General features: G+C 38.9%; 7 protein-coding genes and 1 pseudogene across 10 annotated transcripts in view; 1 reads left to right on the top strand and 7 right to left on the bottom strand.

The window, feature by feature from the left end:
- LOC104426339 (ABC transporter B family member 1) overlaps positions 1-1,286 on the bottom strand; it is a 6,983-nt gene extending 5,697 nt beyond the window's left edge. The window contains exons 1-4 of one of the 2 annotated variants that reach the window (XM_010039348.3): positions 903-1,286; positions 288-809; positions 122-176; positions 1-13 (exon numbers count right to left, since the gene is read on the bottom strand). The exon at positions 1-13 is cut by the window's left edge and continues 163 nt beyond it. In XM_010039348.3, coding sequence (XP_010037650.1) covers positions 1-13; positions 122-176; positions 288-767 — 548 coding nt within the window. In that variant the 5' untranslated portion in view covers positions 768-809; positions 903-1,286. Of the gene's footprint in view, positions 14-121; positions 177-287 lie in introns of both variants that reach the window. The other variant, XM_010039347.3, reaches the window with a different exon arrangement.
- Positions 1,287-28,338: 27,052 nt separating this feature from the next.
- Positions 28,339-32,906, bottom strand: LOC104426338 (4-coumarate--CoA ligase-like 7). The gene is given in 7 exon segments (XM_010039346.3): positions 28,339-28,789; positions 29,237-29,339; positions 29,452-29,519; positions 30,480-30,625; positions 31,066-31,255; positions 31,719-31,741; positions 31,744-32,906. Coding segments are annotated over 7 exon segments (1,647 nt in total). The 5' UTR covers positions 32,747-32,906; the 3' UTR covers positions 28,339-28,675.
- A 15,831-nt stretch (positions 32,907-48,737) lies between these two features.
- LOC104426337 (4-coumarate--CoA ligase-like 7) lies at positions 48,738-54,162 on the bottom strand. Its single transcript, XM_010039345.3, has 6 exons — positions 53,085-54,162; positions 51,582-51,771; positions 50,998-51,143; positions 49,826-49,893; positions 49,595-49,697; positions 48,738-49,146 (listed from the first exon to the last, which is right to left on the bottom strand). The coding sequence occupies exons 1-6, from the start codon at positions 54,108-54,110 to the stop codon at positions 49,033-49,035; spliced, it is 1,647 nt and encodes a 548-aa protein (XP_010037647.2). The 5' UTR covers positions 54,111-54,162; the 3' UTR covers positions 48,738-49,032.
- An 11,839-nt stretch (positions 54,163-66,001) lies between these two features.
- LOC104426336 lies at positions 66,002-70,745 on the top strand. Its single transcript, XM_010039344.3, has 5 exons — positions 66,002-66,345; positions 68,129-68,226; positions 68,987-69,103; positions 69,179-69,280; positions 70,299-70,745. Exons 1-5 carry the CDS (start codon positions 66,099-66,101, stop codon positions 70,467-70,469), a joined length of 735 nt encoding a protein of 244 aa, XP_010037646.1. The 5' UTR covers positions 66,002-66,098; the 3' UTR covers positions 70,470-70,745.
- A 2,972-nt stretch (positions 70,746-73,717) lies between these two features.
- Positions 73,718-83,533, bottom strand: LOC104426335 (FAD synthase). 3 transcript variants are annotated; one of them, XM_010039341.3, is made up of 17 exons: positions 83,315-83,532; positions 82,340-82,453; positions 80,285-80,330; positions 80,045-80,202; positions 79,830-79,947; positions 79,606-79,688; positions 79,045-79,104; positions 78,614-78,868; positions 77,311-77,407; positions 77,061-77,111; positions 76,851-76,931; positions 76,411-76,482; positions 75,722-75,784; positions 74,923-75,075; positions 74,331-74,388; positions 74,203-74,255; positions 73,718-74,119 (listed from the first exon to the last, which is right to left on the bottom strand). In XM_010039341.3, the coding sequence occupies exons 2-17, from the start codon at positions 82,438-82,440 to the stop codon at positions 74,042-74,044; spliced, it is 1,527 nt and encodes a 508-aa protein (XP_010037643.1). In that variant the 5' UTR covers positions 82,441-82,453; positions 83,315-83,532; the 3' UTR covers positions 73,718-74,041. The 3 variants fall into 3 exon arrangements, with proteins under 3 accessions (XP_010037643.1, XP_039160861.1, XP_039160862.1); XM_039304927.1 differs by lacking the exon at positions 83,315-83,532 and adding an exon at positions 81,323-81,431 and having other exon boundaries at positions 82,340-83,073; XM_039304928.1 differs by lacking the exon at positions 74,331-74,388 and having other exon boundaries at positions 83,315-83,533.
- Positions 83,534-90,283: 6,750 nt separating this feature from the next.
- LOC104427834 ((+)-cis,cis-nepetalactol synthase NEPS3-like) lies at positions 90,284-90,703 on the bottom strand. Its single transcript, XM_010040854.2, has one exon. The coding sequence runs from the start codon at positions 90,701-90,703 to the stop codon at positions 90,284-90,286; it is 420 nt and encodes a 139-aa protein (XP_010039156.2).
- Positions 90,704-95,820: 5,117 nt separating this feature from the next.
- Positions 95,821-99,609, bottom strand: LOC104426334 (ent-kaurenoic acid oxidase 2). The gene is made up of 9 exons (XM_039304356.1): positions 98,434-99,609; positions 97,959-98,283; positions 97,691-97,840; positions 97,179-97,430; positions 97,005-97,088; positions 96,848-96,926; positions 96,382-96,488; positions 96,157-96,275; positions 95,821-96,058 (listed from the first exon to the last, which is right to left on the bottom strand). Exons 1-9 carry the CDS (start codon positions 98,664-98,666, stop codon positions 95,968-95,970), a joined length of 1,440 nt encoding a protein of 479 aa, XP_039160290.1. The 5' UTR covers positions 98,667-99,609; the 3' UTR covers positions 95,821-95,967.
- A 13,262-nt stretch (positions 99,610-112,871) lies between these two features.
- LOC104427831 lies at positions 112,872-125,270 on the bottom strand (annotated as a pseudogene).
- Between the last annotated feature and the right edge of the window lie 18,909 nt (positions 125,271-144,179).

Genomic DNA, 144,179 nt, shown 5'->3' with positions numbered 1-144,179 from the left:
CAGCATGATATCTCTGCAACCACAAATTACATACCTCTTCAGTTCAAGAATTATACTTCAGGAAAACCCATTTAAGGGAAGAAACCAAAGTGGCGGAGAGAGAGAGAGAGAGAGTCGAGACCTGCCCATGAAGAAGCCCATATTGCAGCACCCACCACCAGAAAGTAGAATGCGTACTGCCAAGTGTTTTCACAAGCACAAAGATCAGTGATAGTGCGATTAGCAGATAATGGGTGGGAAACCGAAAGTCCTGCGTTTCTTTCTTTATTTCTTTTTTAGCGCATTACCTTCAAGACTTCCTGCATCATCTTATCCATGTTGTTGGCATTGGACCCGAAGGAATTGACGAGATCGGCGAAGAACCTCAAGAAGAGAGGCAGGGAACACCCATGTACGAGCGCACCCAGAGACCCAATCCCCATCAGCACATAATCCAACCCATCAGCGAATCTGAACAGCTCGCCGAACCCAACCGCAGGAAGATCTTTCGGCTTCTCTTCGCTGTTGCCACCCCCAACACTGGTACTACCACCATCCCCTTTGGACTCAGGTGGTGGCGAAGAAGAAGTAACAGTAGTGAAACTAGCAGCAGCACCATCACTGGTACTATTAGCAGTTGTATCGTGGGCATCCATTTCTCCTGCTTTCTTAGGTACGCTCTGCACACTCGAACCTGATTCGAGTGTCAAATTGGGTTCTGTTGGAGGGTGGTGGGAGAGGAGAGAGTGAGGAGGAGAGGAGGAGGAGAGGAGCTCAAGGCCTTGCATTTCTGACCATCGCCACTGCTCAATCGTGGCCTTTATCTCCTCCTGAGGAGAAGAATCTTGTGACATTTGCAAAACCCAATAAGAAAAAGAAAATTGAAAAAAATCGCTTCTTTCGTGAACAGACAAAGCAAACACCTCCCCCTCCTTCTTCTTCCCCTTCTCTTCTTTTGATTATTGACTGGTGAGTCTCCCCCAATCGACCTGGCTTTCTTTTTTATTTTAGATCAGGTGTGCTTGTTTTTTCTGCCTCTCTCTCTCTCTCCCCTCCCTCCCTCCCTCTCTCCTCCCTCTCTCTCTCTCCTCTCTTTTCTCCTTTTTGCTTTCTGGGGTTTATTTAATTTTTACTCCGAGGTGATGCTCTTGTACAAGAAAAATGGAGAGATTGATTTGGAGGTGTTTTCACGTTCAGTGGGCTGTGCTAAGTGTTTGGCTCAACACAGAAAGTGACGGGTCGTGAGATGAGCAGGAGCGGGGAGAAACAGGGAGCGAGGAACCCCCCGACAAGCAACACTGTGATTGTGAAAACGTGGAGATGGGTTTTTGACTAGGGCAGACCTTTTGTCTTTAAGTGGCCACGAATTCAAAGTGGGGCGAAAAAAAAAAAACCAAATAACATCAAAAGAAATGATTTTTCGCCGCTGGTTCTTTCAAGAAAAGGGTGAAAAAATTTTGGAAATCTTTTTTCTCCTTGGAGGGAACTCAGGACAGTTGATGATGATTAATCAAGCTTGGCTTGGTAGGGAAGTTAACCAGTACGGCAGCGAGTTAAAGCTTTGCTGATGAAAATTCCTGGTTGGCTGCTTTGCACATACATATAGATAGTCGTCTTTCTGTCTGTCTCCTTCAAATCCGGCGATCTTCACTCACCCTGCCTGTCGCCCTGCAGAAGAAAACGAAAAAAAGAAGAAAAGGAAAAAAAAAAAGAGTTTTTTTCTTTTCCTCTTTCCTTTTGTTATTGACTTTTGGGGATTGGCAGGTGGAGCAGTTTATTGCCGGTTTGTTTCTTGTTTTATCAGCACCGTGTTGGGTATTTTCCTCTTCGCCGTCGAGTTATAAAAATAAGTTGATGTGGTTTTCAAATGTTATAGATAAACCATGTGAGTACAAGTGAGTTGGACTGTTAAGAATAATAATATCTCATCCGATGCATGGGATGGATTAGGCTTTAAAATCGGTCTAATGATATTGCCTCGAAACCTAACCGAATAATTAATCTAAAGAATATCAAATCTATCTTGTATCTTTCCAATCTTTCCAATTTTGTTTTTTTCGAAAGAAATTGTGCATAAGTCAATCAAACGAAATTTGTCCCTATCATTGATAATCTTAGTAACCTAAGTTAATAACAAATGGTGCCATTTTCATTGTTTAGAGTATGTTTAAATTATCATTGACAAAATGGTTGTTGACCAATGGAAAGTATGGGAGTGCTCACTAGGAGAAAAAAATAGCTCCCCTCATCAGTGCTAGGTGCAAAAGGACCTGTGATTGATCATACCTTTGCATTTTTTTGTGCAATATACAAGGATAATTATCAATGCTAATGGAGTAATACTTAGCCCCTAATACCCTAGATGATCGTAGAAATGAACAAATCTATGGTAACATCATTAGTGGTTGGACTTAAGTTAGGTAAGATATTAAAAAAATTATTAAGTGATGTTAAATTACAGTTAACAATGCAAGAAGTGAAGAGAGTAACAGATTTTATTAAAAAGGAGAAAAATTTAGTTACAACCAAAATTAAGAGTTCTTATGTAACTACTGAAAAACAATTAAAGAACTTAAATCGTGAAAATATGAAAGGTTTATGCATTACAACGATTGATTTTTACCTTACTAATTATTTAGCCAAAGAATCACTATCGGAAGAAAAAATATCATTTACTGCATGCTTTCTAATTTGAAATGACAAATTAAAAGTAGTTTTTTTTAACTAGTAATTCTACAAAGTCACGCCACCATTTTCTATTTTATTTTTGGCAATGAAAAAATTATACTGTACTTTCTTAACCATCAAATCAAAAGTGAAAGAAAATCAACTCGTGATTCTAAGAAGCCACAGCACCATTGAATGTTCATTGAAAATGTCACATCATCCATATATATAAACCATTTAACCCCCGTTACATTTTGTCTATTTTATGCTAATTATACAATGTAGTCATCGTAAAATTGAGAGATGAGATGAATTATACATTTTTATCACAAACGTTGTTTAATTGACTCTATCCAATAGGCTTTTTCCAAGTACTATTCATTTTTTTGATAAAATACGTGGCTAACCCAATTTGACGTTAAGTTTTTTTGACGAAATTTGACGTTAGTTTAAGTTAAACTTGAAACCTTTAAAAACATGCAAATAATTGTGGTGTGCGTGTATATACACACACTCGACAATATTTGCTTCTCTTTTTTTTCATTTTAGCTTTTGAAGGTACGAGGTATCTCTCACAAGGTCTTGCCCCAAGGGACACACGACTAAAGTTACCTTAATATTTGATGAGACATCTCAACAATATTTAGGTAAAGGAATAAGTGTCGTTTGTTAAAGTATGAGGTAAAAAGTACTCAGTCTTTCTTTCACGGTAAAGGAAAATTTATAGGATGTAAAAAGTGTCAATTGCTTTTTAATTAACTGATATTTTTCTTGGGCATATTCAAAAGCATATCTGATTAATCTAAATCTTCTCTTTCCTTATTGGGAATATAATAAGCTCCGAATGTGAACTTTGGAGCTGCTTTTTTTTAACTTTTGCTTCTTTTATTTGAGACCTTGAGTTTGCCAGGATTGATTGATGGGGAGTGTCTCAAGGGCCCTTCTACATTTTCTCAGTATAAAATTATCGGTTGATTGGGTAAAACTATGTCTCCGTCCTCACCTTTTCACCGTTGGATCAAAAAACAGAAAAGCAAGAATATACAGACTAAGATATTGAATGGTTGAGATTGTTGCGTTTCAATTCAAAGTTGAAAGATTATAATTATTTTGGTTAGAGAGTTTATTGATGATTGTCTTATTGACACTTATTAAGTAGCTAATTAAGAAAGTATCAATACATTATCACGGTTCTTGTTAAATGTCTAATTGAAGCTTTGAAAATTGAGATTGTTCTGATAAAGTGAGCCAAAGTACAAGAAACTTGTTAATAAGTGCAACTTTTATTGAAAAGTATTTTTGGGGTGCTTACTAAGTATTCAAAAAGGAATTTTTGTAATCTTCAGTGTGCCAACTTTGTTTTATTGATACGCGTGATTATGAATGTTTGAATAATTTGTCTTATAGCTTTTCTCATTCAGTTACTCAATAAATGCCTAAGGACACTCTTAAACAAAAACCTTTTTAGAAACAAAATTTAATTACAAAAAGAGTAGATCAACAAGCATGCATAGTCAAGAATAAATTATTCTTTTTCAAAGCCATTATTGTAAAGAACACGAGCTATAAATTCTCTTTTTAATTATTTCCTTGATAATTGCTCCCAGAAGTTTTATGCGTGCACATTTTGAAGAGCCTTCAAAGTCAGAAAACTGCGACAGTCTTGAAGTTCCAACTTCCCACATGTGGATGGCAGTGAACATTTTCGTTTGACCAGAGAACTATTGCATTCATTGCGAGCGTTGACTGGCGGCACTGCGGGCTCCCTTCCATGCGCAGAAGGGGAGGTGTACACGGCTGTTAATGAACAGTGGCTTCGAAAATTAGTTGTCAGAGACCGCCATGGGACAACCTGTGTCCGTTGAATAACTGCTGCAGCTCTGTCATTAACCGGTTTGAATTTCCAACCTTAATTTCCACAAATTTTACCCATTTGTCCATAGAAAAGAAAAAAAGTAAAAAAAACAAAAAACAAAGAGAAAAGGGAGAAAAATGCTAACAGCTAGGATCAGATCTGTTCGAGTTTTAAGAGAATTTAAGAATCCGATCGTGCGCCACAAGTGTCACGGACACATTGAATTCCACCTTTCTTTCGGGTACTTACGGGAGATTCTATTTAAATAGTTGCACACATGTGCAGCCATAATCCAACTATTTCGATTGGAGAGAAACAAGTCGTGAGCACGAGGAATGGAGAGTGATCTGTATTTGTACCATAATTAGAGTCATTCTACAAGTAGCTCAACTTTGTCTTGTATTACGATAGTTTAGATTTTCCATAACAAAAATGTTTCGAGTTGTGTTGATCTCAAGCTAGCCAGCTCAATGCATATCTCTTACTCATCTTACCCATTTTGAGATTGATTTGGTCACTAGAGCATTCATATACTTTCGATTTAGGAATCGATAGTTGTGGAATCTATCCTGCACTAAAAAACTCATATGTTGGTTGGCCTTTTATATTGGAAAATGAGGTTATATTTTTCGACTCCTTCAATGGTGAAAGCTCTAATTTGTGCTGATCACGTGCCTATTGATGTTGAATAGTACATTAAGGGTGTCAAAAAGTTTAAATTCGTTAAGTCTAAGTCATGCATATTTCTTTTTAACTTGTTTATCCCTTTGCATATCTAATGAATCAATTTTTTTCTTTTTTTTTAGGATACGAACCAAGGAGATTATTATTGATAAATAAAGTTTACATGTTAAAGTTGAATGAATATAAGTGGAGATATTTTTTTTATTAATTACGCTAATAGTAATTTCAATTTAAAATTACCGTTAAGTATTAACTATGTTTGTTGTTTGTTTTGTTTGGAGGCGTGCAAAATTTGAAGCAAACTTTTACGAATGAACAAGATATGAAATCCTATAATTCATGTTTCATGTTACATATATTGAATTTTTTATTATTTATTTTATTTTACATGTTTGTCTATGTGATTTGTTGTTTTTAACAAGTGGAGAGTTTTATTGTTGTCTTATCTCAGATTTTTGTTTGATCTGTATCAATATTCATCATTTGGTTGCTTAATATTGCTTTGTCAATAGATACATAATTTCGAAGAATATGTTTGTCTTTTTAATGAATATAAAAAAATGAAAAAAAAAGGAAAGAAAAAAGAATCGACTGGTCCTATGTTAACCTTGGACTAGACTAGATCCATAAAGTAAATTCAGTCCTCGATCCCAAGCTAAATAAGATCGATCCTCAATATCAAAAATTGGAGACCAATACTTTGCAAGTTGATTCCTAGGTTACGTGTTGAATCGACCCACCAACCCGAACCATACTCACACTTACTTCTTACCTAAACTACTCCGGTACCGCAACAAAGCCTCCCGACCTAGGTTCATTACTGTGGCTCCATCTTCTCCTCACTCGTCTCTCTATCTTACACATTCAAGCACCACCATGCTTAGGCGACCTAGTTCAAGGTTATTGATGGCTAGACCTATCAAAATGGTCATAAATCAATTTATTAACCCATATTTGATGGATTGAGTTATTGTATAGGTTAGTTATATTTAGTAAATGAGCTAGAAATGAGTTTAGAATGGGAAAACTAAAAAACATATGAATGTCAAAATGAGTTCACAATTCACCCAAACTTAACCCATCTTTATAATTCTTTCTTCACGTTCTATGACAAAACAACAGATTCCTCAGTCTATTCTAAGTTCATAGAAGTCTTGGTGGGCCTAAAATATAGGCTCGATTTCACCTTATTAAAATATCTAGACAGCTTCTTTTTCCCCATCATTTTTTATTATATTAAATTGTAAGTTGGGTCTCTTATATTGAAGTATATATTTCCTCGATCGCATTTGGTATAGTTATTTTTACGTCATATTCTAATATTAGTTATTGTCATTGCAATGCAATCCATGGTCAGTATAAATCATCTTATTCAATATTTAGTTAACATTTCAAATCCTGCATATTATTTATTGCTGTGATTTTATAAATTCACTACCAAATACTAACTTTCTCTTTCAATGCAATGTTGAAAGCCAATTCTAATAAAGAGCTTAAAGTAGGTTAATTAAGTGGATACATATTCCTATATGTTGAATTAAATATGGAAGTATATTAGGAATTTGAGTTGGGTATAGGTCAATAAATTTCTATTGCATATAAATGATTAAATTGGTTAATTAAGGTCAAAGCATTTATTACCCCAACCCGATCCGACCCGACCCACCTTGTTTAATGGCCCTACTGATGCCCAGGCGACCTTAAATCGAGTGCCACGGCCACATCGCAACCTTGTGAGGTCGCGGCAGCTTCTAAGAGAGAAAGAGAGAGAGAGAGAGAGTTGCACCAAGAGGTGCAAATAGACACAAGTTGCTGAAGACACATAGAAGCGAGGAGGATCTAACCTAAGGGGAAGATAGAGAATTGGGACCGAGACAGCGACAAGCGGCGTCGAGGGGGCTATCCTAGATGGGGACGGCGGTGGCCGGCAACAAGGGAGGGTGGCGGCGAATCAAAGTTAAGAGTTTGGGTGCGTTGGTAGTGTGAGAGGCCTCAGCCTCCAAAATCTTTACATAAAGAAGGATGTTAGATCATCTTAGCGGGGCTTTGATATGTGAAATAAAAGCTTAGCTTTTAATATTGCCTCATTATTTTTGTCTTTCAATTCTCGCAACTTTTATAATTTTACTTCTCTCAACCGCTGATTGGCCAGGGTAGGGATACGTAATTTCAAGTGGGAGTTCAACGGGAATATATTAACTGGAGTCTTGACTGAATGCGTTCAACTGGAAATTTGTCAGCAAATCGTGAACAAATCTTGAGATTCCTCTAATTAAAGATTCTTTAATCGAAAGTGACAGCAAATTATGTCACTCTTTTAATTAGGTGCAACCAATCTCCCCTACCTTGTTTGATTACAAACGTCTCTTGATCTTTTATTCAAGTCAGCGTAGTACACTGCCAAAGCTTCAGTTAACTAATCCTAGTTAAAGATATATATATTTTTTTTCTCTCGGAAATATAAAAGAAAAAACCAGAATAAAATGTACAATACAAATAAGAAATTAAAAAAATAGAAGTACGACTCTGGAATCTGAACGAGAAAGGGGAGAAGAGCGAGCTTGCTTTTGCACACGCCCTGCAGGGAAGTGGCAGGGCATCGCACAGGGAAAGACCCGTATTAAAGAAAGACCCGCCAGAAAAAGGAGTGTGGAGTCGTCATGGAATAGGACTAATTGCTCACTTCCTCAAGCAACATGCGGGCGAAATTTGCAAAGATACTGATCTTGTACGTTTGTATTTCTGTTTTCCATATATTACTTTCTTGGCCTCGACTTCATGGAATAATGTGGATTGTTTAGGAACATCCGATTCAACGTTCTAGATTGGTCTTAAATAAGAAATCAGTTTACCTCCGATTCATGTGAATCCAACATATATGAATCAAAGATACATTTAATGTCTCTTTTAGGCTACTGTAGACATGTATTTTATATATTTAGTAAGTCACTAACATAATGTGACGGGTTAACATGAAATCCAATTAAACTTGCATATGAGAGTTCTTCTACCATCTACGAGCGTGAGAAAGCATCTTATGTACCATTAAATCTCAACTTAAAGTCAGGAAAGATAGTTATAATCAAGCATGGAAATACTATAGAACATCAAATATAAGGCAGAACACGGGGCTGGTACGAGGTACAAGATTTCAAGCATTTATTTTTAACTTGCTGGAGCAGCAAAGTTTTAGCTTCTTGTGGATGTAATTGTGAAGGCCGTGTACCTTAAAGTTACAACTTTGGAGTACCTATTGGAAAATAGGACAAAATAGTTCCGGAAAAAAATAAAAAAGTAACACGCATTCTCACTTGGGAATGTAATTATTATTAATTATGGAGTGTGCAGGTTTGGCGAGACAGGGAGGGAAAGGAAACCGCGTGTGCGGACTTCATACGACCCAATGGTGACCTATGCAATAATGGAGGTGACGAAGCCTATTAACTCCTCCTGCAAGCGTGAGAAATTAGGTAAAAAAACCAATGGAGAAAGCCATTTCTGACTCAGGCTCATTTGGTCCATACATATACTCAGAGTAATATTAATTGGATCGTACCGTTCTCTCCTCACCCGGGTATCATATAGGTAGGACCATCCTCTTTTATGGTATTAGCCCTTGGTATTTGGAAATCTCTCATCCGGATCGCATTCCCTTAATTGGATTCTTCATAACCGTTGATTTTGTTAGGATCGTGTGTGGGGTACGAATGAATTCTTGTGGTCCTTGACCGAGGAAAAAAATTGAGTTATCAAACAGATCATTTAGGGTACGATCTTGTAAATTACAAGGGTCGCACAAAAGGAAAGGAAAATAACGTAGTCCAATTTTGAGCTCGTATTCTTTCCTTGACCGTGACTCACCTACTCAAGGACAGGGAGCAACATGTGCTGGGGACATTCACCCACTCCCTTGACTACATTTTTGGCAATGTTCTCGCCAGGACATTGGAAAGCGTGAACTTAGTTCTCAAGCACAGACAGTAGACCTTAAAGTTCAACATATGTTTGGTAAGCATAGAGATTTTTAGCAGTAGACACCGGAAATTGGTATTGGGATTCTTTATATTCCAACACACTAATTGGTCATATCATAGTCTCCCCGCAATAAAGCTGTCACCTTTCATTGAGTTCAATTAAATCATAAACTTTTTATCAAAATGTGCAATTGAGACAGAAATCTTTCAATTGGTTTAATTAAAACTCATGTTGAAAAGTGCAATTTTAAGATGTCATATAAGCTAGTTTTCAAGGGGCATAGGGGCAATTTCAGATATTGTTCATTAAAATGATTTGGTTGTATTTTCTAAAAAAAAAAATTAGCACTTAACTAAACCTACTAAAAAATTTAGGATTTGATGACACTGTATACACAAAATTTAGGACTTATAGTGCACTTTTTTCCTTCAAAACATGCACCAACTAATTATCGTTAGGGGTAATGATTTTGATTTCGTCCAAGTTCACCTAGAACTTGGAACCTACCCACTTGGAATAAGTTTCCTAATATTTAGAACTTGAAAATTATATCGCATACCCAATAACCTGGAATCTAACTTGTCACAAGTTTTGAGGCCAATTCCAAATCTATCCAAATATCACATATACTATTAATTAAATGATTGTAGTAAATGATCACCTCTAATGACCACTATTTGTCATAATCCATTAATCACAAGTCATATTTTGACACACAAATATTATGAAATGTGGAAACTCAAACGAGTGGTTTCAAATTACATACTCATTGTTGGACGCTATGGAATGCCGCACGATCGTGTAAGAAGATAAAAGAAAAAAAAAACACAAAGATTCATTCTAGATTTTAGGTTCCAAAATCCACCTAAAACCTAGAACCTACAATTGGAATAGGTTTCCCAATTTTAAAACCCGAAACCAACTCTGTATATCCTAGAATTTGGAATAGAATTGGTTCCCACTAACTTGTTAGTTTTTAAGTTCTTGATTCCACTCCTGAACCATGATCACCCCTAATTTCTATGTTACTTTTAGATCCGTGCTATGGCTAACAACCTCGAGAGATTGCTGATTATAACAATTCAAGGTGAAGTCAAATGAGTAAAATAACCACGCTTATCGCTGAATGGTTGCTCGAATTCAATTTTCTCATGTTAGCGAAGGCATATCTAACTTCCTCTGTGGATCCCACTTTGAAAGAAGAATATATATTCCTTAACATATCGACAATTCGCCAAACAAAAAACAAGGCGGAATCAAAATGGGGCCGGGCTCGCATGGAAATTTTGATAAGGAAGTCACCGCCTCTCTCTCTCTCTCTTTTCTTCTTCTTTTTCTCTCTCTCTCTGGAGAATATAATCGGTACTTCTAGATTTCTTTTTTAGGATCAATCAACACAACGTACGAAAAAATGGGTCTCTATCATAGAGGACTTTGTAATATTTTAATAACTCAAGCAAACCCTTCATATAATTTAAGTTTAGCCAAGAAATATGAACCGAGTGAAGCAAAACATGAGGCAAAGTTCGTTGGAGAGTAGGTCGAAAATAAGAGACCGCATTAGCCCAGTTGAGAAACGAGATTGAAACCCTAGTCAATGTGTTTGGTTCTTGGCAGGTGATCTACCCGACTTGTGGGGAAGCCGAAGCGCCTCTACAGAGGTCACGAAAAAGGGTCTCTCTCTCTCTCTCTCACATCGCATCACGAGATTTACAGATGGTAATCATCAGATTTGATCGATTACTCTCACTCTCTCCGAGATTTAATTAAGGAATTCAATGATAGTTGCTAATTGGATCTCCCCATGTCATCAATGCAAATTAGAATGGGGCAGAAAATCCAAAGCCAAACACTCAAATGCCACTCAAATGCCCTGTCGAAAAAGCGGGGCACGTTAACACTCATTATGCCATTCGATTGTCTTTCTCGTGGAGAAGTGTGCATTATCATGCTATAAAGTAATCCCAATTACGCAATCTTTAATTATAAGGTAAGATTTCGGTAAAGATGGTGCTGAGGGTATGGCCGAACGCACCGATGGGAGGGGTGAGTTGTCATCCTGACAGATAGACAAGTGTGACAGTCGTTGAGCACTCCCAAAGTTTGAATTTTATAATAATATACCTAGCTTCAAAAAATTAAAGATAACCCCAGTTTGATTATTGCTCATCGTCCTAGGATCTTTGCTATTGCCCTAATGATTTCGAGGGCCCATCAGGCCATCGCTAGGAACACTATGGGCATAGCCTTGCCTCCTAGAGAAGATTCACGCTATAAGTGAGATTGTGTCTTATCTATTTTAGTAGGCAATTATATTATAACCGCATCTGCGCTCTTTAGAGTTCAAAATCGTGAGTGCTAACCTAAAAGGGTATAAATCTTACCAATTTTTTTTCTTGCATGTTTCCAATACTTTTTTCATGAAGGGCCAGGCACTTCTACAAATGTCCAAGAATTCGATCCTTGGATTGTAAAAGAATAAATCTCGGTTGTTTATTGAAGATTTATGAAGTATTTGTAAGTCATGGCATTTTATGTAGAACGTGCGTGGCAATGCACCATCTTTTGGATGATGATTGGTCTCTCGAGAGAATATAGAAACCCTTGATTGGGCAAATTGCTCTAAGATCACTCTCTTGTTTATTTCGCAGAAAATAAATAATTTAAATTTTTTTTCCTAAAAATGATCACTTGTATCGTTTGGAATAAATATTCAAACATTTTAGTATGCAATGAAGATATATTTCATTCATTCATTTTTTTCTTTTCATTTTTTGGTTGAATTCATTTATTTTCACAAGTGACATAAGCGATGATTTTTATAAAAACATTTTCTAAATCATTCATTTTTTTCAAACAAATAGAACCTCGGTGAAAAGGAGAGGAAAGGAGAAATGTCTCGAATTTCAAATTTTCCCTTTCTTTCTTTTTGTCGAAATTTTAATTTTTCTTCTTCTTTTTTAAATTTCTATCCAAGTTTTGATTCCTTCCATTCCCCCTTATTTCCAAACAAAACCAAAGGCCAAATTTCAAATTTCTGAGATGTTTCGAGGGGACCATACTCAATAAGTAGAATAATAAACAGAAAATCAAAAGAGGAAGTAATTTTCTCTCGAAATTTCAGAATTTGGGAAACGAATTTAAGAGTATACTAGTCATGTTTTTTAATTATAACTCATTTTATTTTTCTATAGTCAAAAACCTTGACCAGGATGGTCATGCATTATGCAGTTAGCATGGAGAAGTTATTATATTGTTTCACATGATTGCGCTTGACCCGAAATGCAATCTTCCACAGCGGTGGCTATAATTAATTAGCAGTAAAATTAGACTAATTTAATTGAAGTGGAGTGCACTCATTGGTCATGTGAAATTGTGCTACAGAAAGTGTGAAGGGATGTTTATTTTTCTCGTTATTCATTGGATGATGTGCATGAAAAGTCGAGGCTTGGGGCACTAGACTCGGGTCCACTTTCCTTAGGGCCTCACATTTTAATGTGAGACTCCCAATGTGTGGACTTTCATAGTCAAATGCGCTTTTCTGATTTATTTGACTATCATCAAAATATTCAAAGCCATATAAAAATTAAATCAAGTAATTTTAATCTCAACAGTAGGTCGGTCAATGACGACTAAACTGCTAACCAGCGAATTTCGACGATAATTGATTCAAAAAATTATATTAAAATTTCGCATAAAACTTAAGGCTATATATATTATGAAATTTTAAAACATATAATTAGATTAACATCTGTATTATAAGTATGTGACTAATTGGGTAATTTTTTCCACGCGCATGAACTAAAATTCGATATTACTTTTTCACCAAAAAAAATCGATATTATGATCTATATTAGATGCTAAGTGCCTCGGTTGGTTTCTCAAAATGTTTTCTGCATTTTATTTTATATATTTACACCATGTTTAGTAAATGAAATTGGAATTCTCTTATCAAATGAAAATTTTGGGGCACATGCTTTTATGCTCGTATGTATATGTTCAACCTAATGATGCGGGTGTCGCACAAATTCTACGTTGTACGACTCAACAAAAAAAACACCACCACTAGTGATGACATTTGAGTCTTCGTCAACAATGCATAGATGACCATGCAAACATTTATTGGATTCCCTTTGTTTTGAAAGTTGGATCTATCTATGGGGACTTTTACTTTTTAGCTTTTTAACTTTGATTGATTATATAGAACTCGTGATTTGTCGTTTATTTAACGTAAATCACCTAAAGCTGTACAAAACATATAGATAAAAAAGCTCCGATTCTTTCACTGGGTTCTGTTTGATCTAAGAAGTCCTTTCTTTTTCCTTTCCTTTTCTCTCTCTCTGTTTTATTTATTTATTTATTATTTTTTGGTACACTATAAAACAATATAACCGAGTAATCCTTTTTTCCCAACAACTAAGACTAGTCCTTGATATCCTTCTTCCTTCGACTTTGGCACAAAACAATTTGACTTTTTTCACTTGCGCCAAAGAAGTGGAGATCGTGGGTCCTCTTGTTCTCACGGAAGTAAAAGACACTCGTGATTCATGTTACATTGGAAAAACCGTAGTCTATCTGCTCCTAAGCCCGAGCCATGCTCGAATGTAGTGTCTAGTGGCTGGCGACAACATCATATTTCGTGTCTTCCATTTACTTGAATTTTCTAGGCTTTCTTTCCAAACCGTCGGTGCCCCAGCTTTCTAAATTAACAAAAAGGAAATATTCATCAATATGTATGATTATTCTAATAGTAGCAAAGTCCAATCAACATGAAAGCGTTCACAACATGGCCATCTCATTTCAAGATCAATGAGATAGGATCTTGAAAAGTGGCTAATGACAAACCAAAAATAGTGTCACCGCAAATAGGCAATTTGCGTGTCCCCACCCTAATCGATCACGCAATGATTACTTCTTTCTTGTGAGTAGTTGTTGAAATTGGCCTCTAATTTGATTTTTCTTTGTAGAGATTAACGCACTAATTACTCGACATAATCAAGTTCTTTAGTTAGCTTAGTGGAGAAACTTAGTGGGAATCAGGAGGAAAAGGTTCTTCCTTTACAGAACACGAGTATCCTTAATGGTGGCAAGTGTGCAACCGTTGGAGCTAATTAAATATTTTAGATCAATGGCACCAATAATTGATTTATGGATAGCGTCTAGAGTCCAAGCTGAAAATAAACATGGAATCATATTTAGTTACATTCGAATTCTCAATGTCATAGCAATTTCCTCATTATGGACAATAATATTAACTTAAGTAATTTACTATCACGGGCGCAATAACTTTTCAAGTGAATATTTTCAGCCAAAATCTTTTTTGAAAACAGACTCGGTAATAATTAGCAAAATAAGGAAAAACCCATTATTTATTACTCTCCCTGCTTCATTTTCTTTCTTCTTCCTCTATATCTTAGTGTTATTTTTATTTGGATTTTTTGATTTTTTGGGTAGATGCATATTCCACCTTCAATGCGGTTTCCACGTTCTCTGCAGCTACTTTTTTCGTTTGACCGTTGCTTTGGAATATTTAACTATTTAAGTACACTGCACATGCTTTAGGCATCGTCTTGAGTTAGCTTTGCTTGAGTGTTTTTCCTTTTGTAGTTTCTAATGAATGCGAAGTTGTTCTTATGTTCGATTTAATGTACTTTTGGATTTGGAGCGCTTGCTTACTATGACAGCAAGCTTGGGATCTCCACCATAATCAAACATCAAGAACCTCATGCATTACACAATTAAATGCTGAAAATCAAAATCCTGGCCGTTGAATAAGAGTAAGCCACCGACCAAAAAAAATAAAATAAGAGTAAGCATATCAGTAGCACTTATTAATATTGACTAAAGAGATGAAATTAATTTAGTAAATAATTCATTAGAATTTTAAGTGAGTGAATCCTTAATTGTGCTTTTATATGATAGTAACTTGTGTGATTTTTTTTTCTTGCTTAGAGCCCATGTGAAAAACCAATACATTAATTGACAGAAATTTTTTGGCACGTCTTCATTGAACAATTACTAAAACCGATACATGTAAATTTATTAATTTAGTAAATAAGCTATTGTCGCTGTCCCGTTAAGTCTTTGATAGCATTGTAGGTGCCATTCCACGACCACACATGTTCAAATTTGGCACTTAGCGACCACATCATTTGCGATGGATGTTTTAATAAAAGGACCAAATTTAATCAACCAACAAATAAATCAAAAACCTAACGGCATGTAAGAAAGTCCTGAGGCAATGTCGAAGAAGTCCAATGACCCTCATCATTATCCCTAAAGAGAAGAATCTGCCAATTATACCAAACAAATCCATATGGTAGTAAAAGATGTTCAAATTCAGTATTCAGCCTTTAAAAATTAACCAACAGCCTTTTCCTATTTTTAACACTAAAGATTATCAATATTAAGTTCTTAAAATTTAGCCTTGCTTATTCATTGACTTTACCGAGTCCCAAAGTTATACCAATTCTTGTGTTTGTCGCGCCCTTTTCGCTGATTAAGCGCAGGTGTTTGGTCTTCTTGTGTTGAAAAGAATGCTTCATCTTTATCGTGGACCCGTCTTTTGAAAGTTCAAAACTCTTATCTTGTTAATATGCTCCTATTTCTCTTTAGCCAGAAAAAAAAAAAAAATGCGCCTATTTCTTGGTTATTCATTTGATAGTGTTAAATCAAGATTTTTAGTTTCAGCTACTTGTCGAACAACAAGTTGTCATGCTGGTATAGTCCGATATGACGTGCTCTCCAGCTTTAATAAATCCCTTGGAAAGGAGTTGGCATGTCATTTTGACTTTTGGTTTGTGTCTTTTCAACCGTCAAATGGGACCTTTCGGGAAAAAAAGAAATAAAAAAAAATGCAAAATCGTGCTGTAATCCCTTACACAAAAATTTGGATGAATTAATTGGTTAAAAAAGGATATAAATAAATACTAGGAAAAAGAAGAGAAAGGATTTGGAGGGATTGGGTCACAATATTATGGGTTAATATTTAAAAAAATTAAAATTGATACATCCACGCTACATATAAGCCAAATTAAATTTCATGCCACAAAAAATTACAAATCGATATACATATACATTTATCTAAAACTATAAAATTAGTCTAGGATAAATAAGACATGTGTGTATGAGTTTGAGAATTTTTGAAATAAAATTTAGTTTGAGATAAATGTGATATATGTGTACTAGCTTGGAATTTTTATAATATTAATCATAATATTATTTGTATGTTAACAAAAAAAGAAATAATTTTTTTATATAATTATCCTCTTATGCATTTATAAATAGATATAAAAGAATGCTATAAATATGGAAAGAAGAATAAATTTGTTTGTTAATACGCAAGTTCAGATCCCTTCAGAGAGATTTAATATATACTTAAAATTTGACCGGATAAATCTCTTGTAGGCATTTCGAATTTTTTTTCTTCCTTCTCTTTCCCTCCACAAAAACACGACTGAATTTTCAGAGCCCATTCTCTTCCCTCCTAACCCTTCTTACAAAGCATAGGTAGTGTTTGAGTCTTCCAAGACAGATGGAAGTTACTCTTCTCAAGAACCCAAAAAGGGTAAGGACACAATAGAAGAACTAAAAACAACATAAATGGAGCCAAAAACAAGCTTAATTGAATGCACTGGTTTCGTCAGATTTAGAAAGGAATACACATATCCCATGCTACGAAAGGTAACAAAGTTAAAATAGATGTTTCCTCAAATGAACAAAGATAAGTTAACGTGGAATTTTCCTCTCTTTTTTTTAATAGAAGTAACTAAATAACCATCTACATTGTTGTGTTGCTAATCTGAAAATGAAAGAAAAGGCCAGTATGGATGGACTGGATTATATGCTTCACAAGAGTTGACTTTTTCGGTACCAAATGACAAAAAGGTACTGTGTGTGGTTTGTGCTTTAATGATGAAAGGATGGATTGTAACCAATTTTCTAGCGGGGAGTAGGTTCCCATGCGTTCCCATTAGCGATCATTATGGATGTGTTCGCACGATCCGTCCTCTTTTTGTCATTTTCACTACTTTTTGGGGGCCAAAACTCGATTATTTTCTCCTTACCTTTTACGGTTCCATTATATGAACAGTACCTTCCTCCTTTTGTCAAACATCCACCCCGCAAAGCCAAATTCTAGTGTGGGTTCACAGTATTCATGTACTGAAGGTGGCCGGGTGTTGATCATGTAGCCGGCGAGTCCCATCGTCGTACCCCTGCCGATGTGCTAGAGATCCGGAATCAATTTTGGGAAAACATTATTGATCCAACACAGATAATGACAAAAGAGAATAGATTGTATGGACAAAGAACAAATTATCAGTCCAACTACATATGTAAGTAAAATTAAAGCAATTACTAAGGCAATTATTGATTGGTTTATTTCACACTGATGTTACCCATATACAGCTTTCTCTTAAAAAGTGCTCACTTCCAACAAATACAAAACTCTTAAAAATAGGATATAACAAGTATCATAACTTTTGAACAATGTTCATTTCTGTATCAAAACTTTTCATGACACTTTGGGAAAAAAATGACAATTTCAGTGTTATTCGCAATTTGTATGGGTGGAAAATCATATGAGGCATTAATTTATTACAAATTTGTCGATGTAGCTTGCTAGAAAATCTAATCAACATATAAAAACCGATGTCTGGCCCTATAAAAAAATGAAAAAAAAAACAGGGCTGAAATAGACAAATTAAGGCTGGATTAAAAAAGAATAGGGCATCAACCCGATTCAGGGTGGGAATAGGAATTCTTCATGGCTTGGTGGAGCAAGATTTCAAAAGCCGGGTCGGGTCAAGAAATTGATGGCAACGACGTAACACGACGAAGTGGCCTCTGGCACGCACAAAGGAGGGCCTTGATCGCGCGCGCTTGTTTTCGGCTATACATTTTGCCTGGTCACACTAGTTTGAGAAAGGTTTGCTTAATTTTTTAAAAAGCCTCTTTTCTTTTCTTTTTTTTTTTTCCCTTTGCTACCCTCCATTTTTTCAAAGAGTAGAGTTAGAAAAAGAAGAATCAAAGAAGAAGAAGGGGGAGGGGGGGTTAATCAGATATAAAACATCCACAAATCTGGAAATATAGGATCAGATCTTCTAAACGTTTGCTCGGGAGCCATGGTTTTGGGGTTTCATTTTGCAATCAATCAATTTGGGAGAAGTCGTTTTGGCCATTTTTTGCCACGTCAATCAAAGATTGTCCATATGGGACTTGAGTTTCTTTTAAAATAAGTCACGTCATAGTCAAAATTCAATTTAAGAAGTTACGTTAAATGAATAGTCAGAATGTGGACTTTTTTTATTTTGGTAAGAGGAATATGGACTTAAATGATCTATTTTTCGTTGATTTGACATTCAAACGATTGTTTCATGAGTTTTGATACTAAGAATAACGTGGGATAAAAACTATGGTACTTCTAATGTCTTTTTTCCCAAAACTATTTCTCTCTTAGGGCACTTATAGAGAGACCATGTGTTGATGGCGTTGTCATTCATTGACAATTGACGACGGTCAATGTTGTAATCCTCAACAAGAAGGCCATAAGGATTCCATGAAATTTTGAGAGGTCATCGATGACCACAATCTGTGGCCACCTTATAAAGCATCCACGGTCGACAACAGCCTTAGAGACCCTCGAGGGCCTCATCCATAGTCGTTGACAACCTCTAACTATAGGGATAAGTTGGTTCATGACATCGACGGAAAGTGACTATTAGATAAATCTCAAACATAGCACAACCAAGCTGAACAAGGGGGCATTTTATGGTGGTTGCATGAGAGATGACTATGGCGACCTCAACAAAGTTGGCAGCAACATAAGGTGCGTAAGGTGGTTGATAGGGGCTTAGGATTTTTTGTGAAATGTAGCTAAAGTTACAAGAAAAAAGCAACTACTTGCATAATAACTTTTATATATTTCTTACTTTAGTACCATCATATGTTTACAGATCATTCAAGTGTTATAGCTTTTAAAAAGGGTTCACTAGAGTGATGTTGGCAATTTCCATTACACTGAAGTTTGATATGGCACCAATTCAATATAAAATCGCTCAATGTAGTTTGCCAGGGAAATGATGCCATTAAAAGCATATAGACTAGCGTCCTTTAAGCCACTTGCCCTAACTTGATGGTTTGAGGCTAAATTAGGTTTCATTTGAAAACCTTAACCTCATTTTGCAGGTCATCCGGTCGGTGATGCCATGGGTGAGATGAAAAAGTATAGTATCGTAGAGAATGATGGCAAGAATCGAGAAAGAATGCATGTTCTGGGGCACACCAAGAAAGGGATATGAATAACGGAAGAGGCTAAAGAGGCATTTGGGGTCGTATACCTCGTTCTCCCAAAGCAATGATTGCCCAATAATGGGGTTGAGCTTCCTTGGAAGGTCGGAGGAATGACGGAGGAGCTCCCATTCATTGTGATTGAGGATCGCCGTGCATTTTTGAAGGTAAATAAATCAAAAGAAATTGCTGTTTAGGGCGACAATCCTAGATTTAACTCTTAGAAAAATCTACATTGATTTTTTTTTATTAAAACAAATTCATGTATAATTCATCAAGGATATATGTTGCCGGAGTTACTCAAGTGAACATTTTCTTAAAAGTTATAGTATTTAAGTGATTGATTAAAAAGTCATAAGTGCTAAACGAATCTCATAGTATTGTTAATATGTTTCTCCAAAATATATGTGTCGATTATGAGAGAAACTCATGAATGATTGCCAAGGGATCGGAGACAATCCATCCAATCATGATTTGGATGCAAATATAGATCGAAGAAAAACTACACACGACATTGATAGGAAGGTGTCACTTCTATTCGGTTTCCTGGTCACTTGTGCTGAAATGGGCTTTCGACGAACAAGTGGACAATACATATGAGACCACGGTTTTTTGTTCACCACACACACGGGGCCACTTTTCAATAATACACACCATACACCTAACATCTTGAGGGGACAAAAAAGAAGACATGGAAACGAAAAAGTGGGCTAAAGTTCTCTCAGAAAAATCACTTGAACCGAAAATTCAAGTGCTTGTGCTTGTGCATGTTACTCAACTGATTTTGTTGAACTCATTTTCCTTTATGATAAATTCCCTGTGAGAATAGGAAGAATGGACCAACCTATAACCTTACTATTGATAGCTCAAAAGGTCACATAAGTACAATAATGATATTGCATAATGCGATGAGCATCATGAAGTAGTTGAGTTCTTTCGAAAATGACGACTCATTGAAGAAAAGATAAGGGAAGCCCAGACTCGGGATTTTGTCGAACGAAGTCGGATGCTTCCATTTCTTAAGTTCATACGTTTTATTGGAAATGTCGGCGCTTGTTTTTCCTCCCTCCGATCCTTCTTGCGTCTGGACATGATCTTTTGTAACTCCTTTAGCTGTTGTTTGTCAGAAATATTAAATCGGATTGAGATCCTTTCAATTTAGAATCAGACAAATTAACATATCTGATTTATCTCTTTTGAGGGGTTGAAACATCAAAGCCTCAAAATTCGAGAGCTATTCAATGACTTCCCCCCCTTTTCTCTTTTAGAATGTATATACTAAATGAGTAATTACACAAAGAGTTCTTAAATTATGGTTCATGTACTTTTGATTTATTTAATGTGAATTCTAAATTTTAGTTCAATATGTAATATCGTTCTTGAACTTTGAATTTATTTAATATGATCTATGAATTTTTTGTGCATGTTCAATTTTATTCCAAAATTATATAAAAATGTTCAATGTTTTTATTTCATTAACTCAAGTTAACCGAATTTGCTAATATGTTTAAATGGTGGAAAAAAAAATTACACCTGGATTATGTTGGGCTAACAAGTACGACTTGGGTGAATAGGTTGTATCAAGATTTTGAAACACATTCGTAGAATATAATGAGATGTATCTTAAAAACACAAACACAAATCAAAGAGCTATGTGTTTTCTTTGTTGAACAATCATCTTTAGATGAACACATTATTAGCATCACTAGAAGCTTGATATTGACACAATCTATTACTCATTATTAGCACGTGCCTTGTATCATCACTTTGTTGATCTTGTCCACGGTTGATCTGTGAGAAATGACTTAGGTTGAGCTATCCAATAATCCTTATAAGTATGTCAGCCATCAAAGACATCATGTAGACAAAGGCCCCATTTGGTTTGGCTTTAGGAAATGCAAATGTCTTTTGGCTAATTGGGCTTTCTGAAATGTAAAATAGCGTTTGATAAATTGTAATTTTAAAAGGCATTACGAAACAAATTTAGCTTAAATGGTGTTTAGCAAAATCACACTTAAAAAAACTGTTTTTTTTTTTTTTTTGTAAAACACAAAATTGGCAAGACTCAATAACCAGCAAACAGTTGGCAAGCCTTTGGCAAGGCTAAATTTGGTTGCTAATGAGCTGGATCTAGCATTAGCAACTTGAATCATCTTTTCTTTCATGATGTTAAACACAATATTGCGAGATAATGTTAGCCAAATAACATCTAACACTTATCAATTCGGCAAATTCTAATCATCTCATTTCACCAATCCCAGCTTCTTCCTAGGCAAAGGTAAGTCCACATGTCTCTGATATAGATAATCCTCAATTTTCATCTTCTAAAAACATAAATCCACATCATATCTATTGATTTTAACTCTTCTTTCTTCTTTTGCCATCGATTTGCTTCAAGTGAATCGGCCTCAAATCTGATACTAATTTTGACGAAAATAAGCGATCGAACACAATAGACAAAAAAATAAATCAGTACTCATTTATGTGGTTTGATTGATGTGACCTATTTCACAGGAGAGCAACATAAGAGTCCACTACTCATCGAGCGATGTAAGGGATATAAAATCACACTTTAATTACTCAAACACTCTTGAGTATATATCGATATTTAATTATGTCCAATAATCTCAATTTGTTTAGTCTTATAGAATCTTGCAAACAATCATTCAATCTGATAGGAGAATATGCAGACCTTATCACTAGATCTGCTCGGTTTCAAACACAGACTCGTTCTTCATACACGAAATTCACAAAGAACAAGTGCCACGTATCAAGCTTGCTGTTTTGACAAAAACATACACTTTGGGTGTAAACCAACAAAACTCAGGAAGAAGTACTCTCTACTGCGCGCGCAAGACGAATAACATGACAGAATATTCATAAATTAAACTTTAAACCCTTTCTTGAGGTGACTCCAACATGAATTAGGAAATCCTTCTTTTACATGTTCGGTTTTGAAAACTCAAGTCTTTTGGCATTTTTTTGAGAACGCCATACGTGAGAGTCGCCACACAAACGCACTTTTGAATCAGATTTTGTTCATGACTTCAAACTCGAATCACATTTTAGAAACTTCACTATGAGGTCGTGACCCTCAGAGAGAAAGGTGGATGGCGGGCAATGAGCGGCAACAATAGGGCACAGCGAATGACCAACAGCGAAGGAGGTAAGCAGCGAGGCGCTGTGACAATGAGGAGAGGGACGAGAAAGTCGGTGATAGAAAATTAAAGGCATTTTAGTTATTAAAGAAAATTACTTTCCCAACTGTTGAAGACCCTCATGTTATTATTATTATTATTATTTTTATAGTAGTAAGTGGATTTTAAGATTAGATTTTGCACACCTCGACTAATCTTAAAGGCACTCTCCTCTATATTGGCCTAGTTTTAGTCATGATTTTATTTTTGAAGTGCTCTTAACAAAATTAGAACTCAATACTACAAGGAGAGGGATAAAACTCTCTATACCATAAAAAGACATGCAATAATCTTGATTTCCCATGCTGAGATGTAGTTTCATATTGCTCGTACGTTGATTTTCACTTGCGTCTTATATGCCTTGTAAAGGTTAGTAGGGTTATTTTCTGGCTTAAATTACTTATGTCCCATCAAACACACACACACACACACACATACTGCCATTTTCAAGATTTTTGCAAGATTTTTGTTTCAAAGAAAAAAAGAAGGAAAGAAATGAAAAGGCGCGACAGGATATTGACATCCATAATTTGATGTAAACATGACAGGAGAAAGGAAGTTATTACCTAACATGAATCCCACAAAATCTTTATGGGTTGATAAGACTCCATCAAGATTAGACTTATTATTAGGTGAAACCAAATTTTCATACTTTTTCTGTGTAATTAAATCAAATGTAGGCCAAACTCTTGCAAAGTAAGTCACACACAGACTTCTGTGAGTCCCATATATGCTTCTTTGGCTATATTATAGTGGAGATGACGTTAGCGATCGACTTTTATGACCTAAACATACATGAAGTGCAATTTTTTTTCTTAATTATCAGATTAAACATATGTAAAGTTGCGAGAGAGACGAAGCAGTGATTTCCAAAAGGGGAAAAAATGAATATTCATTGAATTAGGTTTGTTGCAGTCAACAAGTTTTGAGTGAAAGCATAAGCGCCAAGTAAAACTTATCATAGTCCATGTAGCCCAGCGGTACCCGTCAAAACACTATTGTTGTCAAAAGTCTCACAAAGGTCGATAAACTGTGGTGGGACCATTGAAGAGAAAGAGAGAGAGAGAAAAGAAAGGAGGGAATTGTGTGGTGCACTGCATGTGCCAGCTGAATTATTGAAGATAAGGGAGATCATAGTCACCTAGCCATTCCATAGCATCTTCTCAACATGTCAAATCCTTATTATGGGTAGAACTAAAAGGGCGGGGGACTGTCTACTCACCATTTAAACATCTTGGACCCACTCCAAACGCTTGGCATCAACTTTGTACCTAACATCGACCATTTGATGCCATTTTAATCGTGAAAAAGTCATTCCACATCTCAAGAAATTACATATGCAGTCGCTTTAAAGTAATAATTCATGTCATGTCGTGATATTTTATATCAATTATTATTTAATAGATAATTTCTTTTGTCTAGATTCATTATTTGATTAAAAATAGTATGAATCCTAATCAAGGCAATGAACCTGATGTAGTTCGGCATAAGAAAGCATTGGAACACGTTAAATTGTATTAGTTTTGGATTAATCATATTCATGTCATAATTATCATTTCATATCAACAAATTTTCATGATTCATCTCTCGTCTAAAAAGTTGGGTAATAGTGAACCAACGACAAAAGAAAATTGCCTAAAAAGTTAGGCAACAACGTTCTACAAATAATTGCTAAATGTCTGACTCATTCTTCGACAAAAAAATTATGGGGTAATGCGACTGCTGCCTACTTGCGAAAATTATCCAATATATAATTTTCATATTACGTGCAAGTAGTGTCTCGAAATCAGTTTGCACATATCAAATTAAGTCTATTCCTCCTCTCGCATTTTTCGACCAATTGAATTCTTCCTTAAAGTTGTCAAGGGGACTCTCTGCATTTGGTGCCTTGGGAAGAGAGAGAGAGAGAGGTCTTTGTCTCCATCTTGATTAATCTTTTAGATTGAATCGAAAAATTATTAGATTAGACAATGAGAATTCAATAAATCAGTTGTATAGACTTATCCATGTTCGTTAGGTGCTATGTCAGAAACTCGATATCTCATATGAGGAGATCACAATGAGGGTAATCCAAGTACATCAATATATTTACTTAAATCTAACTTAACTTAAAAATTTAAGATAATGAATCATAAATTGAATAGAAAATGTTAACTACTATATCCGAAATAGTCCTTTTCTGTGTTTCTTATAAGAGTGATTCACGGCACATCAAATCCCTGACGTGTGACTACTACCTAGCGCACCTTAAACAATGTGACAAGAGGCATAAGGATTTGAACCTCACACAGGAGATGAAGTGGGTAAAAAACCAAAAACTTTCTTGTTGAGAACCGGTAGGCAATCAGTCCATCAACACTAAACGAAAAAGGGGTAAGCCTAGGAAGGTCCCTAGGCTCTGGAAGAAGTGGTGGGAGTAGGTTAGGCCTAGGCAGGACCCACCGAGATTACATTCTCTATACCGTTCATTTAGGCCTCGTAGTTGAGCCCAGTTCGTAGATGAATAAGCCGATGGCAATTGTTCTAGACCGACTGGAAAGCCCGATGGTTCTGAGGACTTCTGAATCATGCGAATCTGCTCAGAACCAAGCAAATTTCTTGACCGTCAAAATTTGGCTGATAGAAAAATTTAATCTTGATCGAAATAGGAAAAAGCAGTCTATGCACCACTTCAAATGCATTAGAATATGTTAGTGCTGATCCCCTCTTCCTTGTTCTCAGCTCCTTCGAGCTCTTTCTTTCTTCCTGTTTTCTCGTTTCCTTGTTTTATGCCGCTATCGTTCCCCTTTCTTCCCCGTTCATTGGCTTTCTTTTCTACTAATCTGAAGCCAATAAAAGGCTTAGGAGATAGCCTTATGAGCTTGGACACTAGGCCTGGCCCAATGGTTATAGACTGGAGGAAGCGGGGAATGTGTTCGCTTGCACGAGTCTCGGTTCTGATTCGGAAGGCTCTGTCAGCAATGATTCGGCGAAGCAAAGAGCACCATGATTCTTGATCTGATGGATTAGGTAATGAAGTGGACATGCCACATATAGGCAGCTCGAGATAGTTCAGCGAGATGCTGCCTTTTGCTTCTTAATTTAGTGCTATTCATGGCATATGTCTGTTATATGAGCATTTCTTATCCATCACAAAATTTTAAAGATTGACACAGAAAGTTTGAGTTGCATGTAAGATTATTGACTTTGTTAATATTGGCGAGTGCAATAATAGTATGGGGAGGTGGTGGCCTTCGAGGTGGGCGAACTCCACCCAAAGAATTCGCTTTCTGGGGTCCTAGACCATGTCTCGATGATAGGGTATGCTACTCGATTATGCTCGATCGAGTCCAACGGAGCATCAAGCATGTGATGCTAATCGATGCCAAGAGCTGGACTGTGCTTGGCGACCCACTTGACCACGTCAGAGTTTCTGAAGCCCAAAGATGGTGGACTTGTTGACGATGGCGGTGAGTAAAGGCCGAGTCGAATAGGAATGGAGGAGGAAGAAGCAAAAGAGAGAAAACGACAAAGAAATAAGTGCCCCCGGATGAAAATGTCACTTGTTGTGGCTTAAAAAATAGCATGTAGTTGTAAGTGCAAGCCAATTGATAAAGATTTGGCTGACCTGAGAGCTGAGGGTGTGTTTTAAGACTAAGGATTTGTTTGGCAATTGGCCAAACAGTATTTGATTCTATTATTTTGCTCATGAGAATAAAAAAAAGAACAGAAATCTATTTGATAAATTTTTTGTTCTTAGAAATAAATTATAATCAAAATCAAAGGGTAAAAAAAAGTTGTTATTGGGAACAACTCTAAGATCAAGCTATCCATTTTTCTTTTATTCTCTTTTCTTTTTCTTCTCTTTTCTTCTTCCTCCTAGCTGATCATTGGCCACGTTGCCCATTAGCCGTGCCACTGCCGGTGGTCGTTGGTGATTGGTTGGGTAAGGTTGAGTCTGGCCTAGCCACTAGCGAGGCCAAGCATTGCCGACCTAGCGGTGGCCAAGTGAGGTACGTGGGCTGAAGCCTTGTTGTGGCTTGGTCCTCATCAGGGGGCAATGATTGCTTTTAGTGAGATTGTTGGTCCTCATCTCGTTGGTGACCTCAAGAAGAGAAAAGGAAAAAAAAAAGGAAAATTAAAAAAAAAAAAAAAAAATAAAATTATTAAAAAATTAAAAAATAATTTGGGCTAGAAATTTTAGGGTCTTACCAAATGTATTTCTATTTTGGGGTTTTAAATTTTGGACAGTTATCAAAGGCCTTCAAATGCTCAAAAACTTATCTAGAGAACAAAATAAAAAATCATTTTTTAATAGAAATTATTATGAGAACAGCATGGTTATTAACTACATCATAAGTTATCCATTTTAAGACTTTGATTTACCACAAGTGACCACTCTTCCCACATAAAAAAGGAAATGTAGGAATCTTTATTTTTTCAAGAGGGTTGGGTGAGAACGATTCATTTTAGGTGTGAAATTCGTTTTTCATCCTTTACAAATAAGTATGATAAAAGTCTAAGAGTGAGTTGAGGGTTAGAGTAATAATACGACTGGCTTTAAAAAAAAGACCTTATTTGAGACAATGTCAACTTTGGGAACTCATTTGAAAAAAAAAAAAAAAAAAAAAAAACTTTGGGAACTCATTTGAGAAATCAGTCCTATTCCAGGATTTTAAATTCAAGAATGAAGATTAGGAAATACAGAGAAGAGAGATGTGCAATTAGGGTTTTGCCCCCAAATCGATCAGATTTCAAATTTTTCATTGAGTATAACATAATCGATTGTGGAGCTTGATAATATGGGCTTGGTTTTGATTAGGATTGAACGACGGGAGAAGAGGATCAATTAGGGTTTTGTTTTCCCTGAACTAGTTCAGCTAGATCGAAGTTTCGAATCGAGGACGTCGGCAGTCGGCAAACAAATTCAAGCACTCCCTATCGCTTCCAATCGAACATTGACAAATGCGTTCCCTCAATTTGTGATTTGTTAAAGTGCAAGAACCCTAATTTCACTTTTGCCCCAAATTCCCCGCAAATTCGCGAACCCTATCTATAACGTTGGCTGACCCATCCCTTCTGGTCTCAGCCAAGGACACAACGCCGTTTCACCTTTATTATACATGTTCGGTTCGTCATCACTGCACAAGTTAGCTTCCTTGGCCAAACCATATGACATTTAGCAATAGCCATTTTTATCCCCCAAGCAAAAGAATATCTCTCTTTGTCGGTCGAAAAGTACGTCCGATTTTGCCTTGGATATGTATCTTCATTTGGTATTTGGCCTTTTCTCCATGTATGTACACAACCGCACACACCAAAGTCAACAAAGAAAATTTTGAAACCGTGCCGACTTTAATGAGAGAGCTCACTCAAGCTGTAGCTTAGCTCAGCCACCATAAACCACACATTTTCCAGAATCTCTTTCATTTACTTTCTGTCCTTCACGGGTTTCTCGTTTGCGTTATTATCAATGCGTGTAGGCTTGGATCTCCCATACCAGTTGGTGATCATAATACGCGAGCATGCTTCATCACACGCATTCTGGGTTCATTCTGCAGGTCACATCACAACCATGCTAGTGTCTCATTATTGTCAAGTGCTATAGTCCATATATTTCACTCGAGTTGTTAAAGTCGAATTGCAGAACAGGACTGAAGGGGACCCAAATTGAAATTTCAAGCAAATTCCAAGGATTGGAATATACTTGCATTGAAAATTTTTAAACTTGTTTGGATCAATGTAGATGTCCATAATGAAGAAAGTGTGTTTTATTGAACTTTCTAATATAGAAGCTAAGCTGATCTCCACATAATTGCCGACAAATGGGGTATTCCAGTTCAAACTGGAAAATTTTCGCTGCCTGATTCAACTCATAAGAGAACAAAATTTAAATCAAAGTTCATATGAAACGGTCTCTCACTAACCTTTTAAAGGATGGACCAATCCGTCAAGACTTACATACTCATCAGCTGAAGGTGGACCATCGAGAGGTCGATCGTGCAGTGCATCCACATATTCCCTTTCAGTGGCAGAAATCTAAGCCATCTTATATATTGGATCGAGCTTTCTCTTTGAGTTCTCGTCTCAGAATCTTCCCAGCCGGTGTTTTTGGCACACTGTTTATGAAAGTCACTTTCCGCAACCTTTTGAACGGGGCAACCTGTTGAGGATGACAAAGAAGATAATAGCTAGCAAAAAGACGTCTTCCCATCACCATTGCTTCATAGGAAGTTATCATCATAACAGCTTAAAATGATTGAACAAGCATCTGGGGAACAGAGGAGCATTTTCAGGTTAACGCACCAGAGACAATCATTCGATACATAAGCATTGACATTGCAGTTTCATAACCTACGTACGGAAGGACCCATAATTTTCTTAGCATTCTGGATAGCAGGGGATCGGATCAGATGTTCCACAGAAAACATTGGACAATTCTGTGGATCCTGTGAAGTGTTGAAGACGGGAAGATTTCATTCCATGAAACTATGTCAAGCAGCATCGAATACTGTAAGCTGAGGCTTTTTATGTTTGTGAATAAATTTGCCAGTTGAATAAGAAGCCAACATCAAGTTAAGATGGAGACATCACATAGGAAATCCGTTACCTGGTTGGCAATGAATTCCTGGACACTGACTTCGGTGAGTGAGCTGTTGGGGGACCGGACAACATATGCAATTGGAACTTCACCGGCTTTAGCATCAGGAAACCTAAAAATAGAGACACTCAGAATTCAAAAGTCATCCCAGTGCATCTTGAGCTAATAAAATTGACAATTTCCATATTGACATAATTGACAATTAACACATGATCCCTGCTTACGGGATGACGACAGCATCTAGTATTTCAGGATGTGAAAGCAGCAGTCCTTCAAGCTCTGCTGGCGCCACCTGAAAGTAGAAGTGTAGCAGTAAAATTCATGAGTGCAGCAAGCAGAACAATTCATAGCCAAAGTCAGGTTTTTCTTGATCCATGAACCAAAAACTACAGTACATGTTAAAGAAAATTTGAGTTTCAATGGAATGAATTCAGGGTTAGGGTCGAACTGATTGAGTCAGATCAGAGTAGTGCATACAAGTCATCATATCTAAACATCTGAATATACTCAATATGAATAAAGATCTTTTTATATTTTAACAGTTCATTTTAAAATGAGTCAATCAAAAATACCTTAACTAGATGAACTTTTTTTTAGGCTCTTTTGTTCATTTTACAATCAAATACCTGAACTTTTTTTTGGCTCAATCAAGTATCTCAACTTTTTAAATCTAGCTCAATGAGAGGCCTTAAATAAATTACCATATCATGTGATTTTGCAAATGTAGCTTGCTTACTTGGCAAAACTTAAGCACAATTGGTGACATGACTCGTTTATTTAGTAAAAATTGTTTCATCTCCATTTTGGTGTTGGGTTATGAGGACAGACAAAGACTGCCGACTTGGACAATTTTAACTGTCTAACATGTCTATGCTGACATGGCATCATCTCAATAGGCCACACTGGACGCTGATAGCTATTTGATGGTGTGAGTGTCCACGTTGGCATGCTTTGTCTGCAATTATAGCAGAGGCCTCACATTGACTCATATTTAAAATGTAGACGCACTTAATTGGACAAAGAAAAAAAAAATAGTCTAGATGCTCGATCATGAAATGGATAAAAGTGTAAAACTATGTAGTAAAGCGAATCATAGACAAGCGCAAGATTAATACTCTATCTGACTAAGCATTTCCCTGTAGAAGCCAAGAGATTTATCAGCCCTCCAAGCATCAAGACGAGCAAATATTCTATAACAAGGAAAAAACGTGCGAAACTTTCGATTTATCAGTCACAAGAATTCACTACTTACCTGATAACCATAACACTTGATGAGGTCTTTTAATCGGTCAACAACAAATAATTGGCCCTCTTTATTAAAATACCCAAGATCTCCCGTGTGCACCCATCCTTTGTCATCTATGGTCAGCTTTGTTGCTTCCAGGTTGTTGAGATAACCTGAAAAGGTATCATGGATGATATCCAGTCAAAATGAGAAAAGCAGCCTCATTTTGGTAAAGAGTTATGACGTTCCATGTAAATACTGCAGTTGATTAATAGAAGCTCTCTGGGTGATGAACATTTAGCACCCGATTTCCAAAGTATTGCACATTAGATGAAGGCACAATCATAAACAATGTCGACTCCCGCAAAAGTTGTGCCTCTAATAATTCCATCTTGAAAGTATTATTTCCGAGGAGTTCCAGTTTCAGACTTCCAAAATATGTGAAGTTGATTCGGGCAATTCTGTTAATACACCCAAAAATCAAGTTCTGTCCTGACCAGAGGAGAACCAAATTTGTGTATACTTTCGTGAACACATTCTAACGATGGAATTACAGTCTTACTAGCCCATTTGATGTTTCAATAAATGCAGAGAAAATATTGCATATTTCTACCTTTCATCATATTCGGTCCTCGAAGCCAAATTTCTCCCAGCTGGTTTGGCGGAAGAGGCATCGATGTTTCCACACAGACAATTTTAGATTCCACTCCTGAAACGAGTGTTCCGGTTGAACCAGAAAGTTTAGGTTCTTCTCTGGGATTCTCCAGCGATACGATTCCAGAAGTTTCCGTCATACCATACCCCTGCCAATTCGGAGCATGGAGGATTCACATCAGGACATGCCATATCATAAAGAGCCTGGCAGTTCATTCTGGGTGTAAAGCCACAGACTATTCGTTCTCGCTTGTTCCATCGAGTCATAATGGTATTTGGTAGAGATTGCCATCGACAGTGGGAAGAAAGTTCCCTAGTGACTCTGAACTTTTCCTAGAACAAGAAGAATTTGACTGGCACCCCAAAGATGCCGGCTAGTCTACTTGAGATGCTATCCAAGGTGAATTGAAATATTCACTAAGCTACAACCCTGTCGACTATCCTTAACAATAACTGTGGAATTGCCATTCTTACTGGATGATAAAATATCTCAAATCCTCACCTTTCAGCAAAACAAACAGGAGCAAAGAAGCATATAGACATTTCAATACCCTCAATTTCCCTAAGAACATCAATGAAGCATACAGGAATGAAGCCCGCTGGCTCAGTTACCTGAATGATATCAACATGGGGATATTCTTTGCGCACTCCTCCATAACATCCTTACTCAGAGGAGCAGCGCCAGAGCCAATCAGCCTCAAGGAAGACAGATCATACTTCTTTCCTGCCCTCCACTTCGCCAGCACGACCATCACCGGAGGAGCCACGTACATGTAACTCACTCGGTACCTCTCCACGCACTCCAACACCTTCTCCAACTCGAACTTCCTCAGGGTCACGACGGTGTTCCCTCTCGTGAGCTGCGAATAGACTATCACCGACAGGCCCATTATGTGGAACATCGGCAAGAAGGCCAAGAACACATTCTTGCCCTCCCTGTACCTCTCCTGATCAGCAGTCACCATCAGAGAGACCGAAATGAAGTTCCTATGCGTCAAGATCACGCCTTTGCTCGTCCCCGTCGTGCCCGAAGAGTAGAAAAGAGCGGCAACGTCGTCCTGGGCCACGCAACTCGGCGGCAACTCAGATTTCGGCTCCGCCGTTTCCACCAGGTCGAAGTAATTCCAGATCTTGGAACCGGCGGATTGCCCGGGCTGCAGAGAACCGAGCAAAACCGTGGGCAATTCGAATCCTCTGACCTTGTCGTAGAGCTCGGGCAGGGTGATCACCAGCTTGGGCTTACAGTCGTCGACTTGCTTGGACAGCTCGAGCCGAGTGTACATGGGGTTGCAGGTGGTGGCGACGGCCCCGATGGAGACGACGGAGAGGAAGCAGACAGGGTAATGAACGGAATTGGGGCAGAGGATCAAGACGACGTCGCCCTTCCCGAGGTGGAGATCGCGGAGGAGGACGTGGGAGAGAGTGGAGACGCGGGTCTTGAGCTGGCGGAAGGTGAGGGACTCGCCGGAGTCCGGGTCGATCAGGGCCGGGGACTGCGGGGAGGCAGACGAGGAAGAGGAAGAGTAGCTCCGGAAGAGATGGGAGGTGAGGGTGAGGTCGGGTTCGGAGGGGAAACGGAGCGGCGGGCGGGGAGACCTGTAGGTGGAGGTTTCCGGGTCGAAAGAGTTGGAATTCGCCATGGCCGTTCGGAGTTTTTCCGGGAAAGTTGTTTCGATGGAGGGGCGAGGGGGTTGACTTTCTTATGGTATGAGGAGGACGATGATTCCTTATGATGAGAAGCGGGAATTTTCAAGAACCCCGCCAATGAAGAAGGACTAGAATATGAAAGATCGAGATAATCAATTCATGTCCTGAAGAGGATGCACGTGTTTTTCTTTACTGCACGTACTAATAATATTGATTATAGTACGTAATTGTCGACCGTGAGTCACGGTCCTTGGCTTTGCATCTTTCTGTCCTTTTTATAATGGGAAATGGGAAATGAGAAGCTCATCGAAGAGTAACGGTGCAGTCGGCAGCTCACATTTTCCCAAGGAAACTGAATAATTTTGCTCGGCCGGTTTCTCTTTCCTTTTATTTATTTATTTTTGGCTAGGCATTATTGAGGAGGTATCTAGATGCATTGCCGCTGTTGGATCTCTCTCTCGTCTCTATCGCCCCACTCTCACCTCGTAAATGCCGTCTCTGCAACCGCAATTTCTAGGGTTTATTACTTTTTTTCCCTGATCTCCCCACTTGCGATTGTGGGTAGGGATGGGCAACAAAAAGACTTCGGATTATAAAATTACGGCATGTCAATATAAAAGAATTTCGTATCACAGAAGTATTCGTAGTTGATAAGGAAACTTTAAATTATTGAAGCACGCCGTGTTAATTAAAAAGAACATCGGGCTATAGAAGCATATTGAGTCGATAAAAAGCTCTGGATTACGGAAGCATGCCGGGTCAATATAAATGAATTTTGAGTTATGGAGCATGCCGAGTTGATGGGGAGATTTCGGACTATGGAAGTATGCCGTGTCAATTACTCGTAGAGATAAAATTCAAGAATGTTTGGAACGAATCTTGAGGCTTTAGAGAGCAACTTGAACATCAAGTATTATTCAGTCTTCAAGGAAATATTATCTGTCATACATGATTAGAGCAAAAATTGATATGCATTCATCAAAGAGGTAGACAATCTGAGCTACTTTAGAATGCAAGTGCAATGAGGTTTCATCAATTCAATCAAGGTTTATGCATAATGACTTTACCGTATTTGCATCACCCAAATTTCCATAGAAGAGAATTGTTGTTCAAGACAATGACATGGATTTCTTAAAAATATTAAATGAGAGCCTTTAACCTAAAAAGGACTTTTAGTCACTCTCATTCAAAATGGCTATTCCATGAGAATCACTCCATCTCACTATCATCATATCTTCGAGTACCCTTATAAGTGGTATGACCTTATCAATCTGAAAGATCTTTAACAATGACCATAATATGAGCTTGGTTAATAACTTAACAAAGGGAACTTTTCGAGTCAAGGCTATTGAAATAAATGATATTCCACAATTAGACCGCTGGACACCTGGATTGCTAAAACTTGGCCTGGAGGAACACTTAAATGCTAAAAGTTTGGAAAGTGACACTTAAGTGTCAAAATCGGTGCAAAATGAATCAATTAAGTGCCAATGACGAGAAAATCTGGCCAAATTGCATACATGACATTTTCCGACAACAAGTTTTACCGACATGGCAAATATTTTTTTTTTTAAAAAGCACACGTGGACGAGGAAAAAGATGTCGCCCCATCAACTCTAGTTTGGCCAAGCTAAGTGACATCGTTTTTCCTAGTGCTAAATGATGTCGTTTAGCTTATTTTGGGTTTAACTAGATCTGGCCGTTGCTCGCTTTCACACTAGATCTGACGTCCTCTCCATCGTCATTTAGAGGTCATCGTTCATAGGTCGCCATTTGCAGGTCATCACTCGTCATAGTCGTTCGCCGTTGTCGCTCTCCGTCATCGCTCGCCATCATCACTTGCCGTCATCGCTTGCTTAGGTTTGTTCTCTTCTTCCTTTCCCCTATGGTGAAATTAGGGTTCCGACTTGTTTATTAGAGCCCCAACTTGAAATTTGAGGGTCGACTGGGAAATGTAAGGCTTGGATGGTATTTTGATATGAGATTTAGAGCTTAGATGTGGTGCTAGAACCCTATTGGGGGTTCGGATTGACAATTTAGGGCTCGACCTTGAAATGTAGGGCTCGGCAGGGGGAAAATTAGGGGTCAGATGTGGTGCGAGACCTATGCTACTATGATGTGTGATTTAGGGTTCGGATGTGGAATTGTAATGTGCAAAAGTAATTTTTAGGGGTCAAATGTGAAATATGATGTGCGATGGTGATTGTTAGGGTTCGAAGTAGTTGTTGTGGGGACCTTTGAGCATTTTTTTTTTTTTAAATTGAAGTGTTGAAATGGGTGTCATAAGGACCCGTGCTTATTTGGGGGACTTCTAAATATTTTAAGGGAATGCGACATAATCAAAGCAACTGTCATCTGGGGATCTTTATTTGTCCTAAGGGCATCTTTCCAATAAATCTGTTTTGACCTGTGCATCTCTTCTCTCTTTCTTCTTTTCTTTAATAAAGTCTATGAGGGTGTAGAGACATCCACATGCAATTGTCTGTTGTCTTTTATGGATGTGGTCCAAAAGTTAATTTTTTTTTTCCTTTTTGGTAGTAGAAATGGCTTATGATAAGGATTATGTTGCTATCATTGTTTGCTATAGTGGGGATTTTGCGATTAGGGAGGATGAGTGGGAGTATAAGGGGGTAAATGAGGGTACTATCTTTGTAGATATAAATAAGGCATATTATATTGGATTTTAGTGACATATTTGCCTTGTAAAGTACAAAAGTTGATGTACTATGTTCCTGGGAAAGGCTTGAGAGATGATTTGAGAAATTTAGAAGATGATAATTGTTTTAGGGATGTCCTATATCATTATTTTCATGACAAAGATGTGAAAGTATACATCGAATACAATAGTGATAGTGATGACGAAAATGATGACAAAGATAGCACCTAAGTAGGAGAAGGTATTCAAGCTAGTATTGAGGTCAGGAATGAAGGAGGGGATGATAGACAGGACGAGGAGGAAAGGGGCACAGATGCTGTTCACTAGAGTGATGGTGACATAAGTGATTATACAATCACTGAATTAGATTGGGAAGTAGCTGAATCCATTGATGGTAATGATGACAATGAAGGGTTGCCTGCTGAAAATTTCTGAAGTGATGATGACGAAGATGAGGAGCTTACACAATCAAGGAAAAAACAAAGGGACATTTTGTCAGATAGATTTACAGCTTTGCAGGTAATTGATGAAGTTTCAAACAGAGACGAAGACCCTGCAAATGCTGGTGTTGCTAGCCAGGGACGGATTATGAATAAAGCGTCGAGAATGCTACTTCTCAAGACAAGCTTGAAGAAGATCAAGGAGTTGTGCGTAGAAGGAAAAGTAAGTTTACTTCTTATGATCCTTCATTACCTCTCCTACTTTGTCAGTAGGTATGAAATTCCAAGATATGAAATAATTTAGGGAAGCTATACTGAAGAACTCCATTGCTGCATAAAGAAATATTGATTTCATTAAAAATACTAAGAACTTTGTAAGAGTTAGGTGTCGCAGTAAAATTGTCCATTGAAGATTTATGGCGCGTTTGTTAGGAGGAGTGGGTCTTTCAGATTAGAGCCTATCAAGAGGAACGTACTTGTTCCATTAATTTTCAAAACAAAAGGGTAACCAGTGTATGGTTGTTCACGCACTTATTCGATCTGATCAAGTTGATGCTCGAGATGAAAAGTACTGACTTTAGGATGTTAGTGAAGGAATATGTATGCATCAATGTATCCATGAATCAGTGCAAAAGATCGAAACAAAATGTGATGAAGATACTTATTGGTTAGTATGGCAAGGAATATGGGCAGGTGTGAGATTATGCTTGGGAGTGTAGGCTGCAAAACCCTTCAAGTAAAGTGTATGTAGAGGTGGTGCAGAGACCACTTCTTGATAGTGTGACCAAGTACAATAAATTTTATGTGTTCTTTGATGTGTGCAGACGGAGATTTTTAGCTAAATGTAGACGGATTATAAGATTGGATGGCTGTTTCTTGACGGGCTTGTGTAAGGGAGAATTGTTGGTGACGATTGGAAGAGATGAGAATAACCAAATGTTCCCACTAGCTTGGGCTGTTGTAAGGATTAAGAACAAGGAAAATTGGTTATGGTTCTTGAAAAATCTGCTGGCTGACTTAGAGATAACAAACGGGAAATGGTAGACGTTCATGAATGACCGACAAAACGTAATGCTTACTTTTTGAAAAATTGATTGTTTACTTTATGATATTAACATGTTATTTGCTTACATTTTTTACTTTGAATTATTGTAGGGATTGGTTTCGGCAATAGCCGGGTTATTGCCCTATGTTGAACATTGAATGTGTGCGCGACACATATACAAAAATTGGGCAAAGATCTACAAAAGGGATAAGCTGCAGTTGTAATTTTGGCAATTAACAAAGAATACGGACATTGCTGACTTTAGGATAGTCAAAGAAGGACTACTTCAGTTGACAAAGGAAGGTGGTGCTACACTATTTCAAATAGAACCAAAGCATTAGTGTAAGACATTCTTCAATGAAGAATTCAAGTGCGATAACATCGACGGCAACATATGTGAAGCATTTAATTCGAAGATAATAGATGCCATATGCAAACCAATCATCTCAATGCTTGATGATATACGAGTTATGGTCATGACTTGGCTGCACAAACAAAGAGATGAGGTTGCAAAGTGGACTAGACAATGTGATCCTAAGATTGCCAAGAAATAGGGTGAGAACTTGGCTGCAAGTTGGCATTGTCATCCCATTTAGAATGGGGATGACGGATATGAGATAATGAAGGGTTTCAATAAGTATGTTGTCCATCTCGATACGAGGAAGTGTTCATGTAGAGCATGACAACTGAGTGGAATTCCTTGTACATGTGTCATATGTGTCATCTAGTTGAAGGGCCACAATGTAGAGGATTATATCGATGATTGGTACAAAAAATTGAAATACCTTGTTTCGTACCAGTTCATGATGTAACTAATTAGAAATAGCAAGTTTTGGGAGCCGATGGATCATGAAGCACCTCAACCTTTGCCATTGAAAAAGAAAAATGGGAAGGCCAAACGAATACAAAGAATGGTGGAGGGAGAGGTCTTGGGTTAGTAAAGAATGAGCAGGACATTTGCAAAGATGACGTGCTCTTATTGCCGCGTAGCATGACACAATATTAAATATTGTCAATTGAGGAAGCAACAAGAACGGTTAAGGCTAGCTGAAGGGTCTAGTGAAGAGACAGTTGGAGAAAGGCAAATAGAAGGGCCAAGTGAGTCGACAAGTAAAACCCCTGTTGGTCATGAAATTTATATTTATGTTGTTTTGTGGTTTATCATAAATATGTACATAATATCTTATTTGGCCTTATATGTAATGTCTTTGTTAGGTCATGAGAAGAACCTCAGTAAGTCATGAAACTGAATGGCCTGTTCGAGAAAAGTAAGGTTGAAGACGGCCAATTGAAAGATTGACCCAAGCAGCTAAACAATCAGTTCAGTTAACCGTTCTTCAGCAGAGAAAGAAATACCTAGTAAATTCAACAATTTATATTCAGTTTTTATTTATTTATTTATTTTTATGTTATTATATGACTTGATATTATATTTATGGTGTCTTTTGCCTCTTTCTCAGGTTCAAAGAATGTAAGTTGGAGCTCAATTGCCAACTGAAGGGCCATCACAAGAGCCACCGCAAGAGTCGCAATAGGGGCCACTAGAAGAATCACTACAAAAGTCACTACAAGTACCACCAGAAGGGCCAACAAAATGTGTCACTGAAGTTGAAGGGTTACATAGAAGAACAACTAGAAGAAGGCTAGGTGAAGGAGTAGCTACACAAATGCCATCTAGAAGATGCCCAGCTGAAAAATTGGTTGAAAAAACCTCAGCTGTAGCTGAAGGGCCAAAAGAAGGGCTCAAGAAATCACATGCAAGAAAAAGAGTCAACAAATCATAAGTTCTTGAAAGTGACGTCTCTCTTCAAATAAGATGGGCACTTGAGAAGATGTTAAGACAATATAGCTATGACCTTTATACAAATGAGCATACTGGAACAATCATTCTGAATGTAAGTTTTATTGGATGCATTTAATTTAATTTATGCTGCAAACTTTTGCTGACAATTTATTATCTTTTTATAGCCTATGAGAAGTTAAGAGGTTTTTATCTCTTAAAGCCCAACTCAAGAATCAACAGCTGCACTAACAAAGAAGAAAACATTAGCTGCGCCAACAAGAAAGGAGAGCAAGAACCTAGTTGCAGGTCTATCTGAATCAATTCAGCCTGGGACAATTGCAGCTCCTTTTGAATCAATTCAACCTAGGACATTTACAGCTCCATCTGAGTCGGTGGATACTAAGAAGGTTGAAGAAAAAATTGCACGTTCAGCTAGAAAGAGTGCAAGAATTATGAATCAAGTGAAAAGCCCATCAAAAGGAGCACAAACAGGGGGTGTTGTGCATTTTGATTGATGAGATGAGACGTGATAAGATTTGTGAAGCTTAAGAGTCAGTTTTGTAAACGTTTATAATAACTTGCTATGGATGATTATCTTTTTTTTTTTTTTAATTTGTCATTGATTTTGTAAGACTTAATTTCAATATCAATGGAATGATCTTGCTGCTTGTCACATTCTTTTGCTTTTTATAAGATATGGATTATGCTTTTACTTGCTGCTATTGGTGTTAGGTCTGTGGTGGTAGTTGAGTGCTGGTGTGGTTGGTGGTGGTGGATGGCGAAGCTTGGTGGTAATGAGTTTGTTGTTGGGGTTCAGTAAGGCTTGTGCTACATCTAGTTCAAGTGTGCAAGTGTAAGGCTCAGCTTGCACCAACACCTTCTACAGCAGACCCATCATTAGCACAATGGCTATTAGGTAGTGGTTGGGTGTTAATGTGGTGACTTGGGTGCTAGTGTGGTTAGTGATACTTGGTGATTATCGATTTGTGGTGGGGGTTGGGGGCTTATGTTGCACCTGGTGTAAGTGTGCATTTTGCACATATTACACTAGGCGTACTAGTGCAAGCTAGTGCAAGGCTCAGCTTGCACTAGTACATTGTGCAGCAACACCACCAGCATGGTGGTGATTGGAGTGCCTAGTGTGGGTAGTGGTGATTAGGGGTGAGCAGTTCCCGGTTCCTTACAGGTTATGTCTGGAACCTAGAATTTATCATCGGGTACAAGTTTCTCATTTTTTGGAACTTGAAACCTACCCGTCAGAACCAAGAACCTAGAACTTACCTTGTTACAGGTTTCGGGGTTGGTTCCAGGTTCCAACAGGTTTTTTTTTTTTTTTTTTTTTTTTTTTTTGGTCTCTTTTTTTTTTTGTTTCATTTTCGGGTAAACTATGCAACAATTGCTTAATCCCACCATTGGGTAAGATCTTAAGGAAAAGCTGTGTTTGATGTTATAAGCCAGCATTGTGATATTCCAAACCACTCTTTAAGTTTACAAGCAAACTTAGTTTTGATATATCAGATTAAAAAAAGAAGTAACAACATCATACTACATAATAAGATTGAATTCTCTATGAACTTTATGAACCTATGACAACATCCATCATAGTCTTTTGCACACTGCAAAGGCTAAAAACCTCTTAATATCTAGGCTTGATACTTGCATGACAGAATCAACAAGCCAAATAGAAGTTGATACTTAGATCGTTTCAAATTTATGAAGTTACCATTCAAACTAAACAACAGAAACTTCATAAAAATGTGTGCAAAATTAGAACCTGGTGTAGTTGTTGACTCATCTAAATCATCTTCCTATCAAACAAAATATGATAAAAAGAATTAGCGAAACAATAATGGAAAGAACAGGGCAAAAAGTACGAAGGCCCGTAAAAGAAAAAGAGCATGTAGTTGCAAATGCAACTCGACTCACTCTGATGCCGAAAAGCATAAGAGCATGAGGGAAATTCCTATGCAACCTCAACTATTCAAGTTGGCTTTGATTGGTGGGCAGCATCTGCAAATGAGAAAGAAGACTCAAAGTCCACTCATTGAGGTCATGAAGACTCAGACTCAGTGGTCGTGTCATTTCATCGATATGCTTAACAGGTAGACAAGTGCAAAGTTTAGAAGAATCTGATGGACCAGCAAGAGCATATGAAAATTTGCCTCAATAGTCTATCTGAAATTAATCACCAGGAAGTACATGCTAGTGAAAAAGAACAGAAACAAAAGGGAAAAACATTAGATATCAATATGTTTTCCTTTCCATTGCACAAGGCAGCCAACTGAAAAATGCGGAAAGGCAAACAAACCTGAGAACTATATAATTACTATAGATATCAAAGATACGCCGCATCCACCCTTTTTAATTACTCAAAGTAACCTAAGCTTAAGGTTTCGCTAATGATCATATACATTCAACATAATACAGGTTTATGCCGTCAGTCATCCCAGCACAGCAAGATATCCTAAATTTAAGGTTCATCAAAAACCCTAGCTGCTCCGAGGAGACAGATCTTATAGGAAGTCTCACATACAGATTGAACTTCTTTTTTAGAAGATCTGAAGTCCAGCACCATTGGGGTCTCAAAGTTGCAAAGCAAAAGGCATAGAAAAAATTTGCCACCAAAATTGTCCTATTGATGTTGCTCATATATCTACATGTATGTCTCTGAGAGTGCAACCATATGAGGAAGCGTTTATGAAACATGCGGATCCTACATCTCATACCTAAAGCATAATGTAGGACTTGTCAATCTACATGACAATTGCAGTATTATTTCCCTAAAAATCACACAGAGGGAGAGAGAGATTTACCAAAGTTCTTCAAACTTCTGCTGAACAAAAACCCTGTAAGAACCTTCACCATCATGAACAATGTTGGCAATCAAATTATACTTTGATCGCAGCCTCTCCTCATCTCCTAGTGTGGGTAATGGAATGTAGTCATTCAATTCCAAGTTCTTGACAGGAAAATTAACTGCAAAAGCAATCATAAGTAATCGGATACTTAAATGTACTAATTTGATCAACATTTCACATTCGCCACTTCATATTGTCTTCTAAATCAAATCACATCATTATGAAATAGCTGATTTGATCATTATCAAAGTTCCCCAATTTTTTTCCAACTAAAATCATCAGGTTCAAAAAGCGTACCTAGAGTTGGGTTCTTCTCCACAAAAAAGTTATTTTTTTGTAAATCTCCGCATATGGAGAATGAGATATTGAGGCAATCTCTTAACACGGTATCTCATCCTTGCGAGGCGGGACGGACAACCTCTGTTACCGTTTCTCCATCAAATTTCTTCAATATGTTGAAAGGGGTACCTGAAAGAAAATAAAAACAATAAGCACTTGGGACTACAATGGTGTAGAAGTGCCACAGAACTCTTTGAGGACCTCTCTCAGCTGATATTCAACTTGAAGATTCCCAATTACATGATACAAGCCCATGATGAAAATTCACGATATGATCACAATCTCGAACTATCTTCAAGTGTATTATTTGACTCGATTCTTTCAATAAATGGTACCAAAATTGTTGTAAAGGACTGACCAAGCGGAAGGCATCTTATGTGCTTAGGCGTTAGGGGAGAGCAGCATTGGGGGTGACTGGGCGAGCGGCGTCGGGGGCAAGTAGTGTCGGGGTGATCGGGCGAGCAGCGTTGGGGGCGGCTGGGCGAGCGGCGAGCGGTGTCAGGGGCGATTAGGCGAGCGGCAAGCGGCGTCCACTGGGGGATCGAGCTGCGTCTAGTGGCGGCATCAAGGGCAAGCGGCATCTAGCGATGGCGTCGAGGCGAGCGGGGGTGACAACGTTGAGGGAGGCAAGGGCGGGGTAAGCAGGGAGCTATTGGCGTCCAGCGGCGGGACAAGTGGCGTTCGGCGGCGGCGTTGAGGGCAAGTGGCGTCCGACAATGGCGTCGAGGGCGAGCGGCGTCGGGGACGGGGCAAAGGCAGAGAACGGGAGTGGACAACTGAACTGAGGGTTAATGATTTGAGGGATTTTAACTTTTAGAACCCTAACCTAACCGGTTCCGGTTCTAGGAATCGGAACCGGAACCGGGAACCGCCGGTTCCCAAAAAAAGGGAACCGGGAACCGGAACCGGTTCCTTTAGAACCGGGAACCGGACAAGAACCTCCGATTCTCGATTCTACCCGGGAACCACGCTCACCCCTAGTGGTGATGGCTGGTAGCGCAGCTAGTGGTGGTGATTAGCGCAATTTTTAGAGAAACTTACAAAAAATTGGCATTTAGCTGATCACATTCTAAAAAAATTTGGCACTTAAGTATTGACTTTTAATTACGAGTGATACTTAAATAATTATTTTAATAATAATTTAACATTTAAGTAATCATTTTTTTATTATGATTAACACTTAAGTGATTACTATATACAACTTATGGCATTCGGTAATCACTCATATTTGTCTTGTGCATATGCTAGTTTGTAGCAAAACAGAGAAGGTGATGGTAATTTAACTTATGACAACTTCATTCAATTTCAATATTTGATGCTGGTTTATGTTTATATTTGGTTCAAGTAAAAAAGCTACCACAACACATTGACCCAATACGCATCCATCATTATTGGTTTATATTCAAGAACAAGCAAAAACATAGTACAAGTAGCATCTAATTCACTCATTCCCTTTCCTTAACCTCCCCACAAACACAAGAAGTAACCCACAATACATATGACAACACAAACAAAAACAAAGCACAGCAATTTTGTGGAACAACACAAACTTCTTCTCATCTTTCAAAAAAAAAAAAAAACCTACATTTAATTCAAAAAAATTACATTTATCCACTCATTTTTAACTATGGTAGTCGGATAAACTTTTTCTTATTTTCAAGTGTTTTACATTTTATCATAAAGTATGATAGACAACAAAACAACATCATAATAAACACTCGGTAACACTTTTGTTCAATTTTCATCTTTGAAACTTCATTCTTAAAAATTTAGTCGAAGATGTTTGAGCTTACATTGAGTCAACATCGTCCAAGTCATCCACAAACATAGATGGAGATTGATGTCTTTTATGAAGTAGATCTAATATCACCTTTGTGGCTCAGTGAGAGAATTTCGCATCGACCCATTCGAAGTATTTGCACTTTGACCCTTCTTTATATCGGACGCATCCATAAAATCTTCTCCCAAGATTCATTTGAGTCCACAATGTTCTTCTTGGACTCAATAACCTACAAAAACAAAAACTCTAGCCTTCTCCCTCGCTTCGGTGAGAGGAATTTGAGGTGCTGCTGAGAGTCCTGCTCTCCATTTTCAATATTTAACGATGAAATTTTGGGCAAATCAGAATTAGGGTTTGAGACTTGGATTTGAGCACTTCAATAGGGATTTTGGCCGATTTAGGGTTTTAGACTTAGGGCAATTTGGGAGACGACGTTGTTTTGGCAGATTCAGGGTTTTTATTTTGGTCAACTATGGAAACGTCATCGTTTTGAGTGAGTTAGAGCTGAATCAGCTCTTTGGCAAGTCACGTAGGCGAGCAAAAACAATAAAATATTGTTACGTAAGATTTCTGGCAAGGTTCGTCGGAAGTGGCACTTAAGTGTCCCACTTTAAAAAAAAAAAGTAACACTTAAATGTCATTTTCCTAACTTTTGACAGTTGAGTGTCCTCTTGTGCCAAGTTTTGACATTTGGGTTGTACTTTTGCCTCCACAATTATCTTTGGGTTTATAAGTCAAGAATCCTGCAAAATGAGAAGGAAATAATCTTGCATTCATTTCTTCGAGTGGTGCTCATAAACACATGAACTCAAGTACCTTAATTCAAAAAGATTTTGTGAGGGTTGTAATGTTGGTGAGGTTCACGAGTTGAGAAACGAAACATATAATAGGTTTAAAGATGTGTATAGGGATGAGAGCTGATGATCATATTGGCATTACCATTAGTCTTCTTCTTCACCATCAGGAATTATCTTCATAATGTGCTCCATTGACTATAAGAACTCGGCATTTGTCTTCTTTGAATATTGCGCCATTAAGGAAACAATTTTTTTTTTTACAATTGAGAATAATTTGTTTGACACTTTTTTTTTTCATTTCTTCTATGGGCATTTGCCCTTTTTCGAACCCCTAATTTTCATTTCTTTTATGTTTATGGGCATCGACTTTACTTTTATTAGACACGCTTTTCTTTTTTCATACCCCTAGCTTTATTTTTTTTTTCTTACTTTTGACCCACTACATACATTGAATAACCACATGATGTTTTAACATTTGGACTCTTGGGGGTCTTTGTCTTTTGTCGATGCTCTAAACATGCTGTTTGAACGATCACCATTTGCCTCGCCCCAATGTGGGGGATAATCACCAAATGCGTATATAGAAATGAAATTTTAGGCTTGAGTGGGCTATGCCATGGATATAAGTGTGTGAGATAGAGAAAGAAACGCTCTTCGTCATCTTAAGGCATTTGGATTATCGTTTGAGTTCATCCGCAATAAGATACCCGAAAATTGATGCGAGTGAGAGTAAGGAAACTTCTATCTATTTTTCTCACCACCTGATGTCGACTTACCTGCATTTTACCCAATGTTGGGTGGTTTTTGACGGATATAATTTGAAAGAAATCTCCATAAGTGTATGGGGCTCAAAAGGGTCGAGTAATGGATAAAATGTAGTGTTTGTGATAGAGAAATGAATTGTCCCTCAACATTTCGGTTGTCATACTTTTCGCAAGAGAACTCTTTATCTTGTGGATATGGATCTGTCTATACTCATCTCATAAGTGTATAAGTAGGGGGTTGTGTATAGGATATGGTTTGTCTTTTATCATTCTGACATGCCTCATTTAGTAAGCTCAATCCATTCTACATCATTCATTAAATTAGCCTATTGACATCTTTAGTGGATTGCAAAATCTTTTTCAAGAAATTTGACCTCTTATGAGCTTATTGGCCTTCAACACGAGAAAGTTTGTAAATTCAGATCACCAAGTTTATCATACTCAAGAAATTTCATTAAAAGCATGGGAAACATCAACTTGAAAAATTATCCCTGCAAGAAGTGTGAGAAATATCAAAATACAAAGGGATATCCTTAGAAATGGAAGCCCTTTGATGACCCTTATTCGAAGGGAACGAATACACGAATTGATCAGTCAAGACTAAAAATCCAATCTTCGATTCGATAAGCGCTCCATCTAGTTACAGGAACATGCAAACAATGTTCTCTTGTTGCCTTGAAGCTCTACTAAAGAAGCAAATGATGAAATCATCCTCGGCCTTTGCTTGCGGACACCGGTTCCTCCTCCCTTTCTTGCTGAATGTTTTCCTCGGCACGTGTAAGAACATCTCTCATTCCAAAGAGACCATCTGTTGTTGACCTCGCTTTCTTTGATTGCTACTATAGGTTGAAGGCAGTCAAGCATGAGATGTGGCACAAGGCTTGAATTGACAAGGCTGTGGAGTTTTGTACCTTTGATTGGATACTCAATCACAATCTTTTGGTAGCCTTGCATGCTTTTGGTCGTCGTCCTTTAATTGTTACTTCTTTGGGTTAGGCCCTATGTCGGTAACTTTTCTTAACGTGTTTGCCATTATTGGTTTGAGTCCAGATGGTGATGATGTTAGTGCTATTGATCTTTCGGCTTGTGATTTCTATGGAAAAGGTACAAACTTTTCCTATATTGATTTCCAAAAAGCCCACGCTTGTCGGATAAGGGATGTTGAAGATGAGGAGCACGTTGCCTTTTTGCTCTACTGGTTGTCTAAATTTGTTTTTTGCAACTACTCCTTTCAAGTGACTCGAGACCTCAAAGTACCTCAAAGGTTTAGCTTTTACCTTTCCCCAAGTAAACATATAGCCATGGGTCATCTTGCTCTTGCTGCCCTTTATGGTGGCCTTGGTTTTTCATCGGTTACTATGCGTGTTCCTATCTATGGGGTTTTTCATGGTCATTTCTAGATCCTCCAAGTAGGGGTGTGCATGGTTTGGGTGGGCGATTCCCGGCCTAGAATCGAGAATCACCCACTAAGGACCGGTTTCAAAAAATTGGAACCGGGAATCACCAATTATTGCATGGATCCATCGGAGAACTGGACCGCCAATCCGGTCCGGTTCCCGGGTGGATCCATGGAACCGGTCTCATAAAAAAAATAATATTGTTTTCCAAATCCTACCGTGAGTACTTTTCACATCGAGTAATATTTTTCTTTAAATTGAACCGGCTTAATTAAGGGTACCATTTTTCTTTATTTTATTAGAAAGCACTACCAAAAAAGAGAAATAGGTTTTTCTCCTATTTTTGAATCATTTTAGTTGAAATCTAAAATATTCTTTAAGTTCAAGATTTTGGATGATTGTCATATGTAGATTATCTTTTCCTTTATCCTCTAATAATACTCAATCTCTTACAACATTTGCTTTACTAAATTTTTTTTTGTAGAAACAATTCCACCGATACTACACATATTCTTAAACATAGTGTCATATGTGAGTCCCGAAAGTATTCTTTGAATGAGCCATTTGTTGAGTTGTTGAAAGGCAGTTTACATACTTTACTAAATTCTTATTAAAACATGGAAACCATGAGAGGAGATGGAGCTCTAAAATTTAGATTTGCTAATTAGTAATTTCGAAATTTATTCTTTTTATTAAAATTAATCGGTCCGGTCCGGATGGGCGAATCCGCCCACGGAACCAGGAACCGGACCAATTCCTTCAAGAACCACCGGTTCTAGGCGGTCCGAGCAGGTCCCAGTTCTTTTGCATACCCCTACCTCCAAGCATGGGTTGAGTTGTATTTTCCGTCCCTTTTTTCAAGAGGGTTGGGTGAGAACAATTCGCTTAAGGTATGAGATTTGTCTCACACCTTACAAAGAGAGAGATTGGACAAAAGTCTAACAGTGAGTTGAAAATTAGAATATAATCGACAAAAAAAAAGACCTTATTTGAGACAATGCCAATTTGGGGACTCATTTGAGAAATCGATCCTACTTCAGGATTTAAAATTCAAGAATGAAGATTATGAAATACAGAGAAGAGAGATGTGCGATTAGGGTTTTACCCCAAATAAGTTGGATTTCAAATTTTTCATTGAGTTCAAGATAATCAATTGTGGAGCTTAATAATATGGGCTTGGTTTTGATTAGGACTGAACCTCGGGAGAAGAGGATCAATTAGGGTTTTGTTTTCCCCGAACTACTTCAGCTAGATCGAAGTTTCGAATCGAGGACGTCGGCAGTCAGCAAACAAGTTCAAGCCCTCCCTATTGCTTCCAATCGAACATTGACGAATGCATTCCCTTAATCTGTGATTTGTTAAAGTGCAAGAACCCTAATTTCACTTTTGCCCCAAATTCCCCGCAAATTCGCGAACCCTATCTATAACGTTGGCTGACCCATCCCTTCTGGTCTCAGCCAAGGACACCACGCCGTTTCACCTTTATTATACATGTTCGGTTCGTCATCATTGTACAAGTTAGCTTCCACGGCCGAACCATATGACATGTAGCAATAGCCATTTTTATCCCCAAGCAAAAGAATTTATCACTTTGTCGGTTGAAAAGTACGTCCGATTTTGTATTGGATACATATCTTCATTTGTATTTGGCCTTTTCTCTATGTATGTACACACCCACACACGCCCCAAAGTCAACAAAAGAATATTTTGAAACCGCGCCGTCTTTAATGAGATAGCTCACTCAAGCGGTAGCTGAGCTCGGCCGCTCGAAGCCACACATTTTCCAGACATTTCTTTAATTTACTTTCTGCCCTTAACGGGTCTCTCGTTTACGTTATTATCAATGCGTGTAGGCTTGGATTTCACATACCAGTCGGTGATCATAATACGCGAGCATGCTTCATCACACGCTTTCTGGGTTCATTCTGCAGATCACATCACAACCATGCTAGTGTCTCATTATTGTCAAGAGCTATAGTCCATATATTTCACGAGTTGTTAAAAGTCAAATTGCAGAACAGGACTGAAGAGGACCCAAATTAAAATTTCAAGCAAATTACAAGGATTTAAATATGCTTGCATTGAAAATTTTTAAACTTGTTTAATTCAATGTTTTACTAGCTGTCCATAATGAAGTGTGTTTTAACGAACTTCCTAATACAGAAGCTTAGCTGATCTCCACATAGTTGCTAATAAATGGGGTATTCCAGTTCACACCGGAGAATTTTTGCTGCCTGATTCAACTCTTAACAGAACAAAATTTAAATCGAAGTTCATATGAAACAGTCTCTCACTAACCTTTTAAAGGATGGACCAATCTATCAAGACTTACATACTCATCAGCTGAAGGTGGACCATCAAGAAGTCGATCGTGCAGTGCATCCACATATTCCCTTTCAGTGGCAGAAATCTAAGCCGTCTTATATATTGGATCGAGCTTTCTCTTTGAGTTCTCGTCTCAGAATCTTCCCAGCCGGTGTTTTTGGCACACTGTTTATGAAAGTCACTTTCCGCAACCTTTTGAACGGGGCAACCTGTTGAGGATGACAAAGAAGATAATAGCTAGCAAAAACACGTCTTCCCATCACCATTGCTTCATAGGAAGTTATCATCATAACGGCTTAAAATGATTGAACAAGCATCTGGGGAACAGAGGAGCATTTTCAGGTTGAAGCACCAGAGACAATCATTCAATACATAAGCATAGACATTGCAGTTTCATAACCTACGTACAGAAGGACCCATAATTTTCTTAGCATTCTGGATAGCGGGGGATCAGATCGGATGTTCCACAGAAAACATTAGACAATTCTGTCGATCCTGTGAAAGTGTTGAAGATGGGAAGATTTCATTCCGTGAAACTATGTTAAGCAGCATTGAATACCGTAAGCTGAGGCTTTTCATGTTTGCGAATAAATTTGCTAGTTGAATAATAAGCCAACATCAAGTTAAGATGGAGACATCACATAGGAAATCCGTTACCTGGTTGGCAATGAATTTCTGGACACTGACTTCGGTGAGTGAGCTGTTGGGGGACCGAACAACATATGCAATTGGAACTTCACCAGCTTTAGCATCATGAAACCTAGTAATAGAGACACTCAGAATTCAAAAGTCATCCCAGTGCATCTTGAGCTGATAAAATTAAGCAGCACTGGCCGTTCTTTTTTCCGTATTGACAAAATTGACAATTGACACATGATCCCTGCTTACGGAATGACGACAGCATCTAGTATTTCAGGATGTGAAAGCAGCAGTCCTTCAAGCTCTGCTGGCGCCACCTGAAAGCAGAAGTATAGCAGTAAAATTCATGAGTGCAGCAAGCAGAACAATTCATAGCCAAAGTCGGGTCTTTTCTGATCCATGAACTTTTCTGATCCATGAACCGAATACTACAGTACACGTTAACGAAATTTTGAGGTTCAATGGAACGAATTCGGGGTTAGGGTCGAACTGATTGAGTCAGATCAGAGTAGTGCATACAAGTCATCATATCTAAACATCTGAATATTCTCAATATGCATAAAGATTAAGGCATCTAGAGCAATTATATTCTAACAGTCCCCACAATATTTAATCCAGGTGGATATGTGAAAATGAGTCATGGCATAGAAAAATGGGGTGCAACAATTAACTAGATGAATGTGAGGAATAAACAAGTCACAGGCTCTCAATGATAACCGAACAAAAAACTTAAAATTAGGGGTGATTATAACGCAAGTACCTGTGCTTTTGTTTGTTTTACAATCAAATACCTGAACTTTTTTTTTTTTTGGGCTCAATCAATTGTCTCAACTTTTTAAATCTAGCTCAATGAAAGGCCTTAAATAAATTACAATATCATGTGATTTTGCTAATGTAGCTTGCTTACTCGGCAAAACTAAAGCACAATTGGTGACATGACTCGTTCATTTAGTAAAAATTGTTTCGTCTCCATTTAGGTGTTGGGTTATGAGGACAGACAAAGATTGCCGACTTGGACAATTTTAGCTGTCTAACATGTCTATGCTGACATGGCATCATCTCAATAGGCCACATTGGACGCTGATAGCTATTTGATGGTGTGAGTGTCCACGTTGGCATGCTTTGTCTGCAATTATAGCAGAGGCCTCACATTGACTCATATTTAAAACGATGACGCACTTAATTGAACAAAAAAAAAAAAAATTTTAGATACTCGATCATAAAATGAATAAAAGCGCAAAACTATGTAGTAAAGCGAATCATAGACAAGCGCAAGATTAATACTCTATCCGACCAAGCATTTCCCTGTTGAAGCCAAGAGATTTATCAGCCCTCCAAGAATCAAGACGAGCAAATATTCTATAACAAGGAAAAAACGTGCGAAACTTTCGATTTATCAGTCACAAGAATTCACTACTTACCTGATAACCATAACACTTGATGAGGTCTTTTAATCGGTCAACAACAAATAATTGGCCCTCTCTATTAAAATACCCAAGATCTCCCGTGTGCACCCATCCTTTGTCATCTATGGTCAGCTTTGTTGCTTCCAGGTTGTTGAGATAACCTGAAAAGGTATCATGGATGATATCCAGTCAAAATGAGAAAAGCAGCCTCATTTTGGTAGAGTTATGACCTTCCATGTAAATACTGCAGTTGATTAATAGAAGCTCTCTGGGTAATGAACATTTAGCACCCCATTTCCAAAGTATTGCACATTAGATGAAGGCACAATCATAAACAATGTTGACTCCCGCAAAAGTCGTGCCACTAATAATTCCATCTTGAAAGTATTATTTTCCGAGAGTTCCAGTTTCAGACTTCCAAAATATGTGAAGTTGATCCGGGCAATTCTGTTAATACACCCAAAAATCAAGTTCTGTCATGACCAGAGGAGAACCAAATTTGTGTATACTTTCGTGAACACATGCTAACGATGGAGTTACAGTTCTTGCTAGCCCATTTGATGTTTCAATAAATGTTGAGAAATATTTCATATTTCTACCTTTCATCATATTCGGTCCTCGAAGCCAAATTTCTCCCAACTGGTTCGGCGGAAGAGGCATCAATGTTTCCACACAGACAATTTTAGATTCCACTCCTGAAACAAGTGTTCCGGTCGAACCAGAAAGTTTAGGTTCTTCTCTGGGATTCTCCATTGATATGATTCCACAAGCTTCCGTCATACCGTACCCCTACCAATTCAGAGCATGGAGGATTCACATTAGGACATGCCATATCACAAAGAGCCTGGCAGTTCATACTAGGTGTAAAGCCATAGACTATTTGTTCTTGCTTGCTCAATCGATTCATATTAGTATTTGGTAGAGATTGCCATCGATAGTGGGAAGACAATTCACTTGTGACTCTGAACTTTTCCTAGGACATGAAGAATTTGACTGGCATCGCAAAAATACTGCTAGTCTACTTGAGATGCTATCCAAGGCGAATTGAAATATTCACTAAAGTTACGTTTGGTCGTTCGGATTTCTAACCAAGATAGGACTGTATATGATAGAATATAAAATCCTGGGATTTTTCTATATTCTATTTATTATTTGGTAAATCACAGTATTAAAGTCGGATATATTCATATTATATAATGTATATATATTTTTAATATATACGAGATATCATTGTAAATGAACCTAAAAGTTTATAAATGGAGATGGTGAAAATCTCTTGTTACACTATTTCTTAATTTATTTTTATTTTCCTTTTATTTTATTTTTCCTCCTTTTTAAATTATTTTCTTTATTATTTCTTTTTACCACTTTCATTATTCTTTGATAAAATTTTATCAAATAGTAAATTGTACTAACATACCTAAAATACAAAAATACCTGAAATAAATATAATAAATGTAAATATATAATTCATAGATAGAATGTTTATTATAAGATAGAATTAAAGTTGAATATATAAATTTAAAAATACGTTTTTAATTTTAAATTTTAAATTCTTAAATTAGAGTTCAAATCTTATTTATATTGAAACATAATTTTATTTTATTTTAAATTTAATAAGGTTATTTGAGAAAAATTAATTTTCTTTTATGAACATTAGAAATCCTATCTACCTTTATTCCACCTCTCCCATGACATAATTTTATCCAGTTTATATCTCCCGATTTATCCTATCCAACTTGTATCATATTATATCCTATTTTATTCCTAAACGTGCAAGCACAACTCCGTTGGCTATCTTAACAGTGACTCTAACTCTTTTCCTAGGACATGAAGAATTTGACTGGCATTGTAAACATACTGGCTAGTCTACTTGAGATGCTATCCAAGGTGAATTGAAATATTCACTAAGCTAGAGCCTGGTCGACTATCCTTAACAATAACTGTTGAATTGCTATTCTTCCTGGATGATAAACTATCTCAAATCCTCACCTTTCAGCAAAACAAACAGGAGCAAAGAAGCATATAGACATTTCAATACCCTCAATTTCCCTAAGAACATCAATGAAGCATACAGGAATGAAGCCCGCTGGCTCAGTTACCTGAACGATATCAACATGGGGGATATTCTTTGCGCACTCCTCCATAACATCCTTACTCAGAGGAGCAGCGCCAGAGCCAATCAGCCTCAAGGAAGACAGATCATACTTCTTTCCTGCCCTCCACTTCGCCAGCACGACCATCACCGGAGGAGCCACATACATGTAACTCACTCGGTACCTCTCCACGCACTCCAACACCTTCTCCAACTCGAACTTCCTCAGCGTCACGACGGTGTTCCCTCTCGTGAGCTGCGAATAGACTACCGAGAGGCCCATTACGTGGAACATCGGCAAGAAGGCCAAGAACACATTCTTGCCCTCCTTGTACCTCTCCTGATCAGCAGTAAACATCAGAGAGCCCGAAATGAAGTTCCTATGCGTCAAGATCACGCCTTTGCTCGTCCCCGTCGTGCCCGACGAGTACAAAAGGACGGCAACGTCGTCCTGGGCCACGCAACTCGGCGGCAACTCAGATTTCGGCTCCGCCGTTTCCACCAGGTCGAAGTAATTCCAGATCCTGGAGCCGGCGGATTGCCCGGGCTGCAGGGAGCCGAGCAAAACCGTGGGCAATTCGAATCCTCTGACCTTGTCGTAGAGCTCGGGCAGGGTGATCACCAGCTTGGGCTTACAGTCGTCGACTTGCTTGGACAGCTCGGGCAGAGTGTACATGGGGTTGCATGTCGTGGCGACGGCCCCGACGGAGACGACGGAGAGGAAGCAGACAGGGAAATGAACCGAATTTGGGCAGAAGATCAAGACGACGTCGCCCTTCCCGAGGTGGAGCTCGCGGAGGAGGACGTGGGAGAGGGTGGAGACGCGGGTCTTGAGCTGGCGGAAGGTGAGGGACTCGCCGGAGTCCGCGTCGATCAAGGCCGGGGACTGCGGGGAGGCAGACGAGGAACATGAAGAGTAGCTCCGGAAGAGATGGGAGGTGAGGGTGAGGTCGGGTTCGGAGGGGAAACGGAGCGGCGGGCGGGGAGACGTGTAGGTGGAGGTTTCTGGGTCGAAAGAGTTGGAATTCGCCATGGCCGTTCGGAGGAGGACGAAGTTTTCTTGGTGTTTTTCCGGGAAAGTTTTTCGATGGAGGGGGAGGGGGTTGACTTTATTATGGTATGAGGAGTGTTGGCGTGATTGGTGCTGGCTCTTCTATTTGGGAAGAAAATATTTAGATTTGTTTTGATATGGGAAGAAATTATGTAGATTCGTTTTTTGATTTCTGTAATTTTGAGAATTGCCTTTTTATTTCCTGTACTTCATCAATAAAATGGTAGTCCCTCTCTAAAAGGCGATATGACAAAAAAAGAAAACTTTGAGAGAGGATTACCCGAGGACGTAAGCACATTGCTGAACCTCGTTAAATCATGTCTTCTTTAATTTCTTCATGGTATCAGAGCTGGTATGTACCTGTTTATCCGTTTGATCCATCTGTGTCCTTCTTGGTGTATGCACGGTTGTTGTTCAAATCATGACTGATTCGAGTTCGGCCAATCCCGAACTCGGCTCCACCACCATCGGTTAGTGACTCACCAACATATTGCTGAATGAGAAGAACTTTCTTCCATGGTCTCGTGCTATTACTGTGGCCCTTGGGGGCAGATCGAAGCTTGATCATATCAATGGCCAAATAAAAGCGCCTCCTGAGAGGGATACGAAATTTGATGAATGGCAAGCCAACGATAGTTTGGTTATGTCTTGGATTTTTAACTCTATGGAATCTCGAGTGTACGAGACTTTTGCATATTCCCCTACAGCTCTAATCTTGTGGGAATCGTTGAATAAGATGTATGGACAAGCTCAGAATGCATCTCAAGTATTTGAATTGCAGCAAGAGATTGCTAACTCTAAGCGAGAACCCTCTCAATCTTTCACCAACCATCTTGGAATTATGAAGAGAAGGTGGGATGAACTTCGTCTATATAGACCAGTGACCCAAAATGTGGCGGATTATATTCGACGGGAGGAGCAAGATCGCATCTTCCAGTTATTGGCTAGCATTGGGCCTGAGTACGAAGACGTGAGAAGACAAATTCTGATGAGTCCAAAATTGCCTACGTTTGATGAAGTCTGTGGCTTGATTCAAGGAGAAGAGACAAGACGTCGAGTGATGAGTGTCTCATATAGTCTTGATAAACCAATCTCTGAAAGTTCAGCTCATAAGGTTGTGATGAACAATCAACGTGGTGAATTTGTGGCGAAATTGGCAAAGGGAAAAAATAAAAGGCCTGTTCGATTTCATTGTGACCATTGTGATAGAGATGGTCATTCTAAAGAAAGGTGTTGGTTACTTTATCCTCATCTTCGTGCCAACAAAGATAAGGTTCAAGAAGCAAAACTTGTTGTTCCAGGAAACTCTACAGAGTTTCAGTCAAAACTAGAGTCCTTGGCACAACAATTTCAACAACTACTTCAGATGCAAGGGCAAGGGGTGATTGGTTCAGGATCTTCGAGTCCTTCATCAGATTCGGTCAACATGGTTAAGACATCGGGTACCGCTCTTTTAACCCAATCTAGTACTCAATTTGTTATAGATTCGGGAGCCACTGATCACATGTGCAGCTCGACAGATTTACTTTTTAATGTCACCTCAAGTGCCTCATATCCACCTATTACTGTGGCTAACGGAATGCAGGTTCCAACGCAAGGAGCAGGACAACTTAAGTTGTTCTCACAAAAATATGATGTTTTAGTTGTGCCTGATTTGTCTTCTAATTTACTTTCTGTGAGCAAGTGCACTAAAGAATTAAATTGCAATGTTATCTTCTCTCCTTCAAAGGTGTTGTTTCAAGATTGCAGTACCAAGAAGACGATTGGTGAAGGACGGCTACAAAATGGCCTCTACGTCCTTGACTATCATACAAATGCCTTGGTGACAAGGAAGAATGCGATGGATGCTTCAAGACTTTGGCACATGCGCATGGGTCATCCTTCTGACCGTGTGTTGCAAGCTATTGATAAAAATTTATTTCATAATTGCAATACTTGTGACTCTTGTCATTATGCTAAACAACATAGATTACCTTTTCCTCAAGGCTCTAATTTAGCTTTTGAAGTGTTTGATCTAGTACATTAGGATGTTTGGAGTGCTCCAATTGATTCAAGAGATGGCTTTAAGTATTTTGTTTCTTTTATTGATGACAAATCGCGAGCTACTTGGCTTTACCTTCTCAAAGCTAAAAGTGATGTGGTCACTATTTTTCAGGAATTTTGTAGCATGATTCAGAATCAATTCAAAACATGCATAAAGGTCTTACGCACCAATAATGGTACAGAATATTCCAATCAGACCTTCCAATCTTATTTAAGCAGCTTGGGCATTATCAATCAAACTTCATGTGTAGATACACCTCAACAGAATGTGGTGGCAGAACGGAAGAATCGACACCTTCTTGAGGTGACTCGAGCTTTATTATTTTCTGGAGGCATGCCAAAGACTTATTGGAGCGATGCTGTTTTAACTAGTTGTTATCTTATTAATCGACTTCCTAGTTGTGTTTTGGGTTACAAGACGCCTATGGAAATTCTTTATGGGCGCAAACTTAATATCTTGCATTTAAGATTTTTTGGGTGTGTATGTTATGTGCACTCTCGAAGCGGTGGTAAGCTTGACCCTCGTGCTAAGAAGTGTGTGTTCACGGGCTATTCATCAACAAAAAAAGGATACAAGTGCTTTGATCCAACCACTAGGCGGATGTATATATCACGTGATGTTACATTTGATGAATCTACTATGTTTTTTCATTCAAGGAGTCCAATTCAGGGGGAGTACAATGAGTTGACAGTTGAATTAGCTCCTATTCCTATGGTTAATGAGTTGAACAATGGGCTTGGAATTGAAAGTAACCCACAGAATGACCCTGAAGGAATAGATGAGACTGAAGAAATAATCAGCAATGATAGTCTCGAATCAATGCCTGCATCAAGGACAGCTTCAGATCAAACAGCTGTCGAATTGGTTCCCGCTGTTTTTGAACCTGCTCCTGTTCGGAGATCTACCCGTGTGTCTAGACCCTCAACACGACTTCAAGATTTCACCACTTATCATACGGTACAATATCCCATCCAGAATCACATTGGCTATGAGAAGTTATCTTCTAGTTTTGTTGATTTTTTTTTATCTATTCTTGAAGAGACTATAGAACCTAATAATTTTGAGGAGGCCAACAAGCGGCCTATATGGGTTGAAGCCATGAAAAATGAGCTACAGGCACTTGATAAGAATAATACTTGGGATGTAGTTCGCTTACCTGATGGAAAGCGCACTGTTGGGTGTCGCTGGATTTATAAAGTTAAATATAATAGTGATGGCTCGGTAGAGAGGTATAAAGCCAGGTTGGTTGCTAAGGGATACACCCAGACGTATGGTATTGATTACAAGGAAACTTTTGCTCCTGTTGTAAAAATGAATACTGTCAGGGTTCTTATGTCGGTTGCAGTCAATTGCGGGTGGCCTCTATTTCAAATGGATGTGAAGAATGCATTCTTTCATGGTGATCTCGAAGAGGAAGTTACATGGATCTTCCGCTTGGGCACCGCTTACAAAGAGAAGAAGGGATGGTGTGTAGACTCAGGAAGTTTATATATGGACTCAAACAATCCCCCCGAGCTTGGTATGGAAAACTTAGCACCTCTCTTCTTAAGTTTGGATATAATCGAGGAGCAGCAGATTCCTCTATGTTTACCAAGGCTGATGAAAACGGTCTTGTGATACTACTTGTATATGTCGATGATATTGTCATCACTAGGAATAATCAGTTAGGGATTGATGCGCTCAAAACTCAATTGCACCAGGAGTTCGATATTAAAGATCTTGGACAACTGAAATATTTCTTGGGTATTGAGGTGGCAAATTCTAGCAAAGGCTTGTTCCTTTCACAGCTAAAATATGTTTTGGATCTATTAAAGGAGACTGGTAAGGTAGGTGCAAAACCAGCTAGTATTTCCATGGACTACGGCAAGAAAATGGTTTTAGATGACTTTCCTTTGCAAGATGTGTGTTGATTTCAGCATCTTGTCGATAGACTAATCTACTTAACTATTACTAGACCTGATATTACTTATGCCGTTAGTTTCGTGAGTCAATTCAAGCAAAATCCACACAAGGACATATGTGTTTAGTTGATTATTTGCTGAGATACTTAAAGGCCACGCCAGGGAGAGGTTTATTGATGAAGAACAATGGTCACACATAAATAGTTGGATATACCGATGCAGACTGGGCTGGAAGCCCTCATGATCGAAAGTCCACTTCTGGATTCTGTATGTTCGTAGGAGGTAACATTGTCACATGGAAAAGTAAGAAACAATCTGTGGTTGCCCGGTCAAGTGCTGAAGCAGAGTATCGGGCAATGGCATATGCTACTAGTGAAATTGTTTGGCTACAATTGCTTCTTCAGGAATTGGGTTGTAGGTCTTCAGATTCACCTACAAAATTATTTTGTGACAACCAAGCTGCTACTCACATTGCCTCAAACCCTGTGTTTCATGAAAGGACTAAACACATTGAGGTGGACTGCCATTTCGTACGGGAAAAGGTTCAAGACAAAACCATTGAGACAACTTATATCCGAAGTGAAGAACAACTGGCGGATGTGTTCACCAAAGCTCTTCCTAAGGGGCCATTTCAAGAGATAGTGAGCAAGTTGACCTCTGATGATATCTTTGGTCCAACTTGAGGGGGAGTGTTGGCATGATTGGTGCTGGCTCTTCTATTTGGGAAGAAAATATTTAGATTTGTTTTGATATGGGAAGAAATTATGTAGATTCGTTTTTTGATTTATGTAATTTTGAGAATTGCCTTTTTATTTCCTATACTTCATCAATAAAATGGTAGTCCCTCTCTAAAAGGCGATATGACAAAAAAAGAAAACTTTGAGAGAGGATTACCCGAGGACGTAAGCACATTGCTGAACCTCGTTAAATTGTGTCTTCTTTAATTTCTTCAAGGAGGACGATGATTCCTTATGATGAGAAGTGGGAATTTTCAAGAACCCCCCCAATCAAGAAGGACTAGAATATGAAAGATCGAGATAATCAATTCATGTCCTAAAGAGGATGCACGTGTTTTTCTTTACTGCACGTACTGATAATAACGATTATAGTACGTAATTGCGACCGTGAGTCACGGTCCGTGGCTTTGTATCTTTCTATCCTTTTTATAATGGGAGATGGGAAATGAGAAGTTGACCGAAGGGCAACGGTGCAGTCTGCAGCTCATATTCCAAGGAAACTGAATATTTTTGCTCGTCCAGTTTCTCTTTCCTTGTTCTTTTTTTTTTTTTGGCTAGGCATTATTGAGGAGTTATCTTGACGCATTCCCACTGTTGGATCTCTCTCTTTGTCTCTATCCCCCTTCTCTCACTCACCTCGTGAATGCCGTCTCTTTAGCCGCAATTTCTAGGGTTCATTACTTTTTTTTTAGTCTCCCCATTTGCAATTGTGAGCGAGGGGTCGGCAAGAGAAGGACTTTGGATTACGAGAGTATGCGAGGTCAATATAAGAGAATTTCGAACTATAGAAGCACGCCTAGTTGATGAGGAGACTTTTAGCTATTGAAGCACGCCTAGTTGATGAGGAGACTTTTAGCTATTGAAGCATCTTGTGTTAATTAAAAGGGATATCGGGCTATGAAAGCACATTGAATCAATGAAAATGACTCCGGATTATGGAAGCACGCTAGGTCAATATAAAAGAATTTTGAGTTACGGAGCATGCCAAGTTGATGGGGGATACTTTGGACTTTGACTAATAATATAATGAACTAGATTTTATAGCTCATATATATAGAAATGATGTTCCCTTTGCATCTCCTTTTTCTTTCTTTAACTAGTTGTGTCTCATTTATTTATGCCGAGTTAGGTAATATCTCTTGCAAGTCCTGTCACAAAAGTGATGAGCATACATGATACTTTTAAATACACTAACTCAAGGTACATTCTTCAATTGGGTTTTCTCAATATTTGAATGAGGATATTGTGATAAATTCGGTTCGTTGTGTTTGCAGCAGTCCTTCTCGACTCCCTTTCAATCATCTCAACCCGCCCAAACAACCAATCTTTTAGCTTTGGCAACTTGGGTCAGACACAAACGGGTTACTAAAAATAAAAATCTATCTAAAGTGAGATATTATCTATTTTAAGTTAGGAAATAGACTAACCTAAATCTATCTTAACTTAGAAACTTATCTCAACATGTGATTTAATTCAAATATATTATCTAACCTAAATATCATCTGCCGAGTTGATGGGCAGACTTCGAATTACGGAAGTACACTGTGTCAAATACTTGTAGAAATAAAATTCAAGAATGTTTGGGATGAATTTTGAGGTTTCAGAGAGCAGCTTGAACATCAAGTATTACTCAGTTTTTAAGGAAATGTTATCTGTCGGACATGATTAGAACAAAAATTGATATGCATTCATTAAAGAGGTAGACAATCTGAGCTACTCTAGAATGCACATTTCAAAGTGCAATGAGGTTTCATCACTTCAATTAAGGTTTATGCATAATGACTTTACTGTATTTGCATCACCCAAATTTCCATAGGAGAGAATTGTTGTTCAAGACAATGACTTGAATTTCTTAAAAATAATAAATGAGAGACTTTCAGCTTAAAATGACTTTCACTCACTCTTATTCAAAATGGCTATTCTATAAGTATCACTCCATCTCACTATTATCATATTGACAGTGGTCCGAGTATCCTTGTAACGGTATGACCTTACCAATTTAAGAGGTCTTTAACAAGGACCATAATGTGGGCTTGGTCAACAGCTTAACAAAGAGAACTTTTTGAGTCAAGGCTGTTGAAAGAAATGAGATTCCATGATTTTCTTTGGGTTTATAAGTCAAGAATCTTGCAAAATGAGAACGAAATAATCTTGCATGCACTTCTTCGAGCGATGCTTATAAACACATAAACTTGTACGTTATTTCAAGTGCCCTAATTCAAAAAGATTTTGTGAGGGCTATAATGATATTCCATGAATATATTTGGGTTTATAAGTTAAGAATCCTGCAAAATGAGAAAAAATAATCTTGGTTTCCATAAGTAAAGCTTTTCCATTTAGAAAGTTCTTATCTTCAAGATTCAATTGTCAATCAATTAGATTGAGTTAATCAAGTCTATCTTGATATGAAATCTAAACCATATCACTAACCGTTATATATTTTGGGCTTGTGTTACATCTTGTCAAGTTGTCTCATTTTGAACATGTTTCGTTTTAAATTTGCTACGTTATGAACTTGTGTCTCGTTTTGGATGTAAAGTTTGAGAGTGTTCTGTCATAAATAAAGTCTGAGTGTCTTCCGTTTGAAATGGACTTTATAATCTGAACGTAAGTCTGAACATATTCTGCTTCTAAATATATTTAGTCTTAAGGTTTGGATACAGTCTGAATAAGTTCAGCTTCAGCATAGAGTTTATCTTCTGGTTCTTCCAAGTATAGATTTTGATAATATTCTTTACATGTTCTATCATCTACATAATCTATTACTCAATCATTAAACACGTTAGTAGCTTTTGATTTATTTTGTTATCTTCAAAATATCATAAGGGATTTTCCTAACATCACCCTCCTAGCATCTACTATACTTTTCGTCCATTTCAGAAGAGTCACCCTCATGTTTTACCCATACAAGGCTTTTCGTCTCACCATAATGCTTAACTTTGGGTCTTACTGAAGTACCAGCTTGCATGTGTAATTCTTGCAGCTTTTTCTTTCGCTGCATTCTTCTTCTTCAAGTCCTCGATATTAGTTTTTGTTCATGAGGCTAAGTTTCTTACGAACTAGTCAGGACTTCCTTCCCCACAAACCACCGTCTTTGAGGAGGTTATGAGGTACCTTTATTGTTTGAGAAGGCTTCTAGCGTTGATTGACCAAATGCAGGAATTCATCTTCATACTTAAATTTCGACCCCCATCCTGACGGTATCACTTCAGATGACTTTTATTTTGGCTAAGGAAACCTTGAGTACCGAATGTAATAATCAAACTTTCTGTTCAGTTCTCTCAAAGTTCTAATGTCAGGATGCCCTTCTTCATAAAGTCGGTTAAACGGTACTTTGTTTGCCCGCTTTCGCCTTGGCGCCACAACACTCTCGAGAGTCTGTTTGTAGAAATTATGTTTATTAAAATATCTCCCTCCAAATCTTAGATTTCTTCTATCTTCAACCACTTGTTGTTTGCGATTAAAGTGGTTGCGGGAAGGTAGTACTGGGGAGTTTGGTGATACTACCGATCATAGTTCATGTTCTTGAGCCTTATCGAAGCTCTTTCCGGATCATGGCGATATCTCGGTGTTGCCGAATAATCATCTCCATCTAAGAAATATTGATGTATGATTTCTCTTTGTCACCTTTGACATAAAGTCCTCTGGTTTGAGTGTCCTCTAAAAGCTACTGACACCATCTCGATTATTTGAGGAAAATGATCCGAGTCGATTTCCATTATTCTATCCCCTTGTTCGCAAAATTAATCTTATCCCGGCAGATTGCCTCTTGAACAACTTTCCTGAAAACATTACAATAATTGGTACTATGACTCCAAGAGTGGTGCCATTTATAATACCTTTTATTCCCAATCTCTTCCTTACTCGGGATGACTTGATCCATTGTTAACCTTTAACTCCATCGTGTACCATGTGGTGGAAGATTTTGTCCAGCTTGGTAACATCAAATGAATATCTCTGTGTGTCCTTGGCCCTGAGCATTACTAATTTCTTCACTTTGGCGGGTTTCAAAGCTTGGTAGATGTATGGTTTATCCAGAGTCATCTTTGCTACTGCAATCTGCAGCATCATCTTGAGCATCATCTTTTTTTTTTTTTTTTTTTTTGAATCTTTTTCGGAATCAAATATTACCACATTCTGTTCATAATCCCGATAAGGCTTCTTGTTTTTTTTTCTTCCTTTCAAAGGTTCTCATATTGAGTTGCTATGGCAGTTAATAAGAATAAATAAGTGAATTTTCTACCCAGCCAAATGCTCCTTTAAGGCAAACTTTAAACCATTTTTTGCCATCTTGGTAACTTCTTTTTTCGGAAGGATGAACAAATACCGATTTCTCATCTTTTTAAATTGGGCAACAAACTAGTTAATCGTCTCATTATTAAATTGCTTGATGGTGGCCAAATCCGACAATGTCACTTTGGGGATCGGACAATAAAAACTAGGTGTGCCTCCCTATTTTGTGCCGAATTTGTGGAAAGATCAGTATATCAAGTAAAAGCCGTCTTCGACAGTGACAAAGGGAACGGATGTAACTTCATTTTCCCATCATTGTTAACATCACCGCATTGAGCTGTAAAAAGTCAAATAATTTATCGTAGAATGATAACCTTCCCCAGTAAAGAGAGTAAGCTCAGGGATTTTATATTCTCTCGGATAGGGGATGTTATCAACCTAATCTAGGTACGGTTTGCGATATACAGGCCCTGGGACGCCTCCATCCAATCCCATCCTCTGCATGATTAAACAAGCAACCTACGGCTGATGAGGTTGATACTCTGCCACCAGCACGGGAATTGATCCAGTATTCACTACCCTTGGAGGCAGCACCACATTATTGTCCCCTGGACGATTAACATCAGGAAGCACTGGTCTCGAGACGTCTGCCTGGGCCTCATTCCCAGGGTTGGAAGTGTCTCTAATCACCCTTGCTGGATTCACGCCATTGGAGATTTCTGGCACCGATCCAGATGGGGGCAATATTCTAGGCACTCCAACTCGTTCACCCAGGTTGATCTGATTCTGGTCGTTCACACTGTTAGCCCTTTGCAAAATTCTAGCCAACTACACGGGATTTGAGCCGCTAACAATAGGTTGGGCTGGAACTTGCATGGGTTGTGAAACTGTGCTAGTGTGACCATTATGAGTCACATTCGCTTGATTTGGCCCTTCGATTCTCGAAGTCAGATTAGTAACCAAATTGATTAACAAATGAGTACTTGACAAATGATTAGCCATATAATTGACCAGATCATTTTGGTGCTTTTCAAACATCCTTCTCATGGTGGCCATCACCGTTGGGTTCAGGGCTAGCTCTCTTCTTTGGTCTTTAGACAATTCTCGCGGAATATCCTCATAATTATTACCCGTATTGACACCATCAACAAGATTTGTATTATGACTGGAAATCTTGGAACGGATGGTTCTCATTCAACATGCTATAATAATGAATTATCCTCTCCAACAGAAGAGCGATTCCCCTGATTCCATATTTTTGTCATCAACACATCCTAAGAGCAAAACACAATGGTTCCACCAAGCATGCCAAAAAGATGGTTGCCAGAGAAAGTTCTCTAGACAAAAATCTTTCACGGAAGTGGCAAAGCTTTGGCTTTATTCTTTATAATGGGTCTCGTATCACTTCGGAAAGGAAGTAACCAATCTAAACTAACGGCAAAGTAAAGTGCAGGAAAATAGGAGAAAAAGTAAAGGTATGATTGAATGTAAAAATATGATAAAAGAAAAGATAACAACTTGAAATTGAATAATCGTTTGTTGATTTGGCAAAAGGTCTTCTACAATGATGCATCTTCAGCTATTTATAGTGGTAATTTATAGGTAATTGCTTTTTGCGATTATCATTTCGATATTTATAATGTTTTGGAAGTCTCTGCTTTTATCGGGAACCGTCCCACCTTGTCGATATTTTCGTTAGTACCAACTCTAGCAACAGTTTCCATCCTTATCTTGTTGGCTTCGGCAAGCCCCTTGTCCTATTGCTCGAGATGCCCATTTATCGACTGTTGGCATCCTAGCCCATTCTCTATGGATTCCAATGTTTTTGGTCCTGCTTTACTTTCTTCAGCTTCCGAAACCCAATAAGTTAATTCGGGCACCAATAGATATATTGGATTCGTGTGATTCATGCGGCGTTTCAAAAAGCTTGCCATTGCAATGTCTACTTTCTTGTTATGTGCTTGAATAAGCGAAATTGAGGTTGGGATTTCATTAGGTCGGGGCCATATATGACAACCGAGGCAAGCTAACTGCAAGCAGTGCTCGAGAAACCCTAAAACAAAGTACCGAAAGGGAGTATTTGATATCACTGAATCGTCCTCTCTTCCTTTTTAGTTCATCGACTTCTCGGAAATCTGATCGAGCTGCAAAGGTTGTCTGAAAATTGCCCGCTTTTTTAAGTCTCCTCTTGTTCGTCATGTCCTTTTTCGTCCTTTTAGTGTATGGAAAATTTGGCCCATGGCACAGCCAACCCACAACATGGTTGAATGATTTGCCAGGTTTAGGCTTGCGCTTGCGCAAACTCACCGACTTTGAGTGGCCATCTTTCCACGTGTTCGACCCGATTATTGGGGCGTCGGAAAGTTCCCCGACTTGCATTTTTTCTGGAAAATAACGAAATCTCTCACGTCAACGTTTCAATTGACACGGTATCCTATAAACCGATCATCAGATTTGGGAGAATTAAAGTGTCGTCAATGGCTCTTGAAGGGTATTGTCGAATTTTGCCTCTCGGTCGGGTTTCCCAAAGTTCCAATCCCAAATGAAAGTTGGTAAAAACCTGAAAAGTTTTAGGTAAAATAATTAAGTATCCATAATTATATCGATAGATCAGACCAAAATCCTAGCCCAATTAGTCTTAGATCTCTATGTCAAAAAATCCTTGTTCACAATCAATTTGTTACTTCAGGTGTCAATCGTCAATGGATCTATTAATTTTAAGATTATCGTGGATAATTTCTTAGTGTATCTTTTCCTTAAGATCAAAATGGGATTTGAACCGTTAGATTCCGTGGGATGTTAGGTGAATAAGGTCATGTTTTGCATCGAATTGGAGGGTAGGGATGTTGACTTCAACACATGGAACACATTGTTCCAAACGAAGGGCGCACGGGGGGGACCAACCGTTTAAACCGAAATTATGGTAATTCGCGAAAGCTCGCTCTTTTATTGCTTCCGCTCGTGGCTGTCCACCTCTTTCCTCTCTCTCTCTCTCTCTCTCCGATCCGCCATAGTTCTCACCGCAGATTCAGAATCTTTCTCTCTCTGAACTGCGATGGCGGAGGCCTCGGCGGCGGCTCTGTGCTTCACGACCTTCTCTCCGTTCCCGTCCGCCTCTCGCGCCGACGAAGTCCCTTCGCCTTCCATCCGGAGACTCCCCTTCCTCCGCCGCAGTCCGCCTCATTCCTCTCGCGTCCTCCGGTTGCCGCCGAGGGCTTCTTCTTCTTCGTCGTCTTCCGATTCCGGGGACTTCTTCGGCGACGACTCCTTCGGTTTCTTCCCCTGGGCCGACGGCGATTCCGGTAGACTTCGAGAATCTTATTGATTATCGTCGATTGCCCGATTGTTTTGAGGCGAATTTCGTGGGCAGTCCGTTGGATATTGGAAGTTGGTCGGTGATCTGTAGAGTTTCGGTTTCTGTCGAATGGGTGCTTTGTGATTTTTCTAAGTACTTTGATCGGACGTTGAATTCCACTTTTCTTGAGATGGGAAGAGCAAGAAGCGCGTTGGGGTGGACTAGTTTTCGTGTCCTTTGGCAGTCGATCCCATCTAGTTCGACACCGTTATGCCATCTCTTCAAGAGTTAATTATACATTTGGGGACAAAAAGATTCGAATTCTTGGGGCTTGTAATTGCATATGGACAAGTAGTCTGTTGCCCCCTTTTGTTGATGAATAAGATTAAAATGATAGCTCTGTTTTCTAAGTATGGTACTGGTAATTTGTCTGAAGTGTCTCTTCGGCTTGCCATGATCAAGCCATCATTGACTTAGTGTCGTTTTTGTGTGGACCTTGAGAGAACTACAACCCAAAAGCAAGTGAGAATAGCAGAGCCAGAGGCCATATTAACCACACACCGAACTACCATGTGTTTGATGTGGGATTGAAGTCCTGTGCCTTGCAATTCGGATCATAAAATTTTATCTCAAGACGAGATTAATATATATAAGTGTGTCTACAACTGAGGACATTTGTTGAATTTCACCCTAACAAAATCATTCATGAAAGCTTATGTGGTAAGGAAAGAGATATAGGCATTTTGCACCAAGATTGCTGCTCATATGCGATGTTGCAAGGCATTTCTTCTTGTTCTGGTTCTCTGGTCTTTCTACTCTAAGAGTCGTAAAATTCTGTTACCACCTAAAGTTTGATCTTGATCTTACATTTCAGTCCTGAACTTATTGAAGTTGTGCCAAATTTAAGCTGAACATTATCTAACTTTTCTCAGCACAATTATTTTACACAGCTTCCTGTTTGAATGGAGTTGGCAGTCAACCTTTGATCTTTTCATTACCATGATTTTCCACTGTTGAAGATTCTTTCCAAGGCCTGTTAGGCTACATTCAGCTTGACTGTAATGTTCTATGATATGTCAAGGTCAATGATGCCCGCAAATTTGTCCAAGAAGCCAGTTTCTTTGGAGCAATTGGCACAAATTAAGGGTTGATAGTTCAAGGTGTATAGGGTGACAGATTTTTTTCAAAGGCACATAATGAGATTGAGACTAGATTGCAATAATGAAAATGAATCTTCCCAATTGTAGTTATTAGTACCCATTCATAATTGGAAATGGAAAATGCAGTCATTTGCCAATGTGATGACTAAACAAAGGATTTTTTGCCTGTAATAGCTAGGCTTTGCAGATTGCTTTCTATATTCAACTTTGCAGAATTTTTCCAGATCTTTTATGCCCTCCTTCTTTTTCCCCTTACCCTCAGCAAAAGAAAGCTGAAGTGTCATCTATGTGGTTCTCGCAACTGCACATGAAACATCTGGAGGCTTTTTGCTTATACATGAACATTATGGAAATGGATAATTTGATGTGTGCTTGCTATCAGTTGCTTTTGATTGTCTTATGATTCAATATTTGAGATTACTTGCATCAACGTCTGAAGCATTGTAAGTGTTTTGGACAAGACCTAGTTTTTTTTTTCTTTGGCCTGAGGATAAGACCTTGTTAATTTTGATCTTCTTAATCTATGAAATGCCATTTGATTTCACAATTGTTCTCGTTCCTTTAGAAGATGTCTCAGATTGTCATATGAACATTTAAGAAAGATGAGCTGATGTATCTCATGCCATCCAGATATTCAATGGGTTCCTGAGGAGAGAGTTACATTGTTCACTGCTGATGGACTCGTTCAGATTGGAGGTTCTATGGTTCCTCGACGCATTAATTCTGATGTATGGTTTTCAAAATAATAATTCAACCTATTGCAGATTCTTTTAATATAACATCCTAGATTCTTTTAGAATAGTAATATGTCCTTGCATCTGCCCCAACTAACCATTTTGATGGGAAAAACATGTTCATTGTGCCTTTTTCTTTGCATGACAAGTACTTGTCCGGGGTTGGGGGAGGTGGGGGGCTCAATGAATAATTATGGTGCAAAAGTTCTTTCTTTAAATCCTGGATGTGGTTTTTGAGAATGATAATGATGGTCTTTATCCCTTGTGAATCCAATTTGGCTACTGAAACTCTTCATACTTGCTTTGTAATTTGCATCCTTCAAGGGAGAGCTTCAAGGTGGATATATAATACGTGTTGCAGAGTTATTTTGTTGTGGTTTTTTCATAGGCAATTGTGATTTCGAGGTAGACTTGGGCGTGGTTTTTTTTATTTTTTATTTTGGTTTGTGTGAATGACGATACCTATTAAGTTTCCATAAGAAACTGTTAGTTGGAATTTCCTCCTTGCCAACTTATAATTTCCTCCTCTTGCAACTACATTTAATAAAAAGAATTGGAAGGAAATACAATAAAATGTACAGGAAAAAGAAAAGGAAATGACATCTTGTTGATCTAGTTTAAGAAATAAAGTTCACCAATTTCATTTAGCCATATCATGCATTCAACGTTTTGGATTTTTGTCTCATATGCATTGTGCTTGATTATTACTCTGAATATTAGAACCTCCCTTTTTATAAGCCATTTCCTTTGACAGAAGAGGCAAGGTAAATCAAACACTTCTCAGAGATTCCAACGCTTTCAAGAAAGTGATTACATGGATCCAGAGCAAGGCCTGTGTCTGGGCGCTTTATTCGATATTGCAGCTACAAATGTACGGACTTCTCTATAACCTATCCATTATTTGCTGTGTTCATCATTTGATGTATGCAGGACCTGCTTGTACCAGGGTCTTGATATGGGCAGAAGGCTTTGCATCTTGGGGTTCTGTCGTTCCATTGAAATGTTAAGTGATGTTGTTGAAGATGCTGTCATTGAACATGGTGGAGAGGTATACCCCTAATTCTGATTGGTTGTTTAAGATTAAGAATTTAGTTTGAGCTCACTAGCATGGTGCAATTGAGTAGATGAAACCAACAGAAAGAAATGGATATACGAAAATGCAAATAATTTGAAGGTGTTGCAGCTCCTGCACCACCACTATATATGGGTTTTTGACTCTTTGCTTTCCACTTACCTTTTTGTGTTTTCTAAACTTCGGCTCATGAGTCTTTTATTAGGCAGAGGTTTTGCACTGCAAAGTTGATTGTTGGAAACTCAGCTGATGGCATAACCTAGAATCTGCAAAATAAAATGATCAACCACTTTCTAGCGGATCACTTGGTTTCTTTGTTTAATTGTGGATTAACCCTTATTTTATGGTCTGTTATGGTGGATTTAACAGATAACTTCTCCTTTATGTTTATTTGGCTTTTCACAGCATGCCTTAGAGTTGCTTGCTTTCTAGTTTTCAGGCTAATGCATTACCTTTTGCTAGTACAACATGATCACCATGATTTTGAATTCCTTGGATTAAGACGTAAGTCCATCTTTGTAAATCTCCTGATATTTCTTAGGTACGACAATCTTACTGTACATTGTTGTCATCCAATGGTTGATTTATTGATTAGTTGAGTTTTTTGTCAACCAGTGTCATCCAACGGCAGACAATTGATGAAGTACAGGACAATGTTGTACCTTATCTTCAAGTCAATGCGATCCAATTGTAGAATTGAAATGTGCAGAATAGATGCATTACACACCTATGGGAGAGTGAAGATTCTCCACATTTTCCATTAATTTCATGCACGTCGACTGTTGCGCCTGCACATTCCCTTTTTCTCAACAGCGCACACAACACACAATTTGTGTGGAAATGGAAAGATATTTTTGTATGACTTAGTTCTCTTTTAAAATGTTTAGAAACTTTGAAATCCTTCTGCTAATCATGCTTATCTGGTGGATATGTCACAGATTAAAAAGCGGCTTTTGGCTTTTGCGTTTTTAAATGGTCAGTCTATATGTTTCAGGTTGTCGTGGCAGAAAAGGCAATCAAAGGAGGCTTGCATGAGAAATTGACGATGACGGTCGCGGTCCCGTTGCTCTGGGGAGTTCCTCCCGCTTCTGAGAGGCTTCACCTTGCAGTTCGGAGCGGTGGAGGGATCGTCGAGAAGGTTTATTGGCAGTGGGATTTCTGTTGAATTATGTGGAAGTCCCCTACCGTGGTTTAACCCAATTCGTGCAATTGTACATAACCGGGTTGTATATCTGTGTACAAAATTCAATTCTCAGTCACATTACATCACCTTCTCATATGAGGAAATGATTTCTCTGGTTGGTCCACGCATGTCCTGTGGTGACAGAACTTCCTGTTCCTCACCAAAAACATGAGGACACCAAGAAAAGCACATGAATGGTTTCTGAATATGGAACAGAGCTTCATAAACTACTGGTAATATTATCGCGAATGAGCTCGAGACTGCGTGACTTCGAAGTGATTTCTTTTCCTTGTTTAACTATGCCTCAACCCGCTCAAACTCCTCATTGAATAAATACTTTCTTTTATCCACTTGGTACTTAGGGTATGTTTTGGCGAAGGTGGTTTTAAGGAAAATGTTCTCGTTAATTTTTTGGTGTTTGGTACATAGAAAATGAATGACCGACTAGAAAACATTTCCACTGAGGGAAATCACCACGTTATAAAAGGCGGGACTTCCCCAACTAAATAAGAGGAAGATGTTTCCCAAATGAGGAGCAAACCTCGGGGCGGAGGACTGGTGCTACTCTGGAAGAGCTGAGCTCTCTGCCCCCGTTACTTCACAGAAAATATGTATGACCCTTGGGCAACGCGCGCCTCAGAAATGTAATCATAAATACTTTTCGTTGTCATGAAATTTTTTCTAAAAAATTTCAGAAAAGGCTTGTAATATCTTTATTTTCTCAAATAAGAACATAGAAGTCGACTTTATTTCAAAAATGGCTAGAAGTATATTAATTTTTAAAAAAAGGCCTAAAGTGATTATAACTATTTCAAATAAGAGTTTAATCTCGCCGGCTCATTGATTGGCAAATTTTTTTTTTTCCGATCAGTGATATTTTTATCTAAATACAATTTAAATTTAAGTTTAATTATATGAAAACTTTAAAAAGAAAAAAAAATATATATATAAAAAGGGAACACACAGGTGGCCACTGCCCCCATCATCGATGGGGCAGTGGCGACAATTGGCGGGTTCATCCGTGCCTAGGCGAGGGCTGGCGAACCTGCCGATTAGAGATGAGGGCCAAGGATGGGAGAGGGGAGCAACCCTCGCCCAAGCAGCCGCCTCATCTATGTTTTCCAAGTTTTAGTTTTATTTAGTTTTTTTAATGAAAAAAAAAGTGATGAAAACAAGAAATTTTTTAAAAGATGAAATTACTCTTCATAATTGGTGAGTTTAGGCCCTTATTTGAGACTAATGTGATCATTTTATGTCCTTTATTTAAAACAATATTTACTTTAAATACTTATTGAGAAAAAAAGGATATTTCAGACCCTTATTTGAAATTTTTTCAATTTTTTATTAAACAACTGCACGATTAATCAAGATGAAACAAGATTGCATCCTATTTAGGAAGACTGTCTTGGAAGAAACGACTACTAATTAGGCATTTGTTCTTTCCTTCTGTTTTTTTTTTTTTTTTTTTTTGGTGTCACTTCATGTTTTTCTTTTTCATATTAAATACATTCATCTATCTATTTATTTTCTAATGTAATCACTTCATATATATTAAAATTTTGCTGATTGTTCAACATCAATCGATGTGGACCTCCTCTGAAATTTCATCAAAGCTTCGTCCTAGTCGAAGAAAACTCTATGCTTGCTAATGATTTTCTGACTTTTCTTATGAAACTGACTTTTGTGAACCAAGTTGGTTATCATCTTTAAAGGGAATATGTCCAAAAAGTCATAAAATTTGCTAATGAATTTATTTTTTTCTTTTCTTTCATTTTTTTTTTCAACTCTACTCCAGCAAGGTCGCTGGCCACCTCGGGTGGTCTAAGTAAGGGTATGATGGTTCTTGCCAACCTTGAGTTGGGAAAAAAAAAAAAAAATATTCATAAAAATTATAAAATTTTGAAAAATGTTAATATTAACACTGACTGTATCACATAAAGTGGCTGGTATTGACTAGGATACCATATTAGCGATTTCTGCTTAAAATTGATCAAAAATATTAGATTGACAAATTCTCAAAAGGTTTAGAACTAAATTGATGTAATTGAAGGGTTTAAGTTTGAATTAGCCACCATATGATAGATTTAGGATTTTTTGGATAATTATCCCCATCTTTAGGTCTAGCCAAAAAAATCAACCTTCAAGTTAGATGGCTAAAGGTGACATTAAGTGTGTTACCACTTCTACCATGCTAATTTGTTCTCTTCTGCCTCCCCCTCGCTTTTAGCTCTGCTAGTTCATTTGAGCTGGAATCCATCATAAAAAACTTGAGAAAATGTAACGCTAGAAAAATGTTTTCTTCTACTTATTACTCTGCTTCTATAAATATAAATATTCTCACAATACTTCGTACTCTCCTCTTATACTACAATAGCAAATTGTTCCTATAGAAAATTTGCGCTCAAACTCGAATACACTTTGACTCGAGTAGCCGAAAAGCCTCACCAAGTAACAATCGATTGTATTTTCTGTATTTTTGCTGTATATGTACATCTATAAATATAACTAATTACTCGGACTGTAAAACTCTCAATTATAATGTAAAGTCCAAATTTGTGCTTGAACTATAAATTCAAGCTTCAACTAGAACTCGTTGACTAATTGAGTCAAATTGAACTCGATCTCATTTAAATTTATATTGAGCCGAGCTGGAGCTTGAAAAGTTGTGCTTAGCTCTAGACGAGTATTGAATTTTGAATATCCTAACGGAGCCGATTGAGCTGGAGTACTAAAACTGTCAAAGAGGATGAAAGTTCAAAAAATAAAAAAAAACTTCAAAATGGCCGAGGTGCGTACCTCGGCAGCGAGTAACAGAAAACGAATTTTCAGATAAAGCCTACCTTAAAATCTACAATGCTGATCCCAAGCAAAATCTAGCGAGCGAAATCCTACTATATTTGATGCAATAACCACACCTATACCCAACCCGAACATAAACAATAACTACACCAATGCAAAGGGCTTAGAATTTAGGAAGTGCCGGCAAGCAATGTTCATAGAGCGATTGTTTCAAGGAACTATAGTCCTATCTTCCCTTGAAACGCTCACAAGCAAAATAAGGTACAACCATAAGGTCCATAACGTGTGGATGTGATGAACCTCCTTAAGACGCAAGCTATAAAATTAGGATTTTCTAAGCCGGAACAGAGGTTTCTGTAACCATTCTAGGAAGGTCAAACATATAAGATTAGCATACTTCAGATAGAAAAAAGAAAAGAAAAAAAAGCTGATTAATGTGAAAAGACAAGCAGTGAACCAGCCTGCTAAAATTTTATTTCACCTTCCCATCAACTTTTCATTGGCTTGTTTGCAAGGACAAGCGCATCAAGAGTTGTAATAATAATTAAGGCGGTGCCTAAAAATACTGTATAAAATTCAATTGAGCCTTCCGGTGCTGTATTTGCAGCCTCCTCCCAAGGTTGATTACACCATCTCCTTTTACCACTCAGATGAGGGCGCAATGCCCGTGCACTTTTGTGGGTGTTTGAGACTGCAATTGAGAAGAAAGCTTCTTGGTTGCTCCAGCTCACCAAAGTGCTAGTATCTGAACTATCTCAATTGATTTCAGAAAATGCTTCTGGGGGGAACTTATTGCGCAACGCACCTATAGCTGAATCAATCCTTGCCGTATCCTGCAACCAAATTCTTCGATATCTAAAGTCGAAGAGGACATTTAAAAGCAATAGTTTGCTAAGTATCCAGAGGCCATTTGTACCTTGCTTTCGAAACTGATAATAAGAGGCCCATGTCGTGATTCACGATAACACCCTTGTAAAAAGCAAAGTGTAAAGACTCAATTAGAAAATCATTGCAGTCCAGAACCCATATAATTTCTAAGCTTACCAATGCAAAGGTCTGGAAATTCAAGACAAAGTTTAGACAGAGGTGCAGCTGCTTCTACCTGTAGGTTTTAGAAAATGATAGATTATATGCCTGAATATTCCAACAATGATCCAATCAGAAGATGCCGCAGGACCACAAAGATTATATGACTAGAAATGACGATTAGCATGAATCATGATCCTCAATCCTTTGCAAGAGTTAAGAATTTGGAGTTATTAGGAAGATATCCACTTAGTTGTGCTTAAAGTGACTACAAATTGATTTTTACACAGGAAACTCATCAGTAACTTTACTTCAAAATCATCCTAAGCATAAAATGATGTCACATGGAACCATGTTCAAAATATTACTGGGTCATGAAGCTTCTAAAGTACCCTAATAGTTCAAATGACATCACGTAATGTTAAACAGGTATAATATATTAGCAAGCTAAAGAAATTGGAAAAACAAACCCTCATGTAAAACCTTATATGAATGAATTTTCTACTTAAATAAGGTACAAGTTTTCTAACTTTCCTTGAGATCCTGTCCTTGGGATGCAGAAAGTATTGCATCACATCACATCAATACAATTTGCAAGAGAATAACGTACATCAGAAAGATTTGCTGTCAGGCGTTTTGAGACAAATGGGTCCACCACCACTAACTGGCCAGCTGATCTCATCAGATCAATCAAACAGTCCCATTCCTGGTCCAGCTCAGTGACATTTGTTGCAGTAAGGATGATTACATTCTGACACTTAATCTGCAAAAATTAACAGTAGGTGCTTTTCAACTATAACAGATAGAGACAAAATATTTCATTCTTGAAACGACACCAATGGGCGGAAATATGCTGGATAGGCTCATTGTACATGCATTTGAGCCCGAAAGTCTAGCTTATAATCCATTCTATCATATATATACACATACTATTTAGGAAAAAATTCTATGAAAGGGCATTAATGAAACTTCTTTGTATAGAGAATCGTGTAAAATTTATGCTGAAGCACCCTCTGGACTTGCATAAGGACCAGTCAAAGATTAATAATCCCGCAAAGAATTCTGTTTCCTCTTCATCCCGTGGAAAGCTCCAATAATTCATTCTATCGCATAAGAGCATCTACATGAAGATAATCAGGTATTTCACCGTGTACATTTTGCATAGAAGTAGCACTGCCTCTAATGAAACCCATGATGAACTTCCAAATCTCATTTATCAGATAATCCATTGAAAACTTTCAAGCTCAGAAATTTGGACAAACTTAAGCTTGCCAGCAGTATATCAGAGTGAGGCTCCAATAGTCGTGACTTTGAGGTTTCGGGCATTTCACATGAGATGAGTGTGCATGAAACACGTCCAACTCATCAATTCAAGATAATTCACGCAAAGGAAGCTTCCGAAAACATACCAAAGGTACAGGAAGCTTGTCATGATGCAACAATTCTGTGATACCTTCAGGTAACAGAGCCATCTAAAATGGAAAACAAAAATAACACGTCAAATTAGTACAAGAAGGCTAGAAGCTTAACAGCAGTAAAGGAGGATAATTGGAAATTGGATGAGTTTGCTGGCAGAGTACAACTCTAAAGAGCGCAAACCAATTGTAAGAAAAAGAGAGGATAGAAGTCCTACGAGAGCAGAGTGGCCATTTGGTGAAAAAATGTCGGCATATTTAAGTGGGAAAACTGGTATGGCCCTAGTGCAATGCTAAAGGGTAATGAAAACTGGCATAAAGATGCAGATGAAGAGTAATCTAAGTATTTATTTAAAATGAACTGGTCAGTACCAGCCTAAAATTTGGTAATTGGCAGCCAACACGTGGCACTAAGTATGCAGCATAGTTCTCAAACACTGGCAAGTCATTTCCACCAACTTGAGAAACTAATGTTGGCAAGTCCTAATGCTTTCCTTAATTTTTGTAAGACAGGAGTATAACTCCTTTTTGTAAGACAGGAGTATAACTCCTAAAAAAAATACGGAGAAACAACTCCAGCTAGTACTCAAGTTGAGTAAGTCAGACCATAACATTCTCAAAGTACAGCAAAAATGAACAAAAGAAAATTGCCAAATCCTCTAACTATTTTCATTGCAAAATACCTCATTCCGATCACCTTTAGATTGGTTGCCAATCAATTGCCAAAGGTATTCTTCAAACTCTTCATCAGGAGCCTGATTAGAGACGAGAAGAATATTGTCAGGGAAGCAATGTACCAATAATTCGACAATTAGTTATGAACATAAAATGCTCAATTAGTCCTGCTCTCTTCTTATTTGGTCCCATAAGACATGATTTATAAAGACAAACAAACTACTTATGAAAGAAAAGTTAATCATTTAACAAGATAAATCCACTCAGACCTATGGTAAAGCCTCAATATCATTAAAGCGTTCCTCCTCTATGTTATAGCTTTATTTAGATGATGATGATGGCCACCAAAATTAAGTGGGTAATCTCCATGAATCCCACTCATCTTTGTTCTGTTTAGCACTATGTCTTTAATGGAACTCACTATATACAGAAAAATCTATCAACTCACCAGACGAACACCAAATGACTTTGCAATACCAGCTAAAGTAACATCTGAATGTAGAGGGCCGACACCGCCACATATGAATACCTAGAAATGATAGCAGATATACAAGTCCAGCCATGAGCAAGCATAAATTGGAATAGAAAATTATATTCAGTTTTTTTTTAGTCAATAGGAAAATGATAAGGGGCATTTTCATAAATCACTGGGCCTCACAATATCATTAGCAGATTTCATCTGTTCAACTTCTTCAGCCACAGAATCAACCTGGATCAAGATGGGTGTCAGAGGAAACAAAAATTTAGACACAAAATTTGAAAAGTGAATCCCGAGCAATAACTTATGTAGACCTTTTGACAATTACATGTAGATTGAGTTATATATCAGTGAAACCTTGAGAGCTGGACTTCGCACAAAGAACTAGGTAAGCAACAACAACTAAATTAGGAGGAATGCTAGCCCTTACATTGTTCCGTACAGCCACAGATTTGGACACCAGCCAACCAATTGAATGAAGCTTTCTACACAAGATTGGCCCCAAGTGATCCTCAACAATGCCGGATCTGAGCTATGGAACACATAAGAGACGGAATCATGCACTTAATAACAACAGTCACCAAGAAAATATCGACAAAGAAGAAGTAAGATGGTTTCTTTTTAAGTCTGAATTCAGAACGCAAATCATGGTATAAAAGGGCCACTCCAATTCTTTGCATATTAAAGGGAATATGGAAACACACTTCACAGGCTTAAAGAACCATAGTTTGAAGAGAGAAGCAAAGGCTTCTTTCAAATTTTTTATTTATACAGAAGGATACAAAAAATAGAGCATTTGAGGGGATACAAAAGCAGTTCTTCAACAATTGAAGATCTTCTATTACAGACTGTGCATACTTGAATTAGGAAGGCTATATGTTGGTATGCATGAGCTAATTGATGATATCAAAACCCCAAGTTGTTCACAATTTTTCTCTTTCCCCCCCTGAGCTATGGAACACATAAGAGACGGAATCATGCACTTAATAACAACAGTCGCCAAGAAAATATCGACAAAGAAGAAGTAAGATGGTTTCTTTTTAAGTCTGAATTCAGAACGCAAATCATGGTATAAAAGGGCCACTCCAATTCTTTGCATATTAAAGGGAATATGGAAACACACTTCACAGGCTTAAAGAACCATAGTTTGAAGAGAGAAGCAAAGGCTTCTTTCAAATTTTTTATTTATACAGAAGGATACAAAAAATAGAGCATTTGAGGGGATACAAAAGCAATTCTTCAACAATTGAATATCTTCTATTACAGACTGTGCATACTTGAATTAGGAAGGCTATATGTTGGTATGCATGAGCTAATTGATGATATCAAAACCCCAAGTTGTTCACAATTTTTCTCTTTTTCCCCCCCGAAAGATTCCTTTTGGACATGGATTGGGGACCCTTCTGGCGCTCATTAGTGAAGTTCTTCTAATCACAAAAATTGAGTAGACTGCAAAATTGAATAAAGATAACAAATAGAAAAATTTAAAAGAAACAAAATGAAACAAAGCTGATTCAGACAAAAATTCGGTTCTTTCTCCAAAATGAATGAGATACAATTTATAGAAAACCGTGAAAGCCTGATAGATGAACAGAATGGAAATGTGTAGTGTCAAAGACAATTGAGAAACCTTTGTATGAGCTGATTGCTGTAAATGCTACAGTGGTAATTGTACAAAAGTGAGTCATGCTCGAGAAAACAACCGATTGGAGAGTTTCATAAAAGAGGCTTACAGAATCTCATCCCCAACAGCAATGATTGAGGTAGTGAGCACACTGCCATTATTAAAATCCAGTTTATACATGCCATCGCTGGAAGGAGAAACCCCATGAGCTGATGATGAGTGCTTTTTTACTCTCCCTGCTCTTTCAAGCCTACCATCTGAAAGCATATAGGCAGGCCTAAACTTCTCTTCACTGCTAGCAGAATCACCACTTCGCAGCAATGCATTTGGTACAGTATCGTGTATACTTCCAATTGAAGTATAACTGCACACTCAACAAAACAACGATATCAACATGAGAATTAACAACACAATAAAACAAAAGGGCAGTTTAAAATTTGGATTAACTTAAAGAAAATATTGCGTATTATACAAAATTAAGCCAAAAAATATTGTACTCAACAAACTGAAGCAACTAAATTTGTTCAGTTGCCATTTTACCCTTGATCATAAAGGCAGCAGTAGGGAACTTTGCTTATCAAGAGGAAAGCCCAGACATCCCTGAAAAGAAGCACAGGAACACCTCTTATGACAATATAGAAAATAAAAGAATGTAGTTACTATTGAGCACCACATGGACACTGCAAGGATAAAATGTAACAAAATCTAATCAAAATAATGGTCCCAAGTGCGGTTTAAAAAGGATTTATAAGAGTATTCCCCTCGGTAGCCGGTAGTATGTGGTCACTGCGATGCACTCTTTCTTGGTTACTATCCAATCAACATATGCTTATTTCTGGTTTTTGCGAAACAGGGAAACATCGAACCAGTGCAGAGAATATGCTTCAACAATCCCTAAAACCCTAAGAGTTAAGGAAAACTTCACAAAGCTAAAGTAGCAGGACTTCGGAAAGAGGACTGGGAAGGAAGTGAAACCACAGAATGCAGTCAATACAGAAGAAATGGAATATCATGTCATGTTTCCTTTTTTTGGCACAAGCAATGTAATGCTACTTGCTAGTCACCCAAGAAGAAACTTATAGAAAGTCTGCTTAGAGTGACCTGTATGACCAATCCAATATAGGATTCACTCTCATAAAAGGAGGCCAACCAGGTGAACTTGGTGAGAACTGTTCCTGGCCTACCTGCAGGATTTAGAAGAAAGAAAAAGATAAAGGCATAGGTATCACAGGTTCAAACAGAAAGCACAAATGAATTACGAAAGGCAATAGAAAAACTGTAGCCAAGACAGAGACATGTCATTTTAGGTACAGTGACAACTTTACCGCAGTAGGATCACCAATCCTCACACCAAGAAATATAGCTCTAATGGACTTGCTTTTTATTAAATCTTCCAGACCAGACTTAAAATCTGTGTGAATGACTTCCATCTGCAAAGCATACCTGTCAAGGTAGCAGAAGTGTGAATTAAAAATTGCTATCAAAACTATTAAATGATAGATCTTTGTGGTTTCAAACAAAAGCAAGTTCAGTCCCATACGTAGTAGCAATTCCATGTGTGAAGGAGTTGATCTCAGAGAAAGCAGAAGAGCTCTCAAAATATATCGTTCTGAATGGAAAACCTTTTAGATTCCCATTAGGAGACCTCTGGTTCGCTTCACTAAGATAATGTCCGGCTCTAAGTAGGTGCAACAAAACCTACAATTTAGTCCAAGGATAACCATCAATAAAAAAGTAATGAGGCTTAACTCAAACATAACATAAGCATATGACTACTTACAGTTGAATCTTTTCCACCATTGAAACTGAAAGCAACCTCTTCAACACTGTAAAATGTCAAGAACCAGATAAGGTCCAATATAACCTCAGGGGCCAATTGTCAGAGGAGTTTCAATGGATAACATGGAATGAAAGAATGCTCAGCAACATAAGGAAACAAAATCCCAGAGGTATATACAAACGAATGTAAAGAAGGGGCATTTATTCCTTAGGATGTATTTCCCTTTTGCCCAGAAGAGCTTTCAAAGGGAGAAGGCCTTCAGATCTCTTGCAGCTATTAAGATATGATGAAGTCATGCCAACTTGTCACGCATTGAATAAAATATTTTAAAACTTGTTAAATGAAAGCTCATCTACCAGACAATTTCATACGGCACTCCCACAAAGCATCACAGTAGTAAACCTTTGAGAGCACAAATTTAAATTTTTCTATGAAGGAATTTTTTAACACTGATTAGGAGAAAAAGATGCCTTGCCCTTTTTTACAATAAGTTTCTAACAGTTGCATATAAAGTTTCAAACAATTCTCACTAACCCAGTGTAAATTGCGAATTATTAACATATTGCTGGACTAAGAATGTGGCTGGCCCCATATCGACGAATGAAGCTAATGAGTAGAAAATGACAATTCTTGCCAGAGGTAGCACTGCATGTGGTCTGGAAGAAAATTTGGAGTCGAACTCTCTTAGTTGAATTCTCTACCAGAAAAGTGCTACTTATTTAATTTCTAGAGGAAGGTAAGAGAGCATGAATTGAATCAACCTTTCAGGTATAGGAAAACCTAAATGCAAGAGGTTTTTGAGGAACAAAGAGTTTAAATGTCGAACCCATCTCAATTTTCCAGGACAATGGTTTAAAATTGGCCAAACACCAAGACATGTAATTATTAAACTCGATGAAAAGTACCATAAGGAATTTAAAAAAAGAAAAAGAAAAAGAAGTAAATTCATTTTTAAATAACAACTCTCCGGAAGCATACTCACTACATGTAAAAGGTATACATCTTTCCCACTACCAAAAAATGGCCACAGCAGCTCACCTGCAGTTTACTAGCCATTTGAAGAGTAACACTCTCCAAGATAGTCTCAACATCGTTGGCCCAATTCCAGTAGGAGAGGAAGAATAAACAATCTTTTGCAAGATCAAAACTTGACATATGATTCAGATTTCAAATTTTAGTATTTAGAAAAATGAGAAATTTACCACAATAACGAAAACATTTACAAAACCAAGATCATCAGACGCGTCAAGGGTAGTGAAGACAAATAAATTCAACGGGGTAAGTCTAAACATAGGACCAGATGATTCAGGCTGGACAGAAATGTGAGAAACCGAACACTTAAAACCATAACACTCACGAAACCCAGACATTGAGCACAGCATGCGGTGATGGTGTGGCAAGCCACAAATAAGAGATCGCCGAATAGATTCTTTAAATATGCTAAAACAGTTCATATTAACTTAACAAGGAAAAATCTGAGCATGAAGAGATTTCTAGCACATTTTTCAGACCAAGTCCAAGAAAAGAACACCAAAAGATATGACATCAGCGAATACCATTAAAGACTAAGGACAATTGAAGCAAGTATCAGGGACAGCACATGCACCAGCATTAAGTATCAAGAACATATATCATACATCTACACCCATCAGGAATCGCAATCAGATAGAACAATTGGCTCTAAGGAAGAAAACAACAAGAAACCAAGTGGAATACTGAAAGAACATAAAGTCGCCAGCTTAGTATTATAAACAAATTCATGAACACGAAGTCCAAACTCAACAAACATCGAGTTCGCATCGAGAACTTTAATTTCTGACAAATAGTAATTCGAACTGAATGGAATTCCAACTATTTGCCTTGGATCAACTAAGTTCAGATTTGTAGTGAACATCAGAATCAAGAATTAAACTCTTATTCTTCCAATCATCTTCACATATTCATATGCAATTAAAACCTATCTCATGAATGAAAAAGCAAGACCAATGTTCCAAATAGAAATTGCAAATGTAAAACCGTTAAAAGCAGCAGAAGAGAGGACAAGAAAGAACGTACGAGTAGAGGGCTAAAGCTCTCTGAATGACATAAATGGCATTAGCATACTTAGTCTTGAGCCTCCTATCATCACATTCCTTGACTGCTTTGTCGATCTCCATGGTACCTGACAAACTGAAGTATAGGCCACAGACCAAGATTAACGCCAAAAAATGGATGTCCAAAACACTAGATGTTTTGCTCTCACGCACGAAGATAAATGCAAGGTTGTCAGGATTGGGATCCTAAGTAGGGTCATTTTGGGGTCCCAGATGATCGGATTGAGGATCCTAAGATCCCACAAATTTCATAAATCAAAGCCTAACTGTTCTTTGAAGCCTTTGTTTTACGCAACTACATGCATAATACTCTTAAGAACCGCAAATATAGTTCAATAGCGCCCCCCACATATTCCATTCAACGATAAAATGACATCCTATCATAAGGTTCAGAGAAAAGATATCACTAAGACCAGCAAATGAATTCCTTGTTAATAATTAAACAAACATCCGTTCTCGTCGAGATTAAAAACCACCGCATCTCTACGACTCAGAGAAGCGCGAGAACACAACATTGATAAGCTCCACAAATGACACGTCAATCTAGATCCTCCATTCTTATGGGTACATACTCCGCGCCCTCTTCGGAAAAATATAAACTTGCGGAAAGGGCGGTGTTGAAGGAGACGGACGGAAAACGAGTGAAGCAAGGAGGACGCGAGTGGACGACGAACTCGAACAGAGAGGAGGCTAAGGAGACGACGACCAAAACGGTGCAAGGGAAAGCGATGGGGGACGCGAAGGGAAGCAACCCAATCGGCGACGACGAGGCGACGAGGGGCGACCGCCGACGGCGACGGACGACGGCGCTTTGACCGAGCTCGTCCTCCCTCGAATTCCCTTCGACAGCTATTGATTTAGGACAACCTTTGACCTAATTTCACATGTTCCCGGGCTGGAAAAACGCTTTAAGGAGAAAAACAGAGAGACAGAGGACCTGGACCAGAGTCTGGAAACCGGCGACGCAGCGGCGGCGCGGCGGCGGCAATGGCGGCTTCCCACAGCGACGAGCGGCGGCGAGGCGGCTTAATAGCGGCTGCGGCTGTGGCTGTGGCTGTGGAAGAGAGAGAGAGGGAGGAATGGGATTCCCTTTGGCTTGGCGCTGGCGCTGGCGCTGGCGTTATTCCCCAGCCACAGAAGAGAGCAGCACCAAGGTTTTTAGCTGGCGGGCGCAATTCTCATCCCTTAAATAAATCAAATCCACACCATTTATACTTTAAAAAAATTGTGAAAAACCCCAAACCTATACATCATAAAAAATTCCAAACTTTATAAATTTTCCTAAACTAGTACACCAAATTTACATTTTTAAAATTTTCTTGTTAAATTATAAAGTTAAATAACTGTAATTTTTATTTTACACTATGTTTGTCATAGTTTATAATTTTTGTGATTTTTGTGTGGTATTAATCTAGTTTTTCAGGGTATATTAATCACAAATTTACCGAATAAATTAATTTGGGGTAAATTTATCATAAATGTATCAGTTTAGGGTTTTTTTTAGTTAGTCTGCTTTTTTTTTAAGGTATTAACTTTTTCATTTTTAGTTAGATGTCCTCACTCCCTTTTTTTTTCTCTGCTTTTCTTTTTCTAGTTAGATCACAATTTAAAATTGCCAAAGCTAAAGCTAAGGAGATTGTTATCGGGGCAAATTTGGTGCAAAGCAAACCTTAACATCGTCAAAATAGTTATAATAACAAAAAAATTTGATTACAAACCCAAAGTTACTCACCCCACGTTAAAAAAAAAAGGTTCTTACTTTATTTGTGGAAAACCGGTCATCATGCAGCGCAATGCAAAAAGAGAATAATAGAAAATAACAAATCCTACTAAAATAAAGATCAACTTGGTTAAAGCAGATGATCCTAATAACATAATTGTTGCCATCATTTCCCAAGCTAATATTGTGGCCACTATGAAAGAGTTGGTGATAGACTCAGGCTAAGTAGCATTCACACCAACACACGACACGTGACACGACACACTAGTAAGAGAAGGAGAATACATTATATATAGTAATTGTGACACGGCACCTGAGTCTACATATTTGTGCCTTTTCCTCCTACACACTAGCAAGGGGAGGAGGAAATTATTTTTCTTGGTGATTCAATAACAATTCAAGTTCTTGGGAAATGAAAAATTCTTCTCAAGCTCACATCTAGCAAGACTTTGACCTTGAATGATGTACTGCATGTCCCTAATATAAGAGCAAACCTAGTTTTAGTGGCTATATTAAGAAATGTTGGGATATAATAATAACAAAAAATAACGTTTTTGTGAAAATGGTTATTTTAATCATTGAATTTTTATTCCTAACTTTTCCAATGTTATCAATGAAAATGGTACTTATTTTGCTTATTTGGTTGAATTTATCGATTTGTGGCATGGTAGACTAGGTCATGTTAGTATTTCTTATATTAAGAAAATGCAAAAACAAGGTTTAGTTTTAGGATAGAAAACTCATGTTTTAACAAATGTGCAATACGTGCTGAAACAAAATTAACAAAAAAGCCTTGTATTTCTATAAATAAAGAATTTGAATTATTGAGTTTTGTTCACACTAATCAAGGAGATTTAAAACAAACTATCATTAGAGGAGGTAAACAATAATACATGAATTTCATTGATGATTATTCTAGATTTACTAAAGTTTATCTGCTTTAGTATAAAGATAAAGCTTTTAATATGTTTCTATTGTACAAAGTTGAGGTAAAAAACCAATTGAATAAAAGGATAAAAAGAATTAGATCATATAGAGGTGGAGAATATGTCTTGCTTAACGAATTTTGTGAAAATGAAGGAATAATTCATGAAACTCTCCCTCTTTATTTGCCCGAATTTATTTGCTTAGGCATAAAGATGAAGCTTTTGATATGTTTCTATTGTACGAAGTTGAGGTAGAAAACCAATTGAATAGAGGGATAAAAAGAATTAGATAAGATAGAGGCAAAGAATCTGTCTTGCTTAACGAATGTCGTGAAAAAAGACGAAAAAAAAATCATGAAATTCATGCCTTGCTCATGCTCCTCTCTCTCTCTCTCTCTCTCTCGCCAAAGTCAAAGAAGAAGCCCCCCCTCCTTTTAACGACTAGCAACTAGCGTGCCTAGCTTCTGCCACTGCCAACTCTCTGGTCGGCTTGAGCTTGACCCGCAGAACACCACCATTTGTGGTTGGCAATCCACTGCCTCTCTCTGACTTGTACTCTTCTAATGGTGGTAATCCACTGCCTCTCTCTGACTTGTACTCTTCTTTTCCTTGCAGAGGTGTGACCGGCGTATGGAGGAAGAAGACCCACATGCGGGCTGGGCTAGGAGAAAGGAAATGAGGCTAGGCTTGGGCCTAAACGAAAATAGATACGTAGGAGAGAAGAACACAAGGGGAAAATTTAATGAAAACATATAAGATGCATTTTAATGAAAATTATTCATTTTTTTTTTCTTTTCTTTTCCTTTTAAAAACTAATCCCTAATTTTTGATGTAGTTAACTTCTAAATAAAAGGGGAAATTTTAGGTCTCAATAGTGATTTAGAGAGGAAATTTACATAGTGAAAACTAAGGGTTGTATTTCCTAACCAAGAAAACAAAGTTTGTAAACTCATTAAATCTTTATATGGCTTAGAACAAGTGCCAAAGCAATGGCATTAAAAAATTGATGAGGTTTTAACTAATAAGGGATTTTTTTTTGTTGAAATAGATAAATGTGTATACAAGAAAACTATTGATGGTGAATATATAATTATTGGCTGATATATTGATGACATGCTTATTTTCGGTACATGTATTGATATTGTGAATGAAACAAAAATTTTCTTGACTTCTAAATTTGATATGAAGGACATGGGAGAACAATGTTATTTTGGGGTGTTAGAATCATAAGAAGTGACAATGGCCTAATGCTTAACTAAAAAATATGGACACTTTGATGTCAAGCCTGTGAGTGCTCCTTATGGTTCTAATACCCAATTAGTGACAAATAAATAAGATAGTGTGGTTTAATCAAAGTGTGATCACACTAATTGGGGTATGATGCATTTGATGATTTATATTCAACCTGATATAGCTTATACTATAAGTAAATTGAGAAGATATACACAACATCTCAATTGTGATAATTGGATTGCCTTGAACATAGTTATGATGTATTTAAGATGAACCATAAAGTATGGCATTTTTTTTTTTTTTTTTTTTTATAAATGATATCTTGTTGTGTTAGAAGGATACAATGATGTTATATGAATTTTGGATTCAGATGAGACCAAATCCACTAGTGGATAAGTGTTTTCCCATGGTGGAGCTATTGTAACTTGGAAGTCAACCAAACAAACAATATTTGCTAAATTTACCATGGAGTCAAAGTTTGTGGCTCTAAAATTGGCTAGCAAATAGGTTGAGTGATTGAGGAACTTTTTAGTGAATATTCCTTTGGGAATGAAACCGACACATTTTGCGAGCAATAGCCATTGCAAAAAATAAGACTTTCAATGGTAAAAATAAACACATTCGATAGAGGTTTGATGTGGTAAAGCAGCTACTTAAAGATGAAAGTATGTCCATCGATTATGTAAAGGTTGATCCTCTGACTAAACCTATGGAAAGAAAATTAATTTATGATACATTGAGGGAAATGGGAGTTAAGCCAGTTGAGAAAAAACAACAATGATAGGAACTTAACCTATATGATTGGCAATTCCAAGAATTTGATTCATATGGATAATAACAAGTCACTTGTGATTCAAGTAATGCATTATTAGAAATTGTTGTCTCTCCTAATGTGAGAATATGGTAAAGTTGCAATAAAAAAAAAAAAAAAAGGGCGAGCAAGCTTAACCCTTAAAATAGGGAGGTGAGGGGTTTAAATCCCCACTTTTTCAAGGGGGGATGGGATGGAGACGCGTAAGTTTCATGAGTAGGTTTCAAAGCTATGAGTGTAGACAAAAAAAAAAAACTCCATAGCCATTATTGGTGGTGTATTAAATTGCAGAATAAGTTTTGATGGAATTTGCCTATTTAAGTGTGCAGTGAGGTAGTTCCTATGAGAATTTTTGGCAAAAATCTCTAAGCACTTATGAATAAACCAAGCACACGCAGAACCTATTAGTGCAAAATCGCGTTGAACAATTAAATTTGTGGGCATGTGATGTGATTGGTAAAAATTATAATTAAAAAAAAAATTGATTCATAGAAGTTTCAAACTTTGCCAATGATTTTGTAAATTATACTTCATTCTTTCTAAACAACTAGTTGATTCATAGCCTAACAACACCGAGATTCACCGTTTGTGCGAGGATCCACCGGAACCGACGCCAGGACCGCCGGTCCGGTCCGGTTCTCGGGTGGATCCATGGAACCGATCTTGACGTGAAATTTTTAGTTTTCAACGTAAAACGGTTGTGAAACAATTTTGGTTTCCGGACCACCGGTTCGGTCCGGTTCCCAATCTCCAAAAATTAAAACAATAATTAATAGACGAATGCTCAACATTAAATAAATAATCAACTACACGGATGCATAATGCTCTAATAGCTCATCATTATTCTACTTTTTCTTTTCAAAGCTTTTTGAAATATGTAGGGGATTGTTGATTATTTCAACCATTATTGAAATATATTTTAGGAATGACTTTGATAGAAATTATGACCGCAATAAAGTCCATAATTATTTTAATGGTTATATTACGGATCCTAAATGGTCATATGATGGCTTTTCAATCATTTTGTAACATTTGATTCTTCATAAACCCTCAATTATTTTATAATGGCTTTATATTGGATTCTTAAGGCTCTCTTTTGTTTGAATATAAAAATAAAACTTAAAAAAGACCATCTTGATATATATGCCGAATTAAAAAAAGAATATGCTTTTTTCTTCAAAAATCTTTCCTTTTGTTTTCTCACCGGATTATACGCATAAAGTTGTTCCTCTTCCTTCTATTATTCTATGCAAAATAGAAAAGGGTCCATTTTATTTTGAGATGACAGCAGCTAAAACTAATCACACTGAGTTTTGCACTCCGAGAAATGAAATTATCCTTAAGAATAGTGCTTGCAAGTCTAAGATAATTTTTTTTTCATCAATTTTTACAACAGCAACATCTCGGCTTGTTTCTTGGATGTCAGATGATGCCCATGCGAGGGCCATGGGCGGCGAAGAGCCGAGCTGTCGCCTCGCGCCGCCAGAGATGATGACCACTTTGCCTTGGAGTTTATTCATTATTGAGTTGTTGCAGGTGGGTTCGGCCATCTCCGGCGGACGACTGACGAGCGTGTGCCAAGAAGATTATTGTTTTTGCTTGGAATTAGTAGGAAGTTTTGTATAGGGCCAAGAGGAAAAAGACAAAACCTGGGGACGTTGAATGGAAATTTTGGGCCCAACTTAGTGCATTCTGGCCGAATTGCAATTCTGATTTGCCCCATTTTCTCGATTAGGGACATCTTATTCTTTTTTCTTTTTAACTTCATTTACAGAAAGCGAATTTTGTTGGGAAATTTCAACCCCGATTTTATGAGTATGGCTGTTGAAATCCTGCTGTTTTCCTCTGGCTATCCTTCAACCTCAAAACTTTGTTGCATTGACTAAGCTTTCTAGTATCCTCTGCACTCAATTCAGCAACTTATTTAGGACTTCTCTTGATCCGACATTTGTGATGATGGACAAAATTAGTTCGATGCAGGGAGAAATATACTAGAAGTGTTAAAAGTTGTGTATGATATTCATTTTAGTATTATTTTTTTCCGGATCACTTAAATGTCACTTAAAAAAAAGATTAATTAAGTGCCAACTCTTGTTTTTTTTTTTTTTTTTTTTGGAAACTCTAGTTTGAATAGCTAGAAATCTAACGTAACAATATTCTAATATTTTTTCTGGCTGACGTGACTCACCGTTATTGTGAGTTGGCAAATATTAACCGAACAATGTCGTTTCCCACATATTTGCCCCCAAATTCAATCTTTCTTCAAACCCCAATCTCAAAATTGATGATTTGGGGAAAACTTTCCCATTATTTTTCAAACCCTAACGTGATAACAGAGGATTTGGTGCTGAAAAACTCTTGATGATGAGAGAACAAGGAGCCCTAATGAAGCTTCGGATGCTGGGAAACGAAAAATATCGAAGAACAGGTTTGCATTAATAGAACAATGATGGCAGAACCGAGGGACACGACAGCGAGGCAAACAACAAAAGGAGAGGAGGAGGAGGAGGAGGACAATCGCCCTTCCGGATGCCCATGGCCGAGAGGTACGAGGTGAGGGAGTCGACGGAGCGAAACTCCCACAATCGCGCTTTTATTTAAAAAAATAAAAAATAAAAATGGAGCTAAAAACTGGAAAACAAACCTCCCTGCCTCACGTTTTCCCCTTTCTGCTAATTTCACCTTCAATATCGCATCCCCACTGAAGCAAAACCCTCATCTAGATATTTAATTTTTTCTTTTTTTTGGTGGGATGGTTGCTTTTTGCTTCAAAAAATTGTGGTTTTTGCTTCCATGGAAGGAGCTTTGTAATACCACTAGAATCGAGAGAGGAGAGAAACGAGAACCATAGTGAAAGAATGAGTTAAGATTTGAAATGACTCCGTATTGCTCTAGGTTACTGTCTAAGTTGGAATTCAGAAAAGACATACAGATATTGAAATTCTATAAAAAAAAATGCCACGTTTTGTGCTTTAAGTCTATTTAAGGAAAAGTAAGCATTATACATAACTTTTGAGATTTTTTGTGTACTTTTTCCATTCGATGCAAGAATGATTGTAGGATGGCCTCGTACTTTCCTATGCTTTAAGGTTGGAAACAAACACAAGAACGAAGGAAAATCAGTCCAAGGAGGGAAATTCCATGAATGAGGACTTCTGTTTGACCCGTAAACAACCGAGGCATTATTTACTTCAACAATCATATGCAGAGGCCATATCACCCATAACACCTTATGCCACGTCCAAGCGTGCTTGCATTGTCCATCTTCATTAGCTGATGTACGTAGCCGAGACGCCCACCTCCATCGATGACCAAGCCATCGGAAGCGAGAAAGACCACGGCATCTGCCACATGCCTCGCCGTCAGCACTCCTCTCATGCACAAGGACGGCTCGAGCAACGCCTCGAGCTCCTCCCCTTTTATTGCATATAACCCGCACAGCAGCAGCTTCCCGACCGTGCTTGGCGACAAACAGTGCATGCGCATGCTGCTTGCCCCGAGTGGCTGGCTCGTCGACCGCACCAGTCCCAGCACTGCATGCTTCGACATGCAGTAGTCGATGCAGTGGTCAGTGCCCATGCTGGCCACCATGCTCGCCGAGCATATTACGCTCCCGCTGCCACCACCGGCCAGCATGTCTCAAGCCGCGTGCTTCATGCTGGCAGCCACGCCTCTGATGTTGACTCCAAAGAGGGGCTCGTAGCCCTTCATGTCAGAGATGAGGACGTCTTGCTTCGACGAACTCACCATGCCCACGTTGCCGAATACTATGTCCAAGGTCCCTCGGGTTCGGACCGTTCACTCTACTGGGGACTTGACTTGGACATGTGTGACCACCACATGCTGGCCGGTTGATTGCATTTGAGACGAAGCTACTGATCTGGGTGTGTGCCTTTCCATGGAAACCCGCCATCAAAGTCGTGCCGACAAGATCGCCATTAGGCCATTCTACGATGAAGATGTGGTGGGGCTCATAAGACAAACTTGTTCACTGATGGGAAGCTTGATGGAAGGCCATCAAAAGGTGACCGTGGACATTCATTCTCCGCGACCTTACTTGATTATTGAAGTGGGGGGAAAGCTTAGTTCAAACCCACTGTGGCCATGAAATAACGCGGCATTGTCAAGTAACCCATGCACTTGCACCACAGTGATCCACAACAGATGGACAGAATTACTCTGTTTTTCTCAGGTCTTTTAACTTGTGATTTCTATCTGACTACTAGGTTATTTGCAATTAAACGTACAGATCATTCAAAATCCTAAGGGCTAAGATACTCCCTGAAACTTGTTCCGAATGCAGATAGAAGTGAGATTATATCAGACAGGCAAGAATAAACTTAAGGAAAAAACCACTCTAATCGAATACTTTTACAAATAAATAAAGATTATTACTTCTGTCTTTTCATGTTTATAGACTTGTCAGGGTGGCGAAGAATCTTGAAGTACCAAAGAAAGGTGAACATTTCACCGAAGAAAGGTTATTCCATGTGTAATCTTCAATCCAGCGTAAGAACATTTTTGTTCGATTGGTAATGCATGGCGAATTTCATTCCACCGCCACAACCACCCGCTGAGAAGTGGAACAAGCGCCAGAATCGAATCTAACCACACTCCTATTGGTACACTATACATCAATCTGTACCGACTTACTAACTCTTTCTAGATTATTGGCAATTCTTATTCGATTTAACACTCGTCTCACATTGCTTTCGGGATGGATTCTATTCTATTGATGATATAACTCGGATTGGTTGTCCGCTGAAAGCAACTGCACGGTTTTTTTCCCAACTATTAAGTTGCAGTTAAATTGCTCATAGGCAGGGAGTGTTGCATATCATCGTCCATTATCTAGGGGCGGTTGAGAACTTGAGAGAGCTTTTGTAGTTTACTGTCTAGCACAGGAATCTTTTTGCAATGAAAAGATTTGGGACTCCCGTTCGCATCCTATAGATTGGTTAATAAGTTTTCATAATGCAAAAATTTATCTCACATTAAAACGATTTGTGGACTCTCGTTCGAAGGACATCCTATAGATTGGTTAATAATTTTTCATAATGCAAAAATTTATCTCACATTGAGAACGTGATTTAAGTGCCTCGACGGCATCTTGCGTCTATGGATTCTAATAACTATTGAAGTTTTTGTTTGGGTTATTCTATATTGATTGTGGAATGGGCTGATAGTCAGTGTTAAAAAAATATATTTTGGATGTGTGCGTTACGGAAGCATGGTTTTTGTATTAGTTATAATTTTTGGTTAGTGGCGTGTGTGCAAGTGTATGGTGTAGTTTATGGATGATGGACAAGGGATAGACTTTAGGATAATTTTTGTCAAAAGGACAAGACAAAAATCATGCATCTCTCACACTTTGTCATCATTTAAAAAGGATGAGACCTCTTGGAAATCTTCCACATGGGGTATTTCTTGCATCTTTTCATTTACTCAAATGGATAAATTGAGATGCATAAACGTTTCATTAGATCTTTCTTTCTAACTTTCTGCTTCTCTTTCTCCTTCCTTCTCCTCTTGCTTCTTTTGCCTTTTGTTCCGATTCTTCTGTGGATTAAAGCAGTTTCTTCATCTTCATCCTCGAATTTTTGACCTCTGTATTTTTCTATTCTTTGAGGGAGAAAACTTCAACTCCTCAGCCACTTTTAGTTTTGGAAGTTGATTTCGGCCGAAGGCAGCAATTTTTTTGTGAAATGACTTCCATATTTTCATTTTCCCATGACTAGGATAATTAAAAGACAAGGAACATGGGATATGGGAAATAGTTTCATTAGTTGAAGGAAATAATTTGATAGAGATAATCATGGTGGAGGGTTTTCCCACACAAGGTGGACCTCTCACACGGTGGAGGTATTTCCCTCATACTCAAATGATCAACTTCCAAGCCTATTTATAGGCGTGAATCACCGCCATCCTTCACCGACATTGAGTACAAAAAACTAATATAAAATTACAGCTGGCTTCTTGTCTTCTCTTGTTGCGACTTCTTCCGCATCTTCTGGTGGCTTCTCCATTTTTTTCTGTATTTTCTATTCTTTACAACTCTCAGCCACTTTTGTTGACTTTTCTTCCAATATTTTCATGCACAAATTTCCCATGCCGTAGAGCTTATTCTCTTGAAAACCCCAGCAACTACTATAATATTATTTTAATGTGTGCCCCTTCCTTTTCTTGATCAGTGATTCTTCAAGTTCTTCACGTGTCTTCAAGTTCATTCTCCATTAAGCTAGTAGCTTCTAGATTTTATTGAAAATGGATCACCAATTTTCAACAGTCAGTTTATAGGTATAGAAGAAAGTCTCACGTTTTAAGCTAACTTTTGAGATGAGAAATGCCCAAGACCATTTAGCACCGTATAGTATTTCTGTACTTGCTACGTAAACTCCACTACTCGGATTTGGTCTCGTATATATTCCTGCTGAGCAAGGGTCTCTAAGGCCCTTTTTTCTTCTTCAACTATATCCCATTGTATATATCAAAATAGAAACTAATTTTCAAATCACTTCCTTTTCCTATCATGCTATTGCTTCTGTCTTCCAACCATTCATTTTTGTATGCAAAAAGATAAGCAGGGAAGCGAGTGAAGATGCCTAAGTCTCATCTTTGAGTTGTAGTTTTTTAGGGTAAGAGAGACCAAAGAATTTCATGTTCTCGAGTTTCATTAAATAGACTCATTACTATTAATGGTGTTGTGGATAAAATTAACATATTCGTTCTATTATTTTCCCTGTGAAATCCAGTTTGGCTGTTTCTTTAATTGCGATTGATTTGGCCAATTATAGAAGTTTCGGTTGTGTGTGCTCAGACTCAACACCTCAGTTGCCAAAAGAATGAGAAAACTAATCGTCCGTAGCATATTAGCATCAATATGCAGTATTGCCAGTCTCAACTACTTTGCAGACCATAGTTTCTGATAGAAAATACAGACTACGAATCCCAATATAGAGCGGTTGGTTTTATTCCTGTATAGACAATTACTAATTGCGATATTAAGCGCTAATGTACTTTTTTTCGATGGGATATCTGATTTCCATGCGACAAACTGGATCCAGCGTATAGAGGATCGGAAAATGACTCGATTATTGATTGTAGGATCCGCACGTACTTTCCCCTGCTTTAAGGTTCATTTCTTCGTAATATACAAAGTACTTAAGGTTGGACACAAAAGAAAGAAGGAAGGAAGAATCAGTCGTCCTCCACATTCAAGGAGGGAAGCTCCACGAACTCACTTAATGAAACTACTGTTCGGCCCATCATAAACTTGAGGCATATGACTTCAACGATCACAAGCAGAGGCTGTATGATCCAAATCATTTATTGTACATCAAACAATTTGAGTTTGATGGGGTGCCACATCCAAATGTGCGTGGATTGTCGATTTCTATCAAAAGAAACCCAATCTTGATTTGATTCTTTTTTGAAAGTGTTTAAAGCGCCTGCATGGATCATGCTTTGCTCTAACGACGGTCACCATCGACCACTGAGTTATGGCCGGTGATGAACTGGGGGATTCATTGGAGGAGAAAAAGACCCTGGCGTCCACCACATGCCTCGCCATCAGCACTCCTCTCATGCATGAGGACGGCTCGCGAACATTGCCTCCACTGCATCCTTCCCCATCCCGAACACCCCCCATAGCAGTAGCTCCTAACTGCGCTTGGGGACACATGATTCACTCGTACACTACTCACACCGAGCTGCTTGCTCGCCGACCGCACCAATAGCAGCATCGCATGCTTTGACATGCAGAAGTCGATGTAGCGGTCCACACCCATGCTGGCCATGATGCTTGCCGTGCAAATTATGCTCCTGCCACCACTGGCCACCATGGCCTAGGCCGCGTACTTCAGGCTCACTGCCACACCCCCAACGTTGACTATGAAGAGGCGTTCGTAGCCCTTCATGTCGAAATCGAGGGTGTCTTGCTTTGACGAGCTCATCACACCAGCGTTGCCGAACATTATGTCCAAGTGCCCTCGGGATCAGACCGTGGTCTCTACTAGGGACTTGACCTGCTCGTCGTCCGTGATGTCGCAACAGATGTATATGCAACGCTTGGGGCTGATACTAGGCTTTTTCCTTCTCATCCTGGACATCAGCGATCACAACGTAGGCCCCGTGATGAGCGAATTGGTGGGCCATCTCCTCGCCAATGCCGCTCGCTCTGCTGGTGATGATGGCGACTTTGCCCTAGAGGTTTCTCTCTGGAGATGAGTGATCAGCCATAGTTCTCTAACTGGAAGCACTCAAATATGAAGTTAATCATTCTCGTTGAGTTTGCTTGGCATACACCGAAAATCTAAGACAAGCGAACCCATCTGCATCTAAATATAAAGCTCTAACTTCCGAGAGTTGTTCAAAGTTCGAATGACTCTTCAGGTGCTTAGCAAGAGTAGCTATGGCACCGCCCATTTGTTGAATTAATTAATTTATCCTGAATTTCCCTCAATTAGGGTTCTTGGTTCTATATATGTGGATCGAATGATGCAAGAGAATCCCGGATTGCCGCACTCCCATGTAGTTGTTTTGGCTGGTCTTTTGTGAGCAGCGGTTGACAAGCATATTCGTTTTGGAGGCTTTTGTTGCGTTGCTCCTGTCCTTTTTCACTCCAACCGTAATGTTGTAAGGTGTATCTACTTAATCGCAATTTCTATTACTGGTGAATATATAATTAGACAAAACATTGAGGACTTAAGGGAATCGAGCTCCGTGCATTTTCACACATCACGAAATTATAGCTCTTCGAAGTGGAAGTTGGACTTTCAAATTATTTCTTTCCACAATACTTTGGTTGAAACAAAATAAGATAAAAGCATACAAATGATGAGAACAACATGACTCAATTATTCAAGCCTAGCGCAGTTTTGAGTTGTAGTCAGGATCAGTCCTCATAGCTTGCTGAAACTAACTTCGACTCTATCAGCTGGTGCAGGGTGTGGAAGAAAGACGAAACCAGCATCCGAGTTGAGCAATTCCCACCTGATAATTCAATTGCCAAACATTTTTGTAAATTATATGTTCAATGAATTGGGATTTCTCCTAAATTCAGTCAGTAAAAGCTTCATTCTTCCTCTTACTTGTATCCTACAGATAAATGATGAAGCAAAATCGCCAGTTGAATCCTCGCTAGCATGTTTCCTGCGCAGATTCTTGATCCTCCGCCAAACACTTGGTATGCACCTGACTTCACAGATTCCTGAAGAACACGACTGAGTATTACACAGGTTTGCCCGAAAGAGAGAAAAGAAGGAAAAAGGAAAGTGAATGCGTTGACCATGAACATAATTGATATCGAGCCTTACATTCCACCTATCAGGATTAAAGCACATGGGGTCATCAAAGTTTTCTGGATTCGTGTGGAGGTATCGGAGCCACAGAATCACTTTCCATCCTTTTGGTATCCTATAACCTGCACAAGTTTTTGGAGATCGTTACTGCAAAATTCTATCTTTAATTGCTGTGAAATGGACTCAGCAGTCAGCACCAAATTATGTATTGCTAGTCACAAAAGTTCTTGTTAAAATAATGTATCTAAGTCGGTACAAAGTTATGCACTAGTTGCAGAGAAAATCTGTGTTATAAAAAGGCAGTCTTGATAAAACAACAACTTGAAGATCTATGCCGTGGTAGAGCTGCGGGCTGTAACGCATAAGCTAATAATATATATCTGCAAGACTTGGATAATTTCGAACCTTTGTAATCGACATCCTTAGGGCTGTAACGTATAAGCTAATAATATATATCTGCAAGACTTGGATAATTTCGAACCTTTGTAATCGACGTCCTTAGTGGCTAATCTGAATATAAAAGCTGCAACGTTGGCCATTCTTATTGTCTCCTCCACCACCTGTGTGTCACTAATTGTCAGCTTCAAAAATTTGCGGTCAAATGCCGCTCAAACTCTGAAATTCTCCTATCATTTTACCTGGTTAGTATATTTCATGCTCGAGATGTCTTCACTTGTGATGAACTCACCCTTCTTGTTCTGGCTGATGGTCATGTTCTCTTCCTGCCATTCAATTCAAGATTCACAAGTTGCAATGAAACAGTGGATAAGATTCTGATAACTAAGCTTTACAAAAATGGACGAAGTCGGTACCCGGAGTTTCTTCAGAACATTGGGATACTTAGCAAGATAGTAAATAGCCCACATCGATGCAAGTGTAGTGGACTCATAACCGCCGACCACAAGGGCAATGATGTTGTCTAGCACTTCTTGGTCAGATAGTTTGTTGCCTTCCTCATCTTTGATTTGCTTTATCCCGTCCAAAAGATCGGTGATAGTTTCTTCGCTTCGGCTTTTTCTCTTCTCTATCTCTACTCTAAAAATTGCCTCGACCTTCTTCCGGCACTGCAATATCGGATTGGGCAAATATTTCAGATCATTTGGGGTTTTAAATGGGCAGCTTGGCTAAAAACTAGGACAATTTAACCCCACAACGATAATTTTGCACTCTCTTCAGTGTTGTATTTAACTTGTTGGATAAGAATATAACTTCAAACTCGCACGCAGAGCAAGAGTAATTGTGCCAGCTAATGAGAACTCAAGTTGTCATCATTCGCTGACTTATCAGATTAGAAAAAAGATTAAATGTTCCAATTCGATTCAACCTGCCGAGCGTGGTGATACGCAGTTCCAGGGAAATTGAGCGGCTGAGCTCTCATCCCTTTAACCATATCATGAAGTAACTGCTCGATCTTATGCAATTGCGGCCCTGGCTCAAAGCTCACAAACAGTTTCCCAATGTTCTCAAAGGTAACCTGCAATCAAACAAGAAATACAATATTTAATAACTCCGAATAAAACCTTGAGGATGATCTGAAGGGCAAAATTTAATCATGTGAACTAGGAACTCGTGATGTTGAGCATGGACTACACCTTCTTAGTTTCATGGTAAGCGAAGATTCTGCCTTTTTGGGCCCACAACTCAAGGGCACTGACCAAACGAGGCTGTACCAAAGCAGCTATTTGGCGAAGAGCATCAGGTCGGTTAATGGCATTCAAGACAAAGCTCCTGAGCCTGGCATGTGCCTTTCCGTTAACCATCACTACAGAGGTGGCACCCATAAGCTCAGCATTTGGCCATTCCAGGATGAATGCATCGTCAGCTCGGAAAACAAACTTGTTCACTGATGGGAAGCATGTTATGATGCAAGGCGATCCGAAGAGGTAAGTCCTGTACAGTCCTACTCCATCACCGTACCTGAAACATGTACAGAGACATTAGTAGTAACTGGAGACAAGCACTGCTCTATCTCTTGGTTTCATGTTTCTTATTATTTTAAACACAATGCTGCATAAGTTCATGTAACCAGTTTTCAGCCTGAAATTCAATGGCAAATGGCAATCTTACTTTTGTCTTTTAGAGTTTATGAACTCGTCTGGTCGGCGAAGAATCTTGAAGTACCAGAGGAAGGTGAAGAGTTCTCCGAAGAGGGGAAACCCCATGTTTCCTGGCGGCAACTTCACACCGGCAACAGAACATCTTCGCTCGACCGGCAATGCATACCAAATCTCATTCCACCACCACAACAACCAACCTAGAACTGGAATGAGCCCCAGAATCCAACTGAGCCACACTTCCATTGGTGCACTCTCCCTCAATCAAAATCGTACTTGCTTGGGGTTTCTTGAAAACTTGCTCACACTTCTTAATTTATACCAAACAGATGTAACCTGCCTTCGATAAACACAACATAGTCACACAATTGCTTTAGGGTTTGATTGATTCGATTGAGATTATTCCCTTTTATTCGTTTGCTAATAGACAAGCCATGTCACTCACTCCACTGAAAGCAACAAAATTTTTTTGGCTGTGTCAGCTTCGTGTTCAATGGCAGATTTCTTTTTCTTTAACAAGTACAGCAATTAAGAGCAAATTATGTACTTGTACGTCGTGGCTAAGTTATGGAAATGATCCTTGATATCCAGGAAATGTATGAGAGAGCTTTGTGAACCTAGGCACAGGAATCTTTTCTAGCAAATAATGATTTGGGACTCCACATTTGATCTGGCAAATTCTATTCTCTTTTCATTACCTCTAAAACGGATGGTGGGCTTCACTGTTCATGTAGCAATCCTGCTACTTGGTCATGACTCATGAGTTACACAACACCAAGACCCCATACAAGGTCATGAGCTGCACAACACCACCAATTCCTGCCCAGAGACTTATACATATCGAGGGAAAGTTTACTTTCAATAGCAGAGCATTCAAGTGAACGACCCTGCGCAGCCTTTTTATCCTCGAAAGCATCACATCAATACTAGCTACATGCGAAGAGTCACTTAAACAACAAATTAGGATTCCAGGTAGGGGAAATCGGCCCAAGAAAGTTTGAATAAAAGCTGAGGAAGAGATTTCCCTTTATAAGACTTGATGGTCCAGGTAATCTCACTATCCCAGTCACCAGGACCTCTCAAAATCGGATGAAGACGTGACACAACTATTTGACCCGAGAAGACATAGGACAGTCATAAAAAAGATAATGATTCCTGTCTTCAATAGCTGAGTTACAGAGAAAGAAGTAGGTGAGATCCGCATATTCCACTTGAGCAACCTATCCTCAGTGGCTTATTGCCACACGTTTACTTTTGGGATTGATTGATTCTATTGAGACCATTCCTTTGATCCGTCGTTGCTAATAGACAAGCCATATCACTCCCCACTGAAAGCAACATAGGCTTTTTGGCTGTTATGTGCTTACCCATCTTGGGATGAGAGGGCTTTTTGGACCTTAGCATAGAAATCTTATCCTTCGAATCTTCCTTATTTGTTGTATCTATAACCTGGGAAAGATTATCAAAAAAAATTCTAAACCTATTGTAATTATACCAATTCAGTTATAAATTTATTTTTTTGTTCAACTGAGTCTTAAACCTTTTGCAATTGTGTTAGTTTAGTCCTTTCGACCAAAATTGACGGGCACAATTTTTACCATAATTTTTTTAATAATATTTTATTTTTGAATTTTTTTGAATTTTTTCTCCTTTTGTTTTCCTCCTCCCTCCTTCCTTTGGCTCCAGCGACCGGCCGAGGGGAGGGTCAGGTGGTCGCCGGACTAAGGTGGGCTGAGCGAGCTCACCTCGCCGTCGTTGGGCGAGGGCAAGCTCGACCGGCCATTGGCGGGACAAGCGCCCGAAAAACGGTGAGGGCTCGCCTCACTAGACTAATGACAGCAAGGCCCCCTCACCCAATGACGGTGAGGTGAGTCCTCCCTAGATTCGGTGGGGCTCGCCTTGCCAAACCTAGTGATGGTGAAGGCCCCCTCGCTAGTGGTTGGGGGAGCTCACCCTCATTCAGCGATGGTGAGGCGAGTCCTCGCCTAGCGATGGCATGACGGGGAGGCAAGCTCGCTTGACCGCCTTAGTCCGACGACCTACTAGCCCTCCCCTTTGGTCGGTCGCTGAAGCCAAAGGAAGGAGGGAGGAGAAAAAGAGAGAAAGAAAAAAAGGATAAAAAAGGATAAAAAATAATAAAATAATTCAAAAAATAAAAATATTATTAGAAAAATTGTCGCGGTGTCGCCGATCAATTTTAGTCGGAAGGATTAAACTGACATAATTGTAAAATGTTTATGACTTAACTGGCCAAAAAATAAAGTTTAGAATTGAATTGGTAAAATCATAATAAGTTTATGACTTTTTTGGTAATTGTCCTGACAACCTTGCCATCCGTGTCACACCTCTCTCTGCCCCAATTCTCGTTTCTTATTCCTTCAAATTTTATCTTACGGTTAATTTTTAATCAACAAAATTTCCATCATAAAACAATGGTGTGTTTTTTCGATATGTCAAAAACAATAAAGGCAAATAGTAGGGGAAAAATCCTTCTCCGTGCTCATGAGTTACACAATACCAAGGCCCCATACAAGGTCACGATCTGCAAGAGCACCAAGACCCCATAAGGTCACGAACTGCATAATCTTCATGAGAATCGCGTGTTAGGTTTTAATTGAAGGTAAGAGAGTCCAACTTTGCTATGGAACTTCATCGTGCTCCATCTCCCCAATCTTCATGTATGTTGTCCTTTGCTTTGGACAAAACCTGTGCAAGTCTAAGTGATGATGCGTCTGTGACAAGCTAGGCCTTTTAGGTAAGTTTTCTCTCAAAAAAATCAAAGTCAATTTGAGAACGTTATTATTTCGACATCATACAATGTCCAATAACTAAGAAATTCATGTACTCATGCCACTAAAGATGCATTTGGGAATGGCCTTGAAAGGAGTTTTGGGTGTCCAAAGCCCATTTGGCCAAATATTGAGTGTTTGGTAAAATTTTTGAAACCCACCTTGAAGGAAAGTTTGCCTTCAAAAGGCTGAAAACCCAAGACAAGTCCTGAGCTGCCTTAGGCTTTTGGTATTCTCCGAAGGTCCTCTCTAGGGTTTAGTATAAAAATTTTATTACAAAACTATCCTCACTCAATTTTTGTTTTTCCATTTTTGCCCTCATGATTCACTGTTCATCTTCTTCTCTATTGAGTCAGCTAGTGTGATTGCGCATGGCTTTTTTTTTTTTTTTGAGTCAACAATGGATAGGAGAGGTTGGCGTGGTCATGGCCACCCCAATGACCATCATTGGCTAGTCGCGATGACCCCTATGAGTCGCATCACCACAATCCAAATCTGGGTCTTGCAACCTTGGTGAAGGGTTGCAACCTTGGTGAATTCTCGAGCGTGCGTTCATCCCTCCTTGGTCGATTTAAAGCGATGTCCTAGAACGCATCACCGACCCATTCATTTTAATACTATATGGTAAAGCAATTAATAAATCCTAGACAATAGGATGTGAGAGAAAAGTAGGGTCAATTTTTTTTTTTCACAAAATACATTTTTATAAACACACATGTTTATACATCGAAATCTACAAAGGGTGCGTTTGGTTAGACTTTTGGGGAAAGCCATTGGGAAAATGCAAAGAACTTTAGGGTCGCCTCGGAGGCAACTAGGGAGGGCCACCTGGGGTTGATTGACCCTTGAAGACCATCGGCGAGGACTACCCACTGGCAGGGGAGGGTTGCAGGTCATGCGACTCCAAATATGATTGTTAATTCTTCGAGATGAGTCGTGGCGACCCAACTAATATATGTCTTTTCTCCGAGATGACGTATTTGGGTTGCACCAATTAAATACTGAAAATTAATAAATTTAGGAATAAAATCCTAAAATCACAATTAATTTAATTTAGCACAAATTAGAGTTCAAATAAATAAATAGATTACACCACAATAACCAACATAAAGTTCACTATCCCCTTGTGAGGTTGCGGCTCACGGGGCTGTTGGATTTGATGTTGCAGGATGTTGCACGGCTGAACTTTGTCGTGCGACTAGGCCACCAAAAGAAAGTCTCTATAATCTTGCCGAGGTTGCTTTTTTGCACCCAAATTCTCTCGAACAACAAATCTCGAAGAACAAAAACGATAATTCATGCGACCCTTGATGCCAAAAAAGCCTCTTCAAATTGGCCAATCCGACTTCTAGAAAATTCGTCTCAAAAGATGGTGGCACAATCCTTTCAATTTCTGAAATGGGTGTCACCCAACCCGAGCCGGCTCTCACAAGTGGTTTACGGGATTCACTCGACCCCAAGCGGCCCTTGTCAATTATCTTCGAGGGCCGCTTGAGGTCTTGCAACCTTAGATGTCGGTTGCTGGTAACAGATTTCGATTGCTGGTGGCCACTTGTGCTAGTTAATTTTTTTTTTTCTTTTGACGAAATTTTTTCTTTTAAAAATCACAAAAGTCATTGTAAATATTATCTCTCTAAATACTATTTTACTTAAAGGCACTTGAAAATGGATTTTCAAATTACAATTTAACGAATACAATTTGCATTCTAGAAAATCCTTTTAACTTAAAATTCTTTGCATTTTTCCAAAGATTTTCCCCAAATGTCAAACCAAACATACCCTAAAAATTGGTCGAAGAAGATATCAATTGAGAAAATAAAAATACAAAAAGAAAGAGTGATGAAATCAAAAGCTTAATGCCCGACAAGGTAACCACCGTCCACGACCAAATCATGCCCGGTCATACTCCGACACATGCGACGCCAGAAACAGCACGGCCTCTGTCACGTGTCTGACCTTCAGCGCCCCACTTTTCCTTTCAACGCCATGCCGCTCGTGAGCTGTGTCGCCACTGCGCATGGCGATATGCAGTTCACTCTGATCCCGTGTGCCCCACGCTGGACGCTCGCCGACCTCACGAGCCCCACTACTGCGTGCTTCAACATGCGGTGGTTCGTCCGCCCCCCGCCGCAGTCCCTCCCAACGCTGCTTGCGCACACGATGCTGCCCCTCACACGCCCCTTGACCACCAACCGCGCTGCGTGCTTCACGCATGCCACCACGCCCTGCACGTTGAGTGCCATCAGGCGATCGAACTCGGAGAGTTGGAGGTGTTGTAAAAATATGGCTTCGAATTGAGTAGAACAATGAAGTCGGATCTTTAGAGTACTGCTGAGTCGGATTTTGAGGCGTGTTATCACATTCTTTAAGGATTTATTTGCCCCACTACGTTCTAATGGTCACCGCAAATTTTCTCGGATACAATAAAGTCTCAAATGATAATACTAGATAAAGAATTAGTATTTCTCCAGAGTCTCTCATGGAAAATAATTAGAAACAATGGCTGTAGTTTCTCTCGAAAGAAAACGAAAAAATGGAAGAAGATTATTGTTTGATCTCAAAACAAATGTACTTATATATGTTTTTCGAATAAATGCAACTCTTCAAAAGATTGCAAAAAGAACAAAGGAAAGGTTGCGTTGAAAATACATAAAAAAATTCGGAATTAAATAAAAAAAAATAATCGAAACTTTTTGTGAACGGTCGCACTGTTTCAACAAGACTCATAGTTAATTTTAATAGAAATAAATCCGAATTTTTTCAATAAATAAAATTAATGATCGGTTAGTGGCAAATCTCGTCCACGTGCGCAGTCACATCTTTTCAATGTGAGACAATACATCTCTTCATTTGTTTTATAAACAAATTACCAAATATTCTGATCGGATACCATCCCGGCATTGCAGAGCATGACGTTGAGGTGTCCGTGGGCCTGGACCGTGGACCGGACGAGGGCCTCGAGTTACTCAACAAGGATTTTATGCGATGAATGCCTCTGGAAACGTATATCTAGTAGAAAGCATAGGCACCTGGCAGTTGACCTGTACGTCTAAACTTCTGAACTGGACCATTCGATGTTAGCCTGTGTTTGCACAATCCTCCAACGTATATTCAAAGAGTGTCCAGTGTGAGTCAGCTTAAACTATCTTCTAATTATATTTGTCTCCTTTCCATTCAATTGTTTTAAGGAGACAGCTTGAACAAACTGAGTGGCGAAATCCCTAGCTCCTTTGGCAACCTGGCAGGAGTAGATTTTATGTAAGTGCTTCGATGCTGGACCTAGGCTTTTTTTTTTTTTCGTATTTTGTATAAGAATCTAATATCTCTAATTGTTTCAGTGGCCAAGCTATAGGCAACTCTTACGGTAAAGTAGTTGAGCTATCAATAGAACTTAGACCGCAATAACATGTCCAGTTTATAACCCTTAAAGTGCTCGTGTCTGAATGCTTATTATCTTACCATCCAAATTTTTACAATGATTTGGGTTCTGAATTTATGATTATTGTCAACTAATTATTTTGGTGGGACTCTAGTCTTGGAGCAGACATAGATGGATGATATTCTGTTGCTTAAAGAGCATGCATCACAAGTTTCAATAGAGTTACTTGTTTATGCTGGAAGAGATTAAATGGATCGGTGTTACTCAAGTATTTGACAGTTAAATGTGTGTGTAATTAGTGCATGTCCGTGTGCCTGTTTTATGATGTATCGGAGATTTAACACAGCAAAGTCCTTAGGCTCTCTATTTGGTTCTTTCCACCACAATGGCACTGGATTATTTGGTGAGTGCAGTTCTTACATGCTATTTAGAAGGTCTGCAGATAGGACCTTGATGTATTGCCTCTAGTCTTGAAAATGATGAGAAATTTAGTACTAAGCTTCTTGGACTGTTTAACAACGGTACAATCTTTTCGTCTTTCTGCCCAATAATTGACTGTTTGATATTGGCACATCTTCCCTCATTATTTATTTTATGACTTAGAAGTACAAGAACATTTAGCAAGGAAGTAGTTAGCAAGCTAGTGTGATAGTATTCTTCATTATGTTCAATTTTGGGTACTAGTGTTATGGTAACCCTTGCACTCCAAGTTGTGCAAGGATCAAATTTTTCCTGTCACTGATTTTCTTTATCTTTCATCTCCAGCTGAAAGCTCTATATTGATATCATGAGGTAACTGATTTTTTTTTTCTACACCTCTAGTAATTAAATTCTTTCAATCTGCTAACTAGTGCGTTTTTGGGGTATAACTCTATAGTTTTTAGTTTGAGTGCATAAAGTACGCATGGAACTGACTCAATCAATTAATCATGTTTGGCTGTCTTGACTGGAAACCAATTGACTGGTGCAGTCCCTGATTGGATCCTGGAGAAAGCAGAATTTGTGTAAGCTTTGCTGCCTGAAGAAAAATGTCATGTTTACTCCCAAATTTGCTTCTAGCTCTGTCTGGCTAATCTTGCACTGTAGTAAGCAATTATGCATTCCCATCTTGCAACTTTATGGTTTGTAGCTGATGGAGTTAAATGGAAATTTCACGAGTACCTTTTTTTCCTTGCTGGGATCTGTTAATTGGAATGTTGTATATAAGACAATAAGCTGAATTGTGTGGTACGCATGAAAGAGTATAACGCAGATTTTCTTGGAAGTGCCAAGTGAGCCCCACTTTCCCTATACAAAAAGGTCTTCCCAGCTTTAGATCTTTTTCAAACCTCTTGGGATGATAAAAGTAACACTCGGGAAATTTTTACTTCCCATAAATCCTCTTTGAAAGTTTGTCTAACGCATCACCCTCGCAGTGTGATTAGTTGCTTGGGCTATTTCTTGCTGATTATAATGCTTATGAGTTTGTGTATTTGAGAAACTCTCCAGAGTGTGCCTGGGAGAAAGTTGATCTTATCTTATGGGCATAAGAATGAAGCTCTTATGAGGTAGTTTAAAAATAAGGATGGTGGTCTGGATATTTTCTAATAAGAAGATCTGACTTAGTGGTCGTTGGACTCACAGTACCATTTTTGTCTCTTTGCCTTATACATCACGTCTGTTGTACTGTTACTAGGTAAAAATGTATTTATGCACTCCAACTGGTTCTAAAGTCTCCATTGACTCCAATTAGTCTTTCTCCTTTTAGTTATTTAAGATAAGATACCTTCAATACAGAAAAAATACTACTTTCATCACACTGTGATGTTTTCACCTTTCAACTTGCCTTACCTGTCTATATTTTGCAACTGGTTTGCATTTTTGTACATAATATTCATTTGATGGAATGACTTTCGGTGTATTCTTCAAATTGATGATATATTGGAAACGGTTGACTATTTCTCTTTGTAGTGACCTATCGTCCAACAACTTCATTGTTGGAGGCTCAGAATGTCAAGTACGACATGTGTATGTGCTACTTCCTTCAATCTAAGTCAGGTATCCCCTCAAATGTGCGGTTATGATTAACTGATAATCCTGCATGCATACAAGATTTCTATTTTTCTACTGAATGTTGATTTTGTCTTTCTCTACACCACTTGTTTGCTGGCTTAGCCATTGACAATGCGTATGTTTATGATTAAATTTTCACCAAGAGATTTGGATTTCCAAGGACCTGCATTTTAATTGTTTATCTATGTATTCATTCAGAATGATGATGATTGTAATATTAAAATCTTTATTGACTTGCTTAGAATCTTATTCCTGCCACAGGCGGGCTTGCCTCGTGTTTGAAAAGTCAGCATTGTCCAGAAAGTAAGTTGGTCTGCCATATATCCTAAAATTATCATCATATTTTATATTGCATCATACTCTCTGTATTTTCTCATCAAATTGATCTCCTTGTCAACTCTCCTCTGGGCTATTCTGTCAATATTTGATGGTTAATGCATAATTACTCTAGATATTTTAAAAGCCGCATCCATGAAATAATAACTTGCTCGTAAACTTGGGAGTTTCCATATGATTTATAACGAGGGAATGCTAGTTTACTTAGTGTCTCTGGAAAGTCTACTCCCTATTATCAAAAAGAACAACACTTGAATTTTCTGTTTGTGGTCGTTTCGTTACTCTATACAGATCGGTATAACCTCATCATCCTTGCGCTGTGAGATGTTGCTGCTGTTGAATATGCGTCCTACTCTCCCTTCGCAAGGCTGGTCTGCCTCTGTTTCAGTTGTTGCCGAGATATTCCCCTCCGCAGGCTCCTTGGCTTGGTTGGCCGTTTTTGCCTTTTGCAGCTTTTGCTGCTGTTGTTTCTTATTTGGCTTTTCAGCCCCCGCCTCCCATCCACTCGTCTGAGGATTTTGAGTGCATGATTGAGCGCCTGTCTGTTTTGCCTCTTTGTAACTCCTTGTTTCTTTAGCTATAATATTCTTACCTTTTACCAAAAAAAAAAAAAAAAAAATGCACCGAGGATAAAGAGCCACCTTCCGCTTCAAAATCCTTCCTGAGTGGATATTACTGGTCCTACAGTAGCACTGGTCACTTCCCTGATGACGATATCGACTCAGATCCATATATAATTAGCAATATATCCGGACTATCTGTGGATAATGCGCAACTTTACATGAACGCACGGCTTTCTCCTATCTCTCTAACGTATAATGCTTTTTGTCTGATGAATGGGACCTACAATGTAAGCCTTCATTTTGGGGAGGTAATGTTCACTGGCAACAAAGATTATACAAGCCTTGGAAGGCGAGCTTTAAATGTTTATATAGAGGTAAAATTGCGATGGAGGAGGAGCCACCGGTGAAGAAGCGATCGGACAGCCAAGTGGTGTTGAAGGTGTCAGAGGAGTTGGTGGCGGAGCCGCAATCGATATCAAAGGAGACGTTGCCTGCACGGAGGTGGAGGAGGAGGAGGAGGAGAAGCAGATAGGAGTAGAGGGAGGTGAGAGGGGGAGAGAGGAGGAGAGAGATTAACGGACAAAATGCGAAACGTGGGCCCTCATTTAGATACTCGGCGATCGATGAGTGAAGTGTCCTATTGGCAACATAATGAGACACTCACTTGATATCTTTTTCAAAAATTCTAAGCATGTAATATTGTCTCTTCTTTAAGTGAAATGATATGTCTTGTAATTATATATCACTTACAAGGTAGAAGAATAAGGTAATCATACAATGAGAGATCACTTTTCCGACAAAAAAAAAAATGAGAGAAATTTCATCGCTTTCCTATTAAGTGAAATCATAGTAGTTAAATATCACTTACAAGTTACAAGGGTAAGGTAATCATACAATGAGAAGTCACTTTTCGACCCTCTCTCTCTCTCTCTCTCTCGTAGATAGGTTTGCTCACAATGTCAGATGATACATGAATCGCACTAAAAGATAGGAAGACCAGTACTATGACAGACTATATTATGCACTTCAAATTTGGAAAAGAAATAAATGGAAGTTAACATTGACGTTCAGAGTTAAAATTGAAGTCTTTCTTGACTACAAGAAACCAATGCAGATTGGGATTTTTTTCGAGCCTTCTTCCTGAGGTTCATAAAATATGTGAAAATTGAGGAATTTCAAGTTTTCAATGAGTCAATGATAAAGATGAGTTAAAAATTACATGAGGTCAGCTGGTGAGCCTTTTTAAGAGGTCAACCTGATTTAGTGTACTTCTGTTGGTGCCGCACCATAGACAATGGCTAAAATCAATATATCTACAATTTTCGAACCATGAGCTTAGCAACTAGCATTCCGGAAACTTAACCCTAGATCTTAGATGCTTCTATCATGTCAAATTGAATTAAAACGACAAAGGAAACAGAGCATTCTCGTGAGTATTTTGGATTTTTATGGATGAAAATGGGTGAATTTATGATGCATAGTCTGTACCAAAAAATTCAAAGCACGAAAATTCATATGATTGAGTCCAGATGAAGCCAGACCTTGTGCCTAAAGGCCAACACATGCTCGATTCTCATGCGAGGACTTGGATGGACAATAACGTAGTTATGTAACATCGTTCGGCAATATTATTATTTCCCTATATTTCCACCATCGGATTTCTTTACACCAGTGGAAAGAAATAATGATGATCACATAATGATTACTGGACAAATCCGAGTTCTAAAAAATTGAGAAAAGGTTGCTCTATGAACAGTGGCTACGTGTCTCATCCTTACTCACGAAATAAGCTGAAGAATCGATCCATGGACCTTCTATGGACATGCTGCCCGGCACTTGGTGAGTGTCCAGAGATAATGTCGAGACATTTGTTTGGATACCTGGGAAAAGGTTGCTCTCTGAAGAATGGCTGCAGGTCTCATCCTTAGAGGCGAAATAAGCTGAAGAATCAATCCATGGACCTTCTATAGAAATGTTGCCCAACACTTGATGACTGTCCTCAGAGAAAGTCGGGACATTTGTTTGGCTATATGGGAAAATGTTGTTCTCTGAAGAATGGCTGTGGTTCTCATCCTTACTCGCGAAAGAAGCTGAACAATCAAACCATGGACCTTCCATGGACATGCTTCTTGGCATATGGTGAGTGTCCTGAGAGGATGTCAAGACATTTGTTTGGCTATCACTAGCTGGCCTCATTAAGGCTCTGAATCTAGGATCTGGATTTGTTGTGGTGCGCTTGATTATTGGTGCTTGAATCGCTCTTTTTTCTTCGAGCATGCTCACCATAGATGACATCGATGGCCTGAGAGTTGGTGAAAGATTGGTGCATAGTAGTGCCAGATTTAGCATTCTCATTACCTCTTCCTTGGAGTAGTCTGAGCCGAGATGTGGATCCACCACAAATGACATTGATGACCGTTGCACGACGGCTGCACGATCACTGCACGACGGCTGCACGATGGCTGCACGACCGTCGCACGATGGCTGCACGACCGTCACACAACTGCTGCATGATCACCGACTGTCACCGCCGACTGCCGCCACAAGATTGCCGCCCACAGCCCACTGGCCGTAGGAGGGGGTGGTGGCCGATGAGCTGTGGGCGGCGATTGGTGGCAACGATCGGCGGTCATGTGGCAACAAGCGACGGTCGTGCAGCGGTTGGCAACGGCAAGTTGCCGACGAACGGTGGTGGTCGTCGGTCGGTGGGCTATAGGCGACGGCAACCATCATCGGCGGTCGACTATTGACGGTGGCCGCAAGTAGCGGGAGGTGGCTGACGGTTGGCAGGCGGCCTGTGGTGGTTGCAACAAGGAAGAAGAACAAACGAAAAATAGAAAAAAAAAAACTTATTTCTAGAAATTGTTCCCGGGAACAAAAAGTTACTTTTTTATTTTATTTTCTTGTTTCTGTTTCAAATCTATTCCCCAACCACTTTTCTATTTTGGAAATAGAAAAATAAGTTGGCGTTATCAAACAGATTTATGTTATTTTTTAATTCTCGGGAATAAAAGAACATAAATCGGGAGAAATAGAAACATTACCATGCAGCCCATTATAGACGGAGAAAAATCGAGATGATTAATAAATTTGTCTTCATTTGATGCTGCCCGTTCGGCCATGAGAAGGCCATGAGAAGAACTCACGTCGTTTCGCATCAAATGCTCCACGGACGGGCTTCCTCATTTGAGGTACTAATATAAGTTGCGTGTTTGAGGCGGGTAAGAATTACTTATTGAGGCTGAACGCGATCTTGTTATCGTTTGTTTCCCGGGCGTGCTTCCCGGTTTTGGCATGTTAATAAAAATTGTGGGTTGTGGGTGAGTCTTATTGCGTATTGACTTCAGTTTGAGATATAATTTAGTAAAAAAAGATATAATCTATTTTTTCGTATCTAGTCATTTCATGGGCAAATTTTCCCTGGACGATCAATGAGCCTCCTGCTTATGGTAATTTATGTGGCCAGAGTACGAAGGGACGCACTGCATGTCCTTCGTCTGCTGATTTGACCGACTTGAAATAGTTTAGTCACGGGAGAAATTTTTCTTCTATGGGACGCATGTAATGGGTGACTTCGAATCATCCTTTTGATTTAAGAAGGATGAGTTTGATCGCACTGTGAAGTGGAGATTGTGCATTGCATGTCGTTCGGCTTGAAATGGTTTAGTCACGAGATGGTGTGAGTCCGCATCATTCTTTTTGATGATGAGTTTGATGCAAAATCACCGAAAAAAATCTAAAAATAATAAAGCTTACTAAAGACTTACGCGGATTGACTTAATTGTTGGTATTTATATCCACAAAGAAAGTCGACAGCAGTAATGGCTCACGCGTTTGAATATTTTTCATGGATAAATTGGTCAAAAACGTAGAGTAGGTACAAATAAACAAACACAACTCAATTTGGATATAAAAACTCACAACACAATTCGCATGCATTTTGTTGTATCATTTTGTGGTTGAATGAATTGAAATTAGACCCATCAAATGGATGGGTTGAGTCGGGTTTGGGTCGGGTCAAAAATGGGTCGATCCATATTTGACCCATTTAACTCGTTTTAACTCATATTCATGTAGTGTAAATCAAGTAACCCATACTCGACCCGACCCATACCCAACCTGATCCGTATTGCTAAAACCTATTAATATTTTAGGAAAACCCCCACCTACTATATGCTAATTAGATTAAAACTTTAAATTAAATTAAAAATAGTAAATAAAATAAAAAAAGTTAAAAAAAAGAGCCTATAAATTGAAATATTTATAAAGAATTAGACCATGCATGCTTCTCTTATTTGAAGTGAATATACTATTGAGTAACTGAAAATTATAACATGAAAAATCTTTAACTAAACTTAAGAAAGCTCATTTTTATGATTTTTTATGAATATATATATTTATAAAAACACTTGTATGTAATACAAATTTAATGGAAAATTTTTATATTCTTTTCAATTTTTTAAATCGAATTTTTAATTAATTTTATTTTTAAAATATAATTTTTAATTTTCTTTTTCTCTTTTTCTTTTATTTTTTCTTTTTCTTCGGCTAGTCGCTGTCCACAACAACGGTTGGCAACCGGCCAAAGCGAGATTGAGCTTGCCGACGTTGGCAAGCTCGAGTCTCACCAGATTCAACGAGTTTCGATCTCACCAATTTGGCGAGGCCAATGTCCCACCCGACACCAATGAGCTCGAACCTCACCAAATTTGACAAGGCTTGAGCCTCCCTAGTCGTCGGCAAGGTAGAGTCTCATCGGATCAAGCGAGACTCGAGCTCGCCGGCGCTAGGCGGGCTCGATCTCACCGATCTAGCGAGGCTAAGGCCCTATCCGACACCAGTGAAACTCAAGCCTCGCCAGTCGTTGGCGACCACGAGCTTGTGTGTCGGCAGCTCAAGCCTCACCTCACCTGTCGCCGACCGTCGCCCTACTGGCCACTAGCTAAGGAAAGAAGAAAAAGATAGAACAAAGAAAAGAAAAGAAAATTGAAATATGAAAAATAATTATAATTTTGATTTTTTATAATAAAAAAATATTTTTATAAAGTTAAAGAGGAAAAGATTGTGTGGGGTTTGGGTAGAAAATTAAGAAATGGATTCTAAAGTTCTAACCCACTTGATATTTTAAATGGATCACAAGTTCGACACATTTTTGACCCATTTAAATTAGACTCGTTTTTTTTTTTACCCATTTTTAGTTGGGTTTTTAAAAGCCTCTGGCCCATATACAAACCATAAAAATAAAATATGAGTCCAAAAATTGGTCCATGACCCATTTTGACACTTCTAATTGAAATTTCACCTAAAGTGAGTAAAAGCTTCATTTTTTTTCTTACTTGTATCCTACAGATAAATGATGCAGTAAAATTGCTAGTTGAATCCTTGCAAGCATGTTTCCGGCACAGATTCTTGATCCTCCACCAAGCATTTGGTATGTCCCCGGCTTCGCAGATTCCTGAAGAACGTGACCGAGCATTACATAGATTTACCCAAAGAGAACAAAGTACGGAAAAAGGAAAACAAATGCTTTTTCCATGAACATAATTGATACCGAGCCTTACATTCCACCTATCTGGATTAAAGCACATCGGGTCATCAAAGTTTTCCGGATTGGTGTGGAGGTATCAGAGCCACAGAATCACTTTCCATCCTTTTGGTATCCTATAACCTGCGCAAATTTTTAGGGATCATTATCGCAAAATTCTATCTTTAATTGCTTAGGACAGGACTCAGCAGTCAACACCAATTCTAATGTGTTGCAAGTCACAACAGTTCTTGTAGGTATAATGTATCTAGGCAGGTAAAAACTAATGTAGTAATTACTGAGAATATCTGTCTCATAGGTACAAAATGGCCTTAGAGAGGCAATCTTGATAAAACAACAATTTGAAGATCTACCCCGAGGCAGTGCTGACAAGCCATAATGCATGAGCTAAAAATATCTACCTGCGAGACTCGGATAGTTTTGTACCTTCGTAGTCGATGTCCTTTGTGACTAATCTGAACACAAAAGCTACAATATTGGCCATTCTTATTGTCTCCTCCACCACCAGTATATCAGTAATTGTCAGCTTAAAATTTTTTTTTTAGATCTTCTGGGCAACTGGTCAATCGAACTCTAAAATCCTCCTAAGATTTTACGTCGTTAGTATATTTCATATTCGAGACATCTTCACTCGTAGTGAACTCGCCCTTCTTGTTCTGGCTAATGGACATGTTCTCTTCCTGCCATTCACGTCAGGATCCCAAATAGCATTGAAACAGTGGATAAGATTATGATAATTAAGCTTTTTGAAGTTAGACGATGTTGGTACCCGGAGTTTCTTTAGAACATTGGGAGACTTGGCAAGATAGTAAATCGCTCACATCGATGCCATAGTGGACTCATAACCAGCGACCACAAGGCTAACGATGTTATCTAGCATTTTTTGGTCAGATAGTTTTTCGCCTTCTTCATCTTTGACTAGTCGAATCCCATCCATAAGATCAGTTACAGTTTCTTCACTTCGGCCTTTCCTCTTCTCTAGCTCTACTCTAACAATCGCCTCGACTTTCTACCTGGACTGCAATTGGATTAGAGAAATATGTCAGGTCATTTGGGCTTTTAAACGGGCAGCTTGGTATAAAACTAGGACAATTCAATCCAACATTGCTTTTTTTTGGTGTTATGATCATTTTGACTCGTCAGACAAGAATATAACTTCAAGCTCGTATGTTGAGCAGGATCATTGCGCAAGCGAATGAGACTCAAGTTGCCATTTATAATTTTAGTAAACTTGCCCAAACCTGCACGGCTCGGTGATATGCAGTTTCGGGGAAATTGAGCGGCTGAGCTCTTATCCCTTTAACCATATCATGAAATAACCGGTCGATCTTTTCCAAATGCGGCCCCGGCTCAAAGCTCATAAATAGTTTCCCAATATTCTCAAAGGTCACCTGAAAGCAAGGAAGAAATAAAATTTGAGAACCACTAAAGAAACCTTGAGGAAGATTTGACTGGCAAAATTTGTTTAATTTGAACGATAAATTTATCTAATGGTAAGCCTATGCGATGGGTTATACCTTCTTAGTTTCATGGTAAGCAACGATTCTGCCTTTTTGGGCCTATAACTTGAGGGCAGCGACCAAACGCGGCTATACCAGCTATTCCTCGAAGAACATCAGGTCGGTTAATAGCATTTAAGACAAAGCTCCTGAGCCTGGCATGTGCCTTTTCGTGAACCGCCACTAGACAATTTTTACCCACGATATCGACATTAGGCCATTCCAGGAGGAATGTGTCCTCAGCTTGGAAGACAATATTGTTTACTGATGGGAAGCATGCTATGATGGAAGGCGATCTGAAGAGGTGAGTCCTGTACATCCCTACTCCATCACCGTACCTTAAACATGTATAGAGACATTAGTAGAAACCTAAGAGAAACACTAGTCTCTCCTGGTTTCGTTTTCTTATTGTTACAAATACAATGCTGCATAAGTTCATGTCACAAGTTTTAAGTCTAAAATTAGATGGGGAATGGCGATCATACTTCCGTCTTTTAGAGTTTTTGAACTCACCCGGGCAGCGGAGAATCTTGAAGTAGAGGAATGGCGATCATATTTCCCTAAAGAAGTGAAGCCCCATTTGTCCTAGCGGCAACTTCACACCACCGTTGGAACATCTTCGCTTGACCGGTCATGCATACTAAATCTCATTCCACCACCATAACAACCATCCTAGAAGTGGAATGAGCCCCAGAATCCAACCTAACCACACTCCCATTGGGGTACTCCCCATCAATCAAAATAGTTACTTTCTGTTTCACTTGCTGAAGTCACTCTTACTAATTCCTTACCAATCAGATGTAACCTGCCTTAAATAGACACATCACAGTCACCTAATTGGTTTTGGGTTTGATTGATTCCATTGAGGTTATCCCCTTTCATCCACTTGCCAATAGACAAGCTATATAATCCCTCCATTGAAATCAACAAAAGTGTTTTGGCTGAGTTAGCTTCATGCTTAATGGCGCAATTTTTTTTCCCTTCAAAGAAGTACGAACACTCACGAGCAATCATCATCGTCCAAGACCAAAAAACACATGAGAAAGCTTCTTGGACCTTAGAACAGGAATCTTTTTAAGCACAAAATGACCGGACTCCACATTTTATCAGGCAAATTCAGTTTTCACAATTTCTTTTTTCTTTTCATTATCTTTCAAATGGGCATCACCATTTAGTTTCCGCACTTTCTGTCATTTCCCTTGGAGTATCTCCTGACAGTGTTTAAGTGATGCGAGTGTAAGATAAAGCTCTCAATTATCATGCAGATCATGTCTTTTTCAGTTAGCGTTAAGCTTCTAAGACAGAGCCATTATAGAGTTTTGAATAAAAGGATGTTGTTGTCTAGTGCCGACAGCCTCTTCTCTTCCTCCGTACCAATTCTCCGTTTCTTATTCTACAAATAATTTCTTTTGGTTAAATTATTAATAAAATTTTCATATTAAAATAATTTTTTTGGGTAAATCAGAAAAAAGAACAGGCCTAATTCCATTCAAAAAAAAAAAAAAAAAACACCAACTATACACGAATCTCAATTTCTGACATGACCGTTTTTTGTCTGGTAAAAAATCACCAATTTTGATTTGATGCCCAAGTTTAGCTTTGTTATCTTCCTAACTAATAATATCATGTGTCAATTCCAGGTCATCTTCTTTTTCCAAATCAAAATAATGTATTTGTTTTCTATATCTTTTTCCCCTTTTTTGGCCTTTTCATTTCTTCTTCTTCCTTTCACATCCGGACAACAACCAGACCAGTGGACAACATCCAGACCACCATCAACTCAGTCCTACGATCAACTCAACCTCGTTACTCGCCTTCCACCACCACCTCATCGTTGTCCCAGCCCTTCGTCCATCACCACTTTGCCGCCTTCCACGACAACCCTCCTTTGAGCCCCCTCTAGCTTGAACTCAGATTTGAGGGGAACGGCCTCAGATCCAAGGCCACGACCTCAATTAAAAAGGTTTCATACTAAGAATTATGAGTCAAATCCTGCAATCTACGATGATCGTATGGAAAAGCAAGAAAGAAAAGCTAGATATGTTGAAAGGAGACTAACAGAAACTGCTTGCTGCTTGTTACCCGACTGGGTACTGCTTTAGTAAGGGAGTTGTTTGTCAGAAACCTACACTTACAAATAAAAGTTGTGTAACACTTTTCCAAAGAATTGTATGGAATCCAACTATGTAAGGGGTATATGATCCTAATGAGGAAGGAAAGTCAACTACATGTTTGCGCTGATACATTAGGAGTAGTCAAGAAAATTTGTAATTACATGTAATCTAGAGGAGCTTCCATCTTGTTAGGAACTTGACCAGTCAATTTGTTGACGCTCAGGTCTCTACCCAAAGATGAAAAAAAGGAGACAAATCAGAGAGTTTCCTCAAGAAAACTTGCAGAAGTTTATGTAATTTGATCTTCAGTTTGAGGCCTTTCTCATTTATGAAGCAAATCTCTTCTCAAAAAATGGAATAATCTACTAGGGCAATTCCAAAAATCTGCTGGTGCTTAATACCTGGTCCACTGGACTTCACAAAGAATAAAAGACATATCTTATGATCAAATGGAAAATCCACCTCATTATAACAACTTACAATATTTTCAACCAGTCCATTCCCCAATGTAATCTGGAATTGAGCCAGTAAACAAGCAATTTCTCAGAATCTTGAGACGTGAAAAACAATAGTTAGTAGTAATTTAGCTATAATAAAGAGACAAAAGAAACGAGGTGCAGACCTCTGGAGTGCCATAACTTCGCATAAACGGATACTTAAGTGCCATAACTTTCGAAAGGTACACTTAAGTGCCAAAATTAGAGCAAAGTGGATCACTTGAGTACCAATCCGGTCAAAATCCGACTAAAGTGCATATGTGGCATTTTTCCGGTGAAGCGAGTGCAAAACGACACCGTTTTGCACGCTGATGTGGCCAAATACTGCAAAAACGACATCGTTTTGGGCTGACGTGGTAAAAAAATAATATAAAAATTAATTAAATTAAATTTAGTTAAAATATTTAAAAATAATAATTTTAATATTTAAAAAGGGGGGGAGGCGGTTGAGGGTGCCGCCTCCCCGCCGTCGCCGGGAAGGGCCGGCGATGGAGTAGGGAGGGTCGGCCGGGGTTGGCGAGCCCCGGCTAGGGGCTGGTGACCCTAGCCAATCGATGGCGAGGGCTCACGAGCTCTTGCCCAAATCTAGCGAGGGCTTGGCGGGCCTTGCCCGGCCGAGCCAAGGTTCGCTGCCCACTAAGGCGACCCCCACTGGGGGGGAAGGAGGAGGAAGGAAAAGGGGGGGAGGGAGGTAGCCGGCGGCGAGGGCTGGGTTGTCAAGCCGGCGGCTCTAGTCAACCGGTGGTGAGGGCTTGCATGCCCTCACCCTGCTCTGGCATGCGTGCCCTCGCCCGAGCTCGGCGGCCCCGCCGACCCTCCCCCACCTTCCGGCGATGGCGGGGAGGAGACGACGGCGAGGGCTCAGCCCTTAGCCATTGGCTGCCTTCCTCCTCAGTTTTTTTTTTAATAATAATAATAATAATATAAATTATATTATCATTTTGTTTTAAATTTAATTTAATTAATTTTTATATTATATTAAAATTCAAATTATGTCAAAACGACGTCGTTTTGGCTGATGTAAGGGCTCTATTTTGGCCAATACCTGAAATGACGTCGTTTTGGGGTGAATTAGAGTTGACTCAGCTCTCCAGCGAGTCACCTCAACAAGAAATATTAATATTTAATTGTCACGTATGATTTCCGGTCGGCTTCGCCGGAGGTGGCACTTAGGTATTCTACTTTTATTCAAATATGACACTTAAGTGTCCTTGTGTTCTACTTGTATTGTTTTTATCCCCAAAAGAAACAAATCAATTATATATGATATGGAACTTACAATGTTTTCATGTTCATTTCCTGCAAATTAGGAAAATTTGAGCTTGAACCTTTCAAATCGGATATTCTCCTAGAAGCATATAAAACCAGTCCATTGCGTAACACTAGGATCCATTCTATCCTTTCTAACTAAAACACAAGCTCACAAGATTATAACAAAAAAAGAACAATTGCAATGGATAGGACACTCACAACTCCGTCAAGTTCGTCAAAAAAGATATAGCTAAAGGAATAGGTCCCTCCATCGATGTGCCCCGCATATCCCTAAAAACATAACACCGTAATATATTAACAACTTTCAAGAATCTCATAAATCAGAGAAATAAGAACTTTTCGCCTTAATTGAGTAGGATTGGGATATGCACAATCTTTAATCTTGGTCCAATTCTCGATAAAATTAGGTATCTTTCCAGATAATGTGCTTCCATCTATGCGATTGCAAGTGGTCCATAAGTAAAAATCCTCGAAGGAAATTCAGTATGTTAAGAAATGAAAAGCATTAGGATGCCACTTACAAATCTTCTAAGTTCTTGAGATTGGCAAAGGATTCAGGTATTGTTCTAGTAAAATTATTAGCAGATAGAAGGCTGCAAAGAACAAAAAAACAACTTAGGAATTAGGAAGCAATCAAGTATAACACATCCTCTAAAGGCTACAAACAAAAATTAATATACTTTAATTTACTTACAGTCTCCTTAAGTGGCTCAAATTTCTAATATTTGGCTCAAGAGCGCCCCCAAGCATATTGTCCTCTAGTATGCTAGCATAGACATAAATTTATCACCTTTAGATCTAACACATTCTCTATTCAAAGGGGAAAATGATTAAATAACGGTGTTGTAACGTCCATCAATTAAATTTTGAAGCAAAACATCCACCAATAGGCTAAGCATAGTAGAAACACACATTACGATCACAAAACCTAATCAGAACTAACATCACCCATCACTACATATTGAGGGAAGAAAACAAAAATTTAACATCTATCATGCCAAATATGAGTGTAAAGATTACTGATTTATGAAACACATAAACAAATAGATGGCCAACCAAATGCCAAAGAACCCCGATAGAATCTCAAACGCTACAGATTAAGTGTTACCAACAGAACAAAATTAGAGGAATGAGTAGCAGTATAGAAGAGTGAAGGAAACAAGTAGTAAACAGAAACACCTCGGTAGAAAGTGGGAACGCCCATGTTGCCCACGCCTTCGAACGTCGGCGGCAACGTCGTGGATCGTGATGGCGACGTTGAGGGCGGCGAGCAGCGTCGGGTCGTCCTTGGGGGCATTGAACCATGGCAGAGAGGAGAGAGCAGAGAGCAAAATAGCAGGAAAAAGACTTTAGGAATTCCTGGTTCCTATGAACCGGGAATCGGAACCTCCCTCCCTAGAACCGGAACCGAACCGGTTCTCCGTCTGTCTTTATTAGTCGCTTCTCCGTTATTTTACAGAACGCGCGAACAGAGAAGAGAGAAGCGGAGGGGCTGCTATTTTCTAGTTTTAGTTTTAGTTTAGTTTAGTTTTTTTTTTCATTTCATTTTTTAAATTTAATTAATTAAAAAATCTTAATACTAGTAAAACAAAAGTTCCTAATGTCTATATGTAATGCAAATTTATGAAAATGATTTTTTGCTAGGGGTTAAAATTATTCCCTAATTTTCTATAAGATTTAAACCTAAACAAATGGTAAGATTAAGTTATCAACAATGATTTATAGAAAGTCTTATAGTTCCCCTAACGCACTGATCTTACCAATGTCCTTGGGAATGCCGCTGGTACGATTTTCAAGTACCAACTTGAAGCAGCAATGTGTGAAAACAAAAAATTATACTTATGTATTAAGAATTCCTAGTAAATTTGTGATGATGATATTTTACGTATGATAAAATTGACTCATAGAGTGGTAAGTGGTATCTGACTAAGAGTTGTGGAGAACAATCCACTGATGTAATCAAGAGAAAGGTCTCTACATGCAAAAATACCGTTAATGAAAGGAAAAGTTGGGAAGATCTCAAAGTCTAACTTACATTTGTGTTAGGTATGTGAGGTTGCCAAATTCATCGGGAAAAGTCCCGGTCAAACCAAGTCCTTTCAGTTGGCTGTGAAACGAAGAAGAATCGATAAATTGCAATTGATGCACATGCGAGAAAGATACTAAGGGAAACAAAAAAAAATCTGAATGTTTTTTTTTTTGTTAGAAATAATAATCTATAGAACTTTGAGCCAACATTTACACAAGATCCGGCGACACAAAACTTGCATTCAGCACAACAACAAGTCGAGGTGAGTGAAAGGGTGCCAAATGTAAAAGGAACCACAAGAGCGGGCTAAAGCAAGGAGAAGCCTAAACAATAGGCTAAGGAGAAGACCACGTAGGGCCAAAAGGACTCCAAAACTCAACTAAAACAACGAACAACAAGGTAGGAAAGAAGGAAAAGAAGACCACCAAGTCAAGCACCTCCGTCGGAGACGATGGGCGACCAACCTAGCGAGATAGCCAAACAAAAGACTGCAATCCATCCTCAAGCCGTCTGAAGAGAACTCAAAGGAATACTAGGGAATCGCATAAGTAGGAGAAAAAATACAACGATCTATCTCCCAATTACGCTGGAGCCTTCTGTTTCTAGGATTATCTTCAACGTTTCTAAACGTTAAGACTTTGTCTTTCACCACTCTAATGAGGTGATTCTTAACAGCTGCAACTGCCACTTTATGATCTCTGAAGAGTATGTCATTCCTATACTTCCAAATAAGATGGCATGGAGCACCAAACAAAAACCGGCCAATGGATCGATAGAAGTCCTTACCGTAGAGGAATGTCATTGCCCACTACAAGTTCTCGGACCAAATCATATTCCGCTAAGGGAGGTTGCATCTTGATACCTAAAAGAAAGCCATGCTAGCAGTGATGCAACACTCGAAGTAGAGATGATCAATGGAGTCTGGTGTCAATTTGCAAAAAGCACAAACCTCACTCCCAATTTTGCCATATGACATAAGTAGTGCTTGGGTGGGAAGATGATTCTTTGTAATAAGCCAGAGATTAAATTGATATCTCGAGGTGATAGCCTTATTCCAGATGAATGATACCCAATTAACCCTATTCTTCCTTTTCTTGATAACATGCTAGGCGTAGGCAACCGAGAAGAGACCGGAAGGGGTATCACTCCAAATAAAACGGTTCGGTGCCATTGAAAGGAGGGGAAGGGGCTGCTCCCAAGATTCAATAACCGTCTTGAAAGCCTGTCCCGCTAGTAAGAAAAGATCAACTATCGTGGTATCTTTGGATAAGCTAGGGTTTAAAATCATTTCATCTGAGCAATGAAGGTGTAATGGACCTCTAAGATGCCAGTGGTCAAAATAAAGGGAGACGGACTGGCCATCACCAATCCTCTATCAGAAGTAGAGTCGAAATGCAAATCTTAGGTGTAGGATTCTCTTCCAAGCCCAAGAGCAAAAAGTGGGAACCCCAACCACCCAGAAACCCTTTCTTTTCAAGAATGTTGAGTGGATCCACTTGCACCATAAGGACTTCTTATCAATAAATAGGATCCAAATGTGCTTGAGCATTGCTGCCTTATTGTAATCTCTCAACTTGCGAATACCAAGTCCTCCCTCGTCCTTCGGGACGCACGCATCAACCTAGGATACTTTGGCTCCACCCCTCCCCAAGTTGGGGCCCTTCCATAGAAATTGTATGAGTATCTATTCAATGAGATCTAGAACTACAAAAGGAATGGTGAAGACACTCGCCCAATAAGCCTGTATCGCATGAAGAATTGACCTTATTAACTGGACCCTTCCAGCAAAGGATAGAAAACGGTGAGTCTAGGATTGGACCCTGGTTGTTATGCAATCAACTAAGGACACATAGTCTGCCCTACCAAGTCTCAAGGATATGATAGGAACTCCCAAGTAACGTATCGGCAACTTTCCTTCAACAAAGCCAAGGGCCTCCATAATCTCCTTTTGTAGCTCCTCCGAACCACCTGAGAGAAGTATCTCACTTTTGTTGTTGTTTGGATTCAGTCCACTCCATGCCAAGAAGGTATTTAGACCATCATTCAAAAGATAAATCGATTCCAACTCTGCTTGACAAAAAAAGAAAGACATCATCCGCAAAGAAAATATGAGATAGTTTTGTAGCCTCACATCTCCAGAAGAACTTGAAAGCATGATGCGTAGCACGCGCATTAAGGATCCCAAAAAAACTTCCATAACCAAAGTGAAGAGGTAAGGGGACATGTGATCCCCTTGTCGAAGTCCACGCCCACTAGGGAAGAAACCATGGAGTTCTCCATTCAAAGAAATAGAAAACTTGGCAGTGCGAACACAAATCATAATAAGACGAATGAGGTGGTCCGGGAATCGAAATGCACGCAAAACCAATTCTAAAAAGTCCCAATCCACAGTATCATAGGCCTTTTGGAAATTCACCTTCACAACACAATTAGGTAAGTAAGGCTGCAGATGGAAACACGCAAATAATTCCTGGGCAAGAAGAATATTATCCTGGATACACCGGCACTTCACGAAGGCATTTTGCGAGGGGCTAATGGTATCATGAAGCATTGCGAACACGTGATTAGCTAAGACTTTGGTAATACATTTGTATATCTTATTGTAGCAGGCAATAAGTCCATAATCATTCACCAAGGTCGCATTAGGCACTTTAGGGATCAACACAATGATGGTGTTATTAATCTCCCTAAGAAGTCTTCTCGTGACAAAGAAGTCCTTGATAATTTCAATGATCGAAGGTCTCACTAGATCCTAATTGCTCTTGAAAAATTCTACCATAAACCCGTCTAGCCCAAGAGCCTTCCCACTAGCTAAGGAAAATAAAGTATCTTGGATTTCTCTATTTGAATAGGGTCGAGAGAGAAAACTAACCTGATCTTCCGTGAGCGGGCATCGGATAACTTGTTGCACTTCCATTAATGTTGGGGTTGAAGGAGAGGAACACGATGTGAATAACTCCTGAAAGTGAGAGACAAAGGTGTCCTGCACAAAGCTTGGTTTAGAGACCAGGTTGCCATTTCTATCAAGAATGGAAAGAATCCTATTCCTCAGTTGTCTTGAATTGACGCAGTGGTGAAAGTACTTGGTATTCCTATCACCATTCTCGAGCCATCTAATTATGGATTTTTGTTTGAAGAAAGATTCCTCTTGACTTCTCAACTCCACAAAGTTCTTTCGATGGGTCCTCTCTAGCTCCGCCAGCACTTCGCTAGTTGGGTCTTGCTGCAAATCGAGCTGGGCTAACATAAAGGCATTTCTGGATTCGGCAATCCTCTATGAGATGTTGGAGAATGAATCCCTATTGAGTTGCTTGAGCCAGCTCTTCAGGAGCTTCAATCTACTTACCAGCCTATATAGAAACCCCTTCAACCGGGGTATCCCAAACTTGTAAGACAATATCCTGAAAGGAAGGGTGCTCCATCTATAAATCAAAGAATTTGAGTGGCTTCCTTTGATGAATCGGTTGTATCACTTTGACCACCATAGGAGAGTGATCAAAGATTCCAGGGGTCAGAAAAGTCGCTTTCAAGTAAGAGAATTGTAAGCTCCATTTAGCATTGACCAACACCCGATCAATTTTCCTGGCCTTGCGATTAGTTCCTGAGGAAGTAAACCAGGTGAAGTGAAGTCCTACATACCTCAGATCTTGAAGTTCAGCCCGAGTCAAACACTGGTTGAATTCATCAAAGGAGGGAAGCCAAGTATTCGAGCTCCCAATCCTATCATAAGGGTCTCTTATGGCATTGAAACCCCCAGCCACCATCCATGCCATGTCTTGGACGTAGCAACTCATTCTAACCAGGTCCTCCCACAAAGGTCTCTAAGAAACAAAAGAATGCACAGCATAAATCACTGAAGTGCAATAACATAAACCCGACGAAAGAAGGAAAACCCAACCATGGATCACCTGATCATTAGAAGAAATGACTTCAAATTCGACTAGCGAAGGATCCCATCCAAGCCAAATCCTTCTCCTATGAGATGAATCATAATTGGCAATCCAATTCCATTTTGTCAAAAGTCCAGCAGATAAAAGGATCGAAAAAGATACATCGGCACTTTGGTCTCCAATAATCCGGCCATACAAAAGCTGTTAGTATGAGTGAATTTACTAACCCCGGCTCTCCTCAAAGGGTCCATAAGACCCCTAACATTCCAGAAACCGAAATACATATATGTATATATATAAATATATATAAGCCAACTACTAATAAGTAATAAGAAAGGAGGCAAAAAAGCCTACCTCTGCTTGGGAGGCTTCCGGTGCTCTAATCTTCCCCTCTGGGCCCGAATTTGGGGCTAAAGCAAGAAGTCCCTCCTAGATGGTTTCCACCTTTGTAGAGGCCGCTCTTGATGCTTTCGAGGATGAGCTTGATGAGCCAAGAGAGACAATATCATCCTCGTCTGAGCAATCAAAAGTGGCTGCAACTTCCGACTCCGCACCATGGTCGAGGCTTAAGGAGGGGTTTTGTTCGGGTCGAGAATCGGCTACAAGTGAGAGAGCCACCTTTTTGGGGGAGCACTAGTCCCCTTTGCGACTTCCGAATAAACCGGGTGGCGGGACCTTCTCCGCAACAGGAGGCTTTGGCCAAGAGGCGTCTTCAACTGCATCCAAGTTCGGGCGTGAGGATGAAGCTCCATTATTGGAGACCGTTTTCTTCTTCTTCTTTTTCTTCACTTGTTTCCAAGGCTGTTCAGGAGCAACCTTTGATTCTACACTAATCGGATGAGTAGCCTTTAATTCTACACCAACTGGATCAGGGATGAGCTTCATCGTAATGGCCAAAGCTCACTGATGATCCAAATTTGCAGCAATCGGAGCGGGGTTTGGGGCCATCGAAGGAGCAGAAATGTCTAGTGAAGGTTGCGGATTTGGGGGAACAGGAGCGGGCACATCTTGCTGTGGCACCAAATCTTCCAAGACCGGTGCAGGGTTGTGGGCCACCGAAGAAGCAGGAACGGCTAGAGAAGGTTTGGTCAGAGGCTGTTGAGTTCTATTCCAACCAGCATTGTTTTGCACACAAGGAGGGGCTCGGCAATTATGGCCAAATGTATCACAGTCCGGGCACTCAGCCGACAACCATTCGTATTCAATTGTAATCAAGCGAGAAACTCCTTTCAATACCACTTCCACTGTCCTGCAACGCGACTGGTTAGTCTTGACCTCCACACAAATTCTCTCGAATGAGACCATTTTCATTTGGTTTGTTCGTTTGTCCACATAAAGTGGTCTACCCACCACACATGCTATTGCATTCATAGCCGGCACCATCCAACAATCAAAAGGTAAATTCCTCAAACGGATCCAAATTGAGACCGATGATTGGTTCTCCCTCTTAAGGTCCATGAGTGGTTGCCATTGATGGAGATCGAGCGGCACCCTAGCCACCATGATCGGTCCATCCTCAAGTATCTTTTGTCGAAACACCGGGTTTGGGATATGGAAGAAAATGAACCCTTGGTCGTTGGCGAGGATTTCCACAAGCTTGGACCCCCACGCTTGTTTTAAAGAATGCCCCAACAGGCCAAACGGTAGCTTTTCTTCTCCCAACCAAAAAACCAACTAAACATTGATGCCACTTTGGGTCTACTACTTTAAGAACCTCATCAACCAAATTAAGAACAACTTTACCATCAACAACTGCAAGAGGAGGAATAGAGGACACCTTCGAGCCTTTAACCGCAAGACGGGCCACATTCGCCCATGTACGAGCAGAAGTGTTTTGCCGTGCTGCCGATTGTTGCAGAGTGGCTTGCGGATGCTTGGAAGAAGAGCGTTTGCGGCTCCGGCCTCTAGATCGGCCTCTAGAGCGATGGGGGCGAACATGAGGTTCCAGCGAGATCTGCTGCTTGTTCTTTGCTCCAGCTTGGCCGGACATGGCTATTACGCCCACTCCTGGTAGATTTGAAGATGAGCCAGCACCATGGAATGGTGTTGGAGGTCCCTTAGAAGAAGCAGTCACAAGTCTAGGTTCAGACGTGTTTTTTCCAGCCTCAATCGCAAGTGAAGACATTTTGACAAACACCTATACTGTAGCCCGTTCACAACCAAAGAGAAACCATCGCAAGAGGGAGCTTACCCGACCTAAGCTTCAACACCAACTTGGGAAGACGAAGCTAGCCTTCCTTGCCCATCAACAAGGTTCAACAGAAATGAACAAGATTAGAAGAAACAAAACAACAAACCTTTGCAGCCAACTAGGACGATTAAGCGTTGAAGAAGAAGATCTCCACTGAAGACACTGCATGGAGGTTCAACGTACTAGGCCCATGCGACCTTAGCCTTTAGAAATGAGGCCGAATCACCAGATGGAGTCTCCTCAACTCGCAACAACCAAGAAGACGAAGAACGTGCACACACTTGCCTCCGAGTGGATCTCAAAATCTAGGCCAAACCAGTGGAAATCCTTCGTGGGGAAGTAAATGGAGGTAGGATGAGACTACCTACCAAAAATCAACCCATTCCAACTGTAGAATCTTCTAGAAAATGAAGAACACCAGCAGCAACCAGAGCAGAAACTAGAGCACGAACAACATCTCTAGGGTTGATAATAACTTTGGATGCAGACCAGATCTAACAAATTCCTTCAGTGGGGATGTAGAGGAGGGTGAGAGGGACATTCCCTCCAAAAATCAGTCCAATCCGATGGATAGAACTCCGGGAATCAGCATCTCACTAGACCTATGAACAGTAAAAAAAAAAATCTTAATGTTTATATGTACATTTTAGTAACATGAAAAACTATGCCATTCATGAAAGAACAATTACAAGTCACATTGCTACCCATTTATGAAGGCAAGGTTAGCAAGTTTAGACCTATACCCTCACTGCATGATGTTTCGCTTACATTCCAATATTTGTTTTGCATTTTCGTGGCAATTGTCCTAAGTGTATAAACTGCAAGCATAAACCAAAAGTGAAGAATCATTTGTTAGTGTCCATTGATGGAGAATCGTGGTTAATTGTCTGGAAACCTTCCTTATGGCTATTTACATTCTCGAATCTCAATCCCAAAATATCTAACTAGAGTACTTTGCTTGATTGTCAAATGGTTGTTAGCCATAGTGTTCTTAGTTTGAAAGAAAGCATGGCTTCAAGGGCATCGCTATACAAGTTAAGTCTTCTTATTCATCTGGCCATCTCTGTAAAATTTTGTTAATGCTACATTTGACAACAATTTTTTGCCATTCTATTATCATCAGCCAGCAACGCTTATTTTTTGTTTTATGAGATTTGGAGTAACTGAATTTCTGTGGATTTGTTGTGGCTTGTCATAGAGTCCATTTCTTTTTCTCTTGGTTAGACTAAATTGTAATTTCTCCATCGATAATTATATTAGACTGCAAAATCATGCTCCTATTTTTTTTTTTAATCCTCATTTTATTTTTCAATTTTTATTCACTTTCGTCATCCCTTTATTTATGAATAAAATGTTATGAAAGAGATCTGTTTAGTACATTATGATTTGCTTTAGTTTTGGTCCCATTAGATAAATGAGATGTGGTTTGCATTTTTGTACATAATATTCATTTGATGGAATGACTTTCAGACTTTCTGTGTATTCTTCAAATTGATGATATATAGGAAACTATTGACTATTTCTCTATGTAGTGACCAATCATACAAAAACTTCATTGTGGGAGGTTCAAAATGTCAAGTACAATATGTGTATGTGCTACTTCCTTCAGTCTAAGTCAATTATCCCCTCAAATGTGCGGTTATGATTAAAGATAATCCCGCATGCATCTATTTCTCTATTGAATGTCAATTTTGTCTTTCTCTACAGCAACTTGTTCCCAAGCTCGGCTGTTCACAATGCTTACGTTTATGATTAAATTTTCACCAAGAGATTTGGATTTCCAAGGACCCAAGTTTTAATTGTTTGTATACGTATTCATTTAGAATGATGATTATTGTAACATTAAAATCTTTATTGACTCGCTTAGAATCTCATGTTGCTACAAGCAGGGCTTGCATTGTGTTTGAAAAGTCAGCATTGTCCAGAAAGTAAGGGAAAAAAAAAGTAACTTAGAAGAAATAACTAACAAGCACGTTAGAGATGCATGTGAGTCGATTAAAGCTTGTGAGTCAATTTGCGGACCTCCACAGAGGAGCAATTATCCCAAAAAACCAGAGGGCCAAAGAGAAGTTCTCGCATACCTTCATCTTGGGGTAAGAGTAAAGCATGACACTTGAAGAATGCAAAGGGAATCAAGACAAAAATAACGCTGACAATTGTCATTTTTTGTCTTCTGGTGGCACTTCTTCGTTTTTGACACCCTAAGTGCACAATGCGAATTAGGAAGAGAACAACGCTAACAATCATCGTCTCATTGTGGCTACTAAGGATGAGCTTGTCTTTTGCTTTCCTATGTTCTCCCCTTTATTAAAGACAAAAGAAGGGAAGGGGAGAGAGACGTAGGGTGCGCATGGCAACGTTTCTATTCCGATAAACTATTTCTTTTTAGAAAGAGTTTTTTTTTTCTATTTCTACTCCGGGAACAATTTCTAAGTAAAATAAAGTGTTTGGAAATTATACAAAATTTATATTCTTAGAATAAAAAAAGAATAGTAATGCGTTTAATAAAAATTTATAAATTTTTGTATTTATTTGTTTTTTTTTCTTATTCACGGACTGCCGACCGTTGCTTGCCCTTGCATGACCACCGCATGACGACTACACGACCACCGCACGACCGTCACTCGACCACCGCACGACTGCTACACGACCGTCGCACGAGTACTGACTTGAAGTAGCAATGTGTGAAAACAAAAAAAAAATATGCTTATTTATTTTAATATTCTTAGTAAAATTGTGATGATGATATTTGACGTATGATAAAATTGACTCATAGAGTGGTAAGTGGTATCTGACTATGAGTTGTGGGGAGCGATCCACTGATGTAATTAAGAGAGAGGTCTCTACATGCAAAAATGCTGTTAATGAAAGGAAAAGTTGGGAAGATCTCAAAGTCTAACTTTCATTTGTGTTAGGTATGTGAGGTATCCAAATTCATTGGGAAAAGTCCCGGTCAAACCAAGTCCTTTCAGCTGGCTGTGAAACAAAGAAGAATCGATAAATTGCAATTGATGCACATGAGAGAAAGATACCGAGGGAAACAAAACAAAAAAATCTGAATGTTCATACGTACATTTTAGTGACATGGCAAACTGTGCCATTCATGAAAGAACAATTACAAGTCACATTGCTGCCCATTCCTAAAGGCAAGGTCAGCAAGTTTAGACCTATACCCTCACCGCATGATGTTTTGCTTACATTCTAGTATTTGTTTTGCATTTTCGTGGCAATTGTCCTTAGTGTATAAACTGCAAGCACAAACCAAAAGTGAAGAATCATTTGTTAGTGTCCATTGATGGAGAATCGTGGTTAATTGTCTAGAAACCTTCCTTATGGCTGTTTACATTCTCAAATCTTAGTCCCAGAATATTTAACTAGAGTATTTTGCTTGACTGTCAAACAGTTGTCAGCCATAGTGTTCTTAGTTGGAAAGAGAGCATGGCTTCAAGGGCATCACTATATAAGTCAAGTTTTCTTATTCATCTGGTCATCTCTGTAAAATTTTGTTAATGCTACATTTGACAACAATTTTTTGCCATTCTGTCATCATCAGCCAACAACGCTTATTTTTTGTTTTATGAGATTTTGAGTAACTGAATTTCTGTGGATTTGCCGTGGCTTGTCATGAAGTCCATTTCCTTTTCTCTTGGTTAGACTAAGTTGTAATTTCTCCATCAATAATTATATTAGACTGCAGAATCATGCTCCTATTTTTTTTTTTTTAATCCTCACTTTATTTTTAAGTTTTTATTCACTTTTGCCATCCCTTTATTTATGAATAAAATGTATGAAGGAGATTTGTTTAGTACATTATAATTTGCTTTAGTTTTGGTCCCATTAGATAAGTGAGATGTGGTTTGCATTTTTGTACATAATATTCATTTGATGGAATGACTTTTAGACTTTCTGTGTATTCTTCAAATTGATGATATATTGGAAACGGTTGACTATTTCTTTATGTAGTGACCAATCATACAACAACTTCGCTGTTCGAGGCTCAGAATGTCAAGTACGATATACGTATGTGCTACTTCCTTCAGTCTAAGTCAAGTATCCCCTCAAATGTGCGGTTATGATTAAAGATAATCACGCATGCATCTATTTCTCTATTGAACATCAATTTGGTCTTTCTCTACAACAACTTGTTCCCAAGCTCAGCTGTTCACAATGCTTATGTTTATGATTAAATTTTCACCAAGAGATTTGGATTTCCAAGGACCTGCGTTTTAATTGTTTGTATACGTATTCATTCAAAATGATGATTATTGTAACATTAAAATTTTTATTGACTTGCTTAAAATCTCATGTTGTCACAAGCGGGCTTGCCTTGTGTTTGAAAAGTCAGCATTGTCTTGAAAGTAAGGGGAAAAAAAGTAACTTAGAAGGAACAACTGAATGAGCACGTTAGAGATGCATGTGAGTCGATTAAAGCTTGTGAGTCAATTTGCGAACCTCCACAGAGAAGCAATTATCCCAAAAACTAGAGGGCCAAAGAGAAGTTCTTGCGTACCTTCATCTTGGGGCAAGAGTAGAGCATGATACTTGAAGAATGGCAAAGGGAATCAGGACAAAAACAACCTACAATTGTCATTTTTTGTCTTCCGATGGCTCTTCTTCGTTCTTGACACCCGAAGAGCACAATGCAAATCAGGACAAGAACAATGCTTACAATCATCGTCTCGTTCTTGACAGTGCCAACTAAGGATGAGCTTGTCTTTTGTTTTCCCTCGGTTCTTCCCTTTATTAAAGACAAAAGAAGGGAAGGGGAGAGAGACGTAGGGTGCGCATGGCAACGTTTCTATTCTGGGGAATTATTTCTTTTTATAACGAGTTTTTTTCTATTCTACTCCCGAACAATTTCTAAATAAAATAAGGTGTTTGGTAATTATACAAAATTTTTATTCTCGGAATAGAAAAAGAATAGAAATACGTTTCATAAAAATTTATAAATTTTTGTATTTATATATTTTTTTTCTTATTCACGGATTGTCGATCGTTGCTTGCCCCTACATGACCACCGTACGATGGCTACACGACCGCTGCACGACCGTCACATGATTGTCGCATGACTACCGCACGACTGTCGCATGACCGCCACACGACCATAGTACAACTGCCGCACGACCATAGCATAACCGCCGCACGACCACTACATGATCAGCCGATCTGCCGCCGCCAACCGCCATCGTAGGATTGTCGCCCACAGCCCACCAGCCGCGAGAGGGGGCGGTGGTCGATGAGCTGTGGGCGGCGATCTTGCGGCGGCAGTTGGCGGCAACGGTTGATGAGCATGCGACAGCAAGTGGCGGTTGTGCGGCGGTTGGCGACGACAAGCTACTAGCGGATGGTGGCGGTCATCGGCCGATGGGCTACGAGCGGCAGCAACCATCCTCGGCGGTCGGCTGCCAATGGTGGCCGCGGGCAGCAGGAGGTGGCCGACGGTTGGCAGGTGGGCCTGCGGTGGTTGCAACAAGGAAGAAGAACAAAAGAAAAAGAAAAAGAAAAAAAAAAATAAACTTATCTTTAAAAATTGTTCCTAGGAACAAGAAGCTACTTTTTTTTTTTCTTGTTTTTGTTCCAAATCTATTTCCCAGCCACTTTTCTATTCCGAGGAATAGAAAAATAAGTTGATGTTACCAAACAGATTTCTATTCTTTTTCTTGTTTCGAGGAACAAAAGATTAGAAATCGAGAGAAATAGAAACATTACCATGCAGGCTCGAGAAAAGTCGAGGTGATTAATAAATTTGTTTTCATTTGATGCTTCTCGTTCGACCATGAGAAGAACTCGCGTTGTTTCGCATCAAATGCTCCACGGACGGGCTTCCTCATTTGGGGTACTAATATAAGTTGCATGTTTGAGGCGGGTAAGAATTACTTATTGAGGCTAAACACGATCTTGTTATTGTTTGTTTCCTGGGTGTGCTTCTCGGTTTTGGCATGTTAGGCCCTGTTTGTTTGTGTTCTTTTCTTCTGGTCATGAACACAATGTCTATTTTTTTTGTTCCATGAACAAAAAAAGAACAAAACGCATTTGTTTTGTGTTTTTGTTCCAAATCTATTTTTTGTTCCCGAGAACAAATTTGGAACAAAAAAAAAAAAAACTGTTTCTTGTTCCTTGAACACTTCCGGGAAACAACTTTTTCTCCTATTTTTTTCTTCTTTTTTTTTTGGTTGGTCGCCGGCCTCAACCATGATCGGCGACCTTGCTGGAGCGTCGCCGACCCCGGTGAGGTTCGGCCTCGCCTTGGCCGGGCGGCTCGAGCTCGCCCAGATGAGGCCGAGCTCACCTAACCACCAGCGAGGCCATCGACCCTCATTGGGCTGGTCGCCGGCCATGGCCGAGGCCACCGACCGCCAAAAGGAAAAATAAAAATAAAAAAATATAATATAAAAATATCAAAAAATTAAAAAAACAAAAAAATTATACAAGTTTACTAAACGTGTTTATGTTCTTTTTCTATTCTAATAATAAATTTACCAAACGCGTTTTTCTATTTAAAAATATTTTTCTGTTTAAAAATTGTTTATCGGAATAGAAATAGTTTTTTCAATTTTTATTTCCTGGAACAATTTTTGAACAAAAATGTTCCCAAACACACAATTTATAAAAATTTTGGGATGGGGGTGAGTCTTATTGCATATTGACTTCAATTTGAGACATAATTTAGTAAAAAAATATATAATCGATTTTTTCGTATCTAGTCATTTCATGGGCAACTTTTCCCTGGACGATTAATGAGTCTCCTGCTTATGCTAATTTATGTGGCCAGAGTACGAAGGGACGCACTGCATGTCCTTCGTCTGCTGATTTGACCGACTTGAAATAGTTTAGTCACGGGAGAAATTTTTCTTCTATGGGACGCATGTGAAGGGTGAGTTCGAATCATCCTTTTGATTTAAGAAGGATGAGTTTGATCGCACTGTGAAGTGGAGATTGTGCATTGCATGTCGTTCGGCTTGAAATGGTTTAGTCACGGGATGGTTGAGTCCGCATCTTCTTTTTGATGATGAGTTTGATGCAAAATCACCGAAAAAAATGCTAAAAATGATAAAGCTTACTAAAGACTTACGCGGATTGACTTAATTGTTGGTATTTATATCCACAAACAAAGTCGACAGCAGTAATGGCTCACGCGTTTGAATATTTTTCATGGATAAATTGGTCAAAAACTCAGAGTAGGTACAAATAAACAAACACAACTCAATTTGGATATAAAAACTCACAACACAATTCGCGTGCATTCCATCTCCTGCCTACGGCCAAGCAAAGAGCTCCTCACTCTTTTGATTTTTTTCTTTTCCTTCCATGCGTCTCCCAACAAAGAGTCACCGTGCGGCCTTTTTCTTGCGTGGCTCCTGCTTTCTACCAAAGGAGTTCAAATACAATCAAAATTATCAATCGATTTTCTTGCTTGATTTAAATTTGAGACATAATTTAATGTAGATCTCATAAACAAGTCATAACTTGATGAACACATGTGTCGAGACTTCGCACTGCTCCGGGAAAAAAATCGAGATTAGAAGAGAACGTCAAATCCATTAGAGCATTCTCTGAAATGATATATAATTATAAGACACATGATTTCACTCCACTGGTGAGTGACATGTTACATGCTAGGAATCCTAGTTAAACACGGAATTTTCGAAAGCTCTCCTAACACTTGCGTGTTGAATATAATTGCGTTGGTTGACAATAATAAAAGAACCCTCAATGACTTAGACATTAATCTGATCAGACATGCCTAGAAGATGACATCTTGCTTGAGTCTTGTGCATGATGTCGTCCGTGGAACCATTATTTTATGGTCTAACTCTGAATTTATTTCACGTGCCGTGGTTTGCCTGCGATTCGTGTCTATATCTCTAACATGGAAAGGAGATAAAAGAGGCCATGTTAGGCCAAAGCAAAGATTAGTATTTACCATCAAATTCGACCAAATTCAAATAATCGACTCAATTATCCGTACTCTTATTGGAAGATTTTTTCAGCCTTTTTCTACCATGATTATGTAAACAGTTAAAAAGTTTCTTCAAATCTGTAGCGACAGCTACGCAAATAATTTGACCTTTTTTGTTAAAAATTTATAAGCACTAAAAACTCTCATTTACCAGAACAGTTCTCATTTAATTTTCTATAAGAGTTTTAGTTTAAATTTTGTGAGAAGGTAGAAAAACTATTGGAAATTTTAGAAGTCAAGACGACGAAAGTCGTGCATGGACACATGCATCCCAACACCTGTCTAATCTACATATATAATTTTTCTGGGACTCCTTTTATGAGCAGCTCAAGAAAGAGAGTTTCATGGTTGACTCCGATTAATCTATTACCATTGCGAATAGGAGACACACTAGTCAACATCCATGAAAAGACTTCAGATACGCTAATGTACAAGCGACCATGATTGAATTTGTTAGACAAAGGGACATTTCTGATTTTACAACCATTCGACTCAATTATCGTTTGAAAGTCCGGAGAAAATATGGCAGCGGACTCCAAATTCAACATATTTGATATTTATCTTAATAGCCACCTTGACAAGACAATTTGTCCATCATTGATAGTAGATAGATGTGATATTACCAATTACATACAAATTAGTCTAAATCAATATCATGTGCATAGATAAAAAATATTACACATACAATTCACAAGACTTTTAAGATGTCTAATCGACCTTCAAATAGTTAAAGTCTCCATACCCATGCTTTTGAATTCTTATGAAACTAACAATTGGTTACAACCAAAGTAAATGGAAAGAGGGGGAAAATGACAAGGAAGAAAAGACTTTTATTAGGTAAGAAGAGTTGGACAAAAGCTTACTACTCCATTCTAGATAAGGGTGATTGGTTCCTAATCAGGTCCGGTTCTAAGGTGGAACTGGGAATCGGAAATCGGACTAATTTGTCCTGGACCGTGAAAGAGATAGCAGCAACATTAGGGAAAATGGGCTGAGATTTCAATGTAGATCATGTAGTCTAGAGGGTGGATGGAGAGACAACAAAGTGATGAATGCAATAGCCACTATTGCCAAAACTTCACTGACGCCAACAACATCGTTTCCATGCCATCAACATCTCTCTCTCTCTCTCGATTTTTCATGAATTTTACGATCATAGATTGCTAAGTAGATTTTGATATCAATCACGCAATTGGGCATTGATCTCTTATCTATTTATAGAGTCAACTAGATAACACGATAAATATCGAACCAATTCTCTTTGAACCATATTAGTATTTCATAAGGAAGAGCCGATTTTTTAGTCAAAATGTTTTGAGCAATTGAAATAGTGTTAAACTCAAAATCACGATTGAATATCAAGGTGATAATTGTGACATCTTGAATTTTTCACTTCTACTTTCAATTGAATTAATTAGGTATTTCATCGACGCGCCTATAGGACTGTTCTCAGAGTTGATCACTCTCGAGATAAATAGACTATTCAGGAAAGCCATTAAGGAATTGTAATGCGATAGATCTAAGAATTCGACCAGGAATCGGTTTCTTGACCGTGCTCATTTTAGAGGCCATTACAGGCACAGTTAAAAATTGATTTGAGATCAGAGATAGGTCGGTTCGATTGAGATGTGTGACTAATTGGTGGTGACACCACTAAATTGAAAAATTCTCGTCGACCGGCACAATATTGAATTTTTCTATCATTTTGGTACCTTGTGTCCGTATTTGAATTCTCAAGATTTTCACGACAACCAAGAGATGCCAATGTGTCAAGTGGGTTTATTGTGACTCGAAGAAAATCGACAACAGATCATTTGCACTAAAAATTTCTGAAAACTACCCAGTAGTCTAGGTCACGCTAAAAACGCGCAAGATTGAAATTAACCATAAATTCAAGTCTAATTTCATAAATTGAAAGTTCTGTCATGTCATAATAAATTCTATGAATGTTGAATTAGTCTAAGAAGATTTTTCTGAAACCCGAAACTTTTTGGGAAAAAGTCGTCCTAAGGCCGTTTTTGTTCAAAAGAAGGCCGGGACCATTTTTTATCGCAAAATTGGGAATCAAATGGGTTTTATTGGTGAGGAAAAATACCAATTTGATCATTGAGATATTAATTGAATTGTTGAGGGTCAATTATGATTAAATCAAGTGAGAATATGTGTCCAATTGAAGCCAAAATCCTTAAAATTCATAGCCCCCCCATGCCTATGGTTTTGGACCAATTCAAGTGTCCAAGGGTGAGCTTTGTTGGTTGAATGAGAGCCAAGGAGTAGTTGGTGGATGGGAATGGTCAAGGGGACCATGGAAGAGAAGAAATTGGCCAAGTAAGGCCCTTGTCCCACTCTCTTCCTTCTCAAGCTGACCGACTAGCCTATCTTCTTCTCCATTGTGCAATTTGGACACCCAGCAGGTCAGAGAAGGAGCAGCAAGCTGAGTTGTCCACCCTGCACGCTGCCGCAACTGCACAATGCCGCCGGAACGCCTCTCGCGTCACCGTGCCAGCCTGTCATTGCTCGTGCGTCTCCGCCCACCTCCGCCGGTCTTGCTTGCTTAACCAACCGATGTTTTCTCTCTTTTTAGCCCAAAATAGAAGCTAAGTTTGTGGGTTTCCAACCACCTTCTAGGCCCGTTTTGGCCCACTTTCTGGCCCTGAAAGCTTGGGTTGCCTTGAGGAGAGTTGAGCCTCGCGACGTTCCCGTCGTTTTGATCCAACCCGTTCGCCAAACAAGTGAGTTTAACTCACTAAACCCTACTTAGTGGTTAATTAGATTAGGCTAAGATTGTTTAGGTGGTTTGTTAGATGTAATTAGTGAAATTAAATTAGTTATCGATGTCTGTTAGGTGGTTAGATAGTGTCATTAGTGAGTAGACTCGTGCTATTATTTATTGAACGAATCTTGAAATTTTTCTAGGTCTGTTTCGGTTTCAAATGAGGCTATAACTGGCATAATTTTGATTTATTGTATTTATTTATTATTTTTCATAATTATTTATTTATTTATTTATTTTTCGTAAATTAGGTTGAGAGAGTCAACGACCAGAATTTCATGCTGATTGCTATGGTGCTCTATGTTTATTTAATTGAGTAACGGATTGTGATAATTGAGCAATATTGGAGGTTATGAGGATTTATCCCAAAAATTAGATAATGTGGGTATAAATCTAAGATTTTGCCGAGTAGGGCCGTGATGCCATTAAATCTAAAAAATTGCTTAATGGGACTGTGATTACCACTAAACCCAGAAAATTGCCAAGTGGGGCTGTGATGACCACCAAATATAGAAAAGTTGCCAATGGGGTCCGTGATTACCATTTAATCTAAGTTGTGCATGTTAGGCTGTGGCTAAGAGTTGAGAATGATTAATCGAGGTGACCGTGTGATGGTCTCAACGACATGTAATCAATTGAGTCGATTGATCGATGAGTCGATCTGATTGAATTGAGTGGATGATGTACCTGTCAACATTTATGAATTAAACTGACTTGCAGGAAAGAACTGAGGCCAAGGTAAGTCCTCTGATGCCTGTTTGTGCTTAGGTAGCCTTTAGGGTGTATTGGCTTCATAATCGGGTTTTAGGGGGTAGAATTTGCTAAGACATAGTCTCACCCCATTATGAGACAATATTTCAGGTCCCTAGATAGCAGCACCTCCCCTTCATCCTGTGCATTTTGGTATACCGAAGGAAGTCACAGAAGTAACTTATCATATTCCGATACATCCCCACCCCGAGGGACTTGAGTATGTGCCGATAAAGTCCATTGTCTGGGTTGACGTAGGTGAACCTGAAAATGTGCCTCATAGGTACCAGTCATGGCATCGTCACTTTCATGATGAGCAAAGGGAGGGTCCTGTGCCAGAATCTAATGTACCTCGGTATGTTTTGGAGGTTACGCTTGGAAAGGGCACATTAGACCTTGAGGGTGGATCAATAGTGGATGCCAAGGATCCCAATCTTAAAGGCAATTCTGATTCTCTGGTGTACTCAGTTGAGGCCGCCAACTGAAGTGAGGAAGAAGGGGAGATCGATGAGGACAAGGAGGTGGAGCAGGAAGAATTTAGCGATGATGAATAGTTGTGGTTGTTAGACCCCCACCCCCTGTTTGAGAACCTACTGTAGTGTATATGTTTTTATATACCTAGACCACTTGTATTATATATGACAAGTTGTCTTATATATATATATATGTAAGTGTGTTGGTGTGGTTTCATATTGATGGCTCTGTTTTTCTATCCCATTATTTTATTATCTGGGGATTTATATTTGCTTTCGCATGCGTATATTAAAATGAATGGATCGACGATGCGTCATGGGACATCGCTATTATATCGACCAATGAGGGATGGGCGCGCGCTTGAGTATCGGGATGTGACATCCTCGTTTAAGTGGTACCAGAGCAATAGTTAGGGATTTGAGGGATGGGTGCGCGCTCGAGTATCGGGATGTGGCATCCTCGTTTAAGTGGTACCAGAGCAATAGTTAGGGATTTGAGTGATAAGGTGCGATGGATATGGGATAGTAAGTAGGAGAGGCTTTTAAGTTCCTGACTGGTGCATGTCAGTGATAGTTGTTTGGTAAAAAATTGCTTGTTGTGTGTGGATCGCTCATCTTCTAATCCAGTGTGGATTTGGAAAACAGATATCAGTAGAAAAGACTGAACCATGAGCGAGCCGGAGTAGAGAACTCCGAGTAAACGAGTTGTTAGGCCTACAGCTCGGGTTAAAACATCGACTAAGGTCGGTACCCGAGGAGGTAGAGCTAGGGCATTGGCACAAGTTAGTGCCAATGGAGTAATACCACCTCTTGTTGGTGCTAGGGTAGTAGCCCCTGGTGATCCTAGGATCGAAGGGATCATGCGAGTGCTAGAGATTATGGGGAATCGAATGGACCAGCAGGCTCAGAATCAAGCCACTGCTGTTGAAGTCGCTACTTAGGTTGTTGCTACTACTGCCGTAGTTGCTACCGCTGAGGCCATACCTGCCGCCGCACTCGTTGTTGCAATCGTCGTAATTCAGCTTGAGAATGTTGTGGTGCAAAGAGAAAGGCCGATCCATAAGCTTGTCAAGCAGTTTCTGAAGCTGAGCTTGCCAAGATTTTCGGGTACTGGAGACCCCGAGGTTGCTTCACTGTGGATTCAGGATCTTGAGAAAGTGTTCACACTTCTGATGTGCAACGAAGAAGAGAATGTGGGGCTGTGTACCAACTTCAAAGCAATGGGAACATTTGGTGGAGAGCCACCAAGGATACCGTATTCCCGGAAGGTGTGGTCCAGGTGCGGGACACCTTCCTTAGAGCTTTTAATGATCAGTACTTCTCGGCTACTACCCGGAAACAAAAGATAGAGGAGTTCCAACGTCTTCGCAAGGGGAGCATGACAGTTGACCAATATGGGGTCAAATTTGCAGAACTCTCATAGTACACTTTAAGGTTGATAGAAGACCCTGAAGAGAAAGCCCGAAAATTCAGAAGTGATCTTCGTTCTAAATTGAAACAACCTCTGCTGCCATTGAATTTGACAAATTATCGAGAGGTCTATTGTTGAGCTCAGATGATAGAGAGAGGTTTGAACGAGCAAGCTACCTCGTCTAGATCAAGGTTTAACTCTCATAGAGAAGGAATCCGTCAAGGAAAGAAGCTCGTGACAGGAGGTAGATTCCAAATCCCACCTAATAGGAAAGGTGGAGTTGGTAAGTTTGGGTCTAACCAAAATAGCGTATGTCACTTTTGTGGAAGGTGACACAAATCTACCCCATGCCAACCTAAGTCGGGCGCTTGTTTTGAGTGTGGCCAGCAAGATCATATAGCTAGGAATTGTCCGAAAAGGATAAGAGGACAACCACAATTACCGCCACCGCCACCTATAGGCGCAGTAATGCCATTGATTACAGTTAATTCTCCATACAATTAATACAATTACGAGCAATTTTATGGAGGAAAGTTTCTCCATAAATCAACACAAAGATTAGTACAAAAATGACAAAATCAACAATTAACATAGAGCAAACTAACCTAGGCTCAAATCTAAGTGGTTTTGACTTAATTAATCATATCCAAATATTTTGAAAAAAAAAAATACATGTCATACATCACATCACAACAAACAACTTTCATAAAGAAAAGTTCCTTCAAAAATCAACATAGAAGTTGCACAAAAATAGAAAAAAACAGAAGGCGGAATAGGAACAGATTTGAAAACTAACATAAACTACTGCAAAATTGCTCATTTTTTGAGGTATTTTTCAAAGTTCGAACGATGCTTGATCGGGGCATGCAACCTATCGATTCAAAGCTTGTGATTTGTATTATAAAAGTTGAGAATAATTCAAACTAAAATAAGGTCATTTCGGACCTTGTTTTGGCCAAAACAACAAATCAATCCAAGGATATGAAAATACTAGTTTTAGGCCAAATTAAGTCAATAATTCATAATCAATCAAGAACATCCACAGTAAATCAACAATCAAATCCATCGATGTAACATCCAAACATCACAGATTTTTCTAAAATTGAACCCTAACCCCGATCGGTTAATCTGGTCTTGCTTCACGGGATTCGAGATCAATATTGTTACCTTTGATGCATTTTTGTCAATTTTGATCGCAATCAATTGAAACTCTCTCCCAAACTTCAATCAGACCTCCACAAATCAAATATGAATAACAAAGGTTAACTTCAAACCAGTCAAATCATGAACAAAACCGGTCCAATCTCGAATCGATTCCTCAAGCGCCGAGGAGAAAGCAAGGTCACTGGAGTTGCTCCGATGTTCAGCCTCCTTGATCTTGGCCACACCTTGGCCAATGATGCGCTCAAGACCAGATCAGCTCAGATCCGGTGGCTGAGAAGTCACCGCCAGCCACAGGATTTGCCAAAGACATGACCGATCCAACAATGGACCGGTTCGGCGATGGTTTGAGCTTTCCTTGATCAGAAAAGCTCCGATCGGAACCAAACCAACTCTCAAACACTTGAAAAAGGCTGAGAAAGAGAGGCCATCGCTGATGAGGATGGATCGTCTTCGGAAGGGGCTGCACTAGTGGTGATTTGATAGCCAAAAAGAGATCTGATCAGACCGAACTAGAGAGAGAAAGAGAGATCTAGTTTGGGTGAGAAAAAACCAGAGAGAAGAGAGAGAGAATTTCGTGCAAAATGAGCCTTCCAAAAAATAGAGGAAAAATGGGCTAATATACTATTCCTAAACCATCCAATTTCATCCGTCGATTCAATCCAATGATCGGAAATTTCGATCAAAAGGTTAAAATTTGATTTCAAATGTTGGATCATGATCTCAAGGTTTGATTTGCGAAAATCAATGGGTTTGATTTGCGAAAATCCAAGCTAAAATCAAGAATTACTTCAAAATATCCAATTATGGGTTAAATATTGGAGACAATCTGAACAGAAAAGCTGCAATATTGGCCATTTTTATTGTCTCCTCCACCACCTACATATTAGTAATTGTCAGCTTCTTTTGGGCAACTGGTCACTCGAACTCTGAAATCCTCCTAAGATTTTACCTTGTTAGTATATTTCATATTCGAGACATCTTCACTCGTGGTGAACTCACCCTTCTTGTTCTGGCTAATGGACATGTTCTCTTCCAATTCACGTCAGGATCCCAAATAGCATTGAAATAGTGGATAAGATTCTGATAATTAAGCTTTTTGAAGTCAGACGATGTTGGTACCTGGAGTTTCTTTAGAACATTGGGAGACTTGGCAAGATAGTAAATCGCCCACATCCATGCAATAGTGGACTCATAACCAACGACTACAAGGCTAACGATGTTATCTAGCACTTCTTGGTCAGATGGTTTTTTGCCTTCTTCATCTTTGACTTGTCAAATCCCATCCATAAGATAAGTTACAGTATCTTCACTTCGGCCTTTCCTCTTCTCTAGCTCTAGCTCTACTCTAAAAATCGCCTCGACTTTCTACCTGGATTGCAATTGGATTAGAGAAATATGTCAGGTCATTTGGGCTTTTAAACGGGCAGCTTGGTATAAAACTAGGACAATTCAATCCAACATTGCTTTTTTTTTTTTTGGGTGTTATGATCATTTTGAGTGTAGTGTCATATTTAACTCGTCAGACAAGAATATAACTTCAAGTTTGTATGCTGAGAAGGATCATTGCGCAAGCGAATAAGACTCAAGTTGCCATTTATAATTTTAGTAAATTTTCCCAAACCTGCACAGCTCGATGATATGCAGTTCCGGGGAAATTGAGCGGCTGAGCTCTTATCCCTTTAACCATATCATGAAATAACCGGTCGATCTTTTCCAAATGTGGCCCCGGCTCAAAGCTCATAAATAGTTTCCCAATATTCTCAAAGGTCACCTGAAAGCAAGGAAGAAATAAAATTTAAGAACCACTAAAGAAACCTTGAGGACGATTTGACTGGCAAAATTTGTTTAATTTGAACGATAAATTTATCTAATGGTAAGCCTATGCCATGGGTTATACCTTCTTAGTTTCATGGTAAGGGACGATTCTGCCTTTTTGGGCCTATAACTTGAGGGCAGCGACCAAACGCGGCTATACCAGCTATTCCTCGAAGGGCATCAGGTCGGTTAATGGCATTTAAGAGAAAGCTCCTGAGCCTGGCATGTGCCTTTTCGTGAACCGCCACTAGACAATGTTTACCCACGATATCGACATTAGGCCATTCCAGGAGGAATGTGTCCTCAGCTTGGAAGACAATATTGTTTACTGATGGGAAGCATGCTATGATGGAAGACGATCTGAAGAGGTGAGTCCTGTACATCCCTACTCCATCACCGTACCTTAAACATGTATAGAGACATTAGTAGAAACCTAAGAGAAACACTAGTCTCTCCTGGTTTCGTTTTCTTATTGTTACAAATACAATGCTGCATAAGTTCATGTCACAAGTTTTAAGTCTTGTTGACACCTAAATTTTGGCGACCCGCTTAGTCATTTATTGCATTAAAAAATTAAGGGTTAATTTTATTCCGGAAAAAAATAGTTAATTGCATAGCATATAGTTTTAGGTGCATTCGTTTCTTAATTTGCATTTACATTGGGTCGGTGACAAATGGGTTTGATTTAGTAGTTCTAAGCTTTAATTTGGCAGGTCGGACTAAGCCCACGAAGCAAGTAAATTGGCCTGAGCCCGTTTTCTTTTAATGACAAGAATTACCTAAATTGAGATTTGAAATAATATTACGGTGGATTTTTGGAATTTAAGAAAATCGGGTTGCAATCTTATCTTTAGGTGATAAAATCAGGAGATGTGGAAAATAAAAGAAAAGTGATATTGCGTGCGAAAAAGAAATCTTCGCGGATGCTGATTTGAAAAGGAAAATAAAACCCTAATCTTCAGCCTATAAAAATGTTTTCGCGTAGGGTTTCAAAAAAGGCCATGCACAATAGAATACAGGGCCATTGAGAGAGATACACATTGAGAAGAGAGAGTAGAAAAGGTTTTTCTGGAGGTCTTTCACGGCCCGAAGTCGGCGGAAGCACGGAGAAGAAGAAACCAAAAGAAAAAGAGGAAGTGAAGCTTTGAGACACCATTAGCGAGTGGAGATTTGTAGAGATTAAAATATGTGAATCGGAGACATTATCTCTCGGCAGTTCTCAGATCTCGGAAGTCACTTCTCCAAGAACAACATCCA

This window comes from Eucalyptus grandis, chromosome 11 (assembly GCF_016545825.1).
Source record: "Eucalyptus grandis isolate ANBG69807.140 chromosome 11, ASM1654582v1, whole genome shotgun sequence".
Lineage (NCBI taxonomy): Eukaryota > Viridiplantae > Streptophyta > Magnoliopsida > Myrtales > Myrtaceae > Eucalyptus > Eucalyptus grandis.
Note: the sequence above shows the minus strand (reverse complement) of the source record. Positions and strands in the feature narration are given on the sequence as shown.

Excerpts from the sequence above, each read along its gene's own strand:
- LOC104426337 (XM_010039345.3), bottom strand. The coding sequence starts at position 54,110 with ATGGCGAATTCCAACTCTTTCGACCCAGAAACCTCCACCTACACGTCT. Across the intron at positions 51,772-53,084 it reads CCCATGTTGATATCGTTCAG|GGGTACGGTATGACGGAAGC; the intron begins GTAACTGAGCCA and ends CTGAATTGGTAG. Across the intron at positions 51,144-51,581 it reads AGGACCGAATATGATGAAAG|GTTATCTCAACAACCTGGAA; the intron begins GTAGAAATATGA and ends ATACCTTTTCAG.
- LOC104426336 (XM_010039344.3), top strand. The coding sequence starts at position 66,099 with ATGGCGGAGGCCTCGGCGGCGGCTCTGTGCTTCACGACCTTCTCTCCG. Across the intron at positions 66,346-68,128 it reads CTGGGCCGACGGCGATTCCG|ATATTCAATGGGTTCCTGAG; the intron begins GTAGACTTCGAG and ends CATGCCATCCAG. Across the intron at positions 68,227-68,986 it reads CTCGACGCATTAATTCTGAT|AAGAGGCAAGGTAAATCAAA; the intron begins GTATGGTTTTCA and ends TTCCTTTGACAG.
- LOC104426335 (XM_010039341.3), bottom strand. The coding sequence starts at position 82,440 with ATGGAGATCGACAAAGCAGTCAAGGAATGTGATGATAGGAGGCTCAAG. Across the intron at positions 80,331-82,339 it reads AGAGCTTTAGCCCTCTACTC|TGTTGAAGAGGTTGCTTTCA; the intron begins GTACGTTCTTTC and ends GACATTTTACAG. Across the intron at positions 75,785-76,410 it reads CTAAAGGTGATCGGAATGAG|ATGGCTCTGTTACCTGAAGG; the intron begins GTATTTTGCAAT and ends TTTCCATTTTAG.
- LOC104427834 (XM_010040854.2), bottom strand. The coding sequence starts at position 90,703 with ATGCTGGCCGGTGGTGGCAGCGGGAGCGTAATATGCTCGGCGAGCATG.
- LOC104426334 (XM_039304356.1), bottom strand. The coding sequence starts at position 98,666 with ATGGAAGTGTGGCTCAGTTGGATTCTGGGGCTCATTCCAGTTCTAGGT. Across the intron at positions 98,284-98,433 it reads ATAAACTCTAAAAGACAAAA|GTACGGTGATGGAGTAGGAC; the intron begins GTAAGATTGCCA and ends TACATGTTTCAG. Across the intron at positions 96,489-96,847 it reads TAAGGACGTCGATTACAAAG|GTTATAGGATACCAAAAGGA; the intron begins GTTCGAAATTAT and ends AAACTTGTGCAG.